This window comes from Amyelois transitella, chromosome 11 (genome assembly GCF_032362555.1).
Source record: "Amyelois transitella isolate CPQ chromosome 11, ilAmyTran1.1, whole genome shotgun sequence".
Classification (NCBI taxonomy): Eukaryota; Metazoa; Arthropoda; class Insecta; order Lepidoptera; family Pyralidae; genus Amyelois; species Amyelois transitella.
In genome coordinates, this window is record NC_083514.1 from 2,734,203 (window position 1) to 2,856,098 (window position 121,896).

General features: G+C 36.8%; 16 protein-coding genes across 25 annotated transcripts; 9 read left to right on the top strand and 7 right to left on the bottom strand.

Moving 5' to 3' along the window:
- Nucleotides 1-8,904: 8,904 nt before the first annotated feature.
- Nucleotides 8,905-20,077, bottom strand: LOC106134927 (protein arginine N-methyltransferase 7). Of its 3 annotated transcripts, XM_060946671.1 has the most exons (10): nt 19,951-20,077; nt 19,631-19,869; nt 18,991-19,236; nt 17,946-18,124; nt 17,322-17,547; nt 16,244-17,019; nt 15,519-15,667; nt 14,946-15,105; nt 13,855-14,242; nt 8,905-9,073 (listed from the first exon to the last, which is right to left on the bottom strand). In XM_060946671.1, the coding sequence occupies exons 1-9, from the start codon at nt 20,022-20,024 to the stop codon at nt 14,126-14,128; spliced, it is 2,166 nt and encodes a 721-aa protein (XP_060802654.1). In that variant the 5' UTR covers nt 20,025-20,077; the 3' UTR covers nt 8,905-9,073; nt 13,855-14,125. The 3 variants fall into 3 exon arrangements, with proteins under 3 accessions (XP_060802654.1, XP_060802656.1, XP_060802655.1); XM_060946673.1 differs by having other exon boundaries at nt 19,631-20,071; XM_060946672.1 differs by lacking the exon at nt 8,905-9,073 and having other exon boundaries at nt 13,807-14,242.
- On the bottom strand, nt 9,298-12,315 carry LOC132902245 (protein arginine N-methyltransferase 7-like). Its single transcript, XM_060946546.1, has 5 exons — nt 12,093-12,315; nt 11,015-11,790; nt 10,478-10,626; nt 10,150-10,309; nt 9,298-9,457 (listed from the first exon to the last, which is right to left on the bottom strand). The coding sequence occupies exons 1-5, from the start codon at nt 12,130-12,132 to the stop codon at nt 9,341-9,343; spliced, it is 1,242 nt and encodes a 413-aa protein (XP_060802529.1). The 5' UTR covers nt 12,133-12,315; the 3' UTR covers nt 9,298-9,340.
- Nucleotides 20,078-20,660: 583 nt separating the features above from the next.
- LOC106135177 (cytochrome c1, heme protein, mitochondrial) lies at nt 20,661-26,825 on the top strand. Its single transcript, XM_013335407.2, has 7 exons — nt 20,661-20,813; nt 21,119-21,169; nt 21,538-21,686; nt 23,435-23,561; nt 23,999-24,116; nt 25,275-25,456; nt 26,280-26,825. The coding sequence occupies exons 1-7, from the start codon at nt 20,745-20,747 to the stop codon at nt 26,508-26,510; spliced, it is 927 nt and encodes a 308-aa protein (XP_013190861.1). The 5' UTR covers nt 20,661-20,744; the 3' UTR covers nt 26,511-26,825.
- A 945-nt stretch (nt 26,826-27,770) lies between these two features.
- On the top strand, nt 27,771-31,583 carry LOC106135194 (folliculin). Its single transcript, XM_013335427.2, has 7 exons — nt 27,771-28,266; nt 28,759-28,944; nt 29,488-29,623; nt 29,908-30,170; nt 30,458-30,659; nt 31,015-31,117; nt 31,404-31,583. The coding sequence occupies exons 1-7, from the start codon at nt 28,000-28,002 to the stop codon at nt 31,540-31,542; spliced, it is 1,296 nt and encodes a 431-aa protein (XP_013190881.2). The 5' UTR covers nt 27,771-27,999; the 3' UTR covers nt 31,543-31,583.
- A 327-nt stretch (nt 31,584-31,910) lies between these two features.
- On the bottom strand, nt 31,911-33,822 carry LOC106135044 (large ribosomal subunit protein eL18). Its single transcript, XM_013335215.2, has 4 exons — nt 33,720-33,822; nt 33,505-33,591; nt 33,134-33,395; nt 31,911-32,137 (listed from the first exon to the last, which is right to left on the bottom strand). The coding sequence occupies exons 1-4, from the start codon at nt 33,720-33,722 to the stop codon at nt 31,938-31,940; spliced, it is 552 nt and encodes a 183-aa protein (XP_013190669.1). The 5' UTR covers nt 33,723-33,822; the 3' UTR covers nt 31,911-31,937.
- Nucleotides 33,823-34,534: 712 nt separating this feature from the next.
- Nucleotides 34,535-41,252, top strand: LOC106135040 (kelch-like protein 10). The gene is made up of 7 exons (XM_013335212.2): nt 34,535-35,377; nt 35,455-35,636; nt 36,435-36,646; nt 37,158-37,306; nt 37,759-37,945; nt 40,041-40,163; nt 40,452-41,252. The coding sequence occupies exons 1-7, from the start codon at nt 34,535-34,537 to the stop codon at nt 40,637-40,639; spliced, it is 1,884 nt and encodes a 627-aa protein (XP_013190666.1). The 3' UTR covers nt 40,640-41,252.
- An 89-nt stretch (nt 41,253-41,341) lies between these two features.
- Nucleotides 41,342-48,285, top strand: LOC106135041 (15-hydroxyprostaglandin dehydrogenase [NAD(+)]). Its single transcript, XM_060946687.1, has 6 exons — nt 41,342-42,008; nt 42,833-42,956; nt 43,401-43,507; nt 46,204-46,377; nt 47,257-47,411; nt 48,073-48,285. The coding sequence occupies exons 1-6, from the start codon at nt 41,916-41,918 to the stop codon at nt 48,176-48,178; spliced, it is 759 nt and encodes a 252-aa protein (XP_060802670.1). The 5' UTR covers nt 41,342-41,915; the 3' UTR covers nt 48,179-48,285.
- Nucleotides 48,286-50,147: 1,862 nt separating this feature from the next.
- On the bottom strand, nt 50,148-57,608 carry LOC106135045 (protein LSM14 homolog car-1). 7 transcript variants are annotated; one of them, XM_060946686.1, is made up of 9 exons: nt 57,364-57,608; nt 56,531-56,743; nt 54,995-55,104; nt 54,084-54,315; nt 53,606-53,805; nt 53,097-53,236; nt 52,558-52,695; nt 51,979-52,135; nt 50,148-51,446 (listed from the first exon to the last, which is right to left on the bottom strand). In XM_060946686.1, the coding sequence occupies exons 1-8, from the start codon at nt 57,482-57,484 to the stop codon at nt 51,979-51,981; spliced, it is 1,311 nt and encodes a 436-aa protein (XP_060802669.1). In that variant the 5' UTR covers nt 57,485-57,608; the 3' UTR covers nt 50,148-51,446. The 7 variants fall into 7 exon arrangements, with proteins under 7 accessions (XP_060802669.1, XP_060802668.1, XP_060802667.1 ...); XM_060946685.1 differs by having other exon boundaries at nt 54,084-54,318; XM_060946684.1 differs by having other exon boundaries at nt 56,432-56,743.
- Nucleotides 57,609-58,567: 959 nt separating this feature from the next.
- LOC106134954 (condensin complex subunit 2) lies at nt 58,568-65,358 on the top strand. Its single transcript, XM_013335105.2, has 12 exons — nt 58,568-58,859; nt 59,038-59,208; nt 59,577-59,777; nt 60,266-60,422; nt 60,780-60,888; nt 61,608-61,781; nt 61,887-62,011; nt 62,595-62,801; nt 63,343-63,580; nt 63,762-63,948; nt 64,265-64,369; nt 64,739-65,358. Exons 1-12 carry the CDS (start codon nt 58,743-58,745, stop codon nt 65,039-65,041), a joined length of 2,094 nt encoding a protein of 697 aa, XP_013190559.2. The 5' UTR covers nt 58,568-58,742; the 3' UTR covers nt 65,042-65,358.
- Nucleotides 65,359-65,968: 610 nt separating this feature from the next.
- LOC106135089 (maternal protein tudor) lies at nt 65,969-82,934 on the bottom strand. 2 transcript variants are annotated; one of them, XM_013335281.2, is made up of 12 exons: nt 80,692-82,934; nt 79,906-80,106; nt 79,015-79,187; nt 78,078-78,155; nt 74,429-74,569; nt 73,766-73,921; nt 71,547-72,556; nt 71,034-71,182; nt 70,601-70,762; nt 69,874-70,040; nt 69,476-69,711; nt 65,969-69,180 (listed from the first exon to the last, which is right to left on the bottom strand). In XM_013335281.2, exons 1-12 carry the CDS (start codon nt 82,606-82,608, stop codon nt 66,377-66,379), a joined length of 7,194 nt encoding a protein of 2,397 aa, XP_013190735.2. In that variant the 5' UTR covers nt 82,609-82,934; the 3' UTR covers nt 65,969-66,376. The 2 variants fall into 2 exon arrangements, with proteins under 2 accessions (XP_013190735.2, XP_013190737.2); XM_013335283.2 differs by lacking the exon at nt 73,766-73,921.
- A 1,391-nt stretch (nt 82,935-84,325) lies between these two features.
- Nucleotides 84,326-86,270, top strand: LOC106134936 (protein JTB). The gene is made up of 4 exons (XM_013335081.2): nt 84,326-84,579; nt 84,662-84,813; nt 85,254-85,347; nt 85,728-86,270. Exons 1-4 carry the CDS (start codon nt 84,524-84,526, stop codon nt 85,891-85,893), a joined length of 468 nt encoding a protein of 155 aa, XP_013190535.2. The 5' UTR covers nt 84,326-84,523; the 3' UTR covers nt 85,894-86,270.
- Nucleotides 86,250-87,759, bottom strand: LOC106134935 (tRNA (cytosine(38)-C(5))-methyltransferase). The gene is made up of 3 exons (XM_013335080.2): nt 87,554-87,759; nt 86,987-87,465; nt 86,250-86,722 (listed from the first exon to the last, which is right to left on the bottom strand). Exons 1-3 carry the CDS (start codon nt 87,615-87,617, stop codon nt 86,264-86,266), a joined length of 1,002 nt encoding a protein of 333 aa, XP_013190534.2. The 5' UTR covers nt 87,618-87,759; the 3' UTR covers nt 86,250-86,263.
- Nucleotides 87,760-87,987: 228 nt separating this feature from the next.
- On the top strand, nt 87,988-108,068 carry LOC106135083 (sphingosine kinase 1). Its single transcript, XM_013335273.2, has 3 exons — nt 87,988-88,883; nt 100,525-100,624; nt 104,136-108,068. Exons 1-3 carry the CDS (start codon nt 88,009-88,011, stop codon nt 104,985-104,987), a joined length of 1,827 nt encoding a protein of 608 aa, XP_013190727.2. The 5' UTR covers nt 87,988-88,008; the 3' UTR covers nt 104,988-108,068.
- LOC106137319 (uncharacterized protein K02A2.6-like) lies at nt 93,411-97,964 on the top strand. Its single transcript, XM_060946679.1, has one exon. The coding sequence runs from the start codon at nt 93,601-93,603 to the stop codon at nt 97,648-97,650; it is 4,050 nt and encodes a 1,349-aa protein (XP_060802662.1). The 5' UTR covers nt 93,411-93,600; the 3' UTR covers nt 97,651-97,964.
- A 27-nt stretch (nt 108,069-108,095) lies between the features above and the next one.
- Nucleotides 108,096-109,481, bottom strand: LOC106135084 (ankyrin repeat domain-containing protein 54-like). Its single transcript, XM_013335274.2, has one exon. It carries the CDS (start codon nt 109,244-109,246, stop codon nt 108,461-108,463), a length of 786 nt encoding a protein of 261 aa, XP_013190728.1. The 5' UTR covers nt 109,247-109,481; the 3' UTR covers nt 108,096-108,460.
- Nucleotides 109,482-110,562: 1,081 nt separating this feature from the next.
- LOC106135147 (armadillo repeat-containing protein 8) lies at nt 110,563-120,844 on the top strand. The gene is made up of 15 exons (XM_013335366.2): nt 110,563-110,711; nt 111,100-111,218; nt 111,308-111,521; nt 112,036-112,242; nt 112,704-112,944; nt 114,079-114,213; nt 114,794-114,896; nt 115,355-115,570; nt 116,179-116,250; nt 117,650-117,785; nt 118,303-118,394; nt 118,640-118,819; nt 118,908-119,054; nt 119,466-119,635; nt 120,093-120,844. Exons 2-15 carry the CDS (start codon nt 111,195-111,197, stop codon nt 120,130-120,132), a joined length of 1,977 nt encoding a protein of 658 aa, XP_013190820.1. The 5' UTR covers nt 110,563-110,711; nt 111,100-111,194; the 3' UTR covers nt 120,133-120,844.
- The last annotated feature ends 1,052 nt before the right edge of the window (nt 120,845-121,896 follow it).

The window sequence follows — 121,896 nt, forward strand, 5'->3', positions numbered from 1 at the left end:
TATTTCGATAGTTTTTGATGGAAATAAAAAATAAATAATTCTAATTTTTGTTTCAATTATTCCAAGATAAATATCCAAGATACCAACCATTGCTGCACATACCAAATCAAGTTAAATCGATTCATAAGTCTTATTTCAAATTCAATCGAATATCGATCAACATCTGGAATCAATTTGGAAATGTTATAATTTGTCTTGTGTCGAAAGTTAACAACTGATTTGATGCGCGTTGCAACACCGGGTTTATCCACGAAGCACGTTTAAGTTGAGCCTACATCAATCATTATGATTTAGCACGCCTCTCGGCTTTACTGGTACCTTAGAAGACTGCCAGTTATCCCTTTGTTGTAGGGCACGAGACAATTTGGACGATAGATTTTTGAAATACGATATCTACAAATTGTATGTACTTTAAAGCTTTTATCCGAATGGAAACTTTCGAATAAAATATAATAGCATATATTCAGTTGAAATAGGTTTTTATTTAATGTCTATGTATCTTCATATTTTGAATAAATTCCGGTTATTTTTAATCGTGCTTAATAATCAGTTTTATTTTTATTCTTATTATCTATTAAATAATTACGAGTACATTCAATGTCGCTTTTCTTTTTCCGAATTTCGAATATATTTTTTTAAGTATTACTAACCAATTTCGTTTGTCATAAAGTTCAGATAAAAGAAGAGTCATTGTCCAATAACATAGATTTTAAACAAATTTTACTAACCAGGCAAAGGAACGCAGTTAATTTATATACAAAAGCAATTTCTTAACGCACTCTGAAGTAGCAGTTGCAAATAAATTTCAACAACTAGCCGCATCTATCAGGTACTTAGACTACACTTCCACAGCTGTGTCTGGTGGTACTATACTATGCACAGCACTATTATTACGGATCCACTCTTCTGCCCCATTTTAAGTCAGATAAGATTAACTTAGCAGAACAGAAGAGAGGTGATTAATCCGGGACCAACTTACCAGTAGACAGCATACACGAAGGCCGCTTTAAGTACATTCGTTTTATTACTAACCCTAAGACGAGGGTAAACATCGCTCCAAGCTGGGTTCTTGCTAGGTTGTCGAGGGCAGATGGAAGTCGCTTCGTTAAGAATTCCGACCTACCCACTCCAAATTTTCCCAGGGAGAGGACACAAACGGGACCAACGGCAAAGGATGACGATGTTAACTTATACTAAAACTGAGTCTAAGGGAGTTTCTTCCATAACAAGTCCCTTCTTTTGAGTATAAACGAAAAAAAGTATTGATCTATCCACAGAGATGTATCCGGAAGCTAAAGAGGACGAGGCCGCCCGCTATTGAGCTGGTGGTCAAGCATCGACAGAAACCTCAAGAAAGCCCAACTTCCCGATGTGGCTACCCAGGACAGATTAACCTGGCGCAAATTAATGAGGAGACCCGACCCCAAATAATGGGATAAGTGTTGGACGATGAAGTCTATTCTCAGAGTAATTTGACACTGAGCTATGGTCTGTTTCTGCCGTACACACATGCATCTTATGCTTTCTACCTTTTTGATTGATTTCTGTTTATTATTTTTTGTATATTAAGAATGTATGTTTTTACCTATAAATAAACGTTATGTTTATCTATTTATCAAGTCCGAACGCAGCAATGTATCTGTACCTTTAGCACTTCGTATACGAGCATACTTTTTCAAAGACAATGAGCTATTCGTCCGTTACTATACAACACTCCGCTTGAAGCTAAATAGCGTCGTTAAGTGTTAGCAGATTGTCACCGGTACAGCTAGCTTCGAAGAAATGATTATAAGGTTTTTAGCAAATAAAATGTGTGCCTTAAAAGTGGTTTTAAGGCAGATTGTTAAAGTCAGCCAAGAGAATGGTTTATAAACTTTCTGGTTTGGTTTGGTTTTTTATGGTGTATAAAATTCAGAAACACTGCAAGATAAGTGATAAAACGCTACTCAGTGCACATTCAAGTACATTGTTGGGGATGACCAAGGAGATTGTTTCGAAATATTTCTTTATTTTTTATGTCATTTTTTGAATAGTGTTTTTTTGTGTGTTCTTGTTTGTCAGTGGAAGTAAAGACCGTATTTTGCAATCTTCTATATTTTATTTATTCCTGCCGCTAATTAGGGGCATCTTTGGGAATAAGAAGAGCTGCAGGGTCTACCGGGCAAACGATTCCGTAACATAAGTGGCGACCGTGACTAAAAAAAAAATGGATCGCCTTCTTGCGAACAGGAAAATAACAAGGAAGAGGTTCACATTGGTAAAAAACAAAATTCTAAATTTTTTGCAATCTGATGATTCTGATAGAGCAATTCCAGAGTTTAATAAATTAAAAGAATTATTCGCAGAGTTGTCTGAGTTACAGAATAAAATTATGTCCGTCTGGCTTGACGAGCCAGAGCGCGATGAAAATTTTTTCGAATACGACATGGAGTCGGACGACGCGTACTCAAGTGAGTTCCATCAGATCAAGTATAAAATTGAACAATTATGGAAAAAAAATGAGTGTGAGCATCAATCCGTAATTGGATCAACATCTAGCTCTAAAAAAGGACATAGATTTAAGCTTCCAAAATTAGAGTTACCAAAGTTTGATGGAACTGTAAAGAAATGGTTGCAATTTTGGACGCAATTTCAAAAAATTCATTTGGATGAAGAGTTGGATGACAGCGATAAATTCCAATATTTGATACAAAGTATCGAAAAAGGATGCAGTGCTAGAGATTTGGTAGAGAGTTTCCCTCCATCGGCTCCGAATTACCCGAAAGCTATTCAGCAACTGAAAGAGAGATTTGGAAAAGATGATATTATCATTCAATACTATGTGAGAGAGCTTTTAAAATTAGTGTCGTCCAAAGGAAAGGGAATATCATTGCGATCATTATATGACCAACTAATGACCCAAATTTTATCTTTAGAAACATTGGGCGTGACTCAAGATAAGTACGCAGCATTTCTTTACCCTATGGTAGAATCAACACTACCTGATGACATCATCAGAGCTTGGAATCGATCTCTTTTGAATGCTTTAGGTGACAATGAATTGACCAAAATTTTAGATTTTTTGAAAAAGGAAGTTGAATCAGAAGAACGAATATACATGGCAAAAGGTAATTTAAATAATCCTGATACCGTGCCATCAGCCTTTTTCCTCACTGTTGCTAGTGAAGCCGAAAAGGTTAAATCACGTTTTCAGAGAGAGAAAGATAATGTAGAGTGTGTTTGGTGTGGAAAAACTACACACAGTAGCTCTGAATGCAGAATACCTATAAAGATGAATATAGAGAATAAGAAAGAATACCTAAACAAAAAGAAGGCATGTCATATTTGTCTCAAAATTGGTCACTTCGCAAGAAGATGCAGGAAGTTTCCGAAATGTGTGGTGTGCGAAAAACGGCACTATCCCATAATGTGCACATCGATAAATAAAGAAAACACCAACACCCAAGACCAAAGCACTCTACTGAATACGGCGTCAAATACAACAGTCTTGCTTCAGACGAGTAAGTTTGACATCTGCAATGATAACATGGTAGTAAGAGAACTATTGGATTCAGGAGCTCAGCTATCGTTAATGACAACAGATGCAGTGAAACTGATTGGCGCAAAACCAGTACTTAAGATAATACCGGGTTCTGACAATGAGGGTAGAGTAGCGTCTCGAAGAGTTAGATTAAGGCCGTTACAACGTCTGTATCCTCCGGAGGTTTCACAAGCCCAGAACTTTATGTCACCAACAAAGAATGACAAAGAGTTAAAGAAAAAGTTCGAGCCTTGCCCTTATAAACAACAAACCACACGCTCAGGCCGTCTAGTGAGGGTACCATCTAGATTTATTGTTTAAATCATAATTGTTGATGACCATCAAGGCGCGGGGAGTATGTATGTTGTTTAAGTCATAATTTTTGATGCTCCTTCGACCATCAAGGCGGGGAGTATGTTGGGGATGACCAAGGAGATTGTTTCGAAATATTTCTTTATTTTTTATGTCATTTTTTGAATAGTGTTTTTTTGTGTGTTCTTGTTTGTCAGTGGAAGTAAAGACCGTATTTTGCAATCTTCTATATTTTATTTATTCCTGCCGCTAATTAGGGGCATCTTTGGGAATAAGAAGAGCTGCAGGGTCTACCGGGCAAACGATTCCATAACATACATAGTAACTAAGCATTAAAGTACATAGGTCAACTGATAGAAGGAGCTAAGCCGCTTGCTATAATGAAGGTAGATAGCTAATCCATTACAATGTCTGTAATTTTTTTATCGATAAAATCGACCTCATTGCAATCCTACCATTAGGTAAGCATCACACCTGGTGCAAAAAGAGTCGTTTGCATAATTAACCAATTAGAATGTACTGTGTGTAATTAAATACTGTTGCCAAAGAGTTTCCTCGCTGGCTGTACAGAATACTAGTCCCTTGGTATGCCAAGGAGCATAAGCACGTGCATTATTCACCACACTCACGCCTGCGTGTGCGCCGATATTTAGAGAAAATAGATACCTATTTAGTAGGTGACATTTATAACTGCACTAGCTTCTGCCAGAGGTTTCCTGTGGAAATTTCAAGAATGTAGCTTTTGTTCAATTAAATATATCAATCATTGTATAAATCCAACGATGCAATAACTTAAAAGGCACTGATTTCTAAAATATTTCATCGATAAAAAATATGTATAAGCTATAGCTTAAGGTCCTGTAAATATAAACCTAGCCTTATTACCCAAGAAGTAGGCAAATACTTAATTATTCCACGTACCTTGCATACTCCATTCGCTTGTCGGTATAGGGTAAGTACTCCAGATTGTTTAGTCGGGAAAGTGATCTTTCACCAGGAAATCTTCGATTTTCGTATCTGCGTGGTTATCAAAGATCAATTACGAACGTGGATTTAAGTGATTTAGATGGGGTAAGATCTAATGATATAAAATTTTCGGTTACACTCTATCTAATTTTTATTATTTTTTTCTAAAATTCAAATCTTTGATACTTAAAATTCCGAATAGTTCCTTGGAATATCAATCGCCTGGGCTGGGAGGGATTGCAGTGCGACATGCCCATTTTTTTTTAATTTTCCATAACTATTGTATTACATATCTATTGTCTTATTGATGCAATAAAAAGAAAACTGAACTATCAGTCTATTCCATAGCCGATCAGCGGCCAACGCCAACCAACCTCACATGATACCGAACGGTCCTTCACGCCGCTGCGACCATATTAGGAGTGCCGGAAAAACTATCATCGCCGTACCCATTACATGACAAATTGCTGATATTCAACGACATTACCACATTTGGATTTTATGGCAAAGACCATCATAATTATGGCAGTGTTATTTACTTCTGAGAATATTGTTTTTATTAAAGGTTAACTCAGGAATGTCGCAGGCACTCGTGCCTTGGCTTTGGTCAAAAAATATAGATGTTACAAATGGTGAGCTTTCGAGAACATACGATTAAAGTGGTAATTGATGTTGTAATTGAATTGATGTGAGTTTGTACCGTTCGAGGAAATGAAAAATCTTATCTAAACATCTATTAATACATTCTTTTGCTTCATCCACATGTATGCAAGCTCTTCGGTGTAAGGTCGGACATCAGCATTGTGGTCTAGAGATTTGAAATTGGGCATGTGGGTTCCTTAGTGATCTAGGTATATTTGGACAGATTTCCCGAAATTCCCAAATTTCTCGATGTTTTTTTTAAATCATATAAAAGTGACTCATGTTTATCTCTATACATTCGCTATTGTATAACATCACGAGCGGGTCGCTTGAAAGTATAATTGGCTGGTTTGATTAACGCTGGGCCACTGACCATTTTATCACCGTCTTGTCGGCTATCAACGGAGCTAAACGGCTGTCAGTCAAACGTATATCTTGGATTAAAACGCGGAAACAGCCCGGATAAGGGACTTTGATTTAAAATCACTTAAACAACATAGATACTTTAGGAGACTACATATAAATTACTTCCGTCTTTGAAGCGTTTATTGTATTCTTTCAGTATATTTTATCAGCAACACGGCTCACTAAGGCGGCATCACCAATATACTCGAAATCACTATACATGATAAGCTTCTACTCATAAAATCAATTCCATTCAAGCAAACAAAGCCATGATTCCTAGAAATGTCATTTCCAAGAGCAAAGGTAGTCGCGCCGTGGCAAAAACATGACTTCATCTACCCTGCGATGTGACGAGATTACTATGCAGAATCTTAGGGCTTTGGCACACTGCTTGAATTGCACCTTATTAAGAATCAGCAATTGCCTAAGTTTACGTAAATTATATGTATGTAATAATATAAGAGTTGTATGTGAACACAACCTCTTTATACGAAATTCGCTATATAGGTTCCTTATATGACCACTAAGAGATGATTTCCCAAAATTCTCGCTGGAATAAAAATTAACGGCATTTTCCGTTTTACGCGGGCGTGGCCGCTAGCATATTCTAGTTGTGCCGTATAAGCAGAACAACCAAGTGTACATATTTGTTTAAGAAATAATTTATCATTTAAGACCGGTATATATAAATAAAATAAAAACCAAAAAAATTAAAATCATAATTGGGCCATTTTTAATTCATTAAAATGTAATAATTATATTAGTGCGCTTGAACAGTATTTCAAGCGAATGATGTTTGCGGCAAGTTTACGGATTCAATAGTGTGACTGAGCCTTAACTGCTACGTAGACCTCAACATTTATATCCGACAGCCCGCAAAGGGCAGGCCCGACCTAATAGACCATTCCACGAGGATTTATTTCCCAAACATAGTCGGATTGAGGCGAGCTCGGCTCCAATTTACATATCACTGACATAGATCTAGTTAGATAACGCCAGTTTACCCATCTGTGTGAAAACTAGGCGTGTCAAGAGTTTTTTGCTTACTGTGAAGTCGACAAGGCGGAATATGCGCCTCGTATTTTAAAACAGCTTTTTTGGTAGATTTTACAGATACAAATCTATGTAACTAGTACTTTAATTTTCAACTTCGATTTCACACTTAAATAGTTACAAAAAGAGATTCGCTTGTCACCTTTTTACCACGCGAATTAGGTACATAGGTATACACTCGCACGGTCTAACTAAATCTATCCCTGTGTTACATAATATGCAAGCATTCTATGGTAATATTAGTTAGGTATTACGTGAGTACCCTACCTAAACGTCGACTTGCCATCTTGGATGAGAAGATTGATGGAATATAATTATGCATTAAACTTTATTATTCGATTTTATGGCATACGTGGCCTTAGTCAGCCTTTGCAATTGAGCTTGAAAAGAGCTTCGAGAACACAACATTAAATTAATACTTATTTTTTTCCAAATAGACGAACAGTTACCCCTTGTTACTTGTTAAATCTGCTGATCAATCACTCTTCTTTTTTCATTTTTGAATAGTTTACTCAGAGTATAACCACTTCATCTGCAGACTCTCTCTTGCCTGACCTCTGCAACCTTACAGGGGATCCTAACCCACCTGGGATTATGGTTACCCATCCCGTTGCCTCAATGTGCATGTTACCTACAGGTTTCCTCACGACGACGTTTATCTATAAACGAGCATCAGTTAGCAATCAAAGTATGTATTTGTATTATTTTTTTTTATTTCACTTGTATCTCATCCGTACGCAACAACGAAAAAACCAGCTTACACCAATGGAAAGCTTCAATGATTTTCTTAAAAGCTATAAATAATTAATTAATCCAGGGTCGCGTGGTAATGAGTAGCGTGAACGGAGCAGCAAAAACAGATGTACGACTGGAGAATTACAAAGATGCATTAGTACTTTTTAGTGACTCGCGGTAGGTCTCCGGTATTATTGAGCACAAAAGTGATTTAATCAGAATATCTATAGGTATTTTTGTGGTTACTCCTTACTCTTACATTTTTTGCTAACTCTGCGGGCAATATAAGAGAGTAACGCATGAAAGGTTGAAAGGGATAATTCAGAGCAGATAAGTGCATACATGAAACAAACTAATTTACCTTCAGATCAAATTCAAATTTTTATTTGCATAAAATGTGTGCGAGTACAAGATGTTTAACTTATATACCTACCAGATTTCAAATTATTAAAATTAGCAAAATAAGCCCTTTTATAATTCGGCATCCTCTGATTTCAGTCTATTGGCTCGCAAACCATCTTTTGCGATATCCAGCCATTATCTTTTCGGCTTGCCACTTCTACTTGGGCCTGGCGGTCGCGGCGGTAGTAACTAGTAGAAATAACCTATAAAATAATATTTAACTCAAACTTTAGTCACCGACTGTACTCAGCATAAATCTCCATCGCATTCCCGGAATGCCGTCCGGAAGGAGGCGCAATCGTTTAAGTAATCATGGCTCAGAGCCTATTCCATCTTAACATACGCCTTACACGGTTGATGGATCGCTGCTAGAATGAAGCGGAATCTGCAATACCTGTTTGTTGATAACCACTTTAGTACTTACCAGTACATATCTACTGTGTTTTCTTAAAAGGTGTTTAATCAAGGTAATATCTTATTAATTTGGGGATTTCACTTGTAAGCTTCACTTTCACTACTCTAAAGGTGTATAATAAAAGGAAATTCTTATGAATTTAGAATTTTACTTTTAGGATATGGGCTAGCAACTTCACTATCTGAATCAGAACTCCATCACTAAGCCGTTCAGTTGAACATGGCCCTTGGTTGACACTTTTCGAATCTGTTTGATCTGTCTAAAGACAAGTAAAGACGGGCAAATGTATGTAAGTGCGAACCGAATTATGTTAATTTAAAGGGTTGATATTTGAGAAGTTTTGTTGACAAACAAAAGATAAATTATACATATTTATTTACTAAAGAAATGTTTACAAAATAAGTACATTCTCTGCAGTTACAAACAGAACGTTTAATTTATTTCGCATTTTATCTTGATTGACAAACTTGCCATGTATTTAAAGAACCAAATATATTCTGAAATATATTTGAATTTGTTCATTCAATTTCATTTCTTTACAATTGTTAAGCACTGAACGCACTTGCAACGCGACACGACGCGGCAAAAATCAAATGCACTACATCCAAATTTATAAAGCAAACCTCACCACACTAAAAATAATAACATAAATCTAACATTATTTAGGTTTGATAAAAATTCTCACGGAAGTTGAATTTGGGGTTTTAACACAATCAAAATAACACTTCATTGTTATCCATCCCTTAAAAGTAACAAAAAATGCCAGGTAATTGCAGTGATATAACATAAAAAATATGTCAAAAAACATAGCTTTATCGCAAGTGCGTTCACATTTACATTAACGTTCTCAACAGAGGCATAGAGTTATAAACAGTACAACAATAGAAGTGTTAAAAGAATTCATCCTTGAGTACTAAATTGACATCTATGTCGAACTGTCCCCGTTCGAGGTCACACGCCACCTGGTGGCTCCATTTGTCAACTGAGCTCACTTCGTGGGCCCTTTTCTGAAGCAAAATAAAAATTCTGTCAACATCAAATACCTTATTTTATCGTTATTATACAGTGTGTGGTGTCAGTAGTCGAACGGTTAGGTTCAAATCCGAATCTTATGCCAATGATTCTTTTCTGAATTATTATGTACGTTAGTTTGAGTGCTAACCGACGCTTTTACAGTGAGGAAAAACATCGTGAACTGCACATTCATACAACTGGATGTGTAATCATGATCCATTATGGGTTATTTCCCTAGCAAAGGTTGCAGAGGTCAGATGGAAGTTGCTTCATGTAAAAACCCCGGGCTCCTCTCCAAAGAGGTGACGGACGACGCAGCCGGGACTAACGTCAAAAGTCACGCTTATTACATCAATTACAAAGTTATTACAACTTTTGCACGCCTACTTTAGGAATATAAACTAGAGCAGTTCTATTTTTGTTAACATATTTTGTTTAATCTGTTTGTAGTAATTACGAAGAAAAAAGTACCCGAAACCACCGAGCCTGCATGAAGAGAGTTATGAATGTGGATGAAGCGAAGGAAATATGCAGAGATCGTGGAAAGAGGTAGTCTCTGCCTACCCCTCCGGGAAAGAGGCGTGATTTTATGTATGTATGTATGTACGAAGAAAAAGTTAATTTTTCTCGTGTCAAGCTTTCTTTAGCGAGTGCTTGCCACGTTGGGTATCAGTTAGATACTTACCAATATCTTGACCGCCTGCCTCGTGTGCATGTCCCACTGCACCCAGCCCCCCAGCGCGGGCCAGGCGGCGGGCCCCGCGCTGAGCTCCTTACCGCCCACTCTCCACACTGCCCATATCGCGAATCCGTTCACTACTTGCTTTTCCTCACTTTCTGTATCTCTGAAATAATGATGATGAATTATGAATTAACATTGTTGCTAAAATTAATAATATTTTTGAAATAAAAGGTAACTCATGTAAAAATACTTTTAATTTCAAAATGTGCTAGAAAAAAATCACACATGTTCGGAGCACACGTCAAGTAAATGACAAGATAATTTAACTTACGTCAATGGATGGGCATCATTCACCGCATAAGTGGCTTGCAAATGTCCGAAGTTGATATCCAGTAGCTTCCTCGGAGCCCCGCGACAGCGGCACGGGTACTCCCACAGCGGCTGGGGCTCCACTTCGGCGTCGCTTATCACGCGGGACTTCTGAAATACATACAAGAAAATCATGCCTCTTTCCCGGAGGGGTAGGCAGAGCCGACTCTATTGACTCCATGATCCCTGCATACTTTGAAAACAATTTTTGATATTATAACTTTGACCTATCCATTTTATTTTTACAAAAATTGGTGGAACAATCTATCCGCTCTGTAACAATTATTATTAAAAAGTTATTTTGACCGGAATTTGTACAAAGATAGACTACAGATCAGAATAATAGTTTTACCTCAGGAAATTTTCAAGTAAGCAACTCCTACGGGAACAAAAAGAATAAAAACAACCACAACAAATGGGCACTACAATTACTGTATTAAATGCTCTTGTATATAATTTTGTGTACATAATTAAAGTAAAAAAAAATAAACAAAATTACCTCAAAAAGCTCATCAAAGATCGTCATATCGATGCCCTCACATCGCCCCAACGGTATCCTAATCTTCTGCAAGTCCAAAAACTGCACCGGCATCGCCCAAAACTCGCAACCCTCGGGCAATATCGACACATGAGAACCCAGCGTACTCCTAAACCTATACAATAAATATGCTATCTTCAAATTCTCCCAAGGTAATATCGCATTACTGAAATTTGGATCAGCAACCACATTTGTCACTTCTTTCAAAATTTCATCACTTATTTCTGGCACTATAACCACATTTTCTATGCTATTTTCTTTCACATAGTCATTTAAAAAACCAACATTCAAATTTTGATTCTCTAGAATGTATACTTTTTTCGCGCCCATTTTCGCCGCGGCTAGACCTAGGAAACTGCTGCCATTTAAATCTAAAACCACGCCATCCCTAACTAAATCTTCTTTTAATTGATTTAGAAACTTTTTGCTTCTTTTTCCATCGTTCAAATATGAGACGTGTGTTCTAGACAGAGCCATGTGTACGCCGCATTCACAAATAGGTCTTTTATAATGACTTTGTTTAACATTATCGTCTTCCAAATAGAACCATAGAGAATATTCGTCCTGGCAGGAAATAAGTGTGGCTTCACTGTCTTTTTTTAATGTTATTTCTCGTGGGAGATAGTAGACGGCTTGCATCCAATGGTCGCGCCAAGGAATAGAATCTTGGGGTCGTTCCGCTGCTAAATTCGCGTCAGGGTGGGTCCACCATGGCGCACAGCTAAGGCATATCCTACCTGAAATTATAGAAATTAACTTGTCATAGTGACAGAAAATATCAACAATATTAAAATTATATAAAGGTATACATATAATACGGTTCTTTGAAATAAAATACATATGTACATAAATGAATCACCAAATGCTTGAATTGGCCTGCGTGAGATGTAAGTAATTTGAAAATTATCATGCAATCAAAAGATAACAAGATAGTGTTTAATAATATCAATTCATTCATAGGTCATGATCACACTGCACCCGGTCTTTCCCTGGGAAAAAGACACGAAATTAATATACACCTAAATAAGTATAAAATTACCTTCAGTATCCATATTAAGTTCCCACCACATAAAAACCATCTGCGCTCGTCCGGTGCCCGAAGCACTGAATTGTTGCTTGACCGTCCGCTTGAAGTCTATAGGGCTCCGGCCCGACCAGTCGTAGTAGAACACCGGGATAGGGTCTGAGAGCTCCCGGAACGATGAACGAGGGAGTTGTGATAGTTGGATATCGTGAACAGCTGCAGATCCCGCGCAGTCTTTCATCTGCAAATCAAATAGATACTGGATCTATCTATCTGACTGAGGAATAGGTTTCTGGCTGGGGTTAATTAAATGCCTTCGTAATTTTATTCCCAACAAAAACTTACGAGGTATTATGAAGGTATTCAAAATTGTGGTTCCCGGCACCAATACAGAAAAGAATAGGACCACTCCGTCTCTTTCCCATGGATGTCGTAAAAGGCGACTAAGGGATAGGCTTACAAACTTGGGATTCTTTTCTAGGCGATGGGCTAGCAACCTGTCACTATTTGAATCTCCATTCTATCATTAAGCCAAATAGCTGAATGTGGCCATTCAGTCTTTTCAAGACTGTTGGCTCTGTCTACCCCGCAAGGGATATAGACGTGACCTTATGTATGTATGTATGTATTTAAAATTGCTTATATATTTTTTTAGAGAGAATAACGAATGAAAAGTTAAAAGGGATGATTCAGGCCAGATAAGTGCATACATGGAACAAATTAATTTAACTTCAAATCAAATTCAAATTTTTATTTGCATAATGTGTGTGAGTACCTACCAGATTTCGAACTATTACTATTAGCAAAATAAGCCCTTTTATAATTCGGCATCCTCTGATTTCAGTCTATTGGCTCGCAAACCATCTTTTGCGATATCCAGCCATGATCTTTTCGGCTTGCCACTTCTACTTGGGCCTGGCGGTCGCGGCGGTAGTAACTAGTAGAAATAACCTTTAATATAATATTTAACTAAAACTTTAGTCACCGACTGTACTCAGCATAAATCTCCATCGCATTCCCGGAATGCCGTCCGGAAGGAGGCGCAATCGTTTAAGTAATCATGGCTCAGAGCCTATTCCATCTTAACATATGCCTTACACGGTTGATGGATCGCTGCTAGAATGAAGCGGAATCTGCAATACCTGTTTGTTGATAACCACTTTAGTACTTACCAGTACATATCTACTGTGTTTTCTTAAAAGGTGTTTAATCTAGGTAATATCTTATTCATTTGGGGATTTCACTTGTACGCAATGAGCTAGCAACCTGTCACTACTTTAAAGGTGTACTTATAATATAAGGAAATTCTTCTGAATTTAGAATTTTACTTTAAGGATATGGGCTAGCAACTTCACTATCTGAATCAGAACTCCATCGCTAAGCCATTTAGTTGAACATGGCCCTTGGTTGACACTTTTCGAATCTGTTTGATCTGTCTAAAGACAAGTTAACACGGGCAAATGTATCTATGTAAGTGCGAAACGAATATGTTAATTTAAAGGGTTGAAATTTGAGTCGTTTTGTTAAAAAAAAAACAAAAGATAAATTATACATATTTATTTACTAAAGAAATGTTTATAAAATAGGTACATTCTCTGCAAAGTTACAAACAGAACGTTTAATTTATTTCGCATTTTATCTTGATTGGCAAACTTGCCATGTATTAAAAGAACCAAAAATATTCTGAAGTATATTTCAATTTGTACATTCAATTCATTTCTTTGCGACACGACGCGGCATAAATCAAATGCACCACATCCAAATTTATAAAGCAAACCGCACCACTAAAAATAATTACATGAACCTAACATTATTTAGATATAAATTCTCGCGCAAGTTGAATTCGGGGTTTTGTCACAATCAAAATAATACTTCATTGTTATCCATCCCTTAAAAGTAAGTAAATAATGCGAGGAAATTGCAGTGGTATAACATAAAAAAATATGTCAAAAAACATAGCTTTATCGCAAGTGCGTTCACATTTACATTATAATTTAACACGTTCTCAACAGAGGCATAGAGTTATAAACAGTACAACAATAGAAGTGTTAAAAGAATTCATCCTTGAGTACTAAATTGACATCTATGTCGAACTGTCCCCGTTCGAGGTCACACGCCACCTGGTGGCTCCATTTGTCAACTGAGCTCACTTCGTGGGCCCTTTTCTGAAGCAAAATAAAAATTCTGTCAACATCAAATACCTTATTTTATCGTTATTATACAGTGTGTGGCGTCAGCGGTCGAACGATTAGGTTCAAATCCGAATCTTATGCCAATGATTCTTTTCTGAATTTTTATATAGGTACGTTAGTTTAAGTGCCAACCGACGCTTTTACGGTGAGGAAAAACATCGTAAACTGCACATTCATACAACTGGATGTGTAACCATGATCCATTATGGGTTATTTCCCTAGCAAAGGTTGCAGAGGTCAGATGGAAGTTGCTTCATGTAAAAACCCCGGACTCCTCTCCAAAGAGGTGACGGACGACGCAGCCGGGACTAACGACAAGAGTCACGCTTATTACATCGATTAGAAAGTTATTACAGCTTTTGCACGCCTACTTTAGGAATATAAACTAGAGCAGTTCTATTTTTGTTAACATATTTTGTTTAATCTGTTTGTAGTTATTACGAAGAAAAAAGTACCCGAAACCGCCGAGCCTGCATGAAGAGAGTTATGAATGTGGATGAAGCGAAGGAAATATGCAGAGATCGTGGCAAGTGGAAAGAGGTAGTCTCCGCCTACACCTCCGGGAAAGAGGCGTGATTTTATGTATGTATGTATGTACGAAGAAAAAGTTAATTTTTCTCGTGTCAAGTTTGCTTAAGCGAGTGCTTGCCACGTTGGGTATCAGTTTGAAACTTACCAATATCTTGACCGCCTGCCTCGTGTGCATGTCCCACTGCACCCAGCCCCCCGCGGCGGGCCGGGCGGCGGGCCCCGCGCTGAGCTCCTTGCCGCCCACTCTCCACACTGCCCATATCGCGAATCCGTTCACTACTTGCTTTTCCTCACTTTCTGTATCTCTGAAATAATGATGATGAATTATGAATTAACATTGTTGCTAAAATTAAAAGTATTTTTTAAATTAATTATGTAAATACTTTAATATTAAAATCTGCAAAAAAAAAATTTTTAATCATAAAATGTTCTTAAGATATTAATTAAATGCTTAATCCGACTGACGTAATAAATCGCATCGGTAACTTAATAATACTTACAACACTTGGCCTGCCTATATAGCACTTATAATTAAACTACTTAGGCAATTTTGTTTAAAATTTTCAATTGGCAAAAAAACATTGACATAATTATTTATAATTAATTCGATACTCTAAGCAAAATAGATCAAAAAACGTCAAAGCACGTATTGACCGCCAAGATAGCTCGCACATGTTCGGAGCACACGTCAAGTAAATGACAAGATAATTTAACTTACGTCAATGGATGGGCATCATTCACCGCATAAGTGGCTTGCAAATGTCCAAAGTTGATATCCAGTAGCTTCCTCGGAGCCCCGCGACAGCGGCACGGGTACTCCCACAGCGGCTGGGGCTCCACCTCGGCGTCGCTTATCACGCGGGACTTCTGAAATATGAACATACAAAAAAATCATGCCTTATTTTCCGGGGGGTAGGCAGAGACGACCCTATTGCAGTGCAGTTTGTTACCGCTTCTTCTGCACTGACGCCTTGGAAGCGGCAGTAAACTTAGTTTTTAAGTAATTTATTTGACGTCAACCAATGTTGTTAAACCATACGTTTTGACAATTATTAAGCGATATATAGTATCCTATAGTAATGAATAAAAATTTTGAATTTGAATTTGAATTGTCTCCAGCTGCCATGATCTACCTTAAAAACAATTTTTGATATATTAACTATGACCTTTCCATTTTATTCTTACAAAAATTGGTGAAACAAAGCTATCCGCTCTGTAACAATTATTATTAAAAAGTTATTTTGATCGAAATTTGTACAAAGATAGACTTTCAGATGAGAATAATAGTTTTACCTCAGGAAATTTTCAAGAAAGCAACTCCTACGAGAACAAAAATAATAAAAACAACCACAACAAATGGGAGCTACAATTACTATTTTAAATGCTCTTGTATATAATTTTGTGTACATAATTAAATTTAAAAAAATAAATAAACAGAATTACCTCAACAAGCTCATCAAAGATCGTCATATCGATGCCCTCACATCGCCCCAACGGTATCCTAATCTTCTGCAAGTCCAAAAACTGCACCGGCATCGCCCAAAACTCGCAACCCTCGGGCAATATCGACACATGAGAACCCAACGTACTTCTAAACCTATACAATAAATATGCTATCTTCAAATTCTCCCAAGGTAATATCGCATTATTGAAATTTGGATCAGCAACCACGTTTGTCACTTCTTTCAAAATCTCATCACTAATTTCTGGCACTATAACCACATTTTCTATGCTATTTTCTTTCACATAGTCATTTAATAAACCAACATTCAAATTTTGATTCTCTAGAATGTATACTTTTTTCGCGCCCATTTTCGCCGCGGCTAGACCTAGAAAACTGCTGCCATTTAAATCTAAAACCACGCCATTCCTAACTAAATCTTCTTTTAATTGATTTAGAAACTTCTTGCTTCTTTTTCCATCATTTAAATATGAGACGTGTGTTCTAGACAGAGCCATGTGTACGCCGCATTCACAAATAGGTCTTTTATAATGACTTTGTTTAACATTATCGTCTTCCAAATAGAACCATAGAGAATATTCGTCCTGGCAGGAAATAAGTGTGGCTTCACTGTCTTTTTTTAATGTTATTTCTCGTGGGAGATAGTAGACGGCTTGCATCCAATGGTCGCGCCAAGGAATAGAATCTTGGGGTCGTTCCGCTGCTAAATTCGCGTCAGGGTGGGTCCACCATGGCGCACAGCTAAGGCATATCCTACCTGAAATTATAGAAATTAACTTGTCATAGTGACAGAAAATATCAACAATTTTAAAATTATATAAAGGTATACATATAATACGGTTCTTTGAAATAAAATACATATGTACATAAATGAATCACCAAATGCTTGAATTGGCCTGCGTGAGATGTAAGTAATTTGAAAATTATCATGCAATCAAAAGATAACAAGATAGTGTTTAATAATATCAATTCATTCATAGGTCATGATCACACTGCACCCGGTCTTTCCCTGGGAAAAAGACACGAAATTAATATAGAACTAAATAAGTATAGAAGTACCTTCAGTATCCATATTAAGTTCCCACCACATAAAAACCATCTGCGCTCGTCCAGTGCCCGAAGCACTGAATTGTTGTTTGACTGTCCGCTTGAAGTCTATAGGGCTCCGGCCCGACCAGTCGTAGTAGAACACCGGGATAGGGTCTGAGAGCTCCCGGAACGATGAACGAGGGAGTTGGGATAGTTGGATATCGTGAACAGCTGCAGATCCCGCGCAGTCTTTCATCTGCAAATCAAATAGATACTGGATCTACCTATCTGACTGAGAAATAGGTTTCTGGCTGGGGCTAATTAAATGCCTTCGAAATATAATTCCCAACAAAAACTTACGGAATATTATGAAGGTATAGATTCAAAATTGCTTATATATTTTTTTTTTATTTGTCTCTTTTTAGTTGGTCAGTCGGAGAAAGAAGGAAAATTTAAATTTTCAGATAAGCCTGGATGTTGTATCTACTGTTATATCATCATGTTTGATATGTTAGTGGGCTAGTTCTATGTTTACGCCAAAAAGACATTGGAAATGGACTAAAAGACATACAGGTACATATTTTTTGGTTAAAAGTTCTATTCCTGACTTCAATAAAGTTGCAGTTTACTTTATTTATGAAAAAAATTATGTACCTTTTGTGGCGTTCTGAGTATCACTTCCAAGTCTTCATCGGCCAAATCATTGAGTTTGTTCCACTTCTGTAATGTTGGACATTCCACCAACTGCACGTATATTACAGCGGAGTCTGGAACCACAATGCAATCCTCTTCAAGCAGGTGCTTGTGGGCATGAGAAAATGTTGATAGGGCTCCTGAAACATTGTGTTGGATAGGAATGTTAACTTAATATTTGATGTTACTAGCCAAATTGATTGAATTGTTATTTGTTGAATTATAAAAAGATTTATTGGTTTCTAATCTAGGAAAATTGGTGTCAAGCAAGCAACATACCATAAATCCTTCCACTTAAACACTTCGAAGCTAACATAAATCTATAAAAGGAATTGGTATTGTCTATTGGAACTTTGAAAAAACTAAAACAGTGTAGTTAGGATATCTCTAGTACAAGGAAAATAATTCATGGACACTATTTTTTATGGAAATTCCTACGGAAGCAAAGCATGGTGCAAATGCTGTTAGTTTATTAAGTTCAGCTTATTTTAAAAAAGAGCTAATAAAAAGTCAAAAGTCACTAAACTGCTATTCCTGATTGCTATTATCTATGCAATTTATGAGTATCTTGGGAAATACTTAAGACTTGTAAGAATAAGTCTAAGTATTTTCCAAGACACTCATCAATCAATGACATTTATACTTATAGATATATAAATTTCTCCTGTCACTATGTTCGTTCCCATACTCCTCCAAAACGGCTTGACCGATTGTCATGAAATTTTGATTTTTTTTAATTTTTTTTCATACCCTTTTATCACCAACCCCTATTTTTAAAAGCCATTTTAATAATGAAAATACTTTTTATCCCCGGTCGATAACTGATCAATCATCATTTAATATTATTGTGGCAAAACAATATTTGGCCAGTGAGCTACATATATTTTACATTTAAAAACAAAAGTGCAGTGATATTAGCACATTCGCTCTAAGCTGCTAGTATATAAATATACTTATGCAAAAAAATTGAGGAAAAAATACAGGAAATAAAGATGCCAATATGTACCTTCCCCAATCAATTCTGTGTCAAACACTTCCGTCACCAATATGTTGGCCCTCTGCTTCATATCTCCATCATCACCAACCGTCAACTCTGTGGATCTCTTCGGTATCAGGGTTATTTTATCAGCAACACCATTACGTGCCAGTATCTGAGCGCAACATTCAGCCATAGGCTTAAAAGCTTCACAGGCTATGATGGAGTCCGCTCCACATCTCGCAGCCATGATAGAAAGGAGACCAGTGCCTGTGCCTGTAACATGAAAAATAAATTATGTTGCAACATTTTCATATTGTAACCATGCTCAAGGAATAATTGATTATGATTCATCTAGAATAGTCTTTACTTTGATGAACCTTGAAGTCAGGTTTTCAGATCAAATAAAGTTTTTGTGTGCTAATTCAATCAATTTATTTTGATTTGTAAAAATAGGTTAGAAAGGGTTTTGTTTTAATCAGTGCTCTGCTTCCAGCCTACAGGCGAACAAATGCTTGTAGATATTATTACATAAAAAATAATTAATAAAACTTAAACCTAAGAACTTATAATATCTTGATGCGTGAATGCATTTTTGTATATAGGTAGCTTTGGTTGTGTTGAAGGATGTGTAATGTCATGGGTATGTCAGAGAATATTTGCCATTTACCAATGTCTAAAACGTTAGCTTGCTTGCCCTCATTGTGCATCTTTTCTATAGCTAGCTGGAGAGCTCTATAGTACTTTTTATTCCTCTCTGTATCATGGAGCATATCCGCGAAAGCACTCCTTGCTATCTCCTGATGGTAATCGTAATCTTCGTGTTGAACGTCCCATTCTGTGCTCCCAGTTATAGGGTTTCTTTTTTGAGTAAAAACTTGCATTCTGGCCTTTGTCGAAGAAAAATATCTGGAATTATAATAATGTTTGTTTCGTGTGCCGGCTAAATGTTATAGGAAGTTAGAGCCGAGGGTTTACGATCTATTCTACCTTTTGATAGATACTACTGAAACACTACTAAGTATTAATTTAGTAATATGCTGTCGCATTAATACACATTTCATTGAAAATAATAAAAAAAATAACAAAACACATTAATACGGACTGAAATGAAAAGGTAACCTCTTATTTTCATGTGTCAAGGCTGTCAATTGTCAATGTCTCCAATGCATGTCACTGTAAAGTCAATGTCAACAAAAATACTTGATTTCTTTTTGCTTTGGATATCAATATTATTATGCCGCATGTACATAAGGTGATTGATGTGAATCGCTTTCACTACTCAATGAAGATTCTGCAGAGTTCCTTATTTCTAGGAACTTTGGAAAGTACAGTACAGAGCCGCCAACGATTCAAATACATTGGATTCATAAATATATTCAATCCCTAGGTACCTACTTAGCAAAATCATTTGGTTCATTTGCTAAAATATTATTTACCTACATTAATGTAAAAGGAGTAAACGCAATACAAGTCAAGATTACGGGAGTAATTTTTATTTAGGTTTAAAAAACCTTGGAGAAAAAACCTCATTTATTTCGGTTAGTTTTAGTCAGCCAGAGAAAAAAATCATTTATCTTATTTTGACTGATGTTTAACATTTTGTGTCATTTAAGTGTCTTGTCAATTTATAATAAATAATACTGAAATATTTGGACATTTTGTGATTTTTTTGCAGAAATTATTTATAAAATTGTGTTTCTTCTGGTGTAAAATATTTTTTTCAATGGCAGTTATTTTGTAGATGTCACCCATTTCGTCTTTCATTTCGACGTTTTGGTATCATGGCGGCCGCGGTCGGTAGGATTTGTGGGGCACGGCTTTTGAAAAATTATAGCCAAGTAGCTCCTCAGGTACTAAATTTGTTAATATAAAGTTATTTTTTCACATATCTCTAATGTAAAAGTTAACAAAGTGTTATACACCTCAGTCAACATGTCCTGTTACAAGAGGCAACATTCAGGAGGAAGAGTGAATTTCATCAATTTACGACTAATCTTAGGGGTGTATATTGGGTTATATTGCAGGGAATTGACATGCAGAACTGCATCTTTTATATTATTGTATCAGTGTCAGAAATAATATTCACGGGCAAGTGATAACCTATTCTGTATTATGTAACAAGTACACGAAATCTAATGAAAAACCTACCTTGCAGGTTTGTCAGCTGTCTACCAGTTCACAGGGATGGACAAAAAATAGAAAATTGGTGAGTTAATATTTAATTTTTTTCAAATTGTTAAAGATTTTCTATTCTATATAAAATGGCTTGAGATAGTCATGTTTTGATGGCAACTCCTAATCATTTAAAATTAACTGATACCTGTTTTTATCTAACAATACCTCAATTTTATGCTTGTAATTATCTTGTGTAATCTTAAGAAATTTACAAAATTCATTAGTCAGAAATCAAATTATGTAAATCAAAAATCTTGTCCAAACATCACAAAGTAATTAAGCTTAATGAGTACCTAAATTTTAATCACAGCCACAGTTATAATATTTTTATTGTGAAATAAAATTTTCCTCTGATGCATCTAGTTTACACATTCACAATGATTTTTTTTGTGTTGACAGTTGTTATCAACATTAGGAGTGGTAGGAGGTGGAGTGGGGGCTCTGCTGTTTGCTCTTGAGCAGTCCGTGCAGGCATCTGGTGGTGAGGCACATCCCTACCACATGCCGTGGACTCACGATGGATGGTTCAAATCTCTTGACCATGCCAGGTAATTTGTGAGAAGAATTATTGTTGTAGAACTGGCAATTTTTATTATTCAAAGAAACTGAGTTTATGGTAACTTGCTGTAAATTTTCATTAAATTTTATGACAACTAAGAACAGAGATTATAATAGTCTTTAGGTCTATGCTTGTACCACACTTACACTTTCTTAATGACTAATTAATGGAAATCAAAAGCTTAGTATTCTAATTCCGTAGTGGATAGATACATTTACTAGTTCAATAGTAATTAATTTATTATTATTCAGGTATCATAATCCACTTTCATAGTAATATAGAACTAGTTGTAACTAATTTTTTTTTTAAACACAAATACAAATCTTAATAAATTAGTATTAAAATGAGATAAGAAGATTCTGATGTGATAACACAATATCCTGTTTAAATTATTTACAAGCTTGCTTTTTCATGGAGTTTTGCTGCCATTGGAATTTCCAGAAACTAATAGCCTGTGATTAACCATATACATTGAAAAATAAAAGCTATAATTTATTAGTTAACAGAATGAAACCAGGATTAATTTGTTGGCAATATTGACTTTGCTATACACATACAATATTACATTTATATCCCTTGCAGGATATCTACCCCTATAGTCACAATACCCCTAATTGAAATTCAGTATTAGAAACACACGTTACTAAAATATTTTAAAGTTTTATTGCCAACTGTTGGCCTCAAAGCAAGCACTTTGACCTTTGCAAAGTGGGTAAAATTTTACTCAAATGACACTTTCACAGTTGAGGTTTTGTGTTTCAATATAAGAGCAAACATTTATCTAAACCAGTTCAAGCAAATTATTTATGTCAGTAAAACAAAAATCCAGTAATTTTTGTGATAATGATTACAATGTAAAAAATGTCTTTGTTTATGATTATGCTCTGGCATTTTCTTCTTTGAGAACAAAAATCAGAAATCTTATATAATGTAGGTACATTGACCTGACCTTACATAATGATCATTAAAATTGGTATGACAAATTTTAAGAAAAACTCAGTTTAAATAGAACTAACTCAATATTTTTGAACCATATCAACTCAATGTGGCCTTTCAGTCTTTGCAAGAATGTTGGCTCTATCTATCCTGTAAGAACATGGGTTAACTTTAATTTATTTACCGCATTTCATATTGTAAAATAGGTTTTTATTGTTACATATTACAAACTTATGTACGTAATTCGGGAAAGGGTCATGTCATGGGTTTTAATCTGTGAACTGCCAACACTCTTAAGTTTGGTATCATATCTCATCTATCAATAATAATATTATGACAATGTTAAGTTTGGAACTTTTGTTTGTATAATAAGGGTAATCTTTGGAAATACTAAACCGATCATGAATCTCCTATTGAATTGTTTTACATACATACATATAATCACGTCTATATCCCTTGCGGGGTAGACAGGGGCTACAGTCTTGCAAAGACTGATGGGCCACGTTCAGCTTTAAGATAGGATTGAGATTCAAATAGTGACAGGTTGCTAGCCCATCGCCTAAAAGAAGAATCCCAAGTTTATAAGCCTACCCCTTAGTCGGCTTTTACGATATCCATGGGAAAGAGATGGAGTAGTCCTATTCTTTTTTGTATTGGTACCGGGAACCACACGGCATTGTTTTACTGTTAAAAGATACATAGTCTGCCGGTTAATGGGCTATGTATACACCGCGGGTGAAGCCCATAATGGGCTGCTGTAAGTCATAAACAAGAAAAATTAATGAATACAAACTTTTACAGTATCCGCCGAGGGTACGAAGTGTACAAACAGGTGTGCAAAGCGTGCCACTCGCTGCAATACATCGCCTTCCGGAACCTGGTCAACGTTACCCACACCGAGGAGCAGGCTAAGGCGGAGGCCGAAGAGGTAAGTAATTTATATGTATTCTGGTATTAGCTTCGCTCCGGGACTTCACTCCAGTGGGATTTTTTGTTAATTCAGTGTATATTCTACTTTTGTACTAAATTTTATCAGAATCATTGTTCAGTTGAATATATTCGAGTGTAACAAATACACAAGTAACTGTCTGTCGCGTTTTACGCTTTCACGCCTAAACGACTGAACCTATTTTGACGCAATTTGTTACATAGAATTGACTCTGACACTTTTTATTCGCAAAAAGGTTGGGAACAAGTTAAAAGAGGGGATATAAAAGATTCTCAGTGGACAGCAGTAAGTATAAATTAAACTTGGCAATTAAAGATTGAACCAGCGTGTTTTTTATAGGTAACTAAATATCAAAAACCCTTTTGCATTCGTTATGTCCTCATTATTTCATTGCGTAAATCGTTGCTTGTTTACAGGTAATGATCAAAGACGGTCCCGATGAAGAGGGCAACTATTTCGAGAGGCCCGGGAAGCTGTCCGATTATTTCCCTTCGCCGTACCCTAACGAGAATGCTGCGCGAGCGGCCAATAATGGTAAGGAAATTAACCACTGATATATCGGGATTATACCTGGTGTGCCGTGTGGTTCCAATATAAAAAAAGGACTAATCCATCTCTTTTCCATGGACGTCGTAAAACTCGACTAAAGGATAGGCTTATAAACTAGGGATTCTTCTTATAGGCTTATAATTTAGGGATTAGGCGATAGACTAGCAACCTGTCACTATTTGAATCTCAATTCTATCACTAAGCCTAATAGCTGAATGTGGCCTATCTTTCAAGTCTGCTGGCACTGTCTTACCCGCAAGGGATATAGACGTGATATTCCTAACATATTGTGATTTATGGATTGCTTTTCTTTGTCTGGGTAATGTTTTTTATGAACGTGGAAATATAGAAGAATTCAGATCAAAAAAAAATTCTAATCCATATTCCATAGAGTCAATCCCATGTATGATACCTTAGAGCATACATTGGACCTCTTTACAACACCTCGAATCAAAATGGTGTCTGTAACCTAAAACACCCAAAGTTAAAGTACTCGGAAATCATTATGAATAAAATTGCACATTCAATAAACAAAGTGTAATCATGATCTAATCCCAAGTTATGTTTCCTTCTGACGGTCACTACGCTCAAATGCAAGCTGTCTTCCGGGTCCTCAAGAAGGATGTACCATAGTAAATGCAGCATAATGAGTTGCTGATAGCCCAACTTTCTTATTCACGAACGTTAAAAGGCAATTAAGGCAATAATTCTCTTTCTACCATTGAAAAAAAGCTAAAGCTAGAAAGAGATTATGAAACATTACATTTCAATGTTCACGGATAAGTCCCTAAAACGTAATTTAGTGTCTCAAGAGCGACCTTGAACAGGCAAAAAAGATATAGATAAATCAAACTGCCAGGGAGTACATGAAATTATAAGAAATTTTATGACATCACTAGCGACCCGTCCCGGCTTCGCACGGGTGCAAAATTATAAATGTTATTATACATAAAAACCTTCCTCTTGAATCACTCTACCTGTTACAAAAAACCGCATCAAAATCCGTTGCGTAATTTTAAAGATTTAAGCATATAGACAAACAGACTAAAATAGCGACTTTGTTTTATACTATGTAGTGAAGTACTCTGTAACAAAAAATTTTATCAACTTTTTGGTTACTATAATCATACTACACATTTCCAGGTGCCTACCCACCGGACTTATCTCTGATATGCTCCGGTCGCAAGGGCGGCGAGGACTACATCTTCGCTTTGCTCACCGGCTACATGGACCCTCCGGCTGGTGTGGTCCTCCGAGAGGGACAGAACTACAACCCCTACTTCCCTGGTGGAGCTATCGGAATGGCACAAGTATTGTTCAATGAGGTGAGTACTAGTTTTACTCTATGTGTTGAAACTAGATATGATTCAACTCTTCCTACACTAACATCCAGTATATCCTCAAATCATAGAATTTGTTGCCAACTAAAAACCTTAGCTTCTAAAAAAAAAGATATCATTTCTTCTTATCTATAATTTGAACATTTAATTTTATATGAATTAAGGACGTCCTGGTAAAGGGTCAGGTCAAAAGTACCCGAAACCGCCGAGCTTGTATGAAGAGAGTTATGAATGTGGACGAAGCGAAAGAAGTATGCAGAGATCGTGGCAAGTGGAAAGAGGTAGTCTCTGCCTACCCCTCCGGGAAAGAGGCGTGATTTTATGTATGTATGTATGTATGAAGTTGACAAACCCTGGAAACCTTTCTTTTATTGGCAAATTGTAATTCTGGCGTTAATTCTCGTTATATCCTCACCTCTATTGAGGAGCCGCGTGAGTGCGTCATATAATCAGGATCCTGGATTGATTGTCTCATCTCTGATTATGTCAGTTTTTTACACGAAGCGTCTCCTGTCTGCCCTCTGCATCATTTGCAGGTGAACCTAAACTTTAACTGGGCCTATTCCCGTAGTCGCCTTTTACGACATTCATGAGTAAGAAATGTAGTTGAATTTCATCCATTTTCATCTAAAGTGCCGTATAAGAAAGAATGCCAGCAATAATATATACTCCACTTAACTCCACTGAGTTAGTAAGGACTTGACAGTAATTAAAAACTAACTAAAATTGAAATAAACATCTGTATTGTCAAGTGTCAGCATGAAACAAGTTGTCAATGATGCTCTCATGCTGCCATTATCGATCGCAGGCGGCGGAGTACGCCGACGGCACGGCGCCGACGGCGTCGCAGATGGCGAAGGACGTGGCGACGTTCCTGCGCTGGTGCTCGGAGCCCGAGCTCGACGACAGGCGGCTCATGACGATCAAAGCCATCGGCATGTTCTCCTTCCTAGCCGCTGTCGTCTATTACTTCAAACGGCACAAGTGGAGCACGATGAAAACCAGGAAACTAGCCTACAAACCCGTCTCTAAGAAATAAAAGCCGCCAACAAAATAATAGTAGAATAAAACCAATGTTTTAGACAATTTTTTTTTCGATAGGCGCAGTAACATGTTAATTGTTTATAATTAAATTAATTTATTTTATATTTCATCATGGTTTTCTTGTTCGGTCGCTTGTTACCACTTACCATCGAACGATGCAATTATAGTGACTAATGATATGTTAATGATGAATGTTCACCTTAACGGAGGATTTAGCACAGGTGATCAGTTGGCGGACTGTGCTTGTGATGTTTCGATGATATAACTGTGAATCAGTGTACAGTTGAATAAATGAGTTATTGAAAATCAATTTTCATTATTGTTCTTCATTCCTGCAAATATTCCCTTAGTTGAAAAACATGTAAGTTGTGAGAACTTCTGTGTTGGGTGTAACGCAGTCTTAGATTTGAGGAAAATGGTCAGTTGCCTACATCTTTTCGTATCCTTAGAACAAGGACAATATGGAGGTGATTCAGTCTCGCATAATTTTGGCCCTATCTGAGATCTAGTTAAGAGGTCATAGAAGTTATCGTTATAAAATTTAAAAAAAATCCCTACGAATAAATGCGAAAGAAACTGTCTGTTACACATTCAATTGATAATAGAGATAGAGTTGACCCTGAGGCTGTTGATATTGGCTTTTTATTAAATGTGAAGAAATGGATGACAAATTGTCTACCTACTAACTACATAAATTAGATTTTTTTATCTAAAGGTATAGGCTACGCAAATATGAACTAGGTACATTTTCTGTGTCCATCAGAATCGCCGGTCACTCATCATATTTAGCACTGAATATATGTCTAAACATTGCTTCCCTGTTGCTTTTATTTGTATTCCATTAAGACAAAATGTTTTATTATGTGGAATTAATAATATCTTCATAGGCCAATAATTGTTTCCTTAAAACACAGTAAACATGAATTTGTATTATTGACGGTAGTATTGTACTTGCCGTGGTAGTATTATCAATAGCCATTTAATATTCCTATACCTAGTAGACTTGATACGCCTACAGCGAGATGTAGTTTTAGAATATAGTTATTTTGTGTCTGATAACATGTATTTGATAAAGTTATTACCATTTCGAGGTTTCATTACCTTAAAAAGTATAAACATAAGTCGGTAAAGTGATTTTAAATTTAGTCGTATAAGCAATGTTTTTGTGCTCCAATAGTTTGAAGAATAGTTTCGACATTGACAATGCACATTGTCAATTTGACATGACAAACTGTACACAATTTGTAATGTCAAATTGTGTTGACAAATCTTGTTTCGTTCGTGGAAAAGAGTTGAAATAAAAATCTAATTTCTAACGTTTAATTGCCCCAAATAATTTTCATATGTATAATCTTATTCATTAATTGAAAAATGCGAACCAACACATAAACTTTATAGGTTCCCGAAACTGTGGCAACCCTGCAACTACAAACATATCTTGGATGTGTTATGTGTTCGTCGTAATTTCATAAAAACAAGACAAAATGAATGCTATTGTCGGCCTTTGCCATTTTTGCGAAGCTCACGGTCCCCGACCCTTATTTTGTACGTTCACAACAGATGACGAGAAGCACACTACAGAATCTTCTAAATCAACAGTTGAATGTACTGGATGCACATCACTAGGTCCTGAAACCGTGTATGTGTCCAGGGATGACAGTGGAACTATATACTGCAGCAGGGAATCCGTACCTAATGCAGATGTGACTACGTTTATGCGGCAGGCAGCGATTAGGAGTATTACTTGTGAGGTAAGATCAATTTTTTTTTACTTAAAAAAAAAGGCATAATGCTGACATTGTACTAAAGTGTTGAAAGACTAAGTACCAAATAGTTAAAATCTATACGTAAAAAAATATTGTAGCTGCTCAATGTCAGTACATGAAAGATATTATAGGGGAACTCTATTAGACCAAAATGTGAATATTAGAATTTCTGTTTGTATGTTTGTACTCGTATTACGCCAAAACCATTGTTCCGATTTGAATGTGATTTTTTAGATGTGTTAGGCTTGGTCCTAAAAAAATATCTCCATCTACATCTAGCCTTCTAAAGGAATAAATTTTTATGTATTGAGATTGTTGGCGACTAAAGTCATGGCAACAACTAGTTGTAAATATTGTGGATATTGTTATGTAGGTACATGCATTGGCTGCTGAGGTAACACCAAACTGGGGGTACCCGCAGATATGATCGCAACTAATATACATATAACAGTCATGAACAATATAAATTCCACACAGGTTAGCTGGAGTAAAGATGGGGGTGTAGTATACTTCAGTGAGACACAAGGCCATGTGCTGAGCCTCATGTTTCAGTTGCGAGACACCCGCGCCCGGGGTCTTAAGAGGTGGTTCTCCATTGTGGTGCTGATGAGGGATAAAATGCTGCTGTTGAATATCATGCCAGTGCTATCTAAACATATGCTGGTATGTAATGAGACTTCAAGTGAAGAAGAAATCTTGAAGAAATTACTTGACTAGTTTTTCACTATAATTTTCATACACCAGTTTTGCAATAGTTTCTTTAAATTTTATCCAAAATCAATGTATAAAATGGAAATAAATTAAAGTGAAAATATGTTGGATGAAAACTGACACTTGAAGGAAATTAGTCCAGTCCACAATGTTTTTTTAATCTTAGCAAAATGCCAATTCCTTCCCTGACATTTATCACATATGCACATCCTGTCTGTTTAGGCTGGTTTTAGTACATGACTGAAAGTCAGGCCGTACCGTCAGCACTGATGAGTGCTGAACGACAGTATACATTTATGATTAGTGTTAAATTGTCTTGAAAGTAAGCAAAACCTGTACTGAAAAATGAACCAGTTCACAAATGCAGTAATATGTTCTTATTCTACTAACAGTTGGTCATGCACTAAATCCACCCACATACTAAAAATTTTTGTTTGAGGTTCTACTTGTGCGTCCCTTGATTGCTTCGAAAACTGTGTGCTTTTTTGTTTTCAGAAAATTTCAAAAGAACTGCAAGGTTTAGCTGATTCAGTATTCAATGAGGAGCAGAAAATATGCTCCCAGAGAGCTTTGAGACTCAAGACTGGAAGTTATGATTTTGGACAATCAAGATCATTGATTCAATTATCAGGTTTATTTCTGTTTATGACCTTGCATTAACTTCAATAATTCTGTAGTTCAAAAGATCCAAATCTCAAATGGTGGCTTTCAAAACAATTTCAAACTTTTGAGCTAGTTTTATATGCGTAATTATGAACATGTTGACAAAGCCATTGTTATAGAATAATGAATATGAAAGAAGCAAAATACGTCTGTTGGGATTGTAGAAAAGATGTAGCCTTTGCCTATGTGCGTAACCAAATTTCGTCACTAACCTAAAATACTTTAATGTTCAGATGTAATTTTCTTTTTCAGGTGACAGTGAAATCTTCAAAAGGCTCCACTCCCACTTCACTTGGATGCTAAAAGCCGGTGCTCTCACATTCTCAGAAACCCTTCACACAAGCCAAGAAATGCTGAAGAAAATTAACCCAGAGTCTATTAAACATTCAATCTTCGAAGAAAATGCATGCAATGTCCCTAGTGATGAGGAATGCATGCCGTTGAGGGAATTAGAAAAGTTATTGTCGAAAGAAATATTTAGAATATTGCTGTATTGCACTCTGACGGGAATTGATGTAAGGTTTAGTTTATATCCCTCCAAGTGCTTATTTCCATGATTCTCTGTCAGTGTTAAATTAACTTGTACTGCATGTAAGAGGCGACTGACTGCTCAATTTATTTTACTACGTTTTTTGCATACATCTGTATAATCATGTCTCTATCCCATAAGAGGTACAAAGCCAACAAAATATATATATCTCGAAATAGACTGAAAGCCAAACGTCCAATGATGAAATTTAGTTTTATTACTAATGATTAATGATTAACTTTTATTAAAATTAAAGTTCTTTTTATATTTCAGATTGTAATTAAAGATACAATTCTTGATGCAACAAATATAACCAAAGGTCTGACTCGACTATATCCTATTAGCAATATAAGTACAACAAGAATAAGAATAATTAAAGGCAATAAGCAAGTAGCACCAACAGCCAACGCATGCGTTTTGGAATCAGAAAATAATAACTTTTGTTGTAGGTGGCCTGGAAAGCTGCCTCCAAAATGTATGTATTCAATTCAATAAAGCAAAAACAATCTATTCTAACTACTTTTCTGCTTGTGCAAATTTTTCAAATCTATTTCAATTAACCTTAGCTACTAATTATTATAAAGTGTTGTATTTTTTTTTGTGACAAACTCCAAAACCATATTTCGTGATATGGAATATACTAGGAGTTACATAGGCTACTTTTTTTCTAGAAATTCCCAGAGGAGCGAAACCCTGCGTAAAAGCGTGATGGCGCCAATATTATTTTAGAATTACTTTCACTACCTTCATTAATAAATTTTTATTTTTTACGAAATATTGATATCTACTTAAAATGGCCCATGGATCTATAATTTCTGTAATAATTTCAGGTCCCACTATTATGAATAGGATAGAAGCATCAATTAATAATTCAAACATAAATGATGCTGTTCTTCATCAACATCTGAAATCGCTACAACTTGAATGGCTTGGGTAAGTCTCTTTTGGATTTGAACACTCCATTAGTACCGGTTGTGTCCTCAAATATATGGAGAGGAGCTAGGTCCCTGCTATTTGAATAATCACAGAGGATCTTTCAATGCAGTAATAACTACTTGGAATTCTTCAAACAATGGGCAAAATTCATTAATCTTCGAGGCTGCAACAGGACCCATCGAAATATGGAGAAGAATCGCGAACTTTTGGAGTTGAAATTAAAAATGTTGCTGTTGTTGCAAGAAAGTGTATATATTTATTTAAGTTGTTATTTACTTCACAGGATATCAAAAGCAGTGAAGGCTGCAGTGAACTCATCAGGTGAAAAGTCACCAGCTGTAGCCAATTTGAAAAAAGTATTTGGTTTGTCACCTCAGGATGAACTATTGGTTAATTATTGGATAAGTGAGTTCTGTTGTTAAAAAAAAACCTGGAATTGTAAAATAAAGCTGTGATATTATGTGATTACAACTAAATATGTATTAATTTATTTCCCCAAAAAGTCTGAGGATATTAGGAAGCAAGTAACTTCTCAAGCTTACAGCACCCATTTTGATGAAATTACAGTGACCTTCAGAAGTAATAAAAATTTTTTTTATTGGTATGGGCTATGTGCATTTAGTAGAAAATAGTCTCATTTTTAGACTTTATGCAGTGCGCGCGGAAACCACGCCACGTTGCTTGAATCGACGATAATGTATTATATTTACTGTCAGTGGCAGTTAAAATCAGAATTGTAATCCAAGATATAGCAATGTTAAATGAATAAAGATTAAATGAAACAACCAAATAGATAGTTACTCCTTATATTTAAAGATTAAACGTTGGAGCGACGACGTGGCCGCGCACGTTCGTGTCCCTTTGTGCGCACGTAGGGCTTCGTGTGCGAGCGCGGGGCTCCCGGCGCCGGCCCGAAGTGGCGCACAGCCTCGCGGGCGTTGCGGCGACCCTGCACCAACACTGTCTTGCGGCCAGTGGGCGCGCGGAGAGCCAACTGATCAAATGTCAGAATCTCACCTGAAATATAAATAAACATTAATTTTTTGCCTTCTGCTCCTCCCAACACACAATCAAACAAAATTTTGCATGCATATTTTACTGTGTCAACTCAGCAAATGCCTAAATGCTATTGGCCCACATTCAATTGTAATAACTAAATAATTACTGAATAATTCAGCCCTTGCCCTTGTATTAAACCCCTTTATATTTTTGATCAAGTTGAAATGTCTACAAGTTTTTTATTAGTTCAGATTTTCTTATTTTTGATTTTATCCTGATATCTTGATCAAATTAAGGACATCCTGGCAAAGGGTCAGGTCAAGAGTACCTGAAAACGCCGAGCTTGCATGAAGAGATTTATTAATGTGGATGAAGCAAAGTATGCAGATCATGGCAAGTAATGTAGTCTCTGCCTACCCCTCCGGGAAAAAGGTGTGATTTTATGTACGTATGTATCTCAAAATATTATTTTAGTGGATAAATATGATGTTATTCAAAACCAATAAATAATGTGTCATTTGTGTGAAACAGCTCTCTAGTGTAAATTTAGGATTTATATATAACAAAACAAATAAGAAAATGCACAAAATATTAGTGATTTCCTTGCATCAATGTAATTTTTTTGTGCCAAGTTCTAATTAGAATTCTAATTAGTTCAATTGAACATGATTTCCTTAAATAAATGAAACTTTTTGAAGATCCTACAATAGCCAACAACCAAATAAATGTTTTCTTGAATCTTCAAAATTCAAATTCTGGTGGTATTGGTTAAGAAAATAAGATAGCTTGTGCAAACGGCTTATAGCTTCATGGCTGGAAACCTGTCTATGTGATTCCCAATACATAGTGCGAAAATGAGCTTGTATATTTTGTTTATTATTTGTTATCTCTTAATTTTGTGATACATGCTCATAGATATGACATAGAATTAATCCCGAATTATCCTGATTCATATGTGTGAAGCAGCGGGTTTCCTACAAATACTACTTACATTACTAATAATCATAAACAAACCTCCAGCAGCCAAGATACGGGCGCGAGCCTTTTCAGTGACATGAAGAGCAGCCACTGTCATTTTAGGGACTGTGTACAGCCTGACATCATTGGTGACTGTGCCGACTACAACAGCGATCAGACCCTCGCGAGTGGGCTTCTTCATGTGACGAGCCAGGCGGGACAGTGAGATTGGAGGCCGGTTAATGCGGCTCATGAACAAGCGGCGCAGAACGATCGTGTTGAACTTAGAGTTCGTACGCCTGGCCAAGTACCTGTAAAGCTGTCAACAAAAATTTGAGGTTATGATACCGTTTTATCAACAAAACAACTACTACCTGTCCTATTTAAGGACTATAATATAACAAGCAAAAAGAAATAGATTTACTTACTTTTACAAGCAATCTCAAGTATACATCTTGAGACTTTACTTCCGTGCGCCTTACTTTTCTATCGTGTTTGTGATTGATGTCGATACCCTGAAATAAAGAAAAGAACCCATACTGAATACACTGGTTTCATGGCAATTACACGTAAACTTTCACTGCACTTCATTTTCACTGAGATTTTAACAGATTTATTTAATTTTCTCATTTACGAAACTCACCATCTTGACAGCAGGATTAAAAAGAGACCATAGACAGACAATAAAGAAATTGACAGCACGAAATTTGACAGCTGGTTGTATATGATAATGTTGCCAGCTTACCCCATTGAAATTCTGAATATTATGAGGAACCGCAAATAACAACCATATGAATATGATGGTTCAGCCCACTTCTAAGGGAAGTCAAGGCGCTTACGCAAATACTTCATTCGTTTACGTTCACAGGACTCCAGAGACTCCGAAGCATTAGCATCGTCTTCTTCACCACAAAAAATTTTGTATTCATATTAAGTACTTTTCTGAATTTTGTATTCTAAACTGATATGGGTAGAAGCACATTAAAAATTTAAAGAGTAAATGATATCAAATTACACGTCTTTATTCCTTACGGGGTAGAGAGATCCCAACAGTCTCAAAAGACCTCCACATTTCACTTTCAAAGAGCAAAACATTTATAGTGAAACTGGGAACATATAACTTTCTAGTTTGAATAGTCAATCAAAGCACACAAAATCGAAAAGATGTTTCACGTAGTGATTTCACTGAACTCAAACGATTTTCTTCCTCATTTCTGCATGCAAAATAAACTGCAATTTGTAATGTTTTTACAGTTTTAAACTGTGCATTTTTTTAAATTATCTTAATATAAGTTATAAGTAGGTACTTTCAGTTGTTTAAATTACAGGCAGACTATAAGAAATAAACGAAATTCCGTCATATTTGAACAGTGTCAGAAAGAATTGAAAATGTCGCTGCCTCGCCAAGCCTGTCATCGCGACAGATAACAAGTTTCGACCGCCGTTTTTTCGAAAGGGATGGAATTTAATACGAAACATAGAAAATTATCCAAAAACAAAAATTCTGTTCGTACTCCCGCAGCCACCAAACAACGTTTAACAAAAAAAAAGACAGTAGCTCGAAAACGAAAATGCGTGTGCCTTCCTGAAAATTATTCGGTAGTAGAATTCCCATCAATATGGAATGAACTGCGTCAGAATGGCCAACTGTGTGATGGAAAAATTGTATGTAGGGATATGAAATCAATACGAGTGCACAGAGCAATACTTTCGGCCGTTAGCCCATATTTCAAGGCAATATTTGTAAATTCGTTGAAAAAAGGAGAACCGGAGGAAACTGAAATATTCGTGGATGTCCCAAGCTGCTACATGAGTCTCATTCTTGATTACGCTTATACAGGTACCTGTACGGTAACGGCCGAAAATGTAGAATATTTGTTACCCTATGCCGACCAATTCGACATCGTCGGCGTTATACAGCTGTGCTGTCAATTCCTTCTGCAGGAGTTACGGCCGCATAACTGTCTTGGAATATTCAAATTTGCTAGATATTATTTTTGTGGAGAGCTTGAAAAGAAGGGGAAGTTGTATATAAGGCAGAATTTTAGCAGAATACTTAAGGAATGTAATGAATTTAAATCATTATCTTATGATGAACTTGAAGATATTCTGAGGGATGATGAATTGAATGTTCGTAACGAAGAAATAGTATTCCAAGCAGTTAAAACTTGGGTTGAACATGATTTGGAAAATAGAAGAAAATATATTCCATCACTACTGGCGTGCGTGAGATATGGTCATATAAGTTATAAATATTTCAAGTCAAAAATTTTACAATGGCAGCCAGTGATAGATGACGAGGTAGGTATACAAAAAATGAAAACTTTTCTGTAGAAATCTATTAATTTGTTAGTCATTTAAAATTGGTTTGTTTCTAGAAATGCCAAGAAGCACTATATCCAGCTGTGGTATTCCTGACAGTTTTAGATTCAAGGCCTGGTACAGAAGCCGATCTAAATGATCCCTTAGCACGACCACGTATTCCCTACGAAGTACTGTTTGCTGTTGGAGGCTGGAGTGCCGGAAGTCCAACAAGTTTCGTCGAAACATATGACACAAGGTGCGTAGAAAAGTGATACGCAAGCCTTCTGACCAAACTCGCTCCAAAACTACTTTCATTCTTACACGCGTGCTTTCTTGGAAGTAGATTCGGGAAAGTAGGCACTGGGGAAAAGTGGGGAAAGAGGGAAAACATTGGGGGAATGGGACATTCAAGGAAATGGACGTTAGAAACCGACTGAACATTCCGGTAATAAGACCTAATGTGCCGAGAGGTTCATATGTTGCATTTTATTGGCATAATATCATGATTGGGTTGTTTTTTATAAAAGGGAAGTCAAAAAATTTAAAGAAAGTTTTTTATTCTTTGCTCAATACAGTTATCGCCATTGTCATCCATCTTTATTAAAAAGAAAAAATGTCTATGGTTATTTTCATTGAAAAAGGTGGGATGTTCAAAAGATTACAAAAAATTATTTTGTAAAATTATTTCTTCCGTTTTTGAAAGATAATATAAGACAGAAATGTACGTATGTCGTCTACTCTGCACACCTTTAGGAAAAGCTCCATGAAACGGGAGTTCTTAATTTTTGAGATTTCGTCTCAAGGTCGCTTATCTATCAGTGTTTTATAGGATCTATACCACCTTAGGCCTCATCTTGCTTACCATCAGGCGGATTGAGGTCAAATACACTCAAATTATAAAAAATGAGCATGACAACCTACTAAGCGACGGCGGCGGACTGCTGCGGCTGCGTGTTGGTCTATATTCCATGATATTCCCAGACAAGTCGGTACTGTCCTCCTCATTTTCCCAGGATTGACACTTGATTACGATTGATACCGTTTTTCCTATCAGAGCTGATCGATGGTTCCTGTCAATCCACATGGACCTTACTCCTCGCGCGTACCACGGCCTGTGCTCCCTGAACAACCTGATCTACATGATTGGCGGCTTCGACGGAAGTGACCACTTCAATACAGTGAGGTGCTATGACCCTGTGGCCAACACTTGGCATGAACGGGCGTGCATGTATCAAGCGCGGTGCTATGTCAGCGTGGTTGCTCACGGTAGTATTTTAACGAGTCTATAGTCAATTCCAATTAGTAACATCTTATTATAAAGTAGTTATTTGTTATTGTAAATGTCTGTCTCTTGCGCTTTTACTAAACCGTAGAACCGATTTTAATGAAATTAAAAATGTTCCCGACCCGAGGCTCTTTAGTGCTCATAAGCTAAACAATTTTTTTTTGTAGGGTAAAGTACATTTTCTTAGGCACCCAAGTAACCGAATCCAGTAAGTACAGACCTACAAAATATTTCAAATTTACCAAAACTTTCCGTGATTCTTTGTCAAGAAATTTGTAAGCAGTGCCGGCCCTAGCACTTGGCAGTGAAAAATTTTTGGCGCCTTTTGTCCGGCTTTAACTATCAGACTTAACGCGGTAAGGGTAAAGGTTATAAGTCGGTCTTGGCCGTGCCGCATGAGCTGCAGTGCCTGAACAAAAACGATTACTGCTTTGCGTGCGTTCACCTTTTTCAAAGTGAAATATCTAAAGTAATTTAACTAATACAAATTAGATGGACTGATCTACGCCTTGGGTGGTTACAACGGTCGCACTCGCATGTCGTCGGTGGAGCGCTATTACCCCGATAAGAATCAGTGGGAGATGACCACTTCGATGAACAAGCAGCGGTCTGACGCCTCCGCCGCTTCACTTGGAGGGAAGGTAATTTGTATAAGGAAATTAACATAACATTTTTAATTTCATACTCAAAATTACTGTGATGTACAAAAAGTTCTCATGGACAATGCAAACTTTTATGGTTCCTGAAATGTATGTTAAATGTAAGTATAGCTATAGGTTAGTTGCCCATGGCCTATAAGAAGAATTCCTAGTTTGTATATATATTTCCCTTGATAAACTTTTATAATATGGGAACGGTAAGAGAAGCAGTTTGAAAGCACTAAATCAGTGTGTTTATTTTCTTAGTTGCCTTTTACGATATCCGTGAGAAAGTGTATTTGTATGCTTATGGGAAAGAGTTAAAATTTCCAAAATGAAAGGGAACCAATGTGAAACTTGTAGAAGCATGTCGCTGATAATACCTACCGCCTCTTTTTTCACGAAGTGTGTTGCTGATGATTAGCTTTTTTTTAAATAAATTATTTGAACCCCAGATATACATCGTGGGCGGTTTCAATGGGCAAGAAGTGCTGAGTTCAGCCGAAGTTTTCGACCCGGACACAAAGCAGTGGAGTTTCATCCGTTCCATGATCAGCCCTCGGTCCGGGGTCAGCCTCATAGCGTACCGGGACTGTCTGTACGCGCTGGGAGGGTTCAACGGATACAGCCGGTTGAATACTGGTTGGTTTTCCAGCTTATACTTAATTAGGTGTCACAGAGCCTTCTCGCTTCTGGATCGGGGTGGATTCTTTCCAAGGAGATAACTGGATTAAAAATTAGAATTGAGATGGTTATTGCCATGTAAATAAATATAGAACTCTGAATATTTAATGGTGCTATAATAAAGGTAGCTAGAATCGTCCTTCCATCACGATAGTGGACAAAAAAAAATAATCTATATATATAAAACTCTTCCGTTACTGAGTGACTGACTGACAGACAACGCACAGTCGAAACTACTGGTCGTAGACAGCTGAAATTTGGAATGTAGGTTCCTTGGGATATGTAGGGGAGCACTAAGAAAGGATTTTTGGAAATTCAACCCCCAAGGGGGGGAAAAGGGGTAAAAACGTTTCTATGAAAAATCTTATTCCTTGGGTTTATAAACTTGAAACTTGGCATGAACACGTACATAGGCAAGTAAATATGTTTGACATTATAAGTTTTTTCAAACAACCCTCCAATCGTGATTTAGGGGGTGCGATTGGGTGACTGATTTATTAACGCACAGCCGAAACCGCTCGGTATAGGAGTCTGAGATTTTGAACAGAGGTTCCTTTAGTAACATAAGTGAGCACTAAGAAGGGATTTTTGAAATGTCAACCCCCAAGGGGGGGAAACGGGATAAACTGAGCCGGGGCTGCGGGAAAGTTCTAACGAGATACCGTGGCCCCGGAACGCAAAGGGCAACTGAAGGAACGAGGTGGGTTTTAGTCAGTAAAAGTCTGACACTCCCTTCCGTTCCACCCAGAGCGGGAGAGGTCATTTGATGATTTCCCATCCTTAAAAAAAAAGACTTTGTATGACAACTTTCAGTCGTCTCTTTAACATACATAATAACATACATAATTATGTACATACATGCATAACATTAATAACATCACGCCTTTAAATCCCTATTTTGTGTTAACACTACCCATACAAACAGCTACGAAATTTATCCGCATCCATTTTCACCTAAATTCTTAACGTTAATGAGATTTACTTTTTATTATCAGGTCAACCTAATAGCCTCACATGTACGTATAACTTCGTAAGAATTTTCTTTCAACTCCTAACCGTTGAGGAGTTGTACCTTCCATCATCAGCTCATTCACATGGGATGATGACTATCAGACGCAAATACTTAAACAGATCTATGAAATTGTCAAAAACGTAATTGCCTGTAAATTTGAGGTTTGCCCTTGATTTCCCTGGAATACCATCATCAGATCCTGACTAGGTAACAACGGGACCAACTTGAAAGTATACTCTACCGAACAAAAAAAGAATCACGTAAATCGGTCCATAAATCTCGGCGTAATCGGTATGCATAAATAAAACACCCGAATTTTATTTTCTAACTATCACGAGTTGTCTCGATGCTCGATAGATGGCGTTGGCATCGAGATAGATCGCGCTATGGTTTCGTTACCGTCCTTTAGCTAGGTAGCGTAAAATATTTTAATTTATCGTGTAATTTTAGCAGCGCCCCTAGCGGACATACGCGAAACTACATATTACACACTACAAATATTTTGATTTGAAATTATTATTCGTTTGATTCATTAACTTTTAACTTGACTTATTTAACTTATTTTACTCTCTATTTCAGTTAATTTTTGATTTGTTGATTAGATTTGATATTTTTGATAGTGATAGGTGTCGAAGTGCGAGAAGTCTTAAATATTGGTTAGTAAAAAATACGTATCAGTTGCGGAAAGCAGGATGGGACAGGATAGGACTGGACGGGGCAGGACGGGACACAACAGGTTGGGACGGGACGGAACAGAACGAGAAGAGACGGGACAAGACGGGAGAAGCCATATGAATTTAAACCAAATATAAACATAAAACAGCCCCGCACGATACGGGATAAAAAAATGGGTGAAATTTTATGGCGTATCCTTATAATATAAATACATTTGCGCGGGCGAAGCCGCGGGCAAAAGCTAGTTCAAAATAATGTATTTTGCGATTATTTTACAATATTCGTCTAAGTTAACTACTGATGTTATAATGTTTATTTACAGTCTATTTTTCATGGTAAGTCAATACGTTTTTTTTCTATCACCAGGAGAGAAGTTCAATCCCCAAAGAGGCGGCGACTGGCAAGAGGTCACGGAAATGTTCAGCGCCCGAAGCAATTTCGCCACTGTATTGCTGGATGACATGATCTTCGTAATCGGTGGTTTTAACGGTTCGCGACTTTCTGTAGTACCTATTATTTTTATTTCAGCTATGTTGATGTTTATGCAAGTTCACAATATTTTATGAAAATTACGCAGCAACACTTTTCTGCAGGCAACAAACAGGCTATCTCTTATTTTCCCTAATTTTTTTAGTAGATACAGAAATTGATTTGTTAATGACGATCGCCAGGTACATTTGCAGAATAGATGTTTCAAAAAAGGTTCATTTGTCACTCTTTAGCATAGTCAACTAACTGTTTTAACCTAATACGTAACTAAAAGGATTGTCCCTCTAGGATCCACAACAATACCCCACGTGGAATGCTACGATGGCGACACCCTGGAATGGTATGACGCTGCTCCAATGAACCTCAACCGTTCAGCTCTGAGCGCGTGCGTGTTGGTCGGCCTTCCCAACGCACGCTCCTTCTCGTATCTAGCCAAAGCTGTCCCGGCCGCAGGCGCAGATCAGGCCCATTCCTGAACCGAAAATCGCAAAATACCCACAAACCTACATTAATAAAATCTTAGAAAATTCCATTTTAAATATATAACTGTTGCTAAGATTTTTCGAATGACTATCAAGAAAATTGCTGGCGGCTCTTTATCTGTGATATTTTGATTGTACAGTTATCATTTGATTATTCTATTTTTATGTAATTATCGTAAATCATGGTTAATTAATAGTTATTTTAATGTACAGCTCTTAATCATGTTTGTATTTTATTTTTATTTAACGTGCTGTGATTCGGAAGGGGAATCGGAACCCCGCGATATTTTATTATTCAGACGCTATTTTAGCGATGGGAATGCTCGAAATTTTCAAGTCTTTTTTATTGTGTAGTTTGTGATAAATTTTTATTTGGTATTTTTGTGTATAGTTCGCGTCCGGCAAATCAGGATGGCCGCGTTTTGGATGTTTGTACGATATTGCGGTGAGCGAAACATTCGCTGTGCTGTAGTACCTGTGATATTTTCAATAAATTGTTAAAGAAAGTTCAAAAAAATGTAAAATTTATTATTTTTATTTCGAAAAATTTACTGTACCTGATTGAAATATTGAGAAATTGACAAATAAAGAAAAACCTATCTAAATACCCATCTATTTTATTTAACCCATGACCTGTTGTTTACTCTTGCCGCAGTTTTGTATGCGATCCTCTTTATGTCAGGTTGCCTGAAAGAGATCCAACTTAGGGTTATCCCTTGATTTTCCTAGGGTTATCCATATAAAATAGTACTACTGTTTTATATTTGTAATGTACTTCTTTAGTGAACAATAAAGCATTTATTTAGTTATTTTTCCCGGAATTCTGAAGAATCCTTGAAACGTTGATAAAAATACTGCTAAGGTAAGTACTGCTGCTTATTTAATATTACAATAACGGAGACACTAAACATATAGACCGGTGAAACAAAATGGGTTGTAAAATATCATACACGAAATATACTTAACAGTTTTTACAGGGCTGCGAGTATAAAGTTATAGGATCTCTTATAACATCAAAATCTGTTGAATTGAATCAATTTGATACAAACCTTATACTATGAACATGTGTGACAATGAATCAACGTATACGATGTACGACAGCGAGAGTGGCGTGCAAACGTGCGTATATTTACCACCCAAGGAGGGTTTAGGGAGACAACGGGAGGACGCCCCTCCCCCGGCGCGGCTTCCCGTCCGATCGAACCGCAAGCAAACCGGGGGCGTAGTAACCCTGCGACATTCGGGAAGTGCTGTCTCAAAATAGACTAAAATGGAGCTGAAAGGAAAGGTGGCCCTCATCACGGGGGCATCAGCCGGCATCGGACTCGCGTACAGCGAAGAATTACTGAAACAAGGAGCTAAAGTGAGTCATCATTTTATATTATTTTATCAATTCTTCGAGTTCAAGGTAAATAACTGTTGAATGAAGTGTCTGGAAGCACGCCAAGCAGTGCAAAAGCATGCATGCTCCGCCAATTGATGAGGAAATCCGTTTTTCCGACCGGCATTGCGTATTGATTTTTGCCGGCGCCCCGTAGTAGGGTGATCGCTTTTTCCTTTTAACTTTCTTTGTTACGTTTAACACAATTACCAACGAATTTAATCATAATCTGTAGAAATTATTTGCCATTGGCTAATTTTTCCTTGAAATAATGTATAATCCATTGTAATAAAATAATGAAGGACTTTCATATTCTATTTAGTAGATATCATCATTGTATATTTTGATAAAATGGAATACTATATCTAATTCGCAAAGTTACGAGATATTTTCAACAATGTCTGCACGATTACAGTTTGTATTGATTTTATGCTAAGACTAGATTTTGCGTGGAGCTTCGTTCCCATGGGAATTTCCAGGCAAAAGTTATAGGTATATGTAACATATAATGTTACCCTGAATGTCTATTCTATCTCTGTGCTTAATTTTGTCAAAAACGGTTCAGAAGTTTAGAGTTCATTCGTTACAAACAAAAAATACAAATCTTTTCTCTTTATTATATTACTAGCGACCCGCCCGGCTTAGCACGGTTAACATTTATATATATATATATATATCTAAACCTTCCTCAGAAAGCCCTCTTCCTAACATTTAAGACAGGAACAAAACCGGTGATCTTATAGTAAAGCGTATTGGTTCCAAAAGTTTCCGACATAAATAATCAAAAAAACCCACTCCCTTTGCAGGTTTCCCTTTGCGATATAGACTCGGAGGTTGGGGAACAGGTGTCCGATGAGTTGGGTGCCAAATATGGCCGTAAAAACGTGTTGTTCTGCCAGTGCGACGTCACCGACTACCCGCAATATGAAGGTGAGTGAACGCATGAAGTATAAAATGTGAAGAAGCCGATGTAAAACCGGTGTTTTCTGACCAATTGTACAAGTGCAGTCTTCAAATTTCGTAGTGATGCCAATGACAACAAGCAAGATGTGCTTCCATATTAAAGCTTTCTTACTAACTTGTTTACCGGAGATTTCTGTCCCCTGATAACTTTTAGTTTATTCCAAAATTACAGTTGAATTCTGTTATCGATTTAGGCCAATTAGTTTTAATAATCCAGATTTCTTTAGATAAGTCTATTATTTTTTAAATATAATACAGATACTTAAAAACTCCTGGATCATAATACCTACCTCACTTAATAACCAAAATTCTGCAAAAGAAGAATGCAGGGAACGTAACAAGTGAAAAGATGAAGTCTGCCTACCCCAACGGGGAAGAGGCGTGATTTTATGTTATCGTATGATGTTGCAGAGGCGTTCGAGATGACAATGAAGGTGTTCAACCGGCTGGACATCGTGATCAACAACGCTGGAGTCATGAACGACCGTTTCTGGGAGCTCGAGGTGGACGTTAATTTGGTAATTACCGACTAAAAAAGACAAAAAGATATTATTTATTTTTGTTTTGCTTCCTAAAGAGAAAAAAAAATGCCGCCCCCTAATACCTGTCGCCCTTGGTTTTTACTACTGCTAAATCCGGCACTGGTACGCGCGATCCTGTAACACGCATTTTTTAGTTTTATTTAGATTCCGGTTCCTATTTATTAATTTATAAAGAAATAACTTTATCCGAACTTTCTCTCAATCGATATGATTTGGCCATAGTAAATCAAATTTAGAAGTAGGTATGTTCTTACGTAACTAAAATAAATAATAGTTTAAAAAAAACTAAAAAACTACGCTTTATTGCTAATCAAACTAAAAAATAGAAAATAAAATTTAAAGACAAAGGAATTATAAAACAGTAGTAGCAAGTCGAACAATCGGTTATAGTCAATTACCTCCGATTAAAATTATAACAAAATTAAATTTATAAACAAAACAATTGAAATCTGAGTAAAAAGCGTGGGGTGCCTGATGTAGTAAATATTAAAATCATTCTATTAGCATATATTTATGACAAGAGAGTTATGAAAATGAAGTAAAATGCACCCCACGCTTTTTACTCTGATTTAAATTGTTTTGTTTATAAATTTAATTTTGTTATAATTTTAATGGGAGGTAATTGACTATAACCGATTGTTCGACTTGCTACTACTGTTTTATAATTCCTTTGTCTTTAAATTTTATTTTCTATTTTTTAGTTTGATTAGCAATAAAGCGTAGTTTTTTAGTTTTTTTTAAACTATTATTTATTTTCTATTTTTTAGTTTGATTAGCAATAAAACGCCTAGTTTTTTTATACAATTATTTTTTGGTAGAAGTGTTAACTTCCTACTACTTCTACTACGCTGTATAACTATCTTACTAGAAATGACTTTCGCAACCATGCGCCCATCGCCGGAGGTTTTCACAACTAACTTTCTTAAAGTTATATGTGGCCTGATTGGATTAAATCTCATAATATTCTCATCATCATGATTCTTTTTTAGGCGATGGGCTAGCAACCTGTCACTATTTGAATCTCAATTCTATCTTAAAGCCCAATAGCTGAAGGTGGCCTATCAGTCTTTACAAGACTGTTGGCTCTGTCTACCCCGCAAGGGATATAGACGTGATTATATGTATGCATGTATGTATGATGATTGTTAAACCCAGTTGAAAAGAATTTTATAGTGATAAATCACTGTTAATAATATTTTTGACTATCCAGCAAACATAACAATTTTCGATTGTGGCCTTGCCAGGAATCAAACCACAAGATTAAGAGGCAGATTGATACAGGAACAAAAATATTTGAAACATACCTCCACTGCCTTTACAACCAGGAACGCAACAATGTTTATCTGAAGACATCGTGGCACTTTTGTAGTAAAATCTGTCTTTCACAAAAACAAACACAAACTTGGGACTCCTATCTCAAATAATCAGGTACTTTTTACAGGAGTCCTATCTCAAAATATCTGCACAACACAGTGAACACAGTCAGAGTCCAATCTCAGATGATAAAATCACACGAATATCCGGAAGAACAAAGCTCGACTCAACGGAAGATTCCAAACTCCAAATAACGACAAGTTATCAGCACAAAACAAAGTGCAAATAGGTAAATACACAGGCACCGGTAAAAAAACAGAAAGAAAGTTTACAGGTGTTAGAATCGAATTCAAAACTTACTGCAAAACTTATTTTACATAAATAAACAAACTGTCACTCATTTTCCAAGCGAGTATTACAGTGTTGCTATTATAAATATGCAAAAGTTACATAATGTTAATTCAAGAATCGCATTAATATGTTAAATACGTATTAAATATCGCAAAGTTCTGTAGGTAGTAACTTTATTCTTGTATTGTTGTAAATTTAGTTGTTCAATTTTCATTTATTACTTTTGTTTTATTACTTATATATTTTTTATTGTTTTAAAATATTCTACTAATTCTACTATTGTTTCTAATGGTAATTCTAAATGGAGCAATGCGATGAAATAAAGAAGCCTCAGGTTAATAGTGACATTATATGGAAATATATTACATCTCTTTTTGACTCATTATACGTCAGAACTTCTTGGTTTCTTGTATGGAGATTACTGGCACTGGTGCTATCTCTGTCTCTCTTACTCTCATACGAAGGATCTAAAAATGAATTTATTAATCCTGGCAGTTTTAATAAGGATAATGAGAAACTCTTATCAAAATATTGCATTGTCATCGGTCCTTGATACGTGTGCAAAGTTTCAAGTTGATCAGACGTTTAGAAATCAGTGAAAATTAAGCTCAAAGATTCCGTTACATACATACATACATACATACATACATACATACAACCCAAGCTAATAAAAGCGTAGTAAAAATCACACAACGGCACCATTTTACTTATTGAGGTTTTTGTTGACCCCTTCGCAATCACGACCTACAAATGCCTAGTTAAAAAATAACCACATCATACATGCCTCAAGTAATTTTATTAGTAGGTAAGTTTAAACTAATAACGTAATCCTCTCCACATCCTTTCAAATATGAACTGCCTTTTTGATACATTTGATCGGTCTAAAATCAGCTAACCGGTACAGTGTAAACAACAGATGGCTCAATAAAGCCAGCAAAAATGAGTTGGAATCATGTAATTTTGTTACATACCTTACTTACTACTTACTTTACTTACGTTTTTTTCAGAACGGCGTGATCCGCGGTACCCTCTTAGCGTACCGGTACATGGGCAAAGACCGCGGCGGCCAGGGCGGCACCATCGTGAACACCGCGTCCACCGCCTTCGCCAGACCTCAGGTCTCCACGCCCATCTACACGGCCACCAACTACGCTGTGGTCGGGCTCACCAGGGCTTATGGTGTAAGTTGGTAACTTTACTAATCTTGTTACAATTACAAGGCACTTTAAAAGGCATAAAAATCTATCTATTTCCTATGGGTATCGCAAAATGCATAAAAAAGAATAAGTTTATATATAACTAGCGACCCGCCCCGGCTTCGCACGGGTGCAAAATTATAAATGTTATTATACATAAAAACCTTCCTCTTGAATCACTCTACCTGTTACAAAAAACCGCATCAAAATCCGTTGCGTAATTTTAAAGATTTAAGCATACAGACAAACAGACTAAAATAGCGACTTTGTTTTATACTATGTAGTGATGCAGTGTTTACCATAAATGACGGCCTGTGGCGCAGCGGTAATACGCTTGTCTGTGGCACCGGAGGTCCCGGGTTCTAATCCCGGTCAGGGAATAATAAGAAACGAACTTTCTCTGATTGGTCTGGTTCTCGATGTTTATCTATACTATAAGTATTTATTATTAAATATAGTATCGTTGAGTTAGTATCTCGTAACACAAATTTCGAACTTACTTCGAGGCTAACACAATCTGTGTAATTTAAAAATTACAAAAAAAAAAAACAAAAAAACAACCATAATCCAATACGGGCTTGTTTTCCCTGCAAAGGTTGCAGAGGTCAAATGGCAGTGGTTTGGTGTAAAAAACCAACACAACCACTCCAAACCACAACTTACCCAATCCAGGACATAGTCGAAGGGCGCAACCTGTACTTCACTCTAGAGAAACAAGGATGCAACCGGGGTTATAGGTTAACCGCCAGGCGGAAGGTCAAATTTTTACACCACAACTACTAGGAACTGCACGCGCCTTATAGGAATGAATACAGTGTTTTCACAATCGTCATGACCGGTGGTAATATCATAATTTCATTCCAGGATCAATACCACGTGAATCTGACCGGAGTAAGGAGTCTGGTGCTGTGTCCAGGGTTGACTGACACGGGCCTGGTCAAGGAGATCCGCAAGCAGCTCATGTCTTCAGAGTATGAAGCGGCCTGGCAGAGAGATAACGTCAACAGCAAGACCCAAAGGTATATCTTTTTATATTTCATCGTGCCAGGTTTAATGGCACGGATCTATCTTGCTCAAAGGTAAGAATATCTTTCTCTCCTTGACGTGTGCGCAGTTGAATACCCCGCTTTGCTTTCCAATATTTCTCTTTCTCATATCATGTAAGGTCGTCAAGGATTTCTTCGTTCTGTCCATAATTCTGCCTGGGCCCGGTGGAGGTGGCATGATAGGAATTACTGGATAAGGTCAACATAAATAGATGTGCCACGTGGTTCCCGGCACCAAAAGAAAAAGAATAGGACCACTCCATCTCTCTCCCATGGATGTCGTAAAGGGCGACTAAGAGGTAGGTTTATAAACTTGGGATTCTTCTTTTAGGCGATGGGCTGTCACCTGTCACTATTCTCAATTCTATCTTAAAGCCAAATAGCTTAACTTGGCCTATCAGTCTTTACAAGATTGTTGGCTCTGTCTACCCCGCAAGGGATATAGACGTGATTATATGTATGTATGTAAATAGATAGTCAACAGAAATACTCAAATATAAGGACGTGCAATATTTTCCTGGAATTTCTTCTGTAGTATTACCTAAAAGAGGGCAAGAAAGGATCTGAACCGAGAGTGCTCACCATAAACACTCTTATGACACTTAAAATAGGTACGTATTCTTTTGTTTTCCAGTACGGAACACGTGGCCCGAGCGCTCGTGGAGATCCTGACCAAGGGTCAGAGCGGGTCGGTGTGGATCGTTGAGAACGGGCAGCCGGTCCGCGAGTGGCGCGGCTAGCTAGCACAATCTAGCCAGCGTTAATGCTGATTTACAATGATACAGTAGCTTGTGTTGGACACTGTACTGGAATTGGCATATTCTGGGAAATTCAGAAATTTGATAACGCCCAAAAACGCCAAAATCTCATAGACATGAGATTTTGAATGGCAGCAAAGAAAAGTGTAAACTTATAACTCAGCTGTGTTTCACCCCCAACATTAACAAGGCTTGTGAAATAAAGTGTGAGAATGAACCTTAGTTCCATCAAGCGATTATACAGTTCTGAATTTCAGTCCAGTTTTTATTATGTAAAACTGGATATTTATAAGCGACATCCAGTATTAAAAGCCAATAACGTGTTCCAGCTATTGTATCAACATAAATTAGCCATTACTTACATCATCAACTCCATGAAACTACCTACATTCAGAACAAAAATCTCATTTGCCAACGGACGTTGTATTTTGTATTCTTAACGGCTTCTAATGTGTCATCCATCATCAGCATCTAATGTGTCCCTTATATTTTCAAATTAAATAGGATAATTTTAAAAAACGGCCAGGGCTACGCCAAATTATATTAAATTATATTTAACTTCTTATATTTAAGAGCTAACTCTTATCGGTGAAATTAAGTACGACCTCTACTGAATACCTACATGGTATACTAAAAACAGGCAAATAAGTTTGCATGGATACCTTGATAGGTTCCGTTTGACCTCTTTTAGACAACAATATGAAATGTTCTTTTGACATAACGATCTTGGTTTTTTACAACATTTTGAAATAAAGATAGATAAAATTGAGATTCGATTGACGACTTACGTTACCTTTGGCCTATGTGACCCAGAAGTTAACACTTTTTATTTAAGGGAAAGAGTAATGAAACCACGATGAAACCATTCGTGGACGTCACCTTTTTCATATACTCTTGTTACTAAATGCTAATGATAGTAAGAGTAACATAGGTATACATAAATAAATTTAATATTGTGTAGTTTGTATAGCTATTGAGGCAATAATGAATATGCCTTTTAAAGTCTAAAATGTCCAATTTCCAAAGCAATGTTCCACTTTACTATACATCTTACCAAATGGATATGGACTCTTTATCTTTCCTACTTTTTATATCAACTTTGCTTAATTTTTCAAGGAATTTGGAAGTGGACTGTTAAGATGAATCTTCCGGGAATATGACATTTTAGATTCTGTAATGTGATTTTGTAATGAATTTTACCATCAGCTCAAGAACAGGATTTTAGACCTATAAACGTGTTTAACCCAGCCAATGCTTGTGAACTACTTATGAATTACTCACAGAAGTGGTTGTGTAAATATTTTGATCCAGTAGGAATAGTCTCATAAGAATCAGCATTTATATTTTAAGAAAATATTTTATAAAAATGCTTACATACCTATAATGTAATATACTTAAACATAGGTGTAAGGCTACTTGTGTATCTTCCTATAAATGTAATGAGTTTTATATACTTGACTTAAGATGTCATAACATGAAACCTTTTACTTGTTGAAAAAATTCATCTTAAAATGAGGGAAATGAAATCATCTTAATGAAACATATGGTTCTTCTATATCAGGGCAATGCTTTGAAAATGTAAGTTACGGATGTCAAACATTTTGTTTGAGAATAATTGGTTAAAGCTTATTTGTTGTACGACTTTATATTGTTTTACATTTTGTATGTTTGTTATTTATTGATTGAAATGTAATCTTTATGAAAAATTGAGTTGATGTTTTTGCAAAAATTAAGGTTTTGGCTGACTGTATTTATGGATTATTAATTTGCAATAAAATATATAAAAATAAAAATGGGTTTTTAAATAAAATCACTATTTGGAAGATTTGTAGTAAATGTATATTTCCATATTAATACAATCACCAGGTACAGATTTTTTGAGTTACAGATTTTTACAAAATGTATTTTGTCAAGTATCTCTCAAATTTATCATGTGAAAAGGACTTTTACCAACGAAGTAAGTCTAATGCAGAATATATTTTACAACAAATGATTCCAACTTAAGAAGAATTAATTAAACTAAGTCCTTTTCCAGAACATTTACAATAGACTAAAATTTAATTTGTGTGATAAAACAGTGGATTATTTCTGTTGCTCGATAAATTCTGGCAGTAATAAAAATGGCGACGCCAACTGTTTTAATTTTCATGTACCCGCATTCCTAAGACTACAATAAACTATAAACTAAATGGAGATTTGAGTCGGCGTCGCCCCCGGCCGCGGCTACAGAGGCGCCGCCATTTAACACCGCCAGCAGTCCTACTATCACATTTCACACTATCACTAAAAAACAGGACAGTCAATTAAAAAAGTCATCCATTAATTATTTAAAGTGAGGGGCCACCACTAATCCGCAAGCACTACCCAGTGCTAAATCGTATGGAGTCCCTCTGGCCAGCAGAACAACATTTAACTATAACGAGAATACATTTACTAACGTGTCACCCGGGACACTTAGTAGGACTGCTGAAACATAGTCATTGCAAATTATACATAATGGAAGTGCAATGACCTCTCAATAAAAACATGTACATATAAATTTAACCTTCGTTACTTATAGGCACAAACGCGGATTACAGGTGAGAAGCTTTTATGAAAATATAATTCATTGAAATAAACATTTCAATTACACTAGGCAGGATTTCTTGCATAGCCTCCGATAGCAGGGCTCTCACCTCAATATTGACACCAATCACATAATTTATAGCCTAATATCGCTGTCATCACACTCATGACATTATACAACTCAATTTTGACGTTGTCTACGCGACACTGCTCCCGTATTGAATGGTTTACACGCAAAATATTCAATTTGCAAATTTTTATATGAATGTGTTTCGATCAGCGAAATATCCCGTTAATAAATTTGATATTTTTCTAGTATTTTCGCCAGTCGGCACTTGCGTGAATTGAACATTGTGCGCCTAAAACCTCCTGAACAAAAACGCTCACAAATTAATAATTCTATACTTACATTACACTAGGTGAGCGGCCGGACAATTCTGTCGCATGCTTTCGGGAATTCCTTCTTTCTCCTTCCATAATATTGGATACAACACTATCACACCAAAACAATGTCCTTTCTACTTTAAGATACACACTTCAACGTTCCCGCAACGACATTACATTTTGATTACATTTATTGAACAATCACCATATTTTCCGTTACTTCTCCATTTGTGATCAGTCCTCGCGATAATAAGTTAAGATTCAGTGTATACTCCGTCCTGCAACATCCATTTCTACTTTGCTGTGGAAAAAAAAAGTATTGTTAGTCACATTATAAATTTCATCCGATTGTCCCGGGTGCGCTAGCCTTGGGCGAGCAAGAAAGTTTTAAGTAAATCCGTTCTCATTAACGTCATACATAATAAAATAAAAATTTGTGTGTACCTATAGTTTTTTTTATATGGGTTATCTATAGTTTGAACCCGCGATTTCGTACGCTAGTGTAAGTGTAGCAAGTGGCGGTCAAAATAAAAATTACGCCTCTTCCATGGAGATACACATATGTATATAGATACATATTCCCATTTTAAATGATGAATTATGAAGATGAATTAGCTCGGTACCTGGGTGCGATTTTTGTCCATGACACTGGATTAGCTAGTCAGGTTTTTACATGAAGCAACTCCCATTCGACATCCTCCCTAATTCACTTATTACGAAATCCATGAGTAAGTAAAGCCGAGAACCATACAGCGCCTCATCTTGCTTACTACCAGGCAAATCGAGGTAAAACGCACTAAAATATATTGTTAAAAAAAATTAGCGGTACCAACCTACTGAGCGGCGGCGGCGGCGGACTGCTGCGGCTGCGTGTTGGGGCGAGGTTGGTGTTGGTGCTGGTGTTGGCCGTGGTTGGCGTGTTGGCCGGGCTGGCCGTTGCCGGGCCGCCCGCGTCCGCCGCGCATCGGCCTCCAACTGGGGAAATACGAACTGGTTCTCAGTGAGCTTCCGCTCAAGTATTGCCCGATATTTAGAAAATGATCCCATCTTAATAGTATAAGAGGACAAAGATTTTTATATAACAATGCACAACTTTAAACTAGTGGAGATTTGTTATTGGATATAAAGGTTCCTTATGTGATCTAGAGAGGATTGCATGAATAATAAATTAATATAACTATTTATATAAACAGATCTAATTAAGTAATACCTAGATAAATTTTTCATATTTTGGGACATTTCAAACATCACTTAATAATTGTCATTCAGTCATCTTTTGACGTCAAATAAATTAATTAAAACTAATTTCAGGCTGTATACAGAAACAAAGCTGGAAACTTCCAGCTCTTGACAGCGCTGGTGAGCACTGAACATTGCCAGTGCAGCAGTATGTATATGCAGTGTGTACTCACGGCTGGTGCTGCGGGTTGTGGTGCCGCCAGGCGCCGCGGCCGCGCCAGGCGCCGCGCCGCGCCAGCGCCACCCCGAACGTCTCCGCGTTCAGCTTGCGCTCCGTGCGCCAGTCCGTGCGCTGGCTGCGGCCCTTCGACCTGCCGGAACAAGTACAATATGTATTATAGATGCGAAACTTACTATGTTTTTAGTCGCTTTTTGTAGATGGCGCTAAAATGACATGGGCGAAACTGTTGGTAAAAACTAGTATACGATACATTTAATCACGCCTCAAAAAACCATGTCCCACATGTATGGTGTTAATGTAAATTTTTCTTTTGAATTATATAATCACAAATAACAAGATTATGACAAACAGATTTTAAGAATTTATGAGTCAAGCATCAATTAGAATCTGAACAAAACAGTTTTTGATCTTTCCATGTTACAGTTGAACCTTCAGACTCATTTCTTAGCAAGTTACAAAAAAATTTAAAGTTTGTAATCAACTAAACCTTAGAAAGAATTTTGCAAAAAGGAAGAATTGCTGAAAAATTACCTCTCAACCGCCTCGCACGAGATGCTGTCAAAGAAGCTCTTCTTGCGGTCGTAGCCCGCGAACCCGTCGTCGTCCAGTTCCGCCTCGCCGGCACCCGTCTCGTTGCCGGAGTCGTCCTTCTTGTCCACTTCGCTTGGTTGCTGTATAAAATATATATAAGAGTTAAAAACAACACAATAAAATACATTGAAAATCAATACTAATATGATTCTACTGTAGATTGGCTGATATTTATGCTGACACAAGTTAGGCCTTAGCAGCCCCATAGCAACTAGAGCGTGTTTTGTTATCATTGGTGAAGTATATTGATGATGATACAAGTGTTTCTCGGTTTTGTATATGCATACATAAATACATGCCTCTTTCCCACAAAGAGGCAGAGACAACATCTTTCTACTTGCCACGCCACTATCCCTGCATACTTTATTCATAAATCTCTTTTTCATCTCTAAAACTTTTCTCTTTATTTTGGGTGCTATGGCCCTGTAACAATTTGTATTAATACTCACCGTAGTAACCTCAGGCTTGGCCTCGCCCTCCGATATCTTAGTCTTGGCGAGCTGACTGCGCAGTTCTTCAAATTCCGTGTTAGCCTGCTCGAAGTCATAGTCGTTGTCGAACTTGAGCGTGTTCTTGTTGCGGGGAACGAACCCGCGCCCGCGCCCGCCTCTGCCGCGGCCCCGCCAGCCGCCGCGACCATAACCTTGCCCTGGAAACAAAAATGAACATATTAATCTTCTTTTGAAGATTAAAGTCTAATGTAAAGCATGATACACAGAGTGGCACAGGACCTAATATAACTATGTTTATGTATCAATTACTGTATACCAATATAAAAATGCTTTTATGGTAAGGGAAAACACCGTGCAGAAACATGCACTGGATGTGTTACCATGATTATGGTCAAATGACTCTTCTTCAGAGGGAAGAAGACACAACCAAGCCTAACAACACGACAAGACAATGAATAATGAAAAAGTTTATTACCTGGATGCTGATGCAGCATCTGTTGGTTCTGCTGATAATGTTGATTCTGTTGTTGATGGTGCTGATTCTGCTGTTGGTGTTGGTTCTGGTTCTGGTGGTGGGCGGGCGCGTTGCCGCCGCTGGGGTACCGCTGGCGGGTGCGCGAGTTGGTGCGGTTCCGCGGCTTGGCCGGCGCGCCCGCGCTGCCGCGCCGCCCGTCGCGCTGCTGCCCGGAGCCCGTCGCCACGCCCGCCTGCTGGGAGCAAATTACTTACATACATACATATAATCACGTCTATATCCCTTGCGGGGTAGACAGAACCAACAGTCTTGAAAAGACTGATAGGCCACGTTCAGCTGTTTGGCTTTATGATGGAATTGAGATTCAAATAGTGACAGGTTAGTTAGGTTAGTTAGTAACCTGTCACTATTTGAATCTCAATTCCATCGCCTAAAAGAATCCCAAGTTTATAAGCCTATCCCTTAGTCGCCTTTTACGATATCCATGGGAATGAGATGGAATGGTCCTATTCTTTTTTTTTTATTTGTGCCACACGGCACAAAATTAACAAATTACTTACCTACATACATACATAAAATCACGCTTTATTCCTAGAAGGGTGTAGGCAGAGACTACACCTTTCCACTTGCTACAATCTCTGCATACTTCTTATAGCTAAGCTCAGCAGTTTCCGGTACTCCTGAGTTCACCTTTTGCTAGGACATCCTTAATTTGGTCAAGGTATGTTCATGTAAGTCTCCCCACTTCTACCTTTCCATCTACACTCTCCTTGTATGTTTGCTTAGTCAATCTGCTTTCATTCATCCTCTTCACATGGCCAATCCATCTAAGCATACACTTTTCTATTCCTGTTACTATATCTTCATTCACATCACAACATTCCCTTATCACTTAAGTAATGGTACTATACCTGCGTGCCCTGGTCAGCTGTAGGGCTCTTCCTATGACCTCCGACGGCTGATGGAGTGCCGGAGCGAGACGACGACTGCTGCGACCCTCCGAGGAGGTCCATCATGGAGCCTAGATTTTAAAAAAATATGTCAAATTTAATTTGGCTATGAGAGTTTGTCTTCTCAATTTCTTGATGCATCTGTTTCAGCCAATAAAAAACTTGATTAATATACTTAAATAGATATATTTTCAAATTAGCAATAATTTCCCTCACTGGCACTCTTTTAGTTTTCTTTCTAGAAATATCTTTTCCAACTCTTTAAATGCTATACATATTTATTATAGATTCAAATCTGACAGTACATTCATAAATAAAGTCACATCTATATCCCTTGCGGGGAAGACAGAGCCAACAGTATGAAAAGACTGATAGGCCATGTTCAGCTATTTGGCTTGATAGAATTGAGATTCAAATAGAGTCAGGTTGCTAGCCCATTGCCTAAAAAAAGGATAATCTGACAGTAGCTAACTTTCATTAAGAATAATAAAATATTAAATACTTAAGCACTGCATACTACATTTTAGTTATGAGTAGTGGAGTTACTACATTTAAGTGAAATCAGTTTACATCTGAACAGTGATATTGAGAAAGATGCGCATGGTTCATGAAAAAGCATAAATTATGAAGCTTTCAAATGAAGTTTAACCCTTTAAGTGTCAACGGTAGGTGTGCACAAAACTGTTTTTACCATTATTTTAAGAAACATCTTTGGCAAATAAGGAGTTACATACTACATGATGATTTTACAAGCAACAGACCAAGGAATGAATGCAAGTTGCGATTTTCTAGTATAAAGATGTGAAAATTTACATTATTACATTAAAAAAAATATAGCCTACAATGATATACAAGAAAGATATGTATAATTCAATAAATATATCTTATATTAATTTTTCATATCATGTTAGTGTAATGTTAGTCATATAATGATGGAATAAAATCAAGCAGTAGATTATTTACTGTGTATGTTAAATATTAATAAAAGAGGGAAAATTATATTAAATAATACATAATACATATTTACAAAGACACTACCAAGATGCACAATATATTTTTTTTATATTAATTTCCTTCTTTCAAAGTAAATTAAAATATAAAATTTTAATAGTGACCCCAAAAACCACCTGGCATGCAATGAGATGTGAAATGAGAGCAGAGTTTGTCACAGACAGGCACTAATCTCCGAGACCAATATAACATTGTGTCTCAGCTGCCCCTCTGCAACTATCAAAAAACGCAACATGGCATATGAAAGCTAAAGCTGAAATGATTCAGATAAAGAAAAACCTTGGTCTTTCACTTGGTTAGAGTGGTGAGCCACTCCGGATCCAATAGGGGCAGTAGTTGGCTGGGCCTGAGGTGCAAGCTCCACTGACGCTTGCGGAGACAACTCACTCGTCTTGTTGAGCTGAGCGTTCATGCTCCCCGGGAAACCAGCCATTGGATGGTACTGCGGGTATTGTGTCTGCCCCACCACTGGGTGGTTGAACTGACCCGCAAACGGGCCCGGCGCTCCGGCGTTGGCGCCGCCCAGCGTTGGCGGCACCGACATCTGCATGATGGCAGGGTCATTTGGCAGAGACGGCACATTGGTCACAACTCGGATATCCTTGATGTCAGAACCGCGAAACAGTATGTAATCGTACACCTGACTCTGAGGTGCCACAGGGTACTGGGTTTCTCTGTTCTCTGTACCAAAAGACCGAACTGTGGACAAAAATTTTTTTCTTTAATGAAGGTAGAATCAAAAAAATAAATAAATCTTATGGGAAAATAAGGGATTAAAGTATGTACCTATTTCGTCAAGAAAGTACATAAATTAGCAAGTCACTTTGTTAAATAAGGGAGCTTTGACCCTTTGTAAAAGAAAATGTTAGTTTACCCTTTGTTTTCAAATTCAATCTAAATTATAATATACTCCTAATGTGTCAAGCTGTTATTTTTTACACTATCATTATTTATAGTGCCCAACATAGCAGTTGTTATCAACGTCATCAATGTGAAACTACGGTCACAATAATTTCATTATTTATCAGAGGGTAGATACAAAACAACGTGTTCCAATCAGATGAGATCCAAATGCAGCGCAGATGACTGTAAAACGGTGATAACATAAAAATTACAGCCTTTTTCTCAAACAATAAACAACAATCGGTTGAAAAAACATACAGGAGGGAAACATCTATAAAGCCCTATTAAAGCCAAAATCATATCTATGAGCTACAGACCTTGGAAAGAATAATAAGATGCACTATATAGAAATGAGTAGATTGTTAATAAGAGGCCTGGTAGAAAATTACAATTGGAGTATCCATTTGTCAACTTACCGCTAGCTAAAGCGATGGTACATTCCTGAGGATCGACAGTGAAAAGTCGGCCTTCGTAACGTATATCAGCTTTCGATACTAGGCTGATTTTGGAGCCCAATTCAGGCATCCCAGAACTCATATTGTCACTTTGGAAAATAACTGCCGATGAGAAAGATTTTTAGCGATTTCGCCGACCGTAAAAATTCAGTTCCGCCACCGAACAAAATGACTGACGGGAAGTTGGCAACAAGCGAAGCGTTTACAAACAGCTGAGATAGCCAATCACCATAGACTAAGTGAAATTCTAGTTGGAATCATAAAAATATAAGTAGAAATGATGTGAAGGCTAAGCATGCGTGCCAAAGTAAAGACTCACGAATTTTAACTAGGTATATATATATTAAAGACTGTATAAGTGTCGCTACGTCTATCCATACTTACTATAAGGACAAACATAAAAGCACCAAAAAAGTAATTTTTTGGGCAATACTGATCTGGTGTCTGGCTCTGACGTCATGTCGGGATCTCGTAACTTAAGGGCGATAAGTATTTTTCATCGGTGAATGAAAGTGTAGACCTGGTGACTAGGATTCTAAATAAATGGATTGGATAAGTAGAATTTAATGAGTCTTTTTTTCAAATAAGTAATTATTCCTTCCGCACCACGCAATTTACCCTGATGGCGGTGGCCATGACCTTAAATTGTCATTAGGTGCGTCCACTAAAATATCATTTACCTACATAGATAATCACTTATGAACTTCAAACTTTTATACTTACCTAATCACATGTTTTTAAATGTAGATTATGTAAATAAATCAAAATAATGAAGTTTCTTGAAGACAAAAATTTACTAGGAAAACTTCGTAAGGTAGAAAAATGTGTTACTATGTATAACACAGATTTTTTAAATGTTATGGTATTCGCAAATTAACGGATGCAGGAAAACGAGTTGTGACAAAACCACAAAGCATTATCGCTAAATGTTACTTTGTAAGAAATATTTCATTTAATCTTCATTCTGCTGTTTTAGATGATCTTTCCTTGATGTGGCCATAGGCTTGAAATTCAAAAGGCAACCCTGCCCTTTTTAAATACAAATTTTGTATTTAATATCAAACTTGTCAAACGTGGCCTTTGCCTCCTAAATAAAACGAGGGAATAAAAACCAGAAAAATTGTCAAACGTGTCAAATAAATGTCAAACATTAAAACCGTCAATAACTTAAACGGTCGTTGTGATTTTGATTTCATTTGTCGAATTTGGTTTGTTGTTTTGATATTGCAATTGCAATTGTCCGAATAAATACGACATTTTTTCATTATTTGAGCGATGAGTTGTTTGTGAATTATACTGATTGTGTTTATGAATGACTTTGCATTCAAATATTAGCAAATATGATAGAAACACCTATATCATCTACTCCAGGGTTGACGAGATTGAGTCTTGGCGGGAGCAGTAACAGTTCGATAAGACGACGAAGTCTTATTCCTAAAACCAAATCTAGAGATGAAGTTAGTACCGAATAAAAACATAAATATTGAATTCTTTTACACAAGTTAGAGAAATCATATCTGTGAAACCTACACTGAAAATTTAAAAAAAATGTGATTTTAAGAGAAGTTTTTTGTTTAGGACCAAATAATATTACCTGTTTATGCCATTATTGAAAAAAATAATAATTTTGTTTAGCACCAAGACCGTAACGATGATGATGCGGAAAGATCTTCATTGCTGGCTTCTGAGCGGGCGGTGGCAACATCTACACCAACTACAGCTTCCCCGAGGCGAGGAAGGGATACTATGTCGTCTTCCCCACAGAAAGAGCACTTCCAAGGGTGTCTCAAACTCTACGCTGAGAATGTGAGTACATATATTAAAATCAATTTGCACAAGGTTAACAACAATAATTTCACTTTAATTTATTACAATAGGTTCAGTGGTAGTGTGTCTGTAAATGAGATACTTCTGACATATGAGAAAATATGTTGAAAAACAGACTTTCTCGTCTTGGTCAATCTGTCATTTTTTCTGAATCTTCATACTAGTGATGTTAATTTGATTTTTCTAAAATAATTTTATGTAGAAATCAACAAAAACTGCCATAAACCAAGGAAGACTGATGATGTTAAAATTATTATACTGTGTATAAGAAAGTATAAATAAATAAATTATCTCTATATATCTGCCTTAAAAATTGATTGTAATGTTTAGTACCTTATGTTTTCCAGAAAATAAACAAAGACAATGCATGGAACCTCCAACTGATTGACTTTATGACGACAATGCTAAGACGTCATGACTCCCGCATGGACAACCTTCAGACCGCTTCCACTGTGGTAGATGCATCGGCCAGAATCTACTCATTTAGAGTGGATGCCGTACACTATGATGTTCTGAAGATGGCTGGCGGACTAAGCAAAGCTGCTCAAGTATGTTGATATATCCTAAAACAGCAAGAATGAGTGTACTGAAGGGGTTTTAGTGGCTGGCACATTAGGTGCTAGGAGTCCCATACTATCCCACGAGCCATTGTAAAAAGGATTTCCCCTTTAATGCCAAAAAATGCAAAGTTGTTTTTGATATAATATCTTTATACAATATTCAACAAGGAAAAAACATCAAGAACCTAGACTAAAGAAACTCTTATTTTGCTATTGTTGTTGATATTCATTATATTTCAACCTCAAAACAGTATATTCTATGTAGGTTTTCAATTAAGCTGCCAATACTTGATCATAATTTTCAACTATACTATGCATCATACTAATATTATGAATGTCTTTGTTTGTCCGTCTTTCACGTCAAAACCACAATTTTGTCAACTACACATACCATGCAGTCCTTCTGCATGGGACACTTATTACAATTCTTAAGGAGACAGTGAAACAAAAATCATATACTTTAAACTGTCTTTTAGACAAAAAGAGGCAAGAGAGACGACGACGAAGCGGCGCCCGAGGACGCGGCGGAGGGCGGAGCGCCCGCGAAGGCCAAGAAGAAGAAGAGGTCGAAGGGCGCAGTGGCGGCAAACCCGGAAGTCTTTAATGGCGATTTTGATTCCAATGATTATATCGGTATGTTCACTATATTCAGGTCAATGATTTCGATAGGTAAAGATTCTTTTTAAAGAGTTAAAAAACCATCCCCGCCTTTATTTTGTTGAAGGGGTTACCATTTTTCGATATAAATCTTGTAACTTGGAGAATCCTTTAAAATAGTAAACCTTCACATCTGTCTTGGAGCTTCACATCTGACTTCAGCTGTATTAATGATGGAATTGAGATCCAAACGAGAATAATCCCAAGTTAACTAGCCTTTTCATTAGTCACCTTTCACGACGCGCGGCCCTATTCTAAAGTGGCGGCAACCACACGGCACACGTTGATCTATTTTCAAAATTAGCAGAATTCACATTAATATTGTTTGTACAGACCCATTCTTCGAGAGACTGGCCGCGACGACTGGCGATGTGACGTCATCAAACAGAGCATTCAACGCGACGCTTCCTATTCACGACTCGACGTTAGCTTTAATTCTGAGGTAATTTAAGTCTTAAATCATTTGTTACCGCTTCTTCTGCACTGACGCCTTGGAAGCGGCAGTAAACTTAGCTTGTAATTTATTTGACGTCAACCAATATTGTTAAACCATACGTTTTGACAATTATTAAGCGATATATAGTATCCTATAGTAATAAATAAAAATTTTGATTTTTTTTTAATTGCTCTCACAAATAATCTCTGTTCAGTCAAATCCTTGAATCGGCGAAGGAATTCGCCAGTAGGTATCGCGTTTCGCTAAGCATTTGTACGTGAACCAAATGTAAGCACAAATTGTAGTTACAGTCACTGCTCTATTCACAACTCAAGACATATGGCTTATGTCCTATTTACTATTTTTACAATCTTTTTCGGATCTGATGTGATAGAAAAACTGAAAAATTACAGATACCATGGGGGAATCATGGGGTGGCAGGTCAGGGAGGGTATGATTAGACGGTACTAGTTACTCTTCTGTAATTATTTAACCTTTTTACATTACTATAATCGGAACAGAGGCCTAAGGACGCCAAGATGATGACAATATAATCATTGGGGCTAAACCAAAAAATACCTATCCCTTAAGGATCAGAAAGTTGAAATTTCAAAATGTTAAATTTTACAGAATCTTGGGTCTTCATTGTTTTGCAAAATGTTAAATTCCTAATCTTTTTGATAATTTTTAATCTTATGAGTGTGAATTTACCCTTTTCATTTAAGGACTGATGACAAATTTCTGGAGCCGATCAAGGAGAATATCCCGGAGGACATTGACCTCTCGGTCACCATCTCGCTGGCAACCAAGCTGCTACCAGTGTTCAGTGAAGGCGACCACATCTGTGAACCCTTCACAGGTTTCTCCATCAGTAACTGGGACCCAAATACTGAGGACAGGTGAATACAGCCGTGTACTTCCATACAAATGTTATAAATGAAATATATGGGTGTAAGCTATTCATCTAAATATATAAATAATACATGCTTGTTTAATATTTACAGTAACACACGCGTCAACAACTGGGTGGAAGACAACCGTCTGAACTTGTCCCAACAAGCCCTGGCGTTCGATATCAATGCTGAAGTGGAGCCCATACCGGCAGACGAAGCTCATAATGATTTATTTGGTGAGATTAAGCTGCGTTTGGAGTGTAGTTTATGTCATTGCCTTTATTATGACGTGACACGGGACAGCGAAAGTTTTACGCGCGATAAAACGTGCTAGCCCCATGTTAACGTCATCGTTGTCGACTCGTTTCTAGGACATCTAACCCGTAATCACGAACGTTGACAAGGCAATGTCTTATTTTTATCACTTCCGATGAGATCTCAAATACTAGTTCGGACATATATGTCCTATCAACATTGTGGACAAGTTCCATTGATCAAGTTAATTCTGCGCCCTGATGAAACTCTCTGTCGTGTGGTTCCCGGCAGTGCCGTGTGGTTCCCGGCACCAATACAAAAAAGAATAGGACCACTCCATCTCTTTCCCATGGATGTCGTAAAAGGCGACTAAGGGATAGGCTTACAAACTTGGGATTCATTATTAGCCGATGGGCTAGCAACCTGTCACTATTTGAATCTCAATTCTATCATTAAGCCAAATAGCTGAACGTGGCCATTCAGTCTCTTCAAGACTGTTGTCTCTGTCTACCCCGCTAGGGATATAGACGTGACCATATGTATGTATGAAACTCTCCCGCACAGACGACGACCCGCTGGGCGGCATCGACAGCGAGGAGGAGGCGGAGGCGGCGCTGGCGGCGTGCGCGGCGCGCGGGCCCGCGGCGCCGGCGCGCCTCGCCGACATGCGGCCGGCCGCCGCGCGCGACTCCCGCCTGGAGTACTCCTACTGCGGCTCCGTCGTGGCCGCCTGGGCCGGCCCTTCGCATTGGAGGTTGAAGAACAATCGAGGTGAGTGTCAAATGAGAAGAAGGCAACATGTTACTGTGTCATATGATTAATTATCTATGAGTGTCAATGTTCAAGAGAGATTTGTAACGTACAGTTTGTAACGGACATATATTAAAACAGTTTGGGATGGCGTCATCATGCAACCAAAGCTCGAATGTGTTTTATTTTATAAATTCCTATAGGAAACAGTTACTGAAGGTGGATTTTCCCCAATGTTGGGGCATAAAACGATATCTTATATTGAGGTTGAGTCTCCTCACTAATTCGTACATAAAAATCACGCGTCTGTCATGAAGGAGTGGGCAGAGATTACATCTTTTGACTGTACACTTCTTTCGCTTCATCGACTCTCATAACATAATTCTTGTCTAATTAGTGTCATGTCAAATGTTAAAAATAAGAATTGTTGACAACGAAACAATATGAATAAAATTTCTAGCAACACTTTGCTAGTTGGGCGATGACACTCATGACAAAATATCTTTTGCATTAAAGAAAAACAGGTGCTAAATATACCCAAAAATATTTATTTATATTCCAGCATCAAAACAGTCCGAGCGGACTCAATCTACTGGCGGTCGTCTCACCGTAGAAAGCAAAAAGCCGGCACGGACGAAACGTCAGCTAGACTTCCTCGGCGCGGGGCTGACGTTCGATTCCCGGGCCGAGCCCACCGGGGAATACGAACCCACACAGCCCGCTAAGATCATGATCAGTAGGAAGACGTTAGCTACAGGACACACGTGGAATGAAGCTAACTTCAAGACGCCTATTGATCGGTGAGTTTCAATCTGAAAAACATCTTTTTCTCAGCAATCTCTGTTTAATAAGGCCTTTCAGTCTTTTCAAGACTGTTGGCTCGCTGTCTATTCCGCAATGGATATAGACGTGACTGTATGTATGTACCTCAGTTGGATTCAAAGCATCAACCATAAAACAACTTTTTTTTTACTTTTCCAGCGGTTTAGATGAGTCCCATTTCCGGAAGCTGTTCATCAGACGCAACGTGATGATGCTTCGCAAACGAGATTTAGAAGCGAGTCGCAAGGGTCCGGACCCCGCGCCCGAGCCCCTGACGGTGGAGGAAGCGAGGGATTACGACTATAATAACGAAAATGACGCCTCCTACTGCCCTAATAATATGCAGGTCAGGGTTTTGTACTAGTCACAAGTTTGCATATTCTTATCTCGAACAAATATATGGGGAATAAAAAGAGAACCGCTTTCTATCGAAATCCTCCTTTTTTGAAGTTGGTCAAATGTTTAGAACAAACTTTCCTGAAAACCGCATCAAAATCGATGTAGCGGAACGCGAAATAATCGTAGATAAACATATGTACAAGTCAAAATAAGAACCATTTTTTTTTAAGTTTCATGTTCTATGTTATTAGTTAATCCTTAGTTTACATTCATTTTTATTATCTTTCAAGCTCATTGTTTTGAGATAATGTTGTGTGCGACAGGAGGGCGACGAGTGGGGCCCCGAGGACGGCGCGGCGTGCGGGCTGCACGAGCAGGCGAGGGCGGAGCCCGAGGAGATCGGCGACATGCTGGAGCCGCCCACCAAGGTTGCATAAAAAATAATCCTACTACTATTATAAAGGCGAAAGTTTGTATGGATGTATGGATGTTTGTTACTCTTTCACGCAAAAACTACTGAACCGATTACCATGAAATTTGGTATGTAGGTAGCTGAAGACCCAGAATAACACATAGGCTACTTTTTATCCCAGAGTTCCCGCGGGATTGATAAGGTTTCCATGCGGACGAAGTCGCGGGCGGCCTCTAGTTTAAATTAAATCATTAATACTCTCTATCAGTGGCGCATTGACTCGATTATACTCCCCGACATTCGCTCTTCCTTCACCACTTTTCAACTCCCATAACTTTTAGCACAACCATGCTACATTTATAAAATTGATCTTCAATGTTTACAGGTGGCGAAGATTTTCATTCCGTACGCGATGCGAGCGAAAAAAGTGGACATGAAACAGTTGAAGCATTGCACTTGGAAAATGCTGACGGAAAATACACCAGAAGGTGGCAAGGAAGAAGTCTCCAAAACTACTTTCTTTTCAGTCTATTCAAATTTGCCGAACAAACTTTCTTCTAACATGCGAGAGTCGCTTAGTGTGCCATTAGCTTTATTATCAGTGTTACATCTAGCGAACGAAAAAGGTCTAGTGTTAGAGAAGAGAGACGATTTGAATGACATCGGCATTTTGGGACTTATAAAGTAGTAGTTCAAATTCAATTATTTATTGAAGTAGGTTGATAGTATGGCTTATCGAAGCCTGAAACTTATCAGGGCTCGGAATTAACTTTTGCGAAGTGTACTTATCTTACAGGCGGCGATCGAAGTAAGATGGCGATTTATTTATTAGTATTTTTACTCAAAATATTTGGATTCAAAGTGAGTATGACAAACAATATGTTTAAATGCAGAACTATAAAAAATACGTAATCGTTCGTTGGTTCTAATAGCCTGTTAAATTAAAAAAAATAATTCAAAGGCCCTGTTAATAATAATTTTATACAATTTTTATAGAAATCGAAAGTAGATTTTTTGAATTTCAGATACTGATGATAAAATAATATCTGAAAATTGCATGAAGCAAAGGATTTTTGTTTAGTATTTACGATTTATTCATTCTTGGAAATTATTTGTACATACATAATGAAGTAGAGATCGCCATAAACTTAACTGTAAGTTTTCTAAAACATTGTACAGATGTTTTTTAGGATATGTTTATGCACTTTTTATTTTTTTAATAAGAATAAATTAGTTTAATATGCTTTGTTGATTAATTTAGCCGTTTGACCTATATGACTCCAATAAAATTTAATAAATTTTAAAAAATCCTTCAATCTTCACTCCTATTTTTTTTTTCATTGTACCGAGTTTATTATTGACCTGTGATAATTACATAACTAGTTGAGAATTAGAACCTAATACGTCTGAAAGTATGTCGATTGAAAATAATATATATATGTATTTTATGATATTTCATTTCATTATGCAGGAGTTCTTTTGCAAGGTCACGATTGTTTCAACAGCTGGATGCTAAACGGTAACTAGGTATCAGACATCTTGAATCATGGTAGTGAGAAAGCAATGAGAATGCTCTTCTAATGGCCATTGCAAAAAATAAAATATAGCATTTTATACAGAATAGGTTTATTGTCGAAAAAGACTTTCTTGTGCAACAAAAAAACTTCAAGAGATTAACGTCGTTACAATTTCGCACTCAATCAGGGACAACATTCTAAACACAACATAAAATAAACACATAAATAACACAGGACACTCTTCAATAAATCAAGTACTAAAAAACTTATAACAAATATAACTTTTATAAACAGAGAAACCATTGCCGCTATAATACACGGGAAATTCACTTCAGTCGTTTGGTTTCTCCAACAGTATGTAATGATTTTACAATAATCACTTTAAAAACAATGTCTTTAGTATTAAAAATAAGCAATAGTTTTATTTCAACATTAATCACAAGGAAATATTGCTTGGCAATAAGAGTATAATGAGATTTATAATACAGTATTAGTGATGTAGTAATTTAACCTGTCTTATTTACATCATTCACTGGTTCTATTTTATTTGCAACACTTTCGTCGCCTGGTCCAATCTCTTTCGTTTCAATCTTTGTCTTGGTTGGAGTATCTTTACTGGGCGACTTCTCTGGCGAAACCTGTTCTGTTTCAAATAAGGATACCTTGTCTTGATCACTGGTGTATCCTGTATCAGTTATAGACTCTTTCGATTCATCTCTTTCAGGCGTTTTAACTGTGTCGTCTGATTTTTCAAGGGTTGATGATGAGACATTTGTTTCATATGCTGCGTCTGTCCCTTCTGGTTCTTCCGATGCCAGAACGAAATCGTCGCTCACGCATGATTTATTTTCTACAACTGTGTGCGTGCTATCCAAACTATCGTCTAGATCTGCTTGTGATGTATTTATTTCAGATTCTACGTCAATGTTTTCTATGATTTCCCCATTGGATGTTTCAGCACTAATACTAATTGTGGACTGAGCGTCCGCTGCCGTTGTAGGCTTTTCTATAACATCTGATACATCTTTAACAATTTCTGATGCTTTATTTGTTGTATGTAATTCAACTTTATTAGTTTCTATTGATTCTTTATTTATTTCAGATGCATCTTTATTCGTTTCCACTATTTCTTTGTTCGTATCTAAGTCTTCAATTTCTTTTATGGTTTCTTTCGTCACAACAAGCTCTTTAGTTTCTTCTGTCGCAACAATATCTTTAGTTTCTTCTACCTCATTCGTTTGTTTCAACGTAGTTGCGAGACTTACACTAACATCTTTACCCTCCAGCAGTAGTTTCACTAAATTCGGCTCTTTGGTGCTATCTAAAAATTCTATTTGGAATGTTGTGGATTCATCTGCAGCGAGATCGTCAAGCTTGCATTTGATAATCTCATTTATTGAACTATCATCTCTTATTCCAGCCAGTCTACAACATTTTGCAAGAGGCTCTATTAGGGTTAGATCTTCCGGAAGTTGCTTGAAATCCTCGCACTTCGCCTTGTTACCATAGTCTATGAACTGTACGTGACTGCCGACATCGCAAAACTCTAAAACTCTGGCCCTATACCACTGTTCATCTTCTGTCCAAAATGCTGCACAAATTGATCCCACTTTCAAGTCTGTAGCTGGTAAAAACTCTGCGGCATTTATCAAACCATCTAGTACTTTATCCAAATTACTCACAGTTTCATCAAGTTGGACATAGAATTCATCTAACGAATTCAAGTAGCAAATTTTGCCACTGCCATGCAAATCTTGCCCAACCGGAGTTGGCCTTTCATTTGCCGGATGCTCTTCACAAAGTCCTACTAATTCCTCTGTCACAGATTTACTCTCCAAGTAAAGTTCTACTATTGAAATATCCCCTGACGCGATAAACTGCACATTGAAAATAGTTTCTCCATCCGCAGCCAACTCATTGAATCTAACTTCCGATTTTCGCGACCATTTAATGTCTCGGGGTTTTTGTAAGGCACACTTCCTGGAAAGTGCTGGTTTAATTTTTAACTCGTCTGGGAGACTTCGCAATTCGTTGGCAATCGAAGCATTTCCGTAATCCATGAAAAGCACCTCAGTACCTTCAGAACCATCGACAATTATTTGTGCTCTATACCAAGCGCCATCTTCAGGATATTTTGCCGCGCAAATGACTCCTTCCTCTTTTTCAGAGAGCTCAGGGAAGTTATCAGCATCAACCATAGCAGCTTCCATTGCTTGTAGCTCTGGTACGGCCGATTCTAGTTGAATCCAAAATTCTGAAGGAGAGTTCACGTGACTAGCGAAGCAGGACGGATAATCGCCACATTCAGTCGTTTCTTCAGCCTTAGTAGCATAACCTTCAGAGACCAATTTGTCAGTGAGATTTTGGCCATTGACAAAAATATCTACATAGGTAGTGACATCTTTGAGAACTATTAGAGCATCTACAGGGTTAGACAAGTCACCAACTAGTTGTGTGAAGTAGTCCGAAGCCGGTTCAGACCATTGTCCAGTACCAGTGGGAACAGCGTTCACGCTAGATTTCACCGCAAACCGCTCAATATCTTTCATGCTATCCGGTATTATCTTTATTAGCCCTGGTTGGTTGTCCAAGACATCAGTGTTACCATAATCAATAAACCGGACCGTCGTGATGTCAGAATCGGAATCTAGAATCTCCGCGCGGTACCACTGATCGTCTGCTAAGTATTTTGCAACACACAACGTTCCCATATCTCTATCTTCGATTTCTCCGTACGATTCTGCATTAGCTTGAAGCTCTGCTTGTATCCCTTCGATTTTATCAATCTTATCTAGCATTTGCAGCCAGAAGTGTCCAGGGGTGTCAATGTGGCTGATGTATACTTGCGTGCAACCAACCGGAAGAGAAATAGGTTCTTCGACTACCGCCTCCTCTTTCTTCTCTTCGGTAGAATCCACTTGGGGAGTTGCCAATTTCTCGTTAACCAACTTCATTGCGAGGTCTACGCCATCTAGATGTAAACTGGCCAGCCAGCCGTCAGTTCCGAGGGCAAGAGTGACTTGCACCTCCTTCTCATTCGTCCATTCTGTCAATTTGACCAACGCATCGTCTTGTAGAGCCACTAATCCTAAACTAACGACTAACGCGAGAGCGCAAGGTTCGTAGAATTTCAGGTCAAGTTTCTTTACATTATCCTTAGGGACTGTCTCCATGTTTCCATAGTCTGGGAACTGTACTTTGACTTGATCGTCTTCAACACTGATGATGGTGGATCTATACCAGTTGCCGTCGGAAGATTTGGCAACGCAAAGGCCATCTACTTCGAATGTGGTGAGATCTTCAGGAGTTCCTGTAAGAACAATAGTGTCAATTAATATTATCCTCTCCATATTAATATTATTAACATAGGACTTGATGTTTTTTTGTAAAGAAAGAACTTAAAAACAACTTGTTCAATTTCGTTTTAATTTGACAGAGCTCCAGATGCTTCCAGTAGTAAATGCTTGCTTTTTCTGGGTTTGGACGTGTTTTATTTTTCTACTGTAAACTAGATTTGCATGTGTATGTAAATCTAGTTTACAATAGAAAAAAGAAACATTCATAATGTTTCTTTACTCTTTATCGGTCATCAAACTATTACCAACCTTCTTCATAGAATTTATACAATTCATTCACTAGTACTTCCAGCTTCTCACTATCCGTAGACTTCTGCAGATATATCTCGTTCAAGTTCTCGGAATGCGAGATGTACGCCATGCCGAAGTTGTAGTTGAAGACTGCTCGCGTACAAAGTTGGACCACTTCGTCGTACGCGCCCTCGTCTGGCTCGAATATGGCTATCTTTTGACCGGTTATGCTATCGTACAGTGTTGCTATCAAGCTGAAAAATAGATTGCATGATTGAATACGGGGTTAGAATACCAATAATAAGAATACCAATATACAGAAACTTTAACTTTTTAGGTACATTTGTATTGATTGAAAAATAAAAACTATCTTAAATGTGTAAAACGTAAGTAAGATAATAAATATTTATAAATACCTGATGTCTTGCACATCATTCACGTAAATAATGAACTTGTTTCCCGTGAGTTTCTCCTTCAACTCGTCGAGGCTGATTAGAGTTTGGGACCCCTCCGTGTAGTTATTGAGTTGACATGTCAATGATTGGTAGTAGTACACGCTTAATTCACTCGGCAGGATCATTAGCTGAAAATAAAAATAAATTTGGTTGCCTGGCAGAAATCCCCTAAGATGATAAATAGCCTAAAGCCTTCCTCGATAAATGGTCTATAAAACACAAAAATAATTTTTCTATTCGAAGCAGTAGTTCCTGAGATTAGCGCGTTCAAACAAACTCTTCAGCCTTATAATATTGGTATAGATAAAGAGTTACGAATATGGAGCGTCAGTGGTCCAATCGATAGGTACCCAGTTAAAATGCGTGATACCCATAAATTTAGCTTTTATAGCATAAGTTACATGAATAATACATACATACATATGGTCACGTCTATGTCCCTTGCGGGGTAGACAGAGCAAACAGTCTTGAAAAGACTGAATGACCACGTTCAGCTATTTGGCTAATGATAGAATTGAGATTCAAATAGTGACAGGTTGCTAGCCCATCGCCTAAAAAAGAATCCCAAGTTTGTAAGCCTATCCCTTAGTCGCCTTTTACGACATCCATGGGAAAGAAATGGAGTGGTCCTATTCTTTTTTGTATTGGTGCCGGGAACCACACGGCATATAGATGAATAATATCTTACATTATCCACAGAGGTGGTGATGGTATGCCCGTAGTCCGGCAGTACCGCGGTGATGGCATTAGTGTCTGTGACGTCACTCAGGATCGCGCGGTAAATTTTGCCATCGTGCCGCACCGTGCAGTGGACGCCTTCGACGATGGTGTGGTCTATTAGTGGAGTTAGCTGGAAAGAAAAATATGGCCATGGATCAATTAATTAACATAAACATTTGCACATTGCATGTATTAAAAAAATGGCATCATGCGGTATTTAAGTAGCAGGATAAGTATAAAAAAAGTTCCTGTCTGTTTATCTGTATGTGAGTAATATCGTCATCCAATCAAGTGGTTTTGTATGAAAGTTGATGTTATCACTGCACTGAATTAAACATTTCAATGTATGAGTTTACAAAGGCTATTATACGAGTGATTCTATTGCTTCGATCTGAGCTTACCTTGGCTTCATCGAAATTAGCGATAGCCTCTTCCACCATCTTCGCTTTCTCCAAGTCCAACTGGATATAAAATTTCTCGAAGGATTCCACGTGCGTCACACGGCAGAGTATCTGCTGGCCCACTATTATGGTCAAGTCGATGGCTTCGTCTGAAAATATATATAATAATTGGAAAAAAAGAAAAGACAACCGTGATGGCTTTAGATAAATGGACTTTGCTAAGAAAAACTTTAGGAGTAAATGGAACTCAAGGTATAGTGCGAAAGGTATTTAAATCATGAATTTGGCTCTAAGATGTGGTCAAAGCTATTATTCCCGATTACATCATCATCGAGACGAGAAACCGCCTTTTGATCATGATTCTTTATTAGGTAAACTCCCGTCTGACCTCTTCTACCTTTGCGGGAGAACCAAAGCCGTATTGGATTATATGGTACAAGCTGCCCTAGATTAGCCTAGATACCTATTACTTTAGCTGTGAAAATGCACTATAAAGTGAAAAAGATAGTTCACCTTTCAGAGTAACAGACGACTGATGCTCGCTCAAAACAGCCAGTTGCTTCTCGACCAACATATCCGCGACGCTCACACCGTTATTCCACAACGACACCTTATACTGCTGATCATCAATACTCTCTTGGAATACACACTGGTACCTCGGCGCATTGAAGCAAAGATCTATCTCAGGGTCCGCCTTCCATTCGCCATCCTTCGGCGTCACTCCCAACAATGAACAATGCACGGCCATCTTGGGCAAATCCATCAACTCCTGATCCAATTGCCATATATCTTTAGCATCAACCAACTGCTTATTCCCAAAGTCAACATATCTCACTATAAACTTTGAGAACGGCTGAGCTGACACAACTGTAGCCCTGTATAGAACCCCATCGGCCGGGTACCTGGCCAGTACTGACGCTCCAACCGGCACCATTCCCGTGTACGACTTCACGCCTTTATACAGTTCAGGTATTTTATGCATCATTTCCAGGAATTTCGGTTGCAGTGACAAGATTTGCGTGTAGAAACTCTCCGGTGATATTATCCACGTGACGGAAACCTCGTGTTGGGCGCCAATTTCGACCGTCTGCTCTGCGAATGGAGTTTCCAAAGGCACTGGGCTTTGCAGCTCTTTATATTGCACTTGTGTGAATTTGCTGCGGCTTTTGTAAGGCGGGGCGCGGCCGGCGCGTCCTCCGCTGTCTTGGGAGCCGAAGCTTTTGTTCGATCGTCGGTCGTTGTCCGATCCGAACGATTTGTCGGCTCTTTCGGCGCGATCTCTCGGAGTGAAATTACTCCTGTGAGGTCTGTCTTCTCTGGGACCCCTGTCTTCCCTAGGACCTCTATCCTCTCTTGGCGCTCTACTCTCTCGTGGTACATACTCCCGTTTCTGAAAGTTCTCCTTCTTATCACCCCAGTTGTCCCTCCGATCGCCGCGCACGTCCCGTCGCTCCGGACGATTTTCCCGATTTTTGTTGCCCCATTCATCGTTTCTGTTCTCTTCATGATTGAATTTATTATCGCTGTAAATTAATAATTATACGTTATAGTAGACTTAATTAAGCGTACGATAAGTTAATGAAGGTTAAATAAACAAACATTTTGAAACGCATGAGTAAACAAGTGACTACTGCAATAGGTTACACAAGAAAAAGGAATAAAACGACATTGCGATATTAATATGAAATCTTACAGTGAAACTTAAGATAAAAAGCAAGAAAGTTTTCAAACTAATTAATTTTACAGACCACACCAATTAAGTACACAACAATTAAAACCAAAACAGGTGCAATGAGGCGAGAACACGTAACAAAAAAATGTGCCGGAATCGATGATTATTTCCAAACGCCTCTCTATGTAACAGATGGAATGTGATAAAAAACAAAAGCCGAGTATGTAACGCGGCCGATACGAAGGTAATGTGCGCCAGCGAGCGTGACCGCAAGCAAATAGGGCGGGGAAACGAGAACGATTCAAATATTAATGCCGCAGCTCTTTTAATTACAATAGCGTGTTTGTTTTTTTTTTCTTAAATAATGCGCGATTAGCTTGCAAACGCTCCTACAGCGTCGTAAGTATTTGTTAAACCGCTCTTCGCGCGTAAAGCATGTATTATACATTAATCGCTTTCTTTGTTATTCATGTTTTAGTTATCGAACGACGATCCTTGCCCAACTCGATTTCACTGATGTTAATCTAGCTTATGTTAATCACAAGTCGATGATTTAACCGAGATAGACCAGTTTTAACCGGCATTAATATGGAATCATTTGGGCCCAAAACTGTAATTTTGAACTGCTTATATTGTTATTAGTTTTGACATTTGATAAAATATAGCTTGATACATGATGACTTGATTGACGATATCAATTTCATTTCAATCCCAAATATAATAGCTAATAGCTTGAACTGATGGTCTCTTTCTAATAAAAACCATTTCGATAATCAAGAAGAAGATACAAAAAAGAAATACAATATTATTTAAAGCATAGGTCGCCGGTCGCCTTTAAAGGCCAAAAATGTTTATCATTATTTATCAGCTGTCATCTTAATCAAGCCGCATTTTAACAGACTATAATTTAGGAATTCATGACACAAATTTCCCGGAGGAGTAAATACTGCCAAACCCCTACGGGAAAGAGCGCAATTTCTTGTGTGAAATTACAGTAAAGGGCCAAAGTGAAGCGATCAGTGACAGGCGATACGACTACGTTACGGTCACGTCACGGTACCGTTTCAGGCGATCCTGAACCGAGCCTTTAGGAGCACTCTGAGCGTCCGACGAGGCAGCCTCGGCCGCCTGCCTCAGCCTTTTGCCGGCCCCAGGCTCTTTGCTCTTCCAACCTGGCCTTTGACCGGCCTTCTCTTGGTCCGGCTTAGGTTTTCTTCTGTTGAATTTTATTCAGTCAAATTCGAAATTCGGTGATTATTTTTCGTTTCGAAAAAACCTAGAGCTAAGTGGATACCTTTTGAAACTATAGAATATTTGTAAAGGTGTACTGTAGTTATCAACATAAACAGGATTCAGGATATTTTTTACATTTCTTCGTACAGCTTCTAAAAGATTCCTCACACACTATATTTGACTTACACACGTTGATACATTTTGTCAATGTTTAGTCTAGTAATTTATGCAAAATCACAATTTGTCAATTTAATTAATTTAAACCATCTTCGTGTTTGCAGTTTGGACATGTTACGTTCTGCCACAAAAATAAAAGTAACCCAACTCTAGTTACTGCAAGATACGTTTGCTACTATTGAGTCTATTGTATCACTTTATAGTCTATGGAAAATCTATTGGTAGTATTTGCAAGTTATCCCATAACACAAATCTCAAACTTGGCAACCTCAATCTGTGTGGTGTGTTCCTACAACTTATTTAATAAACTCACCGATCTCGATTATCTCTGAAGGGGCGAGAGGGGGCGGGTTGCGAGGGCGGAGGGGCGGGGGATTCATCCCATTCGGCGTCGCCTACCGCGGATGGCGCGGGCGCAGGAGGAGAACTATCCCAGGGCTTGGGCCCGCCACGTCTGTTTGGGAAAGAAAAATAATTCGATAAATAAAGGTGTTTTTATTGAGACCGATATAACGATGAAACAAAGAAGAAAATATTTAAATAAACCCGATTTCTTACAATAGGTAATCTTCAATGGAGCAAAACACATTAAAACAATAAACGAGAGGTGAAAACGACCATCGCATTAAATAACGATAATTTTCAGCACGTAAGTGAAGCACTATCCATCACTTTCTATCGACAATTCGCAGACTTAACGTTTTACAGTGAAACCTGGTTAAGTGGGACCTGGATAAGTGAGAAACCTCTATTATTAAGAGTTGCAATGAGGTCCCGGTTCTTTTTCATTAAATTACCTCTGTTAATGGGACTTTTTGAAACTGGTTAAATGAGATTTGGATTCTAAGACTTTTTCGATGTTTACCTCTATAATTGAGATTGTGTAGCTCAATTATCTGTATAAGTGAGACAAATTAATCAGGTCTGAACACGTTTTGACATGTTTGTTTACAAACATTTCGCATCGTCTTCCGCGCATGCTTTGTTTATCAGTACTATCTCAGGTTTTGATCTTAAAACAAGGAAATAAAAGTGTACAAAATGTCTAAACGTAAATATAAAATGTTATCAGTATCTGAAAAATTAAAACTTCTATCAGATTATGATTGTGGAAAGTCGCGTGACTGTGTAGGGAGAATAACATACCAAAGTCAACCCTGTGTAGAATTATTCAAAATAACGAGAAAATTCGGTCTCAGTGTATTGATGGAAAAGGAAAACTCAAACGAATACGAGCCGCAGAGTATCCTGAACTTGAAAAGTGTCTCTGTACATGGATAAAGCAGGTACGGAATAATAACATTCCAATAAGCGGACCAATGATTAAAGAGAAAGCTGAAGAATTTGCAAAAAAGCTCCATTTTGATAATTTTTCTGGCAGTAATGGGTGGTTGGAAGGATTTAAGAAAAGAAACGATATCACATTCAAAAATGTTTGTGGCGAGAGCAATTCTGTGGACAATAACGAATGTAATGAGTGGATTAAAAACCTTCCAGCTTTATTACACGATTATTCCCCCGATGACGTATTCAACGCCGATGAAGCGGGCTTATTCTACAAGTGTCTTCCGGATAAAACATTTACGTTCAAAGGTCAGCCTTGCCATGGTGGTAAATTGAGTAAAGATCGGGTCACAGTACTTGTAAGTGCAAATATGTCTGGGACTGAAAAACTGCCACTTCTTTTAATTGGAAAATCTAAGAGCCCAAGATGCTTCAAGGGTATTAAAATGTTGCCTGTTAATTATAAAAACAATAAAAAGGCCTGGATGACTTCTGAATTATTTGCAGATTGGTTAAAAAAAGTGAACGCCGATATGAGGGCCCAAAAACGAAAGATCATTATGTTTGTTGACAACTGCACAGCTCACAACAATATGCCCAAATTAGACTATGTTACATTATTGTACTTACCCGCCAATACCACAAGTAAATTACAGCCCATGGATCAGGGTATTATCAACAACTTTAAAGTTTACTACAGGAAGGAAGTTGTTCAGTATGTTCTTAAATCTATAGAAGAGGATAAAAGCCCAGAAATTAACATCCTCCAGGCCATGAGATTTGCGAGAAAAGCTTGGTTTTCTGTTAGCAAAACTACAATTAGTAATTGCTTCAAAAAAGCTGGATTCAAAGTCACGAATGTATCTGAACCTGAGAGCCTACAAGAGGAGCCAGAGATCTGTGAAACTTTTCCAGAATGGGATAAATTATTTACTGAATGTAGGAATGAGCAACAGGCGACTTTTCAGGATTTCGTTTCTATGGATAATAATGTACTCATTTCAGAGGAGCTCAATGATGATGACATAGTTGCTATGTATTCTTCTTTGGACACAGAAGAAGAAGAAGAGGAAGAAGACTGTGAAGAGACTCCAGTGAAAATTTCAAAGTGTGAGGCAATGGAAGCTTTAGAAACTTTACACAAGTATTTCGAAATGTCAAATGTTGATGATTCTAATATTTTTGATCGAATTTATTATATCGAGAAACAGGTTTCAGCAACTAGCAATCAAGTACAAACAACCATTACCGATTACTTTAAGTCATAATCGTTACAATATTGTTTTTTTTTATATGTAGTACAATCATATCTATTACATTAAATTCTTAACACCAAAAATACGCATTTTTATTAACATTGCCACGTCTAATAAAAGAATAAAGGCACATTTCTACCTCTGTAAAGGGGCCTCTGTAAATGAGACAACTATAATTTTAAACCTGTTTAATTGGAAAACTGGATTATTGGAAACTCTCAATAATTGGTACATATGTCTTGGTCCCTTGAGATCCCAATTTACCAGGTTTCACTGTAGTATCCTTTGATTTCAAATAATGAAAGTTTTATAGCGGAATATTAGTTTAATCATGTTCTATTAATGTTTAAGGCCAAAAAAATACTTCAATCATAAATATATTATCGTTAAAACACGATCAACAATATTGAGAAATATAAAATTTGACTTAGCGAATCACTACGGTTGTAACTGTGCATATACATACACTATAATTACGCTTTCTTATAACTGAAAGACATATATTTAAGATTCTAAGAACATTATCGCCTGCTGGTCCATAATAACTACTTTGAAACTATTCATCAAAGTTAAAGACATTTAACAATAGCAATAAAAATGCCAGCGTTAGAGAACATACATAGATATAGAAAGTTTTTAAGGTTTGAGCCCGACAAAACAAATGGTCAGTTGATAAGAAACATAATCGCCCTTTACGGGTGAAGTAATGTATACCTTATGCAAATATTTATTAATGTGAATTTGAACCGAAACTATATTGTTTACTGTTAGATGTTATGTCTGCAATTTGTAAATAAATTATGATTCATTCGTCATGTTCATATATCAAGATTGCCCTCAATTCGGAGTAATTAAATATCACGTCTATATCCCTTGCGGGGTAGACAGAGCCAACAGTCTTGAAAGGACCGAAAGGCCACGTTCAGCTAATAAGGCTTCAAAATGGATTTAATATGCAAATAGAAAAAAAATAATCATAGACTCTGTAATCTTTTTTTATGTGTTTGTTGTTACACAAAAAGCTTATAGGTTAAGCTTAAAACAACAAGGCCACCATTAATACGTGAGCGAAGCCTCAGGCAGTCAGTAAGCACTGTTTACAGTTCTGTATAGAATGCACTTTCTTATCAAAGATCTCTAAGATAGAAAGAGACGACACAAGCAGTGTTACTACTGCCACACAAAATTTTGAGACAATTTGCTCACTTCAAAATTATCATGAGATAATTTTTTAAATTTAAAAAAAAACAAAAAAGAAAGACAATTTGATGACAAATTGTCTTTCTTTTTTGTTTTTTTTAAATGAGGTGCCAGTTTCGAAATTAGATCTCTTATAAATTTTGTTTGCAGGTACAATATTTAGGTAGGCACATCAAAATGAGACAAATATTATAAAAAAAAAATAATACAGATTCAACTTACCTATCGCCCCGGTCAGGTTTCCCTCCAAACTTCTCACTGTGCCGCCCTGGGCCGGATCTGTCAAAACTATCCTTGTCCCTGCACAAACACACACACATCAATACATACTCCCAAAAATCTACGCCTAATACCACCACAATAATTACCTTCTAAACATTTTAGAGGCACCACAGGACTGAACTGGATTTTATAATAGTTTTACAACACTGAACGAGCGAATGGGGTTCAAAGAACCGAATTGAAGGTCAAAATCATGAGTCATTTAGCACTTTTTTGTGATATCACAAAAAAATTACTGAACTACAATAGTTCGTCTAGCTAGAAATCCACAACATCGCGGTTTCGCTTATCGAGTAAAATGACAGTTTGAAGTTGTTTTATCATTCTAGATTAGAAAATGAATAGAAAATTTTCAAATTTGTGGATATCATCAAATGAGAATTTTACAATAAAGCGATTCCTTATTGATTCTCAAATTAAATGTGTACTATAAAAATATATTTTTAAAATGACAATTTTCAGTTCTGGGTAGATCTCCTGTTGATTTGTGAAAGAAAAATTATTTCTATTAAAAAAAAGAGCATTGATCCATCGAGTTGTCTTTAAAGCTTCTACTGCAGCTTTCTTATATGAATACTTAAACAAGCCGCCCAAGAAAGCCGCCGCCCAAGAAAGCCGCCGCGCCCGCGGTTCGACCGCGTATTGCGGAAGCCTGCAGACTTCCAGAACAGATGCCGCCTACGCCGGGCCTAGTTACAAGGAGCCATCTCCATCCTGGCTTTACTTCGCGAAAGATGATGTAAGACCGATGGACTTGCTATGGAAGTCGAAATCGGGATAAAATGGCAGAGATTAATGTCGGACAGCGGACCATAGTTCCCGAGGCAAAGTAGTGGACAGTACAATTAACACCCAAAGATGGGAGAAAGATTCCAACCTGCTGCGGAAGCTTCCAGCTCTCTTCCCAAATTCCTCGCTGCCTGCGCTGCGTTCGTCTTTGAAACTCTTCTCTCTTCGGAAACTCTTCTTTCGGCTGTCGTCGGGAACGCTGCCTTCCGGGGAACTGAAGGTTTCTGGCGCTTCTTTGCGCACCGGAGTCGTGGCTTTAGGCTGAATAGGAAGACCATAGGACTAGTGGTTACCGCAATGCATTTCCAATACCGATTTTGATAAATATTTTTATAGCTTTTATTTGGCAAATAATTTTATTAAATTAAAACCAATGTAAAGTGCTACTCCGCATTCCAGAAGTGTCTAGGGTTTACTAATTTTCTGGGTGTAATACAACGAAAAAAAAACTAAATATTATAACAGAAGCAAGGTTCCAACCATCTAATGCATAAGTTATTGAGTGCATATACATGACCTACACTGGAAAAAAATAAATTCTAAATAATGTAGTTGTCATTATATTTTGTAAATAAGTCTTGAAATCTAGTTACATAACTAGGTATTACAAAGTAGAATGTATCTGTTCAGTCGCTGATAAATCAAAATAGTTTTCATTAATTAATAATTTTATTAACTACTTTACTAATAAAAAGTTCAGGGTCCACTTTAAAAAACAAACATTTTTATTTTTCCATCCTGGATTCCTGGACATTATTGTGTAAATACTCTCTAAAACTAATCTATAGAATGAATTGAATTAATTCTTAGAATTGCACCATAATAATAACAGTGTTGGATTTTATAATTGTGATTTTACATAAAGAGACTCCTTTCTGACCACCAAAACCTTTGCATACAAACCTGACCCATAGTATTAAAATTATAAAAAGAACAAAAATTCATGGAAAATTTGATTGTGCTTTTTCAAATTACTCACCTCAATATTACTCCTCGGCTGTGATAGTTGGGTCATCCTCCGAGCCACATCCAATGGAGGGTTGACAGTATCATCAATTAGGGACACCAGCATGGTATCACTGGACAACATGCCCACAACGTGTGCCATCAGGGTCTTTTCTAAAGCTAGCATCTCTAGGAGGTTAGATGTCTTCGTTTCTATTGGTTTGTTTTCGAAGCCCTATGAGAAAAATATGCTATGGATAATCAAACATGTTATAAAGTTTGACATAAGCCTGATCCATCATTATAAAACACAAGCTTTTACCCACGACTTCAGCTGCGTGGTTTGATTCTAGATCTGTACCAAATTTCATCAAAATTGGTCCAGTGATTTAGGAGTGAAAGCGTAACCAACAGACAGACAAACTTAACATTCATAATATAATTTTCACATTTATTATATTAATCATAATTATAGCAAAATCCCTATGATTTTACTTATTTGAAATTTAGCAATAAATCAAATGAGTCAATGTTTGCTATAAAGAAAACATCTAGCTCATTTATTTAGGTTTTGACCTAGATTGAAGGCCTTTGCTGTTGACACATGACTGATTGGCAGAAAAAAAAGACAAACATAATTAATATATCCATACAACTAAATTTTAAATATCTGACATCAAACATAGAATAATTCCTATTTTTCTTAAAATTTTCATGGGTATTACACATTTACCCTGGGCAAAAACTAGTTGAAAATAATTCTCAATAAAGAAATTTGTTTCAATTGTTATATCTATTGAGAACAGAATAAAACACTCACCTTCAATGCACACTTCATGGCTTGAGCTGGCAGCCTTATGAGGTCTGGGGTGATTGTCCTCAAGTCGGCCACATCTACTTCCTGTTCATTTCCATAGTCCACATAGGCAACCACCACTTTGCTCCCTTTAGTTCCCCTCACCATGGCTCGGTACCAGTTGTCATCATCCGGGAACCGAGCACAGCATGCTGCACCTAATGGCAACTCCCCTGGAGATGAACTGTTCTCACAGTGGCTCTTAACAGCATCCATTACAGTGTTTAACTCATCAATCTTGTCAGACAACTGTATGAAGAACTTAATGCAGCTGTCCACATAGGAAACCAGTACAGATTGCCGTGATCCCAGCTGAAGCGTTTCCATGAACTTGAATTGCAGCTTATCCTTCACATTTGCCATCAATATATCCAACAGATTCTTATTATCCAAATACAATTCTCCATACTGAATCAATGGAGGTCCCTCGGGCGCCACCACTCTCAACGTGAGAACCTTGTTATTAACTAACTGCTTGAATGTCTCAATCAAGTGTGGCCCTTTCTCCAGTTTCTTCACTCCAGACAAACAAAACCTCATCGCAAACACATTGGGTTTCACAAACTCCTCTGGTATGTCAAAAATGTCATAGTATGATACCATTTCAGTATCACCAAAATCAACAAAGAAAAGTTTGCACTGAGAGCCAGATAAATTCATGACTATTGCTCGGCAGATAATGCGGTCTCCCGACATGCGACCAAGGCACACAGTGCCGATCATCGGAGGCTCTGTGAGACTGCTGTGGGGTCGCCTATTTATATCATCCATCATTTCCTGAAATTTTTTCCCGTCAGCCACCAGCTGCACAGCAAATAACTCTGGTCCTTCATCAGCAAATGATACACACACTTTGTGCTGAGAATTTTGCTCCAATAGTCTACTTTTATAGGTTGCTGATTTCTTAGGGGATGGTGGTTTGTTCAAATTTATAGGTGGTGTCATTTGAGGGGGTGAAGCTGGAACTGCCATGGGGGATGACACAGCAAGTTGTGGCTGACGAGATGGCTTCAAATTCACAGAGTTCCTTGCCACTCTGTTCACAACTAATCGTTGACTGATCATAGAAGGTGAAGGTAGGGCACTGGTAAATGGCAATGAAACATTCTGCTGCTGTAACCTCATGGCAGATGCAGGATTGGAGGGAAAGTTTTGATTTATAATAAAAGGCACATGTTCAGGGTAAGAAACAGACTCATTCACAAAATTTGGCTGCCAGTTGACTTGCTGTGTGTCTCCAGAAATTTGAAGGAGTAACATTTCTTGTTTGGTAACTGACAGAGGGACACCCAATCTGTTATTGACTAGATGAGAAGATAAATCTGTACCCTTATATTGAATAGAAATTATAGGCAATGTATGAGTATTCACATCAATAGTAGCTGGATACTCTGCATAACAAATTAGACTTTGTAGTTTCAATATAAGTGGTTCTTCCCATTTACCAGAGGGCTGCATAAGTCGCGAAAGGTAGTAATCTGATGCTTGGCCACGGAGTTTGAGAAACATAGGGTCATAATTGTCCAGAAATCTGATGGTACTTAACGAAATGGTGTCTTTGTTGCCATAATCGATGAAATGAACGCCTACCAGACCAGTAGCGAGGTTTGTCGTGTTTGTTACTTTAGCACGGTAGTAGATACCATCTCTGTATTTGGCGGCACAAATTATACCTTCTTGAATAGCTCCTGGGGGGACAGCGCCGACACCTTTCTCCAAGTTTTCACGAGCGTTCTCGAAGAGGGACTCCAGCATTAAAGAGGCTTGTTTATCGAGCTGTCCGCTTATCCTCAGAAAATTACCATCTCCATGCACATGGGTAACATAAAGATTGAAAGTTCTTGATATTTCTAATGGCAACGCCATGGTAAGTCTTTTCATATGAAGAAATGAGTATTATAAAAAGGATAACTTTTTCATATCACCTTCAGGAAGTCAGAATCGTGTTAAACGTACGCACTTTTCTTACATTAAACTTACATAAAAAAGCCGCTTTCTTTTCCGTTTACGTTTTCAACAAACATGGCGACCGCCGGCCAAGTTTAGATAAACGTTTATGCCTTAATTCTATTTAAACAAAAGTGAAGAAAACAATCTTTTGTCCAATTGCGTTCAGTTTCATTGATAAAATATCCAATCATAGCGCAGTTCATTTGATTACATTGGCTCCGAATCACTGGCGTGAAGTACAATTTATTTGAACAACAGACGAGGCGACAGCGACAAATGATAATGACACAAATAAATGACATCATCCTTCCTAGCCGTTCCTAGCGATGCCAATCGTTAGCCTACAATCGAAAGGCCATCGATAGTTGAGTAAAAGCAGTAAGAGTAATATTAATAATATTAATAGAAATGTAACGGGAGCAATGATTAGGCTCAACCGCCACCAAAGGAAAGATTTTCCATTAAGCTACGTGTATGCCTGAGGAACCGCGGCTCCGACGATGTTGTGTCGGAGGTTAAATAAATCTTTGCTTGCGCGATTTAAACTTTTCACTGTTTTTGACTGATAGCGCCGCGTGATTTTATTGTTGTGACAGGTGGCGTATAGTTGTCGCCACAGCAATAATATTGATAGGACTATCGATAGCATCGATACTATTGATGCTGACTATCGCAACCTCCGAGATCTTCAGAGATTGCGATTGCAACTGTCGCTACGATAGGTTAAAACTATCGTTAGTATTGTAGGTTATGATACTAAAGTATTGTACTGCTTTAGTAGATTTTTTTGTATTATAACCTGTAGCGGGAGCGATGATTTGATAAGTGATTGCCAAAAGATTGTTGTAAAGTCGTTGTCTTTCGTGACCCTTGAAGAGACCTGTAGCGGGAGCGATGATTCGGGCTCAACTGCCACCAAAGGGAAGATGCCTGGAAGGAAGAGAGCAAGGTGTTATGCCTGGAGAACTGCGGAACACATGGATATGTTTTGTTCCTGGCCGGATATTTTCTATGCCAATCATTTATAGCCAGTCCCTGCGCCAAGATTCGTTCCTTGGTAAACTTAAACGAGAAAAAATACTTTAACATAACTCAGACCCTAATTTATCGATAAGATTCTATGATAGCTGATGTTCGACACTAGCACCCGTGTTTATGTTTTTGATGTGAATGAAATATTGAGAATATTACAAGTTTCTAAAGTTCACAACTAAGAAGATTAAAAGTAATAGGTTTTAAAACACATTTTTATAAATACACATTATGATAGACAATAATTTAACCAAATAACTTACTGGTGAAAGGTTAGATTCGGCCTATTTATGCTTTGGCATAGGCCACAATATGTTACAGAACACTTCATCTTATACTTTATTTTCGATTAATATTAGCACAGCTTTGTACAAAGTCGAAAATACTGGAAAACGTAAAAACATCACGATGACAACTTACCACATGTCAACATAGCAGGAAAGTTCGATGGCGTCAGCGGCAGCAAAAGTACATCGAAGCCAATAAAAGAGTGTAAATGTTTTTTCTCCTGTAAAATCACTGTTGTGAGAAAGAGACAGATATATCATTCATTGTTATTTCTGAGTCAAGGTGAACAATTCTGGCATTTCTATAATGATAGTTTGTCATTGGACATTTCACGACACATTACATTACAGCTGTGACAATGACAAAATTGACAAGCAAACGCTAAAATCTCGTGTGAATCAAAATAAAGTAAAACCATTTCAAATCCAAATGTTTCAAATGATTTGTTTGTTGTGATTGTGATGATATAATCGATTTATTGAAGATCTTTTAATTGGTCTGTGTAGAGTAAATATAATACATAATCATGATTGAAACCTGTTCTAAACGATGTATGTTACTCGGAACTGTTACTTTAGGAGTGTAAGTATTTGATTGTTTTCAAAATGAATGTGTTTATTGTTCTACCAGTACAGCAAATTTTACATTACTGTGTATTTTCTAGCTTAACTCTAGTCGTGTTGATATTGGAATCCCATTTGGCTGATACACTCTCCGGCAGTCAGAGGAAAAATAAAACATTCCCAACAGAAACAAATTCAACATGTTATAAACATAAGCCATTTAAGATAATCAGTGAATGTCATCCTTGTTCAGGTAAGTAGTTACCTGGTCGATGGTCCTTCCTATATTGTAGGTAGCAAGAGCAATGGTGAAACAGTTTCTAGGTATTTAGCTGATAAATGTACTAAATATTTTTTGTACCTACATGGGTATTGTTATGTCTTTACTCCTTATAGGATAGATGGAACTTCAGGTAGTTGAAGCGAATGAAGTATGCAGGAAAAAGGTGTGATTTTATGTATGTATGGAACTTCAGGTTGTAAGAAACATCACATTTGGTTTTAATTCACATCACAATAACAAAAAGTTTATTTCATTACCCATTACAAAGGTAGCACATGTATGTATTTAAATAATAATGTGACATCTATTACCAATCATAATTTTATTTCATGTAATATATGTATAAGCAAAAGAATTGACTCTACATATAACACCAGTTTAATATTAAATTATTATAATACCTGTTTCAGACTTTGAAATCAAAAGTGAGAGCATAGGTGTATGTAAGCACACAAGTTTCAAGGAAATCCTACGATGTGATAATGGAGAAACAGTAACCAGAAGGTAAGATTTGAGCTATAGAAAGTGCGATTTTTTTCTTTAATTAGTAATTTCCTGTACAAGGATCAGAAAACATCTGTCCTTCACCAGGATAAAGCAAATTGTAACCTATTGCAGTCTTGATAATACTCTATTTTCGTCCTGGTATCATTTCATATTATGATATGTATTAAGTCTTCAACCCTTATGGGCAGACAGAGTCATGTCTTCCAAAGGCCATATTTGGCTACTATTGACAAGCTGCTAGTTCAGTTTTAAAAGAGTTTAAAAGATTATAATCATTCATGATTGACATTTACCATTTCTACATGGGAAGAAAAGCAGCTGTCAGACCAGCATGGAAGCTATAATTGCTTATTATAATTATTAAATTTTATTTCCAGCTGTGATAGAGTAGCATACTTAGAAGAACGAGCCTATTGGAAGTTTACAATATGGTCATTTGTGATTGGAGCAGCCTCTTCAATTGCCGTCATGTTGAGAATGAGGATTCTGAACCACAGAGCAAAGAGAAGAGCTCAGCAGGTTCTTAGCAACGGATCTATATAATTGTTTTGAGTTATTTACAAGTATATTATGTTTTTTTTTTATAAACAGCCTTGACATATGGAAGGACTGTAAAAACGATCTTTGGGTATGCCCATGTAAACCAGCGGATTGCTTCATTGTAAATGGGATAATCATGAAGTTGCATTCTTCATTGGATTTTTATATTCAATTAGATTATTTATATATATTTTATTTTATATTAGACATGGTGCTACTTTATAACACCATTACAGAGCAAATTGATACTACAAAGCCATTATACTGAAACTAGTAATCATTTTAACTGTTGTGACATAAAAAGCTGTAAGTGTAGATAAAATTCACATGTTAAAAATAACATGATGAAAGTACTAGTAATAAAACATATTTATTAATCATATAGTATTTTTAATAACTCTGTTATAACCTTAACATTGACACTGTTCCCTAATAACCTGTAACATTGTTTTGTAGTGATATTATCAGGGAACAAATAATATTTCGGAAAGGCCATCAAAGATAAAACTTCTTTAGGAGTAAAAAAGCGTAATTTTAATTCTTTCAAACATTGCACAAATGCCTCACTTCCAGATTCATGCCTGTTTGCAGCTTTGAAACAACTGTCCACTTTTTGTTGACTTTCATCAGTATAAATTGAACCAGTGCCTTCAACATAATGGGAGTATGCTTTTGTGAAACAGCAGGATCTGCTAGATCCTTTGTGACAAATATCAAATACATTTCCCCTTCTTAATAATTTATCATTTACTAAGAACTTTTCAGGTACATTAGTTTCCAATATATCTTCTAATTTGTATGGTTTCTCAAAATCCTTTGGGAGTATGTGTATCTGAAATATATACAGATAAATTAATTATAGAACAAATGATAATAAAACAATAGACTAAGGGATAGGCTTATAAGCTTGGGACTCTTTTTGTAGGCGATGGACTAGCAACCTGTCACTACTTGAATCTCAATTTCATCATGATGCCAAACAGCTAATCGTGGCCTCTCAGTTGGCTTTGTCTACCCCACAAGGGATAAAAACATGACTATATGTATGTATAATAATAAAGTTTATCCCAATCTTCAGATTACAACATTTACTTACAATTTCACTTTTCCTATTGAAATTCCAAGGTGCTTTTGTCCTTCTTGCAATACAATAATATCTCAGTCGTGAATTAGGTATACCAATGGTAGATGGACATAAGAGAAATTCTTGATATATAAAATTTGTTTCTTCCAGTTTTTCAATAAATAGATTTCTCACAGTGGAGCACTCAAAACCCTTTACATTCTCCATCAAAATATATTCAATATTGTCTAGTTCATGTAGAATGTCAATAATGTATAAAAACGAATTGGTTCTTGGATCATTATCATCTAAGTATTTTCCATTTCTTGTGAAAGGCTGACATGGTGGAGACATTAAAATAGTATTGACATTGTAACTCTTGATCTCAGTTCCAGTCAGTGACTGAATATTCCTATTTATCAGATGTGTATCAGGAAAATTATATTTATAGACTTCATTAGCCACTGTGTTGATATCCACTGCTGTTACTATTTCACCTGGTAAACTGGATTCTGAAAAAAAGAACGAGTATTAATGAAAATAAAATATTAAGTTAAAAAAGTAAAATATTAGATAAAATAAAAAATAAAAAAACATTACCATTCCAAGCACAATGCATTCCTCCTATACCACTGTAAAGTTCTAAAATTCGATGTGTTTTCATTATAATCTTTAATAAATTTTATAATCGGAAGAAAACTAATTTTATGTGTAGCAGCCTAGTTTGAATTTAAATTAAAATCTTTTTTATTTCCTCCACCTGGCGCTGGCCTTAAATTCTCCGTCACTTCACGTCACTTCTCCGTTTTTTGTCTCATAGTCAATGTCAAGTTGACAATGGCAATACGATATTCGTTCGGAAACAATTATGTTGCCAACTAATTTTGTTTGACAAAAAATAGGTATTGCTCTACCATCACAAGACCACTACCACGAGTTTAGACTTTTGCGAAAAATGAACGTGAAAACCCAGCTTTATTTGTTACTTTTTCAGTTTTGATTGACAATAATTCACATGGCAATACTTTTAGAGAAAATAAAAAAGATAAACAGTCATGGCGGATCCTCAACATGAGAAGGACGTCGTCGGTGTTGTGGAAGGTGAACATTCCGATTCAAGAGAGCATGTTTACCTCCAGGAAACATTTTATATACTCTCCAAAAAGAATGCAATGTTTCGGGTTAGACTTACATCAAAAGGATTATCATTGATAAAGGAGGCCGATGGTAGTTCGAAGGAACAGACAATACTATTGCGGGATATAGTCGGAAGCAAATGCATGAGGAGCAAAAGACGACGTCCTGGTGCGGGTTCATGTGTCTGCAGTTCGTTTGTAGGTGCCCAGCAGCTTAAAGTCGTGGACGAGAACAGTGGAGATCTAGATGAAAATGATGTCAGCGCATACCTGTATGTTTACGCTTACATCTTGAAGCGTAGCCGCCGTAACTTAAAACGAGAGCGTACTACAATAACATTACGCTTCAGATCATACGACAAGTATGAAGATAATAACAAGGAAGCCCAAAAATGGAGAGCTACGCTGAAGTGTTTGATAGGTGGACATCCAATTACATACACACCGCCTATAAATGATAAAAAGTTGTTGATTCTATTGAATCCTAAATCTGGGCCTGGGAAAGGAAGAGAGTTGTTCCAGACGAAAGTGGCAACTTTATTGCAGGAGGCCGAGGTGCCTTATGACCTGCATGTAACAAAGTACGCTCAATACGCGCGCGAATTTGTCAGAACAAGGAATGTTTACTCCTGGCGTGGTATTGTGGCAGTGGGAGGCGACGGAGTTCTCTTTGAGGTTCTAAACGGAATGTTCGAGCGACTGGACTGGCAACAGGCGCTTTCTGAAGTTCCTCTGGCTATTTTGCCCTGTGGATCAGGCAACGGCTTGGCAAAAAGTATTTGCCATCAATTCAAGTAAGCTTTATTTTTATTGGTATTTGTGTCTGCTAAAAATAAGCTATTTAATATGAGGAATGGCCAAATAAAAAATTTTCTCATTTAACATTCTATCTTGAAAACTACAACAGTTTCATTCACCTGTAACTATGTTTTCACTGAATATATTGCTTGTGCAGTAAAAAAAACTTACTTACAACCATGGCTACCAGGAAGGTTACCTATTGGGACTGTGTAAATATTGTTATAATTATCAACTGCCCTAACAACTCCTGTATCTCCAGGTAGCCTCTTATTTGCTTATTTATTCTTTAGTGTAACTATTACAATTTGTAATTTGTAAATTACAATATGGGGATTGTTTGTGATTGCAGTTTATGATAAGACCATCTTTTGAATTAGGTAAATCTGGTAAAAAAAGCACTACCAAAATCTTTATATGGAGTGTGCGCTGGCCACTCGGTTGATAATATCTATCTCGGTATGTGATGAAATGTATTTCAAAAATATAGGTTTAAATACATCTTTAAACACAATATATCTAACTTCAAACGTAAAACATAAGGTAAATTAAAAGGTGCATTTTGAGCATTATTACTACACAAGCATATTAATCCTTATGATTAAAGTTTATTTCGTCATCGAGATAATTTTATGAAGATAAATTTTGCTCTTTACAGCACATTAATTGGATTTTTATGTAGATTCTGAAATATTTTAAAATTAAAATGAGCGCTCAAAATTATTTTGAGTAGTAAGGTATTGTTGACGACGGGCTTAGAGGTGCCGTGTCGGTGATTAAATGTATACTATGGCTAAAGGGTATGGGTTATGAATAAATTTTGATAAGTGAGAATATATTACTTATAGGGAAAAATTATTGTGATGAAATTACTCTGCGGGTGTTTATATATATTTTTACTATTTTAATTTCTCTCAGGAACAGTAAATAATCATTTTCTACCTTGAAATATGCCTTGTATATTAAAATAATGCAATATAAACTATCCTAGAATGTTACGCGTTTAGAAATAATTACTAATTTGATGCAAAGATTAACAATAGTGTTTGAGTGGATAAAGCATGAAGAGTTATATAGTATCGTTGAGTTAGTATCTCGTAACACAAGTTTCGAACTTACTTCGAGGCTAACTCAATCAGTGTAATTTGTCAAAAAAAAAAAAAAAAAAAAAAAAAAAAAGTTGCTTTTGAATTATTTGTTTGTTGCAACAAATAATTCAAAAGCAACTGAACCGGTTTAAATGAAAAAAAATTGTAGAAACTGGGACTAGGAAAATGCAAAGATAGTTCCATGTAAATGTTGCTTCAGGGCGTTTTTGATAGTTTATTAAAAAGAAGAAACATCTATCTACATTACTTTTGAACATTGTATAAGTCATATTTATAAATTTTGTGATATTGTTATCATACATTATGTACTTGCTCAATACAATTTTAGAGATAAGGGCAGCGAAACTGTTTATCCATTAACATATTATGATTACATGCTTTATTTATGAAAAACTTAATCTTTATCATTTTAGTAGGTGTTTCAATGGTCTACTGATAATTAGGTATAAAAGTCAAAATCATACATAAATACACATAATCAGTCTGTATCCCTTACAGGGTAGACAGAGCCAACATTCTCGACAGGTCATGTTCAGCTGCATAGCTTAATGTTGGATTTAAGATTCAAAGAGTGACAGATTGCTAGCCCCATTGCCGTAAGGGATTCCAAGTTTATAAGCCTTTCCCTTAATTCACTTTTACAATCTTCATGGGAAAATAAGCAGCTGGAACACATTGTGCTTTCTTACACCTGTCAGAACAGCATGGAAGCTCGCCCTAGATGTATGTTTTCCTTCCCTTAGTCGATTTCTACGACATCTATGAGAAAGACGTAAGGGGATGTTAAAAAAATATATAGGAGAATTATTACCACAAAATCTGTGAAATAAAGCGCAAAGATAACAAAAATTTACAATATTTGCAATATTAGTATGGATGTGGTATAATAAATACTGCACTTAGCATAAATCTAAATAAACGTGACATGAATTGGCGTTTATTATCTGTGTAACAACCTTCATTTTGGTATTTAAACCATTTGACGATTTTTATTTTAACTCTATAGTTACTAAGAACTTAAGTAATTTGAAACGTATAAGAACGTATATTTATTAAAAATGAAATATTTAAAATTTAATAATAAAATTAAATAAATTTGTGTTCTTTATTGGTTCGCCAAGAATTAGGTGTATCAAAACTTTTGAACTTTGTTAATTTAAAACAATGACTCATTTTATCAGATCGGGTTTTTTTCGCGACACAACCTAAGGTACCTAGGTACTTACCTATTATATTAATAAGGAAAAGTATGAGAATACCTACCTACCCTAAGTCTTTTGTTTTGTTTTTTTATTATTTGTATTCATATGGGTATTAGCCCCAACAGGTGCCGTGTGGTTCCCGGCACCATTACAAAAAAGAATAGGACCACTCCATCTCTTAGGTTTAAAGAACTTTATTTCTCATAAGAATATACATTCACTTAAAATGAGATAACAGGTAGGTAACTAAAAAATAATTACATGCATAAATTAAAAATTAAGTACTGGTCGCGATGTATAGCTTGAGTTTCTTTTTAAATATATTAAGACTGCTACAAGTTCTCAGCTCATTTGGCAACTTGTTATATAGTTGTGCTCCCTCAAATATCCCTCTTTCCCACGGATGTCGTAAAAGGCGACTAAGGGATAGGCTTATAAACTTGGGATTCTTCTTTTAGGCGATGGGCTAGCAACCTGTCACTATTTGAATCTCAATTCTATCACTAAGCCAAACAGCTGAGCGTGGCCTATAAGTCTTTTCAAGACTGGTGGCTCTGTCTACCCCGCTAGGGATATAGACGTGATCATATGTATGTATGTATGAGATTGTGTTTTGTGATTCAATATTTTATACACCTCGGATACTTTGCTTAAAGTAAAGAAAATCGTGTGCTGTAATTTTTGTATTCTATAGGCGTTCCAGTAGGTACCTTTATCAGTATGTAAGACATCTTGCATCTACAACAATCATAATTTATTCCAATCGTACTAATGAGAGATACGTTTTTCATTTGGTCCGTTCACCTTCACAATTTGAAATATCGTGTGCTATTGAGTGGAGGAGACAAACAAGATAAATCCTTTTCAGTGATCTAGATAACACTTTTAATTGATATGTCGTAAGTAAAATCGTATTTATTCGGCTTTATCTGCGCATAATCAGATAATAATCGTAATTAGCGGCCATGGAATGTGGACTCACTGTTATAAAATCAAGACTACAGGTTTTAGGGATTATTCAATAAAACATACAAATCTCCTATTTTTATGGGTTTGTTAAATTTTTTTGCTTTCTTATTTTATTAAAGTAAATAAAATCTGTAATTATTTCAAACTAAATATGTAATGGAATTTGTAAAAGGCGACTAAGGGATCTCTTTCAGGCAATGGGCTTACAACCTGTCACTATTTGAATCTGAATTCTATCATTAAGCCAAACGCTATTCGTGGCCTTTCAGTCTTTTAGTGCTCTACCCCGCAGGGGATGTAGACGTAATTATAGGTTGTTATATTACATATGTGCAAACATCGGTGTCTTACAATTTTATTAAACTGAAGAAAGTTTGCATTGTCGTGTTTTAACTCAAAATGACACGTCTTGCCGAGTCATCGATTATGATATATTTTTTTAAACTTTTCCTTCTACCCACAAGAATTAAGCTTTGACAAATGTCTGTTTTATAGCCAAAATACGTGAAACTAACCGGATTTTTAACTTTTATGTAGGATCGAAACCCTGTAACTTCAAATGTATCAACATTAATCAATACATACTTCTGTATGCCTTGACAATCACGCTGATCTATTTGTAATGCATAATGAATATGCATTGTAGAACTTTTCCGTGTTATAAAATAACTGTAATATTACAAACATTAAATATTCGTAATTCATTTAATAATCCATGAATCTCTTGATGCCTTTCTCAAAATTCTGTTTGCTTTTTGTACACTAAAGAGATGCATTACATAAGTAAATTATTTTGAAAATGATTCCAGCAAATTATAACGTGTATACGTACAGTCAGAGCCAGGAACTTCCATATGGTGTTGGTTGTTAAGAGTTTAAAATTAATTTGCAATATTTGATGCAAGAATTACTATATTTATTTCGCTTTCTCTTTGTACTGGTAGATAATGCTTCTAGCATTAAGTCCGCCAATTGTATTTTGTACAATAATGTTAAATAAACATTACATGCTTCGTGAAGGCTTCGTGATATCTCGAACGTTATTTGAAATGGACTAGCTGCTCTCATGAGAATTACCAATTAGTAGATTGTACTGTATTAGTGTGTTGTGTATTGTAGCTATGAACGATAACTATCTGTATGTCCATTTTCTTGTTCATTTTTATTTCGTTTATATAACTTAAATTTCGTTTCATATATTCAAATGTGTTCACGAACTATAAAGATTTGAAATAACTGTTGTGATTATTATTGGTGCATGTCATTTATTTGTGGGTATTGAATAAACAAATTAGTCTTGGTTCAACCTGCCTTTCAATTACGACATGGTGTCAGGTGTCGTCTAAAATAATTAATTTTCGGTATAAAAAGTCGACTTTAAGCTAAAATTAAGTGTTCGTACGTAGAAAAAGTGATAGTGTTTTATTATTACTATGGAACACGCGCGTCCGCCATCGGAATTATGCCTAGAGGGCGGGCCGGCAAACCGCGCTGACGCGTGGCGAAAATGGTACAAGCAGTTTTTGGTGTTCCTGAAGGCCTCGGGAGTCTATAAAGAACCGACAGATGTACAAGCCAGTCTCCTCATTAACCTGATAGGCTCAGAAGGTTACGACGTATATACTACGTTTAAATTCGAAAAGGAGACTGATCGGGAGAATTTCGACAAGTTGGTCAGCAAATTTAATGAGCATTTCGGTACGAAACAAAATACTACCATGGCTCGTTTCAAATTTTTTACAAGAAATCAAGAAAATGGTGAATCTGTCGATGAGTACGTCACAGCATTGAAAATACTTTCGCAGCATTGTGAATTCGAGCATCTCGAAGAAGGTCTGATACGCGATCGTGTTGTTTGCGGGGTCACCGATGGAAAAATACGTGATCGATTACTGAGAGCTGAGGATCTGACCCTCGCACGAGCTGTGAAGATTTGTCAAGCTAGTGAGATGTCTACAGAGGAAAAACGGCAGATAGAAGGAACCAAGGCGGTAACCGACGGGGGCGCGTCGTCGGCAGCCGTGGACGTGGTGTACGGCGGCGCAGGCGGACCGTCGCGAGCGGCGCGTGGCGGCTGGGGCCGGCCGCGGCCGCGGGGCCAGCTCCGTGCGGCCGGCGCTCGGGGAGCGGCCACTGCAGGCGGCCGACGCGGGGCAGCTTCTAGGAGTGCGTGTCGGGCTTGCATGAAGGATCAGTGTGACGGAGACTATAAGTGTGCGGCTAGAAATGCTCAATGTTTTTGGTGCAGTGAACGGGGACATTTTAAAAGTGCATGTCCTAAGTTAAAGAGCAGAGTATACCAAATTGAGGAAGAGTTATCAACTGACGATTCAGATTTGTACTACGTCTCCACGGTCGACAATTTCGGTGACGGTATGGACAGCCACAAATGGTATGAGACTTTATTTTTATATGGTAGTGATTTAAAAGAAAGATTTAAGCTAGATACTGGTTCGGATTTAAATGTAATGTCCTTGAAAACATATTGTAAATTGGGTTTGAACTTATCAGAGTTAACATCAGATAATACGAGAGCTTTATCGTTTTGTGGCAATTTTATTCCTATTGTTGGATCATGTTACATCAATTGGTTTTATAAAAATAAAGTGTATAAATTACGTTTCATAATTTCTGAACACGACTGTCAAAATGTGCTGGGCAAATTTTCTTGTGAACAACTAGGCTTAATAAAACGTTTATATTCAATAGATATTAACCAGTATGATGATATTTTCAAAGGTTTGGGAAAGTTGCCTGGCAAATACAAAATAGTAACAATTCCGGGCGCGCAGCCGTCAGTCTGTCCCGTTAGAAAAATACCCGTGGGCGTACGAGATAAGTTACGAATCGAATTAGATCGAATGGAAAATCTAGGCGTTATTAGAAGAGTGACGCACCCGACCCCGTGGGTGAATGCAATCGTAGTGGCGGCGAAAAAAGATGGCAGCATTCGAGTGTGCCTCGACCCGCGGCCGCTTAATAGGGCCGTGCGACGCGCACACTACCCGTTGCCGACGCTCACTGATATCGCGACTAAATTAGAAGGAGCTAGGTATTTTAGTAAATTAGACGCTCGATCTGGATTTTGGATGGTTCAGTTAGATGATGATAGCGCTGATTTATGTACGTTTGGAACACCATATGGCAGATACCAGTATCTACGTTTACCTTATGGTATAAACTGTGCATCTGAAGTTTTTCATCAAAAAATACGTCAAATATTAGAGGGCTTAGAGGGCGTAGATTCATTTGTTGATGATGTCATAGTTTGGGGGTCTTCAATTTCAGAACATGACGAGAGGCTTAAGCTTTTATTAAATAGGGCACGTGATGCTGGTATTAAATTTAATAAAGAAAAATGTGAATTTTGTGTTCAAACGGTAACTTACCTTGGACATACCTTTAGCTCCAAAGGTATGCAAATAGATGAAAGTAAACTTAAGGCAATTCGTGACATGCCGAATCCGCAAGACAGGAGTTCATTAGAGCGTTTTTTGGGCATGGTAAATTATTTATCAAAATTTATACCACATTATTCAGAGATAGCGGCTCCTCTACGTATCCTTTTGAAAAAAGACTCTGTATGGAATTGGGACGAAGTACATGAAGCGACCGTGCGGCGTTTAAAAGAGTCAGTGTGCGCCGCGCCTGTACTGGCTTTGTATTCTGCGCGCGAGCCGGTGCTGTTATCAGTAGACGCGAGCTCTCGCGCGCTCGGCGCAGTGCTCATGCAGGGCGGCCGGCCGGTCGAGTATGCGTCATCAACACTCACCGACACGCAATGCAGGTATGCTCAAATTGAAAAAGAGCTGTTGGCGATCGTGTTTGCGCTCGAACGATTTCACCAATATGTTTGTGGCCGTAAAGATGTCACAGTGGAGACGGATCACAAGCCATTGGAAACGCTATTTCATAAGGCGTTGGATTCCGTTCCAGCCAGACTGCAGCGCATGATGTTACGTATACAGGGATACGATTTCAAGGTTACGTATAAACCTGGAAAATATATGTTCGTTGCAGACACCCTTTCGAGGGCACCTTTACCTGAACAGTTACAACAAAAAGTAAGTGATGAAATTTCGGAGCAATCATGTTTTCTTATAGAAAATGTTAGGTTTAGTGACAGTAAATTGAGTATGATAAAGGAGCATACAATGAAAGATGAAGAATGTCAGTTAATTATAAGATATATAAAAAATGGCTGGCCAAATTATAAGTATGAAGTGGATGAAAGAGTAAAAGAGCAGTGGTCGTATAAGGAAAGTTTTGAATATGTCGATGGTATAATATTTAAAGATAATTTGGTTTATATTCCATTTAAGTTAAGGTACGAAATGGTAAAGCGAGTTCACGATGGGCATATGGGTATAGATAGATGCAAACGGCATGCGCGGGATGTGATGTTCTGGCCAGGGATGTCTCGAGACATCGAGAGTGCAGTACGCCGCTGTGCGACGTGCGCCGAGAGGGTGGCGCGGCCCGCGCGGGAACCGCTCTTGCCACATCCTATCCCGAGCCTGCCGTGGGCTAAAATAGGCTCGGACATATTTCAGAACGGTAACAAGTATTTTTTAATCTTAGTCGACTATTTTTCGAATTATATCGAAGTTTGTCCACTGCTGAACATTACTAGCAAGACAGTCATAACAGCGATGAAGGATCAATTTGCAAGGCACGGCATCCCACAGGAACTGATAACTGATAATGGGCCAGCGTATGCCTCGAAGGAATTTGCTACATTTAGTAAGCAATGGGGGTTCAAACATGTTACGAGTTCGCCGAAATATCCGGTATCAAATGGACGAAGTGAGAAGGCAGTACACATAGTTAAAAATATGTTAACCAAATCTTTGTCATCTGGTTCTGATTTCTATTTAGGGTTGCTAAACCTTAGAACAACTCCCAGGGATGGAATTAGCTCACCATCTCAGTTACTTATGGGACGCAGGCTTAATTCCAGGCTCCCATCTCACGACTGTAAACTGCAACCCAGCCGTGACAACCGTGACGATTATAAGGCTATCACAAGCAAGCAAGCCCGCGACAAACAGCACTATGATAAACGAGCACGAGCGTTGCCGGAGCTGCGGGCTGGGCAACGTGTGGTGATGGTGGACGCCGGAGACAGGAAGCACGCGCGCGTCCAGGCGCGGGCGCCACAACCACGCTCCTACTTCGTAATAGACTCAACAGGAAAGCGGTACAGAAGAAATAGACGCCATTTAATTAATGTGGAGGCAGCTCTTTCTTCTCCATCCCAATATACGCCCGAGGAGCAAGAACATTACGAGGAAGAGGATTGGTCCATGGCCGAAAGTGAGGACAACGCAGATGATCCTACGTTTGTTTTAACCAGCGGGGATGGGTCGCGTCTCTCTGAGGACTCCCGGGGTGATATTTTGAAAGGCCGGTTAGATCGCGCGCGCAGACCGGCGGCTGAGGCGGCCCGCACTATTATTGCCAAACTAAATAGGGAAAAATAAATCATAATGCAATCTGAGCTTAAAATTAGAATTGTATAAAATTGGTATAAAAGATTGTACTATGTTACTTCACCCAAGCTGTTATTGTTAATTGTCCGACTTCATAAAATTAAATGTATGTAAGTATTTTTATTTTGTATGTATGTTCACCAATTTTCTTAGTCATTTTTTTTTCCAAATTTTCGATTAATATATTTTTGTTTAAAAGGGCTTATATATATCAGCGGTGATCCCATAAAAATTACAATGATAAGATTAGCCTTTATAAAAAACTGTAAAAATATACATTAATCTAGATATATAATATATATATATTAAGGCATGTAGTATTGAAGTCGGTTATATGTTTATTTTTCTTGTTTTTTTTTTTCTTCTATGTATATTATTGTTTAAGTTGCTGACTCATAACATAACAAATTATTTTAATTTTTTTTTTCTGTTAATTTTTTTTTGTGAGGGAAAGATGTTGTGATTATTATTGGTGCATGTCATTTATTTGTGGGTATTGAATAAACAAATTAGTCTTGGTTCAACCTGCCTTTCAATTACGACAATAACAATTTAGTATTTCACACACAAGAATTACAATAATACAAAAATATATCACGAACTCATAGTGGCTTAGAATTGACGTCAAAGATAATTACCAAAGGCATTTTTTGTTTGTCTTATGTGGCATACTTTATTGCCTACTAACTACTCGAGCAGGATCTCGGTTTTATAATTATGAAATTTGTTGATATGTGTTCACTTTACCAACTCTTTATCATTTTTGAGTGTTCGAAGTTACACCCTCCTCCCCCTATGCTTCTGGAACTTGGCTTTACTTATACATTACTAATTTGCGTGGCAAGTCATAAAGAAAAATAAATTTGTCATTTTCCCTCCAATATTTTGTAGTTTAAAAGAATAGTTTTACAGTAAGTAAAAGTTAAAAGTAAAGAAATGTAAGTATTTATTGTTTTCCGTAAAATTTTACAAATACAGAATGTTTAAAATTTTGATAATGCATTTAACTTAAAAAAATACTTTCTTCATGTGTAAGCTCGCCAATTTAGGTTATTCATTATCTGACCTTTAACCAGGATATCCCGGAGTTTTTACATTCGTCTAGACAATTCCTCTTCCACCGTTTCCATTTACAGTCTCCTTTTGTTTTTTTGTTGTTTTGCTAAGTCAACCTACTTACATCATCCCTAAGTACGAATAAATTTTTGATGTCTATTTCACCAAATGTAGTTACTGCTTTGCATATAAAATCAACTTATTGTGAAAATTTACTAAACACCGGCCAGTTTTCCTTACGTCAAGGTCGTCTACTCGGTCAGTTAACGTATTCCATGCAATTATTCGCGGCATTGAGAACTAACTTGCTGATGCAAAGTGCAATATCAAGATAAGCTGTATTTCAAATTTTAATGCATTCTATACATACTAAATCTCTAGAAAGGTGTTATGTACACTCATATCAATCTGCCTAAAATTACTGCATATTCCCCTCTATAACCCCGTCGTAAATTTTCATGCAGGATCACTTAATAAGCGGTTGACTGTGCACTAAAATAATTTTTATACTGGAAAAGGACAGTTCCCGTGGGTTTTCGATAAACGACAATGCACACGAGTGAAGCCGCAAGCAAAAGGTTGTAAATAATAGAAAGCTAACATTGTGACTCATCTTACGACGATTATTGCGTTGCCCAAAAAGGGTTTTTGGATAATGTCCCCAGTTTTTCTTTTCCAAACCCAAGGAGTCTTGCGGTTTGATACTAATTGTTTTGATAATTATCTTCGTAAATTTATTATCTGTAGACATAGAATGAAGAGATAGAATATAATAGAATGCATAAAACTACACATCAAACCATACAAAAAACAAACACTATTACATAGGTACCTTATCCACGGCAAACATTAGTATTTCATTAGTAGAATTGTTGTCATAACGAACTACGAAGTAGTTAGTAATATCTAATCACAATTTATCAAAGTTGTATCCGCCATACATATTAGTTTGGTCGCCTGCTGCAAATCCGATTTCTTATCTAGATAAGATATAGTCTGGCGCAGGGCGTTTTAGCTGAATAATTCGAGTAAAATAATATGTATCTTTCAAGTAAGATGAAATTAAGTTAAGTAATAAAGTTCAACTTCATAAGATTTCGAAAGCTCTATTTTGGAAACTGGTCGTTATTGAAAAATTCTTTGGGTACGCACCCGCTACTTGTGATAAGTGTTTTCAGACAACAACTTTAGGGGTAATACAAGGTGCTGTATTTTTAAGGAGTAAATGATTGTTATCATATAAATTTTATAACCAAACAATTATATAATTCGCTTGTTTTGTTTCTAATTGGAGTAGGCAGATTCTATGATCCGTATTGATTCCTCAATGTTCAATCGGTGCGTGCTCTTTATATATTCCTTCTAAAAAGCATTAGAGACTCTTTCATCAATCTGGCTAGGTAAAATAAATGCGTTACGTAAAAGATATCAAGGAGGTACAGGTTCAAATCCAACCGTGATCATGACACTTTTCTGAGACTGTTTATTAGCTTAGCATTTAGCCAACGCTCTAACGGCGAAGAAAAACATTGTCAGGAAATCTGAAAATTCAGGCAACTGGATGTTGGAACCATGATCCATTATGAATTTTTAGGCTCCCGGTTAGAATGGAATCGCTTTGTTAAAAACCCGACTTGGGTATTTAGGATCATGGTCAAAAATTGAACCTTTGTCTTCTGTCTAGAGAGGTGAAAATGTAATCGGTACAAATGCCCGAGTTCTAGTGATGTCGACCGATTTTCGACTTATTATCGATTCTAAGAATTCTAAGTATTTTTATAACGTGAAAACGTTTTTTTTTTGTTTCAGTGAACCGTACATTCCCCAAAACCTCACTGGGCTGTCCATGGCGCTAACCAGAGGTAAAACAACGCCCCTGGATGTAGTTCGAATAGAGACGAAGACGAAAGTAAGTATTTTCTTATAACTTTTGCGGATTTTTTGAATACTGTTGAAAAAGTCGTGTTTGACAGTATCCTGTTGTAATTGTATAGGTTACTTGAATAAAATTACTAAATAAATTTGAAGTTCGTGTGGGTTTCTTCGCAAAAGTGTAATTTGGAAACCATCGAATTGTTCAAAGAGATGGAATAACGATTTAATATAAAAATTTGGGTACATCCTGACCGCGTTGTTTTCAAAACTTAAATATACATAAACATATATTTGCGGAAAATTACGCGAAATTATCATTAATACAATTACCCTATGATAATTGGGTTCTAATTTAATTATGACTTGACCTACTATCTGTACGTACCTTTTTGGCTAGTTAGCGTAGTTTAACACTTTGTGTTGGATTTGACCCAATTTGTTCAAATACTTGCAGGATCTAAGGTTTTATTGCATACAAGCTGTGCCCGCAACTTTGTCCGCGTGGAATAGTTATTTTGGGCATTCAAGGATGAATTTTCCCCGTTTTTTATTCACATTTTCCATTATTTCTATGCTCCTTATAGTTGCAGCGTGATGTTATATATCCTAATGTCTTCTTCGATAAATTGTCTATTCAACGCAAAAAAAATTTTTCAATTCGAACCAGTATTTCCTGAGATAGCGCGTTTAAACAAACAAACAAACTCTTCAGCTTTATAATATTACTATAGATTGAACAGTCTCTAGTATGTTTAACGAATATGTCACCATATTGAAAATAAATACCCAGTGTTATCCAGCTGCTATGACAAATCGATGGTCAATACTTTTATTATCTGCCCATCCGGAGGCGTAAGAAACGACGTGAAACGGGATAGCAATAGTTTTACTATATATATATGAAAACTGCATCGCGCGCGATATGCTACGGGGGCAGAATATTACAAAATGAAGACTGTTGTGCTTTCTCGATTCCTGCTGGCTGCAGCAGAAAAAACCTCATGGAGGAAACAACACAGAAAATAAAATTAATAATATTTGTTCTTGACGTAGCAACCAAAATTACATCATAAGCGGCCATGCACTGCGGCTAGCTATGCCTAATAGCTGGGGACGTTTAGGTAAATTATAATATATATTTTTTTTACTTGAAATTAAAAGAGACTTTTGTTCAGTAACTTTTCCGGACGCCTGTATAATGCGACTTTGGGTGAATCATTGTAAGCACTAGCAAATCTCGCGGTAAACAAACGTTGACTCATTGACGGTTAGGCGAGTTTTATAACAAAGTGGTATTTTATTGCAACTATTATTTCTATAATGTATTTGTATTTAATACTGAGTAGGTAATAATAATTAAAGACTTGTCCTAAGAACTCCAAGGTCGACGAGATTCAACTGCATTAATTTCCCGGTAGCGAAGTATACAAGTTATTTATAAAAACCATTTTTCCGGATAATTGGAAGGTTGATTTACACTTTTTACACTGACAAAGATATCGTTAGATTGGAATCTGACTTGCGATACACAAACTACTTCTAGTAGTTCGTGGAAATTACAATAATTATGTGATAAGTATAATACATATTAGTAATACGTATAAAAAGTGGGTAAAACATATCCCACTATTAACAGGCCATGAGTCATAGCCAAAGGCTGTCTTATCATTAAGTTATACAATAGAACTGTTAGTTAATGTAACCGCATAAATTTTACTTTTGTTTATATTATTAGTAATTTTAATTAATTATAATATATCCATACGCAAAATACAAATTTTAAAAAACTAAACTAAACGATGTCTGTATTTGAAAGATATTGTCAAAAAATGAATATGGGGAATCTATAGTACAAGACCAACAGATGCCAAAAATATGATTTTTAGAATTTCTGTTTGTCTGTATGTTTATTCTCGCAAAACGCGAAAACTATTGCTCCGATTAAAATTTCGAAATCCACAGGGATATATTTAATCCGGAGCATTTATATGGCACCTTGTCAATTTATGATAAGCTGCGGTTGCTGACCACGACGATTCGAAAGTGTTTACGTAAAGTTAGCCACTCCAGTACTGGCGCAGTCGTAATATTGCCTGTCACTCATATTATTATTATGTACCTACCTCTTTAAGATGTGGAATGGATATACCCTGACAACTATAATGTACTCTAAACTTTATAATGGAAAGGTCAAAATGAGCCTCTATTGATTTTTGCAATTCTGGCGTTGTCTTGTCAAAGTTTTTCCACTTCCAATTCGAAAGCCAATATTAGTAAATATAGGACAACTAATATTATAAATGCGCATGAAGTTTGTTTGTTTGTTGCCTTTTTAAGCGATATCTTCGGAACTGAATTTCTTTGCGTAAATAAAATTTAACGTCTGGAGTAGGACGGAGTACTTTGCATTCCGGTAAAAACTATAGATTTGCGACCGAATCCTGTATTCTTTGCTGGTGGTGCTCAATTCGCGTGGGTTAAGCTGCGGGTAAAAGCTAGACATTTATAATAAAAAAATAATCCAATGATTTAATTCACAATACAAACCGGAAATGTAGAAAATATTTTTTTTTTTCGCAAAATTTCACACCATACACAGGACGCTCGGGGGAGCGCTTCAAACAAATAGGCACCCAAAATCTGCTGTAATCATAAAAAGAATAATCCAGCGCACTTGTATTATTCACGACATTGGAATACCCTCATGAAAGATTCAGATACCTCGTCGCTTCTCCCCAGATTAGAAATACAATTATTAGTAGCCCAGCCGTGTGAACTCCATTATTGGACTTGCTTGTCTCACCTTCTCTCTTGTGCTTCTGTGCCTAGGATTTCAGCAACTTTTTAATATAATTTAAACGCATTAACGGCTAAGTCTGGTTCCAAATTGGATCTCATAAAGTTTTGTCATCAACATCGCTTCCTATGTTATTTAAGTTTACGAGACCCGAAACGCGGCTACATTGCTAATTACGATTAAATTTATAAATTATCGCAAACCGAAGTATAACAATTATAATTATATTTAATTGAGATACTGACGAACCAGTTGATAAACTAACATTCAATGTAAAGTAGGTATGTACACGACCGATTTGTGTATTACGCAGTGCAATTGAGTTCGTCCGCCAATAAACCGCGAGCCCTCTAGCAACTCTAATGGCCTTATTTACTAGACGTTACATTGATATAACCTTATTATCCCTATCATAATGTCAAGGTCACAAGTGCAGCACTAATTAACTTGTACTTACGTTATATTAAAGAGACATGAATTACTTATATAGGTACTTTGGCAGCAAATGCATTGTTCATTCCTTATGTATATTTGAAGTTGAATGCTTATGTGATGCCTGCACCGGATATGATAGTCAATTAGTAAGGGATGTTACAGATTACTACTGACTAACCCAATCCAGGATCATAGTCAAAGCTGCACCGAGCGCCTCTCAAGAAAGGCGAGGATCTAACCGGGACTTTCGCTACGAAAGGAAGAGAAAGAAGAAGACAAAGGGATGTTACTGACAATCTGTCTCTATTTCCAGATTATGTTCTCTTTTCTCTCTGTCGGCTGGGGACTGCTTTCGGACATCGACATTGAAAGTGAACGGTTACGAGCAATCGGCGGCCAGAGATTCGCCGTTTGGGCACTGGCGAGGATACTAGGCCTGAGGAAGTACAAAGGAGTCGTTAGTTACGCGAGGATCAAGGACCTGAGTAATCTTCCCAAGCCCAAACAGCCGCTCACTCTCAGCCACAGCGTGAGTCAGGACGGCGCGTTAGATTCCCCCGATGCGGAAGCGTTTATAGATTGCGATGAACGTTCATCCGACATGTTCTCCAGCGCCCTGAACGGTAAACATCAACGGGTCGACTCGTGGTATTCGGTCAATTCTCGAAGGAGCGCATTCTTCAGCACCAGAGGTTCGGAATACCACAGCGTGACGAGCGAGAACTCCGAGATGCGGTCGCCGGTGCACGTGTGCATGCACGGCCCCGCCTCACATCTTCCCTCGCTCATGTCTCAGCTGCCGTCGCACTGGACACAAGAGGAAGGAGAGTTTATCATGGTGCACGTTTCGTATCAATCCTATATCGGCGAGGACTTTCTGTTCGCGCCGCGCTCCCAGCTGTCAGACGGCATCATGTGGATGCTGATCATCAAAGCAGGAGTGTCAAGATCACAACTCCTGTCGTTCCTTGTCAACGCAGACCAAGGTTTGCACGCAGAACACGACACGGAGTACATTAAAATGGTTCCTGTCAGTGCATTTAGGATAGTTCCCGAGGGTTCCGAAGGCCACCTGACCGTGGACGGGGAGCTAGTGGAGTACGGCCCGATACAAGCGGAAATATTCCCCAATATAGTAAATCTCTTAGTGCCGGACACTCAGTAACGTCCGAAATTAGTTGAAGGTGATGCATTGACTGAATTTATTTAACGAAATAAAACCGAGCCCACGAAAGTGCAATACAAAGGAATACTATAATAATATTGCCATTAAATTAATTAAATGGTTGTGCCACAATAATATCTAAATTAGCTAAGTACCAAAATTTTTAATTGATTGATGAATGATCATTCCGTTATACCTAATTGTTATTTAAATTGATTTAATAATTACATTTAGTCGTGACGGGGATAAAATAAGTTTTCATTGATTGATTTAATATGCTGATTGTGATAATTTTATTATAAGCGATACATTACAAATTACTTGAATTCACATTTACTTATATGTCGGCTACTAGTCAAGCTTCCTAAACGCAAAAGTGCCAAAATTCTGCACTATAATACGTTACTGTTATACAATAACGTTGGTTGAAGTTGTAAAGGAATTGATGAAAATTATAATTTAAATAAGATGCTCAAAAGAGGGCAATATACTACTTACTATAACTTGATCTTATTTATTTATAATGCTTAGCTAGAAGCTTGTGCATTATTGTTGTTGCATTTCTATAATTTATTTAAATATAAGAGTGTTATTTGGTTTGTATTTTAGTACCAGCCCACGTAGCAAGGCCCGCGCGACGCCGATTTTATTGCGCGAAAAACTGTCGCTGTTTCGTTTTTTTTTATGACTTAAAACGGGACAGCGATAAGACGTCGCGCGTGCTATGAAAAGGGGGCAGGGCTGCCTTTGATATTGTATTTATTTATACTTGTTTTTAAATCGCACTATCTATTTCTCTTAGCAGATTAGCCTTCTTGGCATTTTTTGTTTACAAGCGTACAGCAATTTGGCATGGTATAAATTTTAACGGAACAAAACAATCTATTTCCACGTAATCATTTTTTCCGTTGTCGGTGAACGGGCATTCGTTTTAAGTGTCGCTCAAAATGGAGGAGTATAAAATTGTCCCAAATTCCAATACATTTGAGAACACCCTGTTGTATTTCATAGTTACTTTTAAGATTTACTCCAAAGTGCAAAAAAAGGTATAGATTAAAAAAAATCCTTATGTGCACTGTTTTATCCTAAAAATACATATCTGTTTGTACTGAAAAACATTTAAGACTTAATTTTTGGTGTTTAATTATTAACAATAAATGAATTAGATTACTTCACCTTACATACATATGTACTAATTCTTTAAATTTTTATAAATCGTAAAATTTTTGTGTATACTTTTGTTCGTATTTGCTTTGTCAACTTTACCTAACATTCCTAATAAGATGATTTTATCACAATGTAAGTATTTAGGTAGTTCACATTTTTTAAAAAAATATTTGATCAATAACTAGTTTTTAAGTATAATTTGGGTTTGGGTCCCTAACTACTTAGTAGGTACTTATAAGAGGTAATTTTACAAAAATAACCAACTTTATTTGAAATTGAATTTCATTTTTGGACCATGAAAGAGTCTTGTTTGGTGTATAGTTCTTGCGTTCAATTCACAAGGTCTTGGGTTTAATTCTTGCCATGATGGAATATTGTTATATCCTAATATTGTATGAATTATCAGTATTATTGGGTTAGTGCCGAAAGTCCTATTTGTATAGTTGAGTTAGTTGGTTTTTTCTACACTCGATACTGAATCATGATACTAGCTCAATCTTCCTGGTTTTATTATATATTTAATAGACTTTGTCGACAATTCAACAACTTGAATTGTACATCGTTAATCCGCAGGGATCACTCCATCCATTTATTTAGAAGTCGTTGACGGTGAGTAAAAATACCTCTTCAAAAATTTCAAATGTATATATAAGCCGGCCGGAAACCACGAAATAAGCCAACCGTGCTACATGCCAAATGTTTTAATGCATGCATGCAAGGGCATGTAAGCTGTCGTTAACATGCTGTCTTTAGCAAAGTTGAAGTCAACCACTGAATGTAATCAAAAATATTCTCTGATAAGACAGAAACAGAATTTGTATTGTTTAACTGAGTTAATGCTCTTTTTTAATGATTTTGCCAGATATACAATAGCAGTGTTAATCAATTAATATATCGTTTATATTAAAAATTTCTGTGATAATAATAAATTTCGCCATAGACATTAATTCCGAGAATAGATCACATATAACCCCAGTTAATGCCTAATTTGTAATGTTATGTTATTTATTTTGATATGTGATAACTTTTTTTATATACTTAATTTATATGTTAATAAAAAATCGTAACTAAAATGTGATTTAACAAAAATAAATGAATTTTTGTCAAGTAGTAGATACAAAAGATGTGTTATAAAAAATTTCCCTAATTATTATGCAGATATACTAGGGCTGTGAAATAGTTTAGAGTATAAAAGAAACCGGAAATACGGTAAGTATGCACAAAATTGCAGAAACGAAATAAAAAATGAGTTACAAATGACTTCTTCGGCTTTAGTCCCGGTTGCATCGTTATCACTCTGTAGAAGAGCTCAGGATATGCCTTTGACCATGGATCCTAGATTGGATTAGAAATACTTATTACCATCTTAATTAAAGTTAAAAAATGTCGTCATAAATGCAATCACTCTTAATATCCAGATTCTATCTTAGTAATTTCATTTATCAGCACAGTATAAGAAGCACAAAATATTTTCTTTTCAACATTCTGTAGTGTGGATATCTTTAGCGCCATGGTTTACCAAGGGGTTTTAATAAGCAGCTTGCTTTTAAAATTAAAAAAAAATTGTCTGTTTTTTAAAAGTAGTTCTCAGCCGTGTTATCAATAATAAGGGCAATATTTAGCAGATACTGTAATAATCTTGTATTGAACTTAATCAGAATAAAGCAGTAATAATTCCACATAATATTGTTTGTTAGAGTATGTCATTCATATCTATTAGATTTTAAAAGTAAATTTAAGGAATATTGTCAGGATGAGGTTCTGTTTTCATGTAAAATTTGTTATTAAACTAATTGTAATCTACCAAGCCTTGGCCGAGACATATTATGATAGGTCTTCTATTTATAACAAATCACCTGCATTGTTGTAAAAAGAATGTTTATGAAACTGTTGTTAATAAATAATTTATAAAAATGTTTGGGTATTATTGAAACAACTTCATCAAATCAAAAACATTTATAACATATTATAATTCAAATTACATTCAAGTAAGCACAAGATACAGTTGAAATTGTGACACCTGCTGTTTATTTGTTGATCTTAATACTATCAATATTAATAAAATTGAGTCTTTATAAAAAGAATCTATCATATATAATATTCTACCAAACCAAATAATAATTGTTATAAAGTATATCATTACATTTAGGTTCTTCTTACAAAATCAAAAGATATTATGAAAGCTAAAGATAGAAAATTGTCTCATAACATTTACTTATCAATAATTATATCTACTTGTGAGTTATTATTATTATAGGCAGTACATTCCCTAAACAGTCTTGCAATTTTCCATGAAAATAAAAGCATTATCTTAATTTCAAGGAATCAAGACTGTCAAGAAGATTTTGTACTTCTGTGTCAACTTGTTCCCGTGTGCTCACTCGCTCTAACCTTTCTCGGAGAGACTCTAGATCACCCGAATCAGCTTTCTGTATCTTCATGTATTTCAACATCATTTCCACAACTAAACATATTTCATTGATAACTTGTTTAGTTCCTTCTGAAGAATGGCCAGTGGAACGCATTCTTATATGCTTCAATTTACTCTGTGCCAGTTGTAATGGATTGCGACCATGTCTATCATTTGAACTAACATCTGTACCAGCATCGAGCAAGGCAATAACAACTGGAATGTGATTTGTACAGGCAGCAAGATGCAAAGGTGTGTTTCCTAAAGAATCTTTAATGTTAGGATTGGCCCCATGTTTTAATAGCGTTTTAACAACATCTACATATCCCCAACATGCTGCCAAGTGTAAAGGACTTCGTTTATGCTCATCAGATGAGTTGGGATCGGCGCCAGACAATAAAAGCGTTTCCACAAGTTCTACATTATTAGTAGAGGCGGCAACCCGAAGTCGTTTGTTTCTGCGGGATCCACACCCGTATTTGAGCCTGCAGTGCCTAGCCTTTGTGATACATTTTATTTTCCCGATATGATCATGTCGTCCGTCGAAATAGTCAAGAGGTATAGCTTGTCCAGACAAGTTGATTGGGATAGCTGGGGGGTTGAATTCAAATATACAGTGGGAGTGATCAAAAATGGGATTATCGCTACTTTCGTTGCTCGTATCCACTCCTGAGTCAGCCATGTTATCAATAATTATTTACTTCGTCTAGTGGCAAAACAACATGATTTAATTCAAATCACTCACTGAATATATGTATAGAAAAACACTTCCTTAACTTAAAAACTTATTGGGTGTCGAATTCAGAGACAAATCAAAACAACTGAGAATTATTATGAATTATGTACTTGGACGGAGAAGGGAACACAAAGTCAAAGTGGACAAAACTAAAACGAGACATAACCCAAAGAATGTACTAAAGCATAGTGTTATAGTGTGGGGAAATACTTAGCCAACGCGTTATGGCAATATGCTATTATTTTTTTACCTAATTATGTTAAAATATATTTGTTCCAACTGCTGTTTCATATTAAAATTTCGTCGAGTGTTAGTTGCGAAATCGTTCATTATATTACGGACAGTGGGCGCTACTGAATTTCAAGCGCTAATATTTTATTTCAATCTGCTATTAATATTTTTGTGGTTCCCGGCACCATTACAAAAAAGAAAAGGACCACTCCATCTCTTTCCCACGCATGTCGTACAAGGCGACTAAGGGATAGCCTTATAAACTTGGGATTCCTCTTTTAGGCGATGGGCTAGCAATCTATCACTATTTGAATCTCAATTCTATCTTAAAGCCAAATAGCTGAACGTGGCCTATAAGTCTTTACAAGACTGTTGGCTCTGTCTACCCCGCAAGGGATATAGACGTGATTATATGTATATATTAATATTTTTGTGTATATTGTAATATTAAGTTAGTTGTGAAATCGTTCGTACGGATGTGCACTGACTGCGGTAGGCACTGATTAACCGCCTTTAAAAAAAAGTTTCTTCTCTGACCCGCGTTTCGCTGGACCGATTTTGATGCGGTTTACATGAAAGTATTGTTACAGTTAGGAAAAAGTTGTAAAATTTAATTTAACTTCAATTTCAAGAGGATATTGATTGGAGGAGAAAAATTTAACAGAATTTCATCGAGTGTTCATTGTGACTTCACACAATTCCATTTTAGGATGGGTCAGAGACATCTTGGGTCATCAATTTATCATACACAAATCATATCATTCATAGACGCTTCCAGGTGACTTTAATAGAATCCATTAAAATAATAACAACTCGTTTACGCAAGCTATGATAGATAGCGCTATTCTCATATATGATAAATAAAAATTTATGCTAACATATTATTACTAGCTATTATTGAAATATATTAATAAAAACTAAAAAGAGTTGTGTGGCCGTAGAAATCTGTGCTCCCAATCGCTCTCATTGATGCCGATATCGATACTGGTCTATTTGTCTATGGAATACCTAAATGTTCAAAAATTCCAGTTCCTACTCAACCACTGAATCAATCTGTATAAAATTTAGCATACGTATTGTGTAAAGTATGGAGAAGGACATGGTGTATCATCCCAATAAAAATTATAGTTTCCGCAGGATTGAAGCCAACAAGGGAATCGAATTACAGTTTTCGAGATTAGTATGTGTCTATTCCTTATGTTCTATTTTTATGCCCTACTCTAAAGTGACTGAAACTAAACACGTCTTGTACCTTACTTCCAAATAATAATGAAAATTAAAGCGTACAACCTGAATAAAAGTAAAGACTAAAACTTCGCATCACGTAACACCTGGCTTAATTCTAAATTATTATTTTGAAATCATTTTGTTTTCTGTCATTGCAATTGCAAGCAATGGTTTTGCCTTCCAGCTTACATAGTTTTCTGAAAACGTAAAAGAAAATAATTTGACACGCTTTGGATTTTTTCCTGTATTATATTTGGTTAAAGACTTGGCTGCATGGGCTTTTGCATCCTTCATAAAACGAGGGAATAAATAGAAAATTTTTTTGGCTTTGACATTGACAGACAGTTTTGTTGGTGACAGCGTTTTCGGCCTCGAATCGAATGATTTTCACCAAGTTATTTTTACCAAGATTTCTGCGTAAAATCTGTTGATAAAAATGCAGCAAATAACAGTATTTATGGTAAGATACATATAAAATATTTTAAAGAATTTATTATACAATAAACATGATATGGAGTAGTGACTTAACCTATAACATTCTGCCGATAGGATATCGAGAGTTCACGTTCTTACATAGATGAGTTGTATTCTTCGGATGAAACGAAAATTATAGAAGCTTTGGTGACCCTGAAAAACTCTGTGATCGGCAGCAATCGACAAAAGACCTCTGTGATACAGCAAGGAGTGGTACCGCGGCTACTGCAGTTGATGTCGGATGAAGCACTCGATCCCAATATAAGACTTGAGGCTACAATCACAATTGGTAAAATCTTTAATAAGTATTATAATCTGATCCTGTTGACGATTCTTGTTTGAAAGCGAAGTTTTTTAATGAGATTTTTGATTAGTGTTGAAATGGGATAGGTAAGGCATTGGACATGTGAGAGGTCATGGGTATATAACTTCCATAATATTTCACTACCCTCTTCAAGATGTCAATTTGTTTTCAGAAGAGTATTCAGGTTTGATCATTGTGAATGAACTTTTGGAGACATTATTATCTTGAAGAAGGTAATAATGGTAGATAAATAATAAATATAATGGTAGCATAAATGTAACATAATGGAGTTATTGAAACAATAAATCAAAAATATCAATAAGGGACAGAGCTGTTGCTTTTTATGTGGCTTATGTATCTTTCAAATCAATCTGTTTTTGATGAAAAGTGATATGTGTCTATGATTTTGAAAATATGCATGAACCAAATTTACATTTTGAAGTCTCAGTCATGAAAATGTGACAATAGATATGTTAAATATGTTAATGTATATTTCTAGGGTCACTAGCCAAAGGCACTCAAGAGAATGTATCCTCACTAGTAGACCAAGGAGCAGCCACCGCTCTGGTGGAACTGTTAAAGAATGTACCGGTTACAACAAAGCTGGCTGAAGCAGCGCTATGTGCCCTACGCAGCGTGTTCCTACAACCCCCAGCCCCAATCGCAGCACTTCCGGCAGATATGAGACTCTTGACAAGACTGACACGTATGTTCTTTGTCATTAGGTTATATCCTCACATCACTGGACCATTCTTTCTATTCCACTGTTTTAAATATTTTTTCTCTTACTAAAGTAGAGAAGTTGCAATTTTTTTCATTCCTTGAAAACATACCATTTTGAAACAGCACAATCAATATTTCCTGGCTCATAGAACTTAAGACAAACATATCTTTAACTAGCTGTGCCCGCAACTTTGTCAGCGTGGAAAAGTGATTTTGGGCATCATGTATGAAAAATTTTCTCCTTTTTTTCACATTTTCCATTATTTCTTTGCTCCTAATAGTTGCAGCATGATGTTATGTAGCCTTCCTCAATAAATGGTCTTTTCAACACAAAATGAATTTGTCAATTCAAACCAGTAGTTCCTGAGATTAGTGCCTTCAAACAAACAAACTCTTCAGCTTTATAATATTAGTATAGATGGAAATTTAATTCTGTTTTCTCAGAAATCGCCCGTGAAGGTTCACCCACAGCACGTTGTTGTGTTGTCCGGATCCTCGCCATCTGGTGCGGAGGCACACTCGAGCAGGAAGCATTATGTGCGGCCGGAGCTTGTTCAGCTATCGCAGCAATGTTGTCCAATGGAAGGAACGGACCACCCGTAGCAAGAGCCACACCAGCATTGGAACTGTTAGCCAATATGTGCTTTGAGAATAGTAATGTTTCACATGTTGCATTGACTACCAAGTAAGTAGCTTTTTTACTTATAAATAGTTTGATAATAATATAAGAGTGTGCATGGGAATGTTGAAAGGAGAAGGAGTAGACATACCTTGAAGAAATCAGGGGCATGCTTGTGAAAGGCCAGGGCGAGTATACCAAGCATAGCTCAGCAAGCCATCATTATTTAGCCTTAAATTTGACATAATTTTTTTTTTTTGTACTTTATTTAGCGATTATCATTAGTCGTCGTCTTCTCTCTTTACAGTTATGAAAAGAAAAATGTGACTTATTACATTTCATCATCATCTTCATTATTTTAGCCGTAAAAAGTTCACTGCTGAACAAAGGCCTCCCCTAATGACTTCCACCTCGCTATTGAGGGCGACCTGCATCCAATGATTCCCTGTGAACTTCACCAGATTGGTCCATCTCGCGACCTTACATTTATATTTTTTATTTCACTGACACAACCGTAATTTTCCCCATTAACAGACACGGAGACAAAACAATCCCGACCTTTAATTTATATTTATATTTTTTATTTCACTAACACAACCGTAATTTCCCCGTTAACAGACACGGAGACAAAACAATCCCGACCTTTAATTTATATTTTTTATTTCACTAACACAACCGTAATTTCCCCGTTAACAGACACGGAGACAAAACAATCCCGACCTTTAATTTATATTTATATTTTTTATTTCACTAACACAACCGTAATTTCCCCGTTAACAGACACGGAGACAAAACAATCCCGACCTTTAATTTATATTTATATTTTTTATTTCACTAACACAACCGTAATTTCCCCGTTAACAGACACGGAGACAAAACAATCCCGACCTTTAATTTATATTTATATTTTTTATTACACTAACACAACCGTAATTTCCCCATTAACAGACACGGAGACAAAACAATCCCGACCTTTAATTTATATTTATATTTTTTATTTCACTAACACAACCGTAATTTCCCCGTTAACAGACACGGAGACAAAACAATCCCGACCTTTAATTTATATTTATATTTTTTATTACACTAACACAACCGTAATTTCCCCATTAACAGACACGGAGACAAAACAATCCCGACCTTTAATTTATATTTATATTTTTTATTTCACTGACACAACCGTAATTTCCCCATTAACAGACACGGAGACAAAACAATCCCAGAGTTGCTGATGTCGCTGGTGTGTCGCGACAAGCCGCTGGCGGTGTCGCTCGCGGCGGCGCGGTGTCTCACCTTCATACAGCGCGCCGGCGCCCTGCCACACAACGACACCAAGTTTGTATGCTCATGCTGTACTGACAATAGGATACCTCTATTTATATACAGGCTGTTCTGTATAAATGATAACTAAGTTTGTGTGGCATGTCAAAGCGCCATTGTGATCACTAATTTTGATGCGTATTGCAAATGTCTCTATCTTAAGATATTGAGATATTGGCGAAGTATTTTTAAGAATTTATAAGTGAAATTTCATATTTATTTGTGAAACTTGAGCTACATAAACACAATGAGACTTGCCAGGCTGTAAGACCAAAAGGCCCAAGTTCGATCTTCAGTAAGGGAAAGTTATGTTTCTTCAGATTGTTCTGGATCTAAGATTTCCTCTCTTGGCACACGGAAGATCAGCTTATCAGGAGCACCTCGCGTATGACCACCGCGAGACCCTGACAAAGAAATCATGGTTACATATTTTGTTGTCTTGAAAATGTAGGTTTTGTCATAATTTTACTCACTGTTAGAGCATCAATTAATAAATAATCCAACTTATGTTCTTTTTTCAAGCTTATAATAAAAGCTGATAAATAATGTTAATCATTCATGCCTGTAATAACAATAACTTTATTATCTCCAACAGAGTGGTGTTTGGTGCGCTTCCTTGCCTGGCCCGGCTCTGTACTAAAGAAATGCCCGAGGAAATCAGAGCAAAAGCCGCGGAAACATTAGCCTACTTGGCAGAGGTGAGATTCTTATTGTAATTATTCTACATCAGTTAATTATACTCTTCATTAATTCTTTTATTTTTATAATAAGACTCTATCATTAAAAAAGTTACTGAAAAATGTGATATTGATCAACACACATCTGAAATCTGGCTGAAATAGTAATTAAGTGTGGTCTCTGATAAAGACGGATTAAGGTACTGTATAAACTTAAGCTTATTTACCTGTATCAAATAGCAGGTGCCCATCGGCGCGACCTGTGTCTACATAAATTTTGAAAACCCTATCTTGAAAAATATTGCCAACATAAGGCTTAAGCATATTAAAAAAAAAAAAAAACTTAAGCTTATTATACCAACTTGTCACTCTTGCCTAAAAATTACGTACCTACATAATTTATCATATTGTTATTTATCACTTAGCTTTTAATTATCAGTTTTTGTGTATTGGAGTTGTTTGACCCGCTTTAATTCCAGGTCGACACATCCCTACAAAGGCTGGCGGCAATCTCCAACCACCTGATGAGTTCGCTCGCAGACATTGTGAACTGCCCGTCCGCCGCCGCTAAACAGGGCGCCTTCAAATGTTTCGCGTCCCTGGGAGCCAATGATGAGGATATAAGAAAGAGAATTATAGAAACACACGGATTAATGATGCATATCGTCAGTGGAATGAACAATCCGGAGCCTTCTGTGAGTTGTTGTCTATGTTATGTGATAGATTCGCTGTCTTTTAAAAGTTTGGTCTCAAGCTAATTATGAGAAGATCATATACCACGGCTTTATGATGCACTAGTGACCCCTCCTGACTTCGCACGTTATAGACATAAACATATAGACTTTCCTCTTGATCACTCAATTAAAAGAAACTGCATCAAATGCCGCTGTGTAGTCATACAGACATAGTGACAGACACGGAAAGCGACTGCCTTATTCTATGTAATAATATCGTCAATGATGCTTCAATGATGAAATTGAGATTCAAATAGTGACAGATTGCCCTAGCCCATTGACTACAGAAAATCTCAAGTTTATTCGCCTTTCCTTCAGTCACCTTTTACGACAAACGGGGAAATTATGGAGTGGTCTTATTCTAAAGTGTCGGAAACCACACGGTTGATTGATTGATTTTGATTTTACCATAAATCTTGTCATACAGATAGTCAAAGTATGATTGTATAAAAACGATTGTATAAAGTCAATTGTCTGACTGAAACAGTAATTTCTTTGTAACAGCGAAGAAATTACTATACATAGTAGGATAATATTTTTACGTATAAATAGCATATTTTTTTTTACAGATAAGATTAGCAGCTGTAAGATGTTTACACTCTCTGTCCCGATCTGTGCAACAGCTACGGACGACGTTTCAGGTAAATATCTATTTTTTACTGAATTTTTAATAAAATTCTTGCAATACAGTGCAACCTTAATATAACGTACCTCGATATAACGACTTCCTCGATTTAACAAAGTCTTCGTAATCCCCTTGAATTGTCCATAAGAGTCAATGTAAAATATCCCTTTACATTACGAACATTTTTACCGATCAACCTCTTTATAACGAATTTTCAACTATCAAGAAACAATATAAATACCTCTAATTAACGAATTTTGTCAACCCAAAACCTTTATATAAAGTTCCCACCAATGTATGATTCTTAATCTCATAGTATGTGATTCATGTCGCGACAGGTTTCGACATGCTTTTGTTCGTAAAACAATCATTGTTGTTTGATGGAAAGTAATGTAAACACTGCTGCTCGTCACTATTGTTAAAGATTCAAGTTGATATGGCTCAGAAACGTAAAAGATGTTCCTTATCGGTCACAGAAAAGCGAACCATCATTAATTATGTTGATAAAAATCCTATGACGAAAAAATTAGACATAGCTAATAAGTTCGGGATACCCGCAAGTACATTGGCTACAATTTTAAAATTTTCAGAAGAAAGTTTGTTGTGCGAATCTTTAAAATAAACATTAAATCACCTACATAATCTTTGCACCTACTTTTACGGATTTTACTGCATTTAATTTAAATTAATTATGTAAGAAAAAAATTGTAACTCACCTAATTGTTTTTAAATAGAAAATACACACAGTAATTTAATAAAAATGTGTTTTTATTTATTAGTGAAGTTGTTAGTTATAACAAGATAAGAACGTAATGTTGAGGTGAATAAAACTATTTTTTTACCTCTTTATAACGAATTTTAGACCAACCTAACCTCAACATAACAAATCTCAGTTCAACGAATTACTTGATATAACGAATATTTACTTGTTCCCTTTCGATTTGTTATATCGAGGTTGCACTGTGTATCGTTTTACTTTGTACAATTTTAGGTACCTGGGTGACCGATATTAAAGGAAGCAATCAATACTCAAATATAAAACTATATATTTAAGGATTGTGTGCTTTATTCCTTTTTGAATGGTTTTATCTGTAAAATGACGATGAATCTAAAGTTTATATATACTTAATGGATGTCGTTAAAGGCGACTGAGTGATAGGCTATCAAACTTGAATTTCTTTTAGTTGATGAGCTAGCAAACAAATTATTAGAATTTCAATTCCATCATTAAGCCATACAGCTGATCGTGGCCTTTTAGTTTTTGCTCGAACTTTGGCTCTGTCTGTATATACAGACGAGATTATTTATATGTATGACGACGTATTAAATTTCGGACGTTAATTCGTTTTTTTATCATTTTTTCTCATCTATGAATCTAGTATATATAGTTGATCAAAGTTATTTCACTATTGTAGGACCACGCCGTATGGCGGCCGCTAATGCAACTCCTGAACGACTCGCCCGGCACCGAACTGTTGACCGTGGGGTCGTCGACACTATGCAACCTACTACTGGAGTTCTCGCCCGCCAAAGAGCCAATGTTAGATCAAGGTTTGATGTGATACTGTATTAGTTTCGGGTGTTGTTAAATTTTGTTTTCTTTCTTTTTTTTTGTACAATTATTCAATACGAACGTAGACCTCGCGATTATTTGTAACGCCATCTTGTAACAAAATCCTGTACTAACTATAACCTGTTGCAAACTTGTAGTTACCTTACTTATGTATATATCTACCAAATTATAAAAAGTTATCGCCTTACAAACACATGTACAAACATTGTTCTTTTGTCTCATGTTGGCACGTAGATCAAATTTTTCTTTTATTTTTTTTTTATAATATCACATGCCGAGGAAGAACCAGAAAAATCGATTAAATAATTTGAAACTTTCATTCTGTATGAGTATTTCGTCACCCATGATGAGACAAAGTACTCCGATATTTCATTTAAAAAAAAAATGGGTTAGGTCGGTATTTTAGAGGGCTTGTAGACGGCCCTTTTATATTTATTATAATATTATAAATTATAAATATATAAAAGGGCCGTATTTAAATTTATAAATTTACAGGTGCGGTTGAGATGTTATGTAACCTCACGAAAAGACCGGAAGCGGCTCTCCGGCTAAACGGCATCTGGGCACTTATGAATATGGCCTTTCAGGTTATCTATTTTTTTAAATTTATATATTTATTTACTTGAAGGAAAAAACAACTAGAACTTAGCAGAAACTAAGCACGGGTAACATTTATAGATATATGTAATATAAACCTTCTGCAAAGAACCCTCTTTTTCACATTTCAAACAGGAACAAAATCCATTTATATCTTTCCTTTTTTAGCACATACATACAGATACAAAAATAGCGGGGGACTTTACTAATATGTGGTGATGTTTTTTAATAACAGGCTGAACAAAAAGTGAAGCAGCGCATATTAAACTGCCTGGGCACAGAGCAAATGTTCAGGTTACTTGGAGACAGCGACACCAGAGTCATAATGAAGACCCTGGGTCTGCTGAGGAACCTCCTCTCCACCAGGCAGCATATAGACGCGATCATGAGCGAGTACTCTTCTCAAGTGATGCAGGTATTTAATTTACATATATAACATCGTGAGGTAACCTGCACATTCAGGTATTTTAAGAAAAGATTCAGAGACAATGTATATTTTTCAGGCTGTGATAGTAGTTCTAGAAGGCTCGTACCCCGCTGAGGTGAAAGAACAGGCGCTTTGTATCCTGGGGAACATTGGGGACGGTGAGAAGGCCAGGGACTTTATTATGGCCAACGAGGATGTGCTGAGGAAGCTGGTGGACTATTTGGTTAGTAATCACTTACTTAATTTATAAAAAAAAGTTGACATAAAAAAGATTGGGATTTTTGATTATGTGAATTGATTATTCATACTGACGTTAAATTGATCTGTAAATTTTCTTAATTTATCTTTAATTAAAATTTTATTTTTTCATATAGGATTTCTTAAGAATTAGAATTTTACTAGGCGGTAGGCGGAGATTGCGTAGTATTGTTACATATTTTTTTGTCCGAATTGGTTGTTTGCCCTTTGTAATTTGTCTGATTGAGCCAGTGCTATTTATTATAAAATAGAGTATCATCTAGTTATTATGTTGTAACACAAGTGTAGAACTTATTTCAAAGCCAACTCGTACTGTCTCGTATAATATACATACATAAAATGAAGCATGTTTCCACTTGGCACGATCTCTGCGCAGGCGCACCCGGAGAGCAAGCTGCAGGAGGCGGCGCTGTTCGTGGCGGGCAACCTGGTGCGCGGCGGCGAGGCGGGCGCGGGCGCGCGCCAGGCGCGGCTGGCCGAGCTGGGCGTGCTGCGCGCGCTGGCCGGCCTGCGCGTGCGCCCCGACGCGCAGCACCTGCACGACAAGTAACGGCCACTCACCTACATGTTGCAATCTTTCCCGTAGCATGGCCGTTTATATCGCCTTTGTTTGGCTGGATTTTTACACGCAGAAGATGAAAATGAAGAAAAAACAGAAACAATTTAAAGTTTCCTAACTGCTAAGTGCATGCACTCTCAGTTTTATATAAAGTGGCTCATTGCGTATCCAATACCTAACAAGTTAATATCTTCTATAAATTGTATGAGACAGCGACTAACATTTATGAAACGTATATGGAAATCTTATACATATATCAAAACTGAAGTAAAAACAACAGGACTTTAAAAATGCATTCTAGAAATACCTGCAAAAAACGAAGTCCAGGCCAAAAGTAACTCATTTTTATAACAATTTACTTAAAACCTTTAATCGACCTGCAGTTAGAAATTAAAAAAAAAGCCAGTAATTTCCTCCGACAGTGACTTACGTTTTCTTTTACAGGGTGAAAAGCGCTCTAGCTCAGTTCAATGAGTTGACATAATACAAGAGGCGCTGCCGAAAACGCCTGAGACGAAAGTGACTATACCAATGTGATTTACAGTGAGTCTTGTACGAGTAATAATAAGTAATGTACATAGATAGGTCTCAACGTTGTTAACACTGAGGATTCAAATAATTTATTTTAATTTATCATTTTGTTTACGTCATAGAGAATGACAGATGAGTTTCAGAAGTGCGGCGCTGTACGGAATCGTGTCGACCAATCGTTGTGGTTTATTTTTTTCGAGTGAAATTTGATTGGTTGATTCTGTATACACGCATCATCTGTCGAAGTGAATGAAAGTGAATGTGGTCGTTGAATATGTTTTTGCGATGTCTTATGTTTAAGCAATACATTGATTGTGGTCCAAGTCATATAGGAAGTAGCAAGTAGAATTTTATGCACAATGGCAGCTTGAAGTGTTGTGTTCTCTGAAAAAGATATGCACAATATATTTGAAACCCACATGGCGTGTATCGTTCACGGCAATAACTCCGCAATTGCAATGTTTTTTGTCGGATAACAAATTATAGAGATGAGGCTGTCCTATTGAGAAATTTTAGAACTGAATATTCCATCCCTTGGACCAGATTACAAAATAGTAATTGCGCATACAATGACATCCATATAGCAAAACGTAGCTCTTATCTATATGACTTGGAGCAGAAAATTATTCTTTGTGAAGCTCTGAAAATTTGCGATACGACACTAAGTAATTTACTAGTTTTATATTTAACTAAATGTGCGCTTAAACCCGGTACAATACCTAATTGGCATACTATATCTTCCAGCGATTCGATCGCATCGCTTCGCGTCGTGTCGCAAGTGCATTCTGAACTTTAAACATTCACTTATGTTATGATCTGATCATGCGCTTCTCATTTTGGACTTATATTAACTTATTCCAACGACGGAGGTGCTAAACCCTCGCTTAATGATATTTTTCAATATAGAAAATGTAGTTAAACTACACTAGCGTAATTATTGATGTAGTTGTTGGCTAATGTTAATTAAACGTTTTTATGTCCTTGTCACTCGAATCATGTTGGAAAGCGAGGGAAAATCATTGTGAATGCGCTCAAGGGTATTTTTGACGCTCAGGATTTTAATATTGGATCATGTCTTCTATATTTATATGACAATCATCGCATATATTGCTGTGAGTATTACTTTTTTCATAAACAAATTTTTGTATATGTGTAATATCGACTTAAAATATTTTTTATTTGACGATTGAGACAATTAGGTGCTCAAAAATGTTTATAACGGGAAATGACATTTTAGTTCTGCTATTTCCAAACTCATTGCTCGGTAATTAATGTTGACGAACTTCATTTTTTGTTTATTTCATTACCATTGTAATCTGTACTTATGAATAATTTCTGATTCTTCTGTTAAATAAAATTACCTTTGTTGTTAATAAAATTAGGCAATACAAAATGGCCGATTGACAGACTATTATGGATTGGTATGAAAAAATTGCAACAATATTGTTTTTTATTTGTGTTGTCGTTTTAATTAACGCCATTCTGTAATATTAGATGATACTTATCGAATGAAATACTCATAAATAATAGCGTATAATTTTGTGTTTAAAGCGATTGTGACATTTGCATGTATGAATGACATTCACATTAAAAAAAGTGATTGCAGATTATATAAAAAAATTGTTCGATGGAAGTATAGCTCGACCAGAAAAATACCATACCACGCCATATTACGAATTAAAAAGTGAATTAAATTATTGGGCTGGCAATAATTACT

Excerpts from the sequence above, each read along its gene's own strand:
- LOC132902245 (XM_060946546.1), bottom strand. The coding sequence starts at position 12,132 with ATGGTTTTTATGTGGTGGGAACTTAATATGGATACTGAAG. Across the intron at positions 11,791-12,092 it reads ACTTAATATGGATACTGAAG|GTAGGATATGCCTTAGCTGT; the intron begins GTAATTTTATAC and ends CTATAATTTCAG. Across the intron at positions 10,310-10,477 it reads AATGATGCCCATCCATTGAC|AGATACAGAAAGTGAGGAAA; the intron begins GTAAGTTAAATT and ends TCATTATTTCAG.
- LOC106134927 (XM_060946671.1), bottom strand. The coding sequence starts at position 20,024 with ATGAAATGTGTATTAATGCGACAGCATATTACTAAATTAATACTTAGT. Across the intron at positions 17,548-17,945 it reads TACTCAGAACGCCACAAAAG|ATGAAAGACTGCGCGGGATC; the intron begins GTACATAATTTT and ends TTTGATTTGCAG. Across the intron at positions 15,106-15,518 it reads AATGATGCCCATCCATTGAC|AGATACAGAAAGTGAGGAAA; the intron begins GTAAGTTAAATT and ends TCATTATTTCAG.
- LOC106135177 (XM_013335407.2), top strand. The coding sequence starts at position 20,745 with ATGGCGGCCGCGGTCGGTAGGATTTGTGGGGCACGGCTTTTGAAAAAT. Across the intron at positions 21,687-23,434 it reads AAATCTCTTGACCATGCCAG|TATCCGCCGAGGGTACGAAG; the intron begins GTAATTTGTGAG and ends AAACTTTTACAG. Across the intron at positions 24,117-25,274 it reads TGCGCGAGCGGCCAATAATG|GTGCCTACCCACCGGACTTA; the intron begins GTAAGGAAATTA and ends ACACATTTCCAG.
- LOC106135194 (XM_013335427.2), top strand. The coding sequence starts at position 28,000 with ATGAATGCTATTGTCGGCCTTTGCCATTTTTGCGAAGCTCACGGTCCC. Across the intron at positions 28,267-28,758 it reads TTAGGAGTATTACTTGTGAG|GTTAGCTGGAGTAAAGATGG; the intron begins GTAAGATCAATT and ends AATTCCACACAG. Across the intron at positions 30,171-30,457 it reads GCACTCTGACGGGAATTGAT|ATTGTAATTAAAGATACAAT; the intron begins GTAAGGTTTAGT and ends TTTATATTTCAG.
- LOC106135044 (XM_013335215.2), bottom strand. Across the intron at positions 33,396-33,504 it reads ACTTGAGATTGCTTGTAAAA|CTTTACAGGTACTTGGCCAG; the intron begins GTAAGTAAATCT and ends TTTTGTTGACAG. Across the intron at positions 32,138-33,133 it reads CCGTATCTTGGCTGCTGGAG|GTGAGATTCTGACATTTGAT; the intron begins GTTTGTTTATGA and ends TTTATATTTCAG.
- LOC106135040 (XM_013335212.2), top strand. The coding sequence starts at position 34,535 with ATGGAATTTAATACGAAACATAGAAAATTATCCAAAAACAAAAATTCT. Across the intron at positions 35,637-36,434 it reads GTCGAAACATATGACACAAG|AGCTGATCGATGGTTCCTGT; the intron begins GTGCGTAGAAAA and ends TTTTCCTATCAG. Across the intron at positions 37,307-37,758 it reads CCGCTTCACTTGGAGGGAAG|ATATACATCGTGGGCGGTTT; the intron begins GTAATTTGTATA and ends TTTGAACCCCAG.
- LOC106135041 (XM_060946687.1), top strand. The coding sequence starts at position 41,916 with ATGGAGCTGAAAGGAAAGGTGGCCCTCATCACGGGGGCATCAGCCGGC. Across the intron at positions 42,009-42,832 it reads TACTGAAACAAGGAGCTAAA|GTTTCCCTTTGCGATATAGA; the intron begins GTGAGTCATCAT and ends CTCCCTTTGCAG. Across the intron at positions 46,378-47,256 it reads GGCTCACCAGGGCTTATGGT|GATCAATACCACGTGAATCT; the intron begins GTAAGTTGGTAA and ends ATTTCATTCCAG.
- LOC106135045 (XM_060946680.1), bottom strand. The coding sequence starts at position 57,484 with ATGAGTTCTGGGATGCCTGAATTGGGCTCCAAAATCAGCCTAGTATCG. Across the intron at positions 53,806-54,083 it reads GATGCTGCATCAGCATCCAG|GGCAAGGTTATGGTCGCGGC; the intron begins GTAATAAACTTT and ends TTTTGTTTCCAG. Across the intron at positions 52,136-52,557 it reads CACAACCCGCAGCACCAGCC|TTCGTATTTCCCCAGTTGGA; the intron begins GTGAGTACACAC and ends ACTGAGAACCAG.
- LOC106134954 (XM_013335105.2), top strand. The coding sequence starts at position 58,743 with ATGATAGAAACACCTATATCATCTACTCCAGGGTTGACGAGATTGAGT. Across the intron at positions 60,423-60,779 it reads TGATTCCAATGATTATATCG|ACCCATTCTTCGAGAGACTG; the intron begins GTATGTTCACTA and ends TTGTTTGTACAG. Across the intron at positions 60,889-61,607 it reads ACGTTAGCTTTAATTCTGAG|GACTGATGACAAATTTCTGG; the intron begins GTAATTTAAGTC and ends TTTTCATTTAAG.
- LOC106135089 (XM_013335281.2), bottom strand. The coding sequence starts at position 82,608 with ATGAAAAGACTTACCATGGCGTTGCCATTAGAAATATCAAGAACTTTC. Across the intron at positions 80,107-80,691 it reads CCATGAAGTGTGCATTGAAG|GGCTTCGAAAACAAACCAAT; the intron begins GTGAGTGTTTTA and ends TTTTTCTCATAG. Across the intron at positions 71,183-71,546 it reads GTCGTCTGTTACTCTGAAAG|ACGAAGCCATCGACTTGACC; the intron begins GTGAACTATCTT and ends ATATATTTTCAG.
- LOC106134936 (XM_013335081.2), top strand. The coding sequence starts at position 84,524 with ATGATTGAAACCTGTTCTAAACGATGTATGTTACTCGGAACTGTTACT. Across the intron at positions 84,580-84,661 it reads GGAACTGTTACTTTAGGAGT|CTTAACTCTAGTCGTGTTGA; the intron begins GTAAGTATTTGA and ends TGTATTTTCTAG. Across the intron at positions 85,348-85,727 it reads GGAGAAACAGTAACCAGAAG|CTGTGATAGAGTAGCATACT; the intron begins GTAAGATTTGAG and ends TTTTATTTCCAG.
- LOC106134935 (XM_013335080.2), bottom strand. The coding sequence starts at position 87,617 with ATGAAAACACATCGAATTTTAGAACTTTACAGTGGTATAGGAGGAATG. Across the intron at positions 87,466-87,553 it reads AATGCATTGTGCTTGGAATG|AATCCAGTTTACCAGGTGAA; the intron begins GTAATGTTTTTT and ends TCTTTTTTTCAG. Across the intron at positions 86,723-86,986 it reads TCAATAGGAAAAGTGAAATT|ATACACATACTCCCAAAGGA; the intron begins GTAAGTAAATGT and ends TATATATTTCAG.
- LOC106135083 (XM_013335273.2), top strand. The coding sequence starts at position 88,009 with ATGGCGGATCCTCAACATGAGAAGGACGTCGTCGGTGTTGTGGAAGGT. Across the intron at positions 88,884-100,524 it reads AGTATTTGCCATCAATTCAA|TGAACCGTACATTCCCCAAA; the intron begins GTAAGCTTTATT and ends TTTTTGTTTCAG. Across the intron at positions 100,625-104,135 it reads GAATAGAGACGAAGACGAAA|ATTATGTTCTCTTTTCTCTC; the intron begins GTAAGTATTTTC and ends CTCTATTTCCAG.
- LOC106137319 (XM_060946679.1), top strand. The coding sequence starts at position 93,601 with ATGGAACACGCGCGTCCGCCATCGGAATTATGCCTAGAGGGCGGGCCG.
- LOC106135084 (XM_013335274.2), bottom strand. The coding sequence starts at position 109,246 with ATGGCTGACTCAGGAGTGGATACGAGCAACGAAAGTAGCGATAATCCC.
- LOC106135147 (XM_013335366.2), top strand. The coding sequence starts at position 111,195 with ATGCAGCAAATAACAGTATTTATG. Across the intron at positions 112,945-114,078 it reads CATGTTGCATTGACTACCAA|ACACGGAGACAAAACAATCC; the intron begins GTAAGTAGCTTT and ends CCCCATTAACAG. Across the intron at positions 114,897-115,354 it reads CATTAGCCTACTTGGCAGAG|GTCGACACATCCCTACAAAG; the intron begins GTGAGATTCTTA and ends CTTTAATTCCAG.